Consider the following 142,440-nt stretch of genomic DNA (forward strand, 5'->3'; position numbering starts at 1 on the left):
TCCTAGTATGCTTGGCTGCTCCTTTCCGCTGTATAGTAAACTTCAGAAGAGCATGATCCCTCGCGCCTAATGATCCTTCCACTTCTACCCCACTAACCAGGTCATCAACATTGGTTAGGACCAGATCTAAAATGGCTGTTCCTCTTGTAGCTTCTCCCACTTTCTGGACAATGAAGTTGTCTGCAAGGCCAGTGAGGAATCTGTTTGACCTTATGCTCTTGGCTGAGTTTGACATCCAACAAATATCCGGGTAATTGAAGTCCCCCATTACTACTATCTCCCTTCCTTTTGCATGCTTGGCCATCTGTTCCAGGAAGGCATCATCTATGTCCTCCGTTTGGCTTGGGGATCTATAGTAAACTCCCACAATGAGGTCACTGTTATTCTTCTCTCCCTTAATTTTGACCCAAATGCTCTCACTTTGGCTTTGAGGTTCTAAATCTTGGATCTCTTCACAGGTATACACATCCCTGACATATAACGCCACTCCTCCTCCTTTCTTGTCTGGTCTGTTTTTCTGAAATAGATTGTATCCCTCCATTATTACATTCCAATCGTGGGACTTATCCCACCAGGTTTCAGTGATGCCTATTATGTCATATTTAGTTTGCTGTACCAAGAGCTCAAGCTCATCTTGTTTATTTCCCATACTTTGCGCATTAGTGTACAGACATTGAAGTCCATTAATCATTCCCCCGTGTCTCTTATTTAAGGATTTTTTCCTCCCACCACTAGGTCTGCGTGCTGTTTGCTCCATTCGGTCTATGACATTTGGATGATCATCTTCATCAATTGATAGACTCCTACCTTCAGGAGCACTGTCTCCCTCCCCCACATTAGTCAGTTTAAAGCCCTCCTGATGAGGTTTCTGAGATTTTTTGCAAAAACATTCCTACCAACCGTTGTGAGGTGCAGCCCATCGCTTGCCAGAAGTCCATCTTCAAGAAACTGCATTCCGTGATCTAAGAATCCAAACCGTTCCTGTTTACACCATTTGCGAAGCCAGTTGTTCACTTCCACTATTTTTCCCTCTCTCCCTGGGCCACGTCGTTCAACTGGGAGGACAGATGAGATGACAATTTGTGCATTTAATTGCTTCAATTTCCTGCCCAGAGCCTCGTAATCTCTTTTGATCTTCTGGAGGCTATTGCTTGCAGTGTCATTGGTTCCCACATGAACCAAGAGGAAGGGGTATTTGTCAGTGGGTTTTATGATTCCTTGCAGTCGTTCAGTTACATCTTGGATCTTAGCCCCGGGGAGACAGCACACTTCCCGAGACATCTTGTCAGGCCCACAGATCACTGCTTCTGTTCCCCTCAGTAGGGAATCCCCTATCACCACTACACGCCTCCTCTTGGGTCTGGTCGGGGTTCTTCCGTGAGCTGTCCGTTCCAAGGTCGCCTGCACATTCCCTGAAGACTGCCTTTGCTGCTCGTCTTCATATACCTGATCGACTGTAATGAGGGAGAGATCCTCAAATGGAGTCTGCTCTTCGTCTTCCATGCTAGGGGAAAGGACCTCAAAGCGATTGCGTATTTCTAAACAATCAGAGCGAACCCTGGGCCTCCTACTTCTTTGAGTCACGTTTCTCCATATATCTGGCTCCTGTGTTGGTGAACTAGCCTCCTTCTCAGGGGAGTCCCCTGTCTCCTCCTTGGTGGAGACGGTGTGCTCTGTTGCTTCCAAGAAGAGCTCCAGCTCTCTAATTCTTTGGAGCGTAGCTACACGTTCCTCCAGTTGCTGGACTTTGTCTTTTAAGAGGGCAATCAACATGCAATTGCTGCAGGTAAAGCCACTCATTGCCCGTAGAGGTTCTGAGCACCAAAGCTTATTCAAGAAGTGGGTTGGATTGGATCATTCTGGTCTCTTGCCAGCTTCAGAGGGTTTTGATGTTTCCATTCTATTTATCTCTGAGAAGGTAGGTGGGTTAGGAATGCAAATGCAAACAAGGATCTGGCTTGGGGAAGGACCAAAAAGCTTCCATGTGAAGAAGATGAAACACGCCCCCAGCCCCTGTGTGGCTTCCGAGTGCATTGCTCCCTCATCAGCCTGTGAAGGAGGCCATTATGCATCACCAGGGGCAGGAGGGCAGGTGGAGAGCAGCCCAGCCCACTGTGAGCAGCAAGCGCTGCTTTCAAAGTAGCAGCCCTAGGAGGCAAAGCACAGGGCAGGGATGGAGCTGGAGGCAAGGAGATGGACTTTGACTTTGTCAGCGCAGCACCTCAGAAGTTTTCTCACATGGCAGAGAAGACTGCTTCTGGCTCAGGGCCCTTGACTTAAACTTGTATCTTAAACTTGAGTCTGCATTAAAGGTAAAGGTAAAGGTACCCCTGCCCGTACGGGCCAGTCTTGCCAGACTCTAGGGTTGTGCGCCCATCTCACTCTATAGGCCGGGAGCCAGCGCTGTCCGCAGACACTTCCGGGTCACGTGGCCAGCGTGACAAGCTGCATCTGGTGAGCCAGCGCAGCACACGGAACGCCGTTTACCTTCCCGCTAGTAAGCGGTCCCTATTTATCTACTTGCACCCGGGGGTGCTTTCGAACTGCTAGGTTGGCAGGCGCTGGGACCGAGCAACGGGAGCGCACCCCGCTGCGGGGATTCGAACCGCCGACCTTTCGATCGGCAAGTCCTAGGCGCTGAGGCTTTAACCCACAGCGCCACCCGCATCCCTTGAGTTAGCAGATGTTAAAAACCAACTTTCTTCAGAGGCCAGAATTAGCAGGGGTTGATGTGGGTGAAGCTCAGGCCACGGTTATATGTGGCCTCTCCCTGGAATGGGCAAAGCAGAATTCCCCACCCAGGGTCACACCTTTTCCTGCTATAGTGGTGATATTTTCTGTGTCCCAAACTGGCCATCTCACTGCCCTCTAACAGAGTGCAGCCACTTCTGCACCCAGCCACTTGTGTCCAAGTAGGACACACACACACACACACGATCCCAAAGAGGAAGGGGAAAGGCCTTGTACCTTCCTTAACCTGGCACTTCTTTTAAGGAGGCCCCTTCCCAGTTTTGAGAGCCAAAGCGCTGCACCATCTTTGCGGTTCCATTTGAAAAACAGCAGAGGGATTATTCAGCACAAAGCTCCATCTCTATATATTTTAATTAAAAAATGCAAAGGGACCCTATGCAGTCTCAGTCAGTTCTCTTTTGTGGGGGGGGGGAGAGAAAGAGTGAAAAGACAGAATGCAAAGAGGACAGAGCCTTTCCCTGGGGCTGCAAAGGGCAGAGGAAGCTGCTGGGGGCGCCTACCACAGGCAGCAGGGGCTCAACAAGTCCAGCTGCTCTTGCAACCACAGCAGCTTCCAGTGCAGGCACACATGCGCACGCACACACTCAGGCATTCTCCAGCACCGTCACACAGATACAAAACGTGGGGCAGCCCATCCAGCCACTCCCATTGTGGGAAAAGTTCTCCACTGTGGCTGTCTAAGCAGCGAGCCAAGCCATTGCAGCTGAAATAAGGCCTCTTGCTGATGAGCCTCTGGGCAGCACCACCTTGGCCTGGAGCGGCCAAGAATGTGCTCCAGAAGGCTGGGAGGAGGTGGAGGCTGTCAGTCCTGCAGCAGCCCCTGCTCCACGAAGCTCAGGAGCGGCTTCGGTCTTCATGGTTGCCCACAACCATTTTGCTGTAGAGCTTCTGCTGCTCTTCCTTGAAGGTGTCCTTCACCTTTTCCCTCTTCAGGCCTCCGTCCCTAGAAAAAGAGAGAGGGAGAGGGCAGACGGACAAGAAAAGAAAATTACTCCCCTGTTGGCTAAAAGCACCAGCGTGCAAGAGGGAACGTACAGCCCTGGCAAGCAGGAAGGGAAAAACTGCACTTGCAAATTCTACTCACAGCCGCTGTGTGCAGATTTATCATGTGGCAGTGCTAAGGAGGGAGCCTCAGGCGCATGGGCTTACCCCACCACAGCCAGCGCCTTCAAGGCTGCTTGGCCAGCCCCACTCCCATAATCCATCCACTGTGGAAAAGGCTCAGCAGCGGCTGGCTGCAGAGACGCTGCAGGCTACAGGCAGCTAGCTCTTTGGCTTGCTGGAGGCTCAAGCCACAGCTGAGGCCAGTGTCCATGGTTCTCCCCACCACATTGGTCTTTAAACAGAGAACATCCTACGCAGGCTGCTGCCAAACATGGAAACATTGCTGAAGTCTTTACTCTCCCTATTCTTTTCCAGCTTAAAATCAACCTCCCCACATCTTTTAAAGGTGAAGGAGGCTTCTTCTACTGGCATACAGCTGATTTTGAGCTCTTAAAAATGTAGTAGGAAGAACCATGGAATTCTGCATAATTATAGAATCATAGACTTGGAAGGGACCCGGAGGATCATCTATTCTAAACTCCTGCAATGCAGGAATCTTAACATGTAGACTGAGCCCAAGGAAGCCATAGATTTAGCCAGGATAGAGTCCCATCCACATCCCAACATGGCTGTGACACAGAAACTTAGGAAGCTGCCTTATACAAATGCAGACCATTGGCTGATCTAACCCAGGAATGTCTACCCTGACAGAGGCTCTCCAGGGTTTTCAGCAAGGGACATCTCCTGCCCTGCCCACACATGCCTTTGGGGACTGAACTAGGGACCTTCTGCAGGTAAGGAAGATGCTACTCTCAAGGCCCTTCCCTGAGTGGGCAGAGCTCAGAGGTAGAGCCATTGCTTTCCAAGCAAAATGTGTCCAGAGCACTGGGCCAGGTGGACCAATGGCATGACTCCCAGCTTCTCCTCATCCTCCCGATCCATCAGCTTCAGGACTCACCACAGGAGATCCACAAGACCCCCTTGCCTAGCAATGGCAGACTTCACCCGATTGGCAAATTGCACAGCATCTTCATCAGGCTAAAAAAGAACAAAGGCTGGTTGGAATTTGCAGAAAGGAGCCTGGTGGGGATGGCTGCCATTTCTCCGATAACAACCCTACTCCAAGTTCAGGTACCCACCTCTCTGGTCATTGGCGGCAGGTACCAGACACTGCAAACTATAGCCCAGCTGGTCATCATCCTGAGCAGATAAGTCACCATGCCATATTTGCTGCTGTTAAAAAAGGCGTCTCCAAATTGGGGGTCATACTGAAGGACAAAAGGAGGGGAGGGAGGGGAAGATAGAGAACTCAACACCTCCTGAAAGCAAAAGAGGTTTATGCCGCATTCAACACACGGCAAGAAATATGCCTGTAGGAACTGCCTTTCAATAAAGGATTTCCATTTATGATATTTGCATCCATAGAATCATAAAGTTGGAAGGGAACTCAAGAGGCATCTAGTCCAACACTCTGCAACTACAGAATCTCTGACAGATGTCCATCGAACCTCTGTCTAAAAACCTCCAATGAAGGATAGTCCACCACCTTCTGAGGAAGTCTGTTCCACTGTTGAACAGCTCTTATTGTCAGGAAGTTATTCCTGGTGTTTAGTCGGAATCTCCTTTCTTGTAATTTGAATCCACTGGTTTGGGTCCTACCCTCCAGAGCAGGAGAAAACAAGCTTGCTCCCTCTTCCATGTGATAGTCCTTACAATGTTTGAATATGGCTATCATCTCACCTTTCAGTCTTATTCAAGCTAAACATATCAAACCCCATCATCCCCTCTTCCTCATCAGGCTAGTTTCCAGACCCTTGATCACCCTGGTTGCCCTCCTCTGCACACCTTCCAGCTTGTCAACATCCTTCTTAAACAGCAGTGTCCATTTCTTCCTTCAAGGAGCTCAGATCAGTTTACATGAGATTATCCTGTTCCATCCTCACAACAACCCCATGAGATCAGTAAATTAGGCTGAGAGAGCAACATGCCCAGTTTTCACTGTGGGGAAGACCAAGTGTGGGGAACCTGCAGATGTTGCTGAAGACCTAGAACTTCCTTCATTCCTGGCCACTGGCCATGCTTGCTGGGACTGATGAGAGCTTAAAGTTCAAGAAGGGCCATAGGTCCCCACCCCAAGGTGTAGAGCAATGCAGCTGAAATTCCTCTGTCTGTGTGCCATCGTGCAGTGGCCTGCTTTACCCAACTCTCTACATGCTCATGCAAGTTTTGAATGTGCCCCAAACAAATTCCATGGATCTGAAATTTAGTCCAAATAGGCATAGGCTAGTGGGGAATTCTCCTATGAAAGTCCCGATGAATAAATGGGGATCACTCCCAATCATTCCAAGGTGGCTCATCTACAGAACTCCCCAGTGGAACGTGTCCAATGTAAAGCCCAAGAGCAAATACTTTCAATGGCATAACAGGCTGAGAGGTTGTGAAAAGTTGCAGGGCCTGTGTTGCATAGTACAAGATTCTGGAACCTCTTGCCAGAAATTCCCAGGGCTTCTCAACTCTCCAGCATTCCTGGCTCCATACAGACCACAGTGGCATTATCCGCCAGTCCCCAAGGCCTACCTAGCAAGCTTCAGGGTGCTTTGCTCAATGGTAACAGCTCTCACCTTGATAGCAACCGGATAAACAGTGGCACCAATCTCAAAGCTCCCTTTCTTGAACATCATCACGGAAGTGTTGTTGATGCAAGTGCCTGTGAAGAGAAATGGCCGTTTCTGTAGGAACAGGGATCACCAATGGTGGGACAGAGGACTTACCCATGGGGGTGGGGAAGCCTGTGTATTTGTGAGAATGCAGCATAAACCAAGGGCATAGCTTTCAATGAAGTCTGAGTGGCACATCCAATTTCAAACAGAACGTATTTTCAGTGGTGAACCACACCAAGCCAAGAAGTTGTGGGCCATAGAGATGCAGGGATAGAGTGGCCTTCAGTCTCTACCCACCCAAGTGGCTGCTTTCTGTTAGGTACTTGGAATTCAGGACTGTGAGTCCCTCCAGCCTTTACTTGCCTCTACAGTTTATATGTTTAATAGGATGCTTTCATCCGTCCTGTGGCTGGGGCACCATGACTATAGAGAGCCCTGGGACTTAACCCTTCTTCCTTAATTCTTGCTTACCTTCAGGGAAAATAAGGATGGGCAATTTATTTTTATCATGAGCATGTTCGGACAGCCTGCAGGTAGAAAGGAGAGAGAGAGAGCATGTGTGTGTATCACTGAGAGGTACATGTCTGGCTGATCCAGAAGAAGATTCCAGCAGCCCCAGCAACCACCAAGCAAGCTCCTCAACTTCAAATCAGCCAGGTAGCCAAGTCTGTCACCAGTCAGAGCTGCAACTCCCCAGACCATACGCAGCACAACCCACAAGCTTTGCCTGCTGGCCATAAGGAGCAGGGACAGATTGTGCACCCACCTTTTAGCCACCAGGTGGCGATCCTTCACCTCCGAGCGTTCAAACCAGACATGGGGACAAGCCTTGACCATGGCCCTCTGGATTACCCCCATGAGCCCCCCATGGACCTGGCCCACCTGAGGAACAGAAAAGAGGTCATAGGTCAGTCAGGGTGTGGGGGGAGACTTTGGTTCAGCAGCCTCCCATTAAGACAGCCATGCCAACATCAAGCAGCTCTACTTGCAGAGGAAGATACCTTTGTCTGTATAAAACTCTCCATCCCGCAGGAATGCCAAGCGTTAAGGAAGGTGAGAATGTGGGACCTGACTGCTACCCACCCATCATGGAATGTGGGAGACACCTGTCCTCCCTTTGTCCAAAAGCACAGGGTCCTCAGGGAGGGCTGCAGAGGAACACAGGCCTCTCTTGGCTAAGAAGCTCAGGAGTGTGCAAATAGCTGCAGCAGACCACCCAAGCACCTGACATTCTCCAGAGACCACCAAGGGCGCCAAAGGATTCCCCCATCTGCCTGCAGAGGAGCTCCCAAGGTTCAAGAAAAAGGCAGGAGCAGCGAGGATGCTCAAGGAGAGTTCAAACGGCCTCCACACTCCTATCTTATGACTGTTCCTTTGGGTGGTGGGTGATAGGAGAGGCTCAGAACTTACAGGGTTAAGAGTTCTGAGTGATGACGCCTCACATTCTGAGGGCGGGCATAGAACACGGAAAGGGAGTGGTTTCTCCGTGTGCTTTCAGTCTGCGTGTTTGCTCCGTTGAGCAAGCAAGATGGGTGAACTGTCTCCAGGCAGGAGATTTATAGCTGTTGTGTTTTGCTAAGGAATAAAGACTTTAAAGATAAGGAGACTGCTGTGTTTCAGCCTGAGTTATTACCACACGACAGAACGTTTCTGCTTCTGCTGCTGCTGTGTTTACTCTGCCGAGTCAAAGGTCCCGGGGGGAAGAGCAGAGCTGCGAAGGGAAGTGTGCCGGACCCCCCGAACGAAATTGACCCCGAACAGTGGGCACATCGTAGCAGCATGAACAGAACATGCTTTCTCCCCATGGCTGTTGGGAGGGGCACATTGACAGATTGGTTTAAAAACAACCCAGTGCCACCAATGCTGCCTGACAGAATTGGGCAATGGCCCTGATTTTTCAAAAACGAATCCAGTATTTTCAATAACTGTTATGTTCAAGAACCTTCTGCTGCTACAGTGATCCTCCTCACACACACACACACACATGCACATGGTTCTCCATCCTCACCATAGCATAGTAACCATCACTGGCCAGAATTATGACATCAATCGGGGACGTGTGGTTAGCCACACAGATTCCTCCATTGCGGGGTCTGTTTTCCCTGAAGTTGGGAAAGAAAAAGAGATTAGCCAAAGGGAAAAAAAAGATAAAAGAAAAAGGCTGAAGCACAAGCTCAGCCTGTCCTGGAAAAGCATTCAGCAGGGGGCCTCCTTCCATGCGTCCTTCTTCCCCCAATTTCTATCCTTAAGGAACAAGCAACCTCAATGCCCTGCCACACAGATAATGGCACAGTTCACACACAGGAGATACAATCAGGTTTTTTATGTTTTCTGAACTTAAAAAACAAACAAACCAACAATTCTGAAGTTCTGCATCAAAGAAACCTCATATCTATGACCCATATAGGATCATAGAATCATAGAGTTGGAAGGGACCACAAGGGCCATCGAGTCCAACCCCCTGCCAAGCAGGAAACACCATCAGAGCACTCCTGACATATGGTTGTCAAGCCTCTGCTTAAAGACCTCCAAAGAAGGAGACTCCACCACACTCCTTGGCAGCAAATTCCACTGTCAAACAGCTCTTACTGTCAGGAAGTTCTTCCTAATGTTTAGGTGGAATCTTCTTTCTTGTAGTTTGGATCCATTGCTCCGTGTCCGCTTCTCTGGAGCAGCAGAAAACAAGCTTTCTCCCTCCTCTATGTGACATCCTTTTATATATTTGAACATGGCTATCATATCACCCCTTTACCTCCTCTTCTCCAGGCTAAACATGCCCAGCTCCCTTAGCCGTTCCTCATAAGGCATCGTTTCCAGGCCTTTGACCATTTTGGTTGCCCTCCTCTGGACACGTTCCAGTTTGTCAGTGTCCTTCTTGAACTGTGGTGCCCAGAACTGGACACAGTACTCCAGGTGAGGTCTGACCAGAGCAGAATACAGTGGCACTATTACTTCCCTTGATCTAGATGCTATACTCCTATTGATGCAGCCCAGAATTGCATTGGCTTTTTTAGCTGCCGCGTCACACTGTTGGCTCATGTCAAGTTTGTGGTCAACCAAGACTCCTAGATCCTTTTCACATGTAGTGCTCTCAAGCCAGGTGTCACCCATCTTGTATTTGTGCCTCTCATTTTTTTTGCCCAAGTGCAATACTTTACATTTCTCCCTGTTAAAATTCATCTTGTTTGTTTTGGCCCAGTTCTCTAATCTGTCAAGGTCGTTTTGAAGTGTGATCCTGTCCTCTGGAGTGTTAGCCACCCCTCCCAGTTTGGTGTCATCTGCAAATTTGATCAGGATGCCCTTGAGTCCATTATCCAAGTCGTTGATAAAGATGTTGAATAAGACCGGGCCCAAGACAGAACCCTGTGGCACCCCACTAGTCACTCTTCTCCAGGATGAAGAGGAACCATTGATGAGCACCCTTTGGGTTCGGTCAGTCAGCCAGTTACAAATCCACTGAGTGGTAGCATAGTCAAGACCGCATTTTACCAGCTTCTTTACAAGAATATCATGGGGCACCTTGTCAAATGCCTTGCTGAAATCAAGGTAGGCTACATCCACTGCATTCCCTTCATCTACCAGGCTTGTAATTCTGTCAAAAAACAAGATCAGGTTAGTCTGACATGACTTATTTTTCAGAAATCCATGCTGACTATTGGTGATCACAGACTGTTTGCTTAATGATCTGCTCCAGAATCTTCCCTGGTACTGATGTCAGTCTGACTGGGCCCTCTCTGATTTGGGTCCTCTCTTTTCACCTTTTTGAAAATAGGGACAACATTTGCCCTCCTCCAGTCTGCCGGGACTTCGCCTGTTCTCCAGGAATTCTCAAAGATCACTGCCAGTGGTTCTGAGATCACATCTGCCAGTTCTTTTAATACTCTTGGATGCAGTTCATCTGGCCCTGGAGACTTGAATACATCTAGACTAGCCAAGTATTCTTGTACTATCTCCTTAGTTATTCTGGGCTGTGTTTCCTCTGCTGAATCATTTGCTCCAAATTCTTCAGGTTGGGCATTGTTTTCTTTATCGGAGAAGACTGAGGCAAAGAAGGCGTTGAGGAGTTCAGCCCTTTCTGTGTCCCCTGTTTGCATTTCACCATCTTCTCCTCTGAGTGACCCCACTGTTTCTTTGTTCTTCCTTTTGCTACGAACATACCCATAAAAGCCTTTTTTGTTGCTTTTAACCTCTCTAGCAAGCCTGAGTTCATTCTGTGCTTTAGCTTTTCTGACTTTGTGTCTACACGTGCTGGCTATTTGTTTGAATTCCTCTTTGATGGTTTCCCCCCTTTTCCATTTTTTGTACACATCCTTTTTTAATCCTAACTCAGTTAAAAGTTCTTTAGATAGCCACCCTGGCTTCTTTAGGCACCTTCCATGTTTCCGTCTCATTGGTATTGCCTGAAGTTGTGCTTTTACTATCTCCCTCTTAACAAACTCCCAGCCATCATGAACTCCCTTTCCTTTTAGTATTACTGTCCATGGGATCTCACCCAGCACTTCCCTAAGTTTTATGAAGTCGGCTTTCTTAAAGTCGAGAAATTGAGTCCTAGTATGCTTGGCTGCTCCTTTCCGCTGTATAGTAAACTTCAGAAGAGCATGATCCCTCGCGCCTAATGATCCTTCCACTTCTACCCCACTAACCAGGTCATCAACATTGGTTAGGACCAGATCTAAAATGGCTGTTCCTCTTGTTGCTTCTCCCACTTTCTGGACAATGAAGTTGTCTGCAAGGCCAGTGAGGAATCTGTTTGACCTTATGCTCTTGGCTGAGTTTGACATCCAACAAATATCCGGGTAATTGAAGTCCCCCATTACTACTATCTCCCTTCCTTTTGCATGCTTGGCCATCTGTTCCAGGAAGGCATCATCTATGTCCTCCGTTTGACTTGGGGAATCTATAGTAAACTCCCACAATGAGGTCACTGTTATTCTTCTCTCCCTTAATTTTGACCCAAATGCTCTCACTTTGGCTTTGAGGTTCTAAATCTTGGATCTCTTCACAGGTATACACATCCCTGACATATAACGCCACTCCTCCTCCTTTCTTGTCTGGTCTGTTTCTCTGAAATAGATTGTATCCCTCCATTATTACATTCCAATCGTGGGACTTATCCCACCAGGTTTCAGTGATGCCTATTATGTCATATTTAGTTTGCTGTACCAAGAGCTCAAGCTCATCTTGTTTATTTCCCATGCTTTGCGCATTAGTGTACAGACATTGAAGTCCATTAATCATTCCCCCGTGTCTCTTATTTAAGGATTTTTTCCTCCCACCACTAGGTCTGCGTGCTGTTTGCTCCATTCGGTCTATGACATTTGGATGATCATCTTCATCAGTTGATAGACTCCTACCTTCAGGAGCACTGTCTCCCTCCCCCACATTAGTCAGTTTGTATATTATATTGTGTCCCATGTTTGCACAATGTATTCTACATTGCTAAACATGTCATTCTTGGGGACACTGGCAGATGACACTGATTATCCAGCTCAAATCTGGGTTTAAACCTGACTTTCAGAACTAAATAGGCCTTGGTTGCCCCTGTATCAGGGGAATACAGCTCTGTTACTATGACTCAATCTCTCGCTGGCTTTTGAGACCACTGACCACGGTATTCCCCTGAGACTGACTCTGTGCAATGGGCACAGGGGTTCTATTCCTCCCCATGAGAGGAGCACTTTAAGAGTGTTCATTCCCTGGCACCTGTGCTAGGGGGTTCAACAGAGCACTATTTTGTAGCCAATGCTATTTAACCTCTATGTGAAACCACTGGGAGCGGTCCTTAGGTGTTTCGGAGCACAGTGCCATTAGCACACGGAGGACATGCAGCCCTAGTTCTCCATAGCATCAGAATCAGGAGAAGCTGTGCAAGCTCTAGGCAAGCGTCTTTAAAAGCAGAGCAGGAGGAACCTGGGAAGTGTTGGGACAGCATCTTTGCTTATGAACACAGCTTATGACTGGTTGAACCATGTATCCAGTACTTAGAGCGGATACTGAGGCCGTGAGCCAGGACACAGAGAGTCATCAGGCACCATTGCTTTTGACTTTCACATTTCTCTTGAAGACTTTCTAATGTCAACAGGCCTATGCAGTTGCTTAAAATGTCCCTTGAACAGCCAGTGATTTTAATAATAGCTTTGTTTTGCTTCTGCGTGTTTCAGTGTTGCTGTACAGATGTTTTGCTGATGCTTTATTTAAGAAGACATAAGGAGGAGCTGTAAAGGCACTGATCGTACCCTCTGACTATTGGGATTCTTGTTCAACCACCTTCCTGGCTTCTCACATTATCAGGCATTCTTTTTGCAGCCATAAGATCTAAAAACTTGTTCTCTCCTCTTTCTGTTTTTTTAAAATGAAAGCCACAGAAATGCAGCCAACACACAGGCCCCAGTCAACATTCCCCCTTTTCTGGGCATGTGTACTACAACCTCCCTCCCATCCCCTCCATACCGGTGGTGGTAGGTGATGATAGCTGTGAGAGCTCGCACACAGATCCGGTAGCACATCAGATGAACGTGCCTGCTCAGGAACTCTTTGCACCTAAAGGGCAAACACCTGATTACATTGAAAGTTGTTGTTGTGGCTATTCATTCATTCATTCATTCATTCATTCTCCACCCTTTTCCCTAATAGGTACTCAGAGTAGCTTGCAGATAAAATAGGAACAGCTAGAAAAAAGAAAATAACAACAACTACTGTATAAACCATAATAGAATGCTTAATATTAAATATTAAAACTATGTGCATATGTTTATTTTAAAAATCTATTAAAAACACACTATCACAACGGCTATAGCATAGAGTAACCATCTATGTCTAGGTGCCCCTGCTTTCCTCAAAATAGCACTTACAAACCTAAAGAAAAGAGGAAGACACACATCTCCAAATGGCCACATACCAGGCAACCTTTAGCGCCTCCCTCTGGAAGCAGCTGGCTTTCAAAATCACCAACCAGATAGGACTACATGAAGGAACAGGTGGCAGCATGGCTTTAAAAGAGAAAACTGCAGCCATCCTTTTCTTCTGATGATCCCTTGATGAGGAACGACTCCAAATCCAGTGGGTGCAGACAGAAGGATCCTGCCATTTTCCTGGACTGGTGGCTTTGGTCAATGGACCCACTTTTAAGAAAGGGCTGGAGCCTGCTGTGTGAAGCCTGTGCAACAGCAGCCCTGTGGTGGGGGTGCTTCCTCACAAGTTGCTTTTTGCACAAGTTGCACACATGCAAAAAGAGGGAGATCTCAGGGAAGCCCTCTTTGGACTGGTGTGACTCAAGAGGGTTGGGGTGAAAGGCAGAAAGGCTAGCCTTCTGGATATACTGATAAGCTCTGACCTTTTAGTGAGAATGGCATCATCTTAACAGAGTTCTATTTCTCCTTTGCTCTGCCTTTTTTTTTAAGATTCTTGCTCAGTTATTCAAATTTTCTTGAGATGCTGAGGGCACTTCCCCCTTCCCACCACCCAAATAGAGAAGAATACAAAAAAAAGTCTCGCCCACTTTTGTTCCACGTTTAATTGCCTGAGGGCAAAATGGTGATATGAAGGTTGAATCAACAGAGCCTGACCAGAGAGACAAGAGCAGAAACAGGGAGTCCACATTTAAATCCATTAGTTTTCCTCTGATGTTTGCTCCTTAATCCCAGTACCCGAAGCAAGTTAAAGAGTATTTCAGCACCTGTTGCCAGGTGGTGATCTTTGTAGGGGTCCACTATTGAGAACTCACCTTCCGTTGGGCAAATAACCCACCATGGTTGTGCCAGTCACCAAGAGGCTAATGCCAGTGAAAGCCAGAGCTACCCTGCGGGGGGGGGGGGAGAGAGAGATGAGAACCCTGAGGAGGCAGGACCACCAACTGCACTGGTACCCCAGCCACTAACATAGTTCCACCATGGGGCAGGCACAACATGAAACACCCCCCCCCCCAAGCTTTCATTCTGGAGCAAGTGGGGAGGTTCTTCCAGATGTTGCTCGGCTACACTCCCATCATCCCTAAGAACTACCCCTGCTGGCAGGAGCAGATGGGCATTGATGTCCAACACTGGCTGGAGGGCCACAGGTTCCCCATCCCTGGACCATAGGGAGCCCCGGTTGCGGTGGGGCCATCACCCAGCTCAGTCTTTCCCAGGAGAGGCCCCAGGCCCTACCTGAGTGGCAGGAGGAAGCAGTAGCGGATCAGGACGCCCAGGCCCCAGAGGACTGTGAGGCGCAGGCTGATGTAGTGGAAATTGTAGTTGGTCCTGCTCAGCAAGTTCCAAGACTGCAGCTCTTCGGCCGAGAAGCGCTTGGTCACCTCATCATCCATGATGGTCTCGATGCCCTTGCGGCAGAAGTAGAAGATGTCAGAGAGTTCAAACTCGGGGGCATCCAGGGCCTTGTTGCTACCACTCCGCCGGATCTCTTTGATCTCTTCCTCCAAGGAAGTGGGCTCCTTTGCAATGATCCCTGCAGCAGACACACAGTTAGGGGAACGAAACCCGCCACGCACCCCCTCCTCCCCCAGAGAGACGGCAGCAAGGCCTCTTACCATTCACATAGGGCTTATAAAGCGGGTGCTTCTTCTCTTTGGCCCCACGTTCAATCCTCAGCGTTGCCCACTGCAAGACAACAGAGTGGAAAAAGGAGAATCCTACCAATCACACACAACTGACCTGGAACTCACTCCTGTGAAATGTGGCAAGAGACACTCACATAGATGGCTTTCAAAACAGCTGGACAAGTTCAGGGAAGAGGATGGGTGGACCAACCACCAGAGTGAACACAGCGGAGGCTGGTCCATTAGGGTGAATGGGGAACTGTCCCACCAACTTCAGTCTGCTCTTAGCCACCCCTGGACCAGCCTGCCTACAACCAAGTCAGCTTCCTCCTCCTCCATCACCACTGCCTCCATGTTGCCCTTGTGGAACTCGGCAAAGGAGAAGGATGGGGACAAAAGTAGACTGACTTGGCTCTGGCTCCCCCCTACTAGTTGCCTTCCTGCCTTCTGCCCTACCAATGGGCAACAGTCACATCTCCATTTAGTAGTTCACCTCTGAATACCAGATCTTGGAGATAAACAGGGGTGGCCACTGGCTTCATCACTCGCTTGTCAGCTTTCTGGATGCTTGGTTGTCTGTTGCTGGATGAGGAACAGGACAATGGGCCCTTCGTCTGCTCCAGGAAGCTCTCTCTTAGGTGTGCAGGAAAGCAACCCCCAGCAGCCTAAGCTGGTAAGACTGCAAGTGGCTGGGATAGGACCTCGGAAAGCCGCTATGAATCAGGGTGGGCAACACCAGGCTAGGAGGAGCAGCGACTTAGCGGAGAATGAACAGGACACAAGGCTGCTTTGCCTAGTGGGGTTTGTTGAGTTCCCTGCTCCGACAAGGGCAGACCTGGCCCCTCATAATAAACAAAGGCCTGTCTCACAGGCAAACAGGATGCTGTCACTGGTTGCTGGTTTAATCTGGTTGTGGATGCCTTTCTCTGGCTGCAGTGCCTGGTTTGTATTGCCTGTTTTACTGATGGCAATTGAAATGCTAGTGTTGCTTATGATGCTTGTAATCTTTCTTTCTTTTTGGTAGCCTGCTTCAGATGCTGTCCTCTCAGAAAAATACAGCCCATGAAACGCTTAAAATAAATAAATATATCCAATCAAATTCTGGGAAGGATGGGACTGGAAAAACAATCTCGGGAGGCCTGAAAAATAGGAAAGGGCTGGTCCAGTCAAAGCTTTTCCAAAGCACCGTATTGGCCCGAAAATAAGCCGCACCTGAATATAAGCCACAGCTTTTAAATTGGAGCGGGGGGGGGGGGTACCTGAATATAAGTCGTTCCCTTCCTTGCTGCTCCTGGCTGCATACTGGGTGTGTGTGTGTGTGTGTGTGTGTGTGCGCGCTCGTGTGTGCTGCCTTGTCAGCAGCCTTTCCCCTTCCTCGCTCTCTCCCTTCCCGGTCTTGGGGGAGGGGACGGGGGACTACGCACAGGGCGGGTGCCACTGTTTGCCCCACGCTCCTGGCTGCATACCGTAAGATCGCGAATATAAGCCGCACTTTAACTTTTCACGGTTAGAATTTGGGGGGAAGTGCAGCTTTATTCAGGTCAATATGGTATTTGTTGAAATAAAAAAGCAAATCCTTGGAAGTTCAGGAAAGGGAAAACCATACCTGCACATACATCCTTTCTCCAGCTGACTTCCAAGTTACATGAGGAACAGCAAGAAGCCAGCTTAACCCAGTCAGGGCCAGAGCTCTGCTTGTTGCCTAATGCCCTTGCCAGCTTTTGCCTACTTGACCTCTGGAACTGACATGAAGCAGACAGCTGGTTGTGGCAGAAGATGCACGTCAACGTGGCTCATGCAGGGACACCACATCCTCTTTGGCAGATTGATGCAAAACGGGAAGTGCCGCCCTGCCCTGCCCCTGCTCCTGCCCACTCACCACCCCCTGCCCATACCTGCAAACGCAGCCACATGCGCTGCTGGGCACCGCCAATTTCAAACAAGATTGGGCTGGTTTTTGGTGAGATCTTGTTAAAAATGGCTGCAGTCTTGCCTGAAATTGGCGTTGTTGGTGGCAGTGCTTCATCATCACTGACGGAGGCAATGGGGCACCCCCGGGAGTGCCGCCTGGGGGGCTTCTGCCACCTGAGGCAGTGGCCTCACCCTGCCCAATTGCTGGGCCAGTTCTGGGTTCACGCAACCTGGCCAGGCAAAGTTCTCCCTGCCCTGCCACCTCCAGTGCTCCTAATTATCTGCCCCAACCAGCCACAGAACAAGACACAACCCTGGGCAGCTTTTCAAGTGATTGCCTGAAGCCAGCCTCATTTCCCCCTTATGCCCAGGTCAGCCTCTCCCCTCCAAGGCACCATATACCCACAACTGGACTCCTGGTTGCCTTCTGTTCCTCCTCCCTGCTGCACTGGTACACAGCTAAGGACTAAAATATTCAGGGCACTAAACTTGCACCACAGGCCCACACTCCTCCTCGATCAACAGGCTTTTTCTCCACCAAAGTCCAGTGGAGGAAGCACACAACCATCTCTCAGGCTGAGAACACTGCAGCATTTCTTGGTATGGTTCTGAAATGAGGATTCTAAAACTGGTTAAGATATGCTTCTCAGAGTTCAGAAGAAAAATTTTTTTTTTCTTCCAGTAGCACCTTAAAGACCAACTAAGTTAGTTCTTGGTATGAGCTTTCGTGTGCATGCACACTTCTTCAGATACACTGAAACAGAAGTTGTCAGATCCTTCTATATAGTGAGAAGGTGGGGAGGGGTATTACTCAGAAGGGTGGTGGGAATGGGTGATTGGCAGGTAGCTGTGATGAGCCTGTTGACGACTCTTAACGACTGCAATAGGTCTTACAGGAAAAAGCAAGGGGTGAGAAGGTGAAAAATGGCTTTGTCATGTATAATGAGATAAGAATCCAATGTCTTTGTTCAGACCAGGTCTCTCCATGGTTTTAAGTTTGGTAATGAGTTGCAATTCAGCAGCTTCTCTTTCCAGTCTATTTCTGAAATTCCTTTGTAGTAAAACAGCTACTTTGAGGTCTTGTATAGAATGTCCTGGGAGATTGAAATGTTCTCCTACTGGTTTCTCTGTCTTGTGATTCTTGATGTCCGATTTATGTCCGTTTATTCTTTGGCGTAAGGTTTGGCCTGTTTGTCCAATATAGAGAGCTGAAGGACACTGTTGGCATTTGATGGCATATACAATGTTAGACGATGAGCAATTAAATAGTCCCGAGATGGTATGTGTGATGTTGTTGGGGCCAGTAATGGTGTTGTCCGGGTGTATGTGGCAGCAAAGTTGGCATCTGGGTTTATTGCAGGCTCTGGTGCCAGTGTCCGTGTTACGTCTGGTTGTAGTATTATTGTGGGTTAGGAGTTGTTTAAGATTGGGTGGCTGTCTGTAGGCAATGAAAGGTCTTCCTCCCAGAGCTTGAGAAAGAGAACTATCATTGTCCAGGAGAGGTTGTAGATCTCTGATGATGCGTTGTACTGTTTTAACTTGGGAGCTGTATGTGATGACTAGAGGTGTTCTGTTATTTTCTTTTTTGGGTCTGTCTTGCAGCAAGTTCTCTCTGGGTATCTGTCTGGATCTGTTGTCTAACTTCATCTGCTGGGTATTTTAGTTCTAAAAAGGTTTGCTGTAGATCTCTTAGGTGAGAGTCTCTGTCTGTAGAATTGGAACAGATACGGCTGTAACGTAGTGCCTGGCTATATACAATGGACTGTTTGGTATGTTTGGGATGGTAGCTAGAGGCATGTAGATATGTTTGTCGGTCAGTTGGTTTACGGTATAAGGTGGTGTCTATGCGCCCATCCTGTATCTTTATAGTAGTGTCCAAAAAATGTATTTCTTGCATAGATTGATTCATTGTTAGGTTGATTGTGGGGTGAAAATCATTGAATTTCTGGTGGAAGGTGTCCAGGGTCTGTTGACCATGTGTCCAGATGACAAAAATATCGTCAATGTATCGTAGGTACAAGAGAGGTTTGAGTGGGTAGGAGTTTAGGAAACGTTGTTCTAAATCTGCCATGAAGATGTTGGCATACTGTGGGGCCATGCGGGTGCCCATTGCTGTGCCGCTGATCTGAAGGAACAGGTCATCACCGAATTTGAAGTTGTTGTGGGTAAGGACAAATTGGCAGAGTTTGGTGGCAAAGTCCGCTGTGGTTTTATCTGAAATGGTGTTCCTTATAGCTTGTAAACCATCGTTGTGTGGGATGTTGGTATACAGAGATTCCACATCCATAGTAGCTAGGATAGTATTGTTGGGAAGATTATTTAAAGATTGTATTTTCCTCAGAAAATCTGTGGTGTCACGTACATAGCTGGGAGCACTGATGGCATATGGTTTCAGAACAGAGTCCATATAACCAGGTAGCCGTGTTGGTCTGCCATAGTCAAAACAAAATTTTTTTTTCTTCCAGTAGCACCTTAAAGACCAACTAAGTTAGTTCTTGGTATGAGCTTTCGTGTGCATGCACACTTCTTCAGATCTGAAGAAGAATCTGAAGAATCTTCTTCAGTATCTGAAGAAGTGTGCATGCACACGAAAGCTCATACCAAGAACTAACTTAGTTGGTCTTTAAGGTGCTACTGGAAGAAAAAAATTTTTTTGTTTTGACTATGGCAGACCAACACGGCTACCTATCTGTAACTAGAGTTCAGAAGAGTCTGCCCAAAGCTTCCTCACTGAAATGAAGAGAAAGCTGCAATAGTGACCCACATGCACTGAGCCGGTGTAAGCCCACAATTAAGCAGGGTTAAGCAATTCAGACAGGGACGCGGGTGGCGCTGTGGGTAAAAGCCTCAGCGCCTAGGGCTTGCCGATCGAAAGGTCGGCGGTTCGAATCCCCGCGGCGGGGTGCGCTCCCGCTGCTCGGTCCCAGCGCCTGCCAACCTAGCAGTTCAAAAGCACCCCCGGGTGCAAGTAGATAAATAGGGACCGCTTACTAGCGGGAAGGTAAACGGCGTTCCGTGTGCTGCGCTGGCTCGCCAGATGCAGCTTGTCACGCTGGCCACGTGACCCGGAAGTGTCTTCGGACAGCGCTGGCCCCCGGCCTCTTGAGTGAGATGGGCGCACAACCCTAGAGTCTGTCAAGACTGGCCCGTACGGGCAGGGGTACCTTTACCTTTACCTTAAGCAATTCAGAACAGGGTATGCAATTGGACATGCCACTCTCTTTGAACCCCTCACTTCTAAACATATGTTTAAAAAGACATTTAAGAGCATCTGTTGGGTGCGCCTGTTACCAACTCAGGTGAAATTGAGCTCAAATGGTGATGATGTGGTCTACTGCAGAACACTTTGATTTGAAATCTCTTTAGAAATAGTAAATGTAATGCTGAAACCAGCTGACAGAAGGGCTGGAGAGAGACAAGAAGAGAAGGAGAGAGGAGGGTGCGCTGGAACCCTCAGCATGTTTCCTAGATGGAGTTAAGGGTATGCCTGTGCCAGCCCAGCACTTAAGAGCCTGGCAGAATTAATGATCAGAAAGAGACCTGGAGCACAAAGGCCCACGGTGTACATTTAGGTTCCATGAGATGTGGACCTCAGGGAAACAAAAAAATTTATGCAGAGCAGAGGCACTTTCATTGACTGCTCTTCTCTCAATTGCTAAACTCAACATGATATATGATTTGCTTACGCGAGCACAGTTGCTCCCACAGCTGCCCATCACGAGCAGGCGGGGGCGGGGGCGGGTCTGCCTCCCAAACCAATCACAGCCCATATAGAAAGTGATCTGGACGGTGTCAGAGGGGAGCTTGTGCCCACTCCTCCTTAGGGAGACCCTTTTGTGCAAGGTGGTCCACAAAGCCCACTCTTAAAACTCTAGAAAAACTGACGGCAGTGCTAACGGGCTCTTTGACCCTGCCCTCTGATCTGGAAACTCTCTCCCCTTGCCGATGCATGGGGAAACTTTGTAGTTACTTATTTAGTAGCACTTTGCACCTGCTCAGGGTCATCTTCGTTGACTCCAACGTCATACGTTCCAGGGCTAAGTCTTGGCATTGACAACAGCTGCTAGAGCCAGCCCTAGAGCAAATAAAGCCTTGCCTGAACGTTGATTGCAAAGCCTGCTGCTGTCAAAAAGCTCTGAGTCACCCTGACTGCTGACACATCCCATCCAGTGGAGGGTATTAATTCTTCTTGCCTTCCACTCACAGCAACGTCAGGAATTTTGACTCACCTGGAATATCTGCAGCAGGGTTCTCATGTAAAGGCGGCGGATGCCAAAGGAAACTCCAAAAATGGCTGGCACAATGATGAAAACCAAGAGCAGAGTGAAGAGTACGGTCAGAGAAATGCCCAGCAGGTTAACCACCAAGCTATCAAAGGGCACTGGTAGAAACATGGCGAGCAGCAGGCAAGGCGAGTGTCCTGTGGGATCCTGAGGCAGGCAGAGAGAGGATGCCTGGGCAGTCAGCCAGTTCTTGTGTCAACCAGTGGCAACTTTGTGTGTGCAGAAGGTCCCTGGCATTTCACAGGTGCCATTTCAAAGTTCACACCCTTCCTCCAACAGTTGTGGGGTGGTGAGGAACCCCCATGATCCAGTCCGGAAACAGGCAACAGAGCAAAGAGAAATGGCAAAGGCTTAAGAGTACGAAGGTCACACCAGGAGTGCCACAGCGAAGTGCACCAAGGGCAAGGAGAGATGTGCTCGGGAGCAGCTCCCAGGAAGTTGCGAGGATGAAGCCCCTCTGAGCTGTCAAGGGCATGAAACGTCTCTTTGCCAGGCTGAGGTGAGCTCCTTTTCTTGCCCAGCATTAGGAGGAAAGCCTGGTGGGCTACAGAGCTAGAGCTCTTGCCACTGAGACGCAAGGGCCAGCTCCGAATCTCTCATGTAGTCTGCAGCAAGTGTCATTCCAAGGGCGTCTGGGGTCAAGTGACAACTGGCAGGTGCTTCCTCTTCTTTGGAAGATGCTCTGTGAGACTGCAGCATTCACAGGTCTCAAACACTAGGGGAGGAAAGAGAAAGGGTCAGGCACACCAGGCCACTGAAATATCAGAACAGGAGAGGGGAACGTAAGGTAAGGGGAACAGAGTTACCAGTACCAGGACAGCAGCGAAGGGGAAGCTCGAGTACCTTTCACTAAAATGACAGCAAGGAGAAAACTTGGGAAGGATCAACTCATCCTGCCAGTCAGATCTGTGTATTGTTGACAAAGTCCACTAAAGTTACTACAGTGGTACCTCTGGTTGCAAATGGGATCCATTCCAGAGGCCTGTTCGCAACATGAAAAGAGTGCAACCCGCAGCGGCGCGTCTGCGCACATGCGGGTTGTGATCCGCTGCTTCTGCACATGTGTGTGACGTCATTTTGCGCTTCTGCGCATGCGCGAGCGGGGAAACCCAGAAGTAACCTTTCTAGTACAGTGGTGCCTCGCAAGACGAACGCCTCGCAAAACGAAAAACTCGCAAGACGAAAGAGTTTTCCGTTTTGGAGGTGCTTCACAAAACGAATTTCCCTATGGGCTTGCTTCGCAAGAAGAAAGCCCATAGGGAAATCTCCGCCGGCCTTCAGAAGAGGTCCTGGACCTCTTCTGAAGGCCGGCGGGGGGCAAAAGTCTTTGCTCCCCCCGCCAGCCTTCCCGGGATAGCGGAGAAGCGCAGCGCGTTTCTCCGCTATCCCGACGGCTTTTGAAGGCAGGTGGGGGGGAGCAAAGACTTTGGCCCACCACCGGCCTTCAGAAGAGGTCCTGGACCTCTTCTGAAGGCCGGGGGGGGGGGGGAAAGTCTTTGCTCCCCCCGCCTGCCTTCCCGGGACAGCGGAGACTTCTCCGCTGTCCCGGGGCGATCTGAAAATGCTGGCGGGCGGCAGCGAAGGCTGTGCTGCCGCCGGCCAGCATTTTCAGATCGCCCCGGGACAGCGGAGAAGTCTCCGCTGTCCGGGGGCTTTTAAAATGCTGGCGGGCGGCAGCGCAGCGTTCGCTGCCGCCCGCCAGCATTTTCAGATCGCCCGGGACAGCAGAGAAGTCCTTGCCCCCCCCCAGCCTTCAGAAGAGGTCGGGGGACAGACTGTCCCCGGACCTGGTCTGAAGGCGGTTTCCATAGGAACGCATTGATTGATTTTCAATGCATTCCTATGGGAAACCGTGCTTCGCAAGACGAAAAACTCGCAAGAAGAAAAAACTTGCGGAACGAATTAATTTCGTCTTGCGAGGCACCACTGTACTTCCGGGTCGCTGCGGGACGTAACCTGAAAGAACATAACATGAAGTGGACATAACATGAGGTATGACTGTAGTCCACAAACTTTGCTCCCAGCTTGTCTGATTTGTGGTCATAAAAGGAAATGAATAAGACCTATTGGACAACTTCCCTGCCTAGTTGGCTACAGGTGATTCTGACTGGCGGGGGTAACCAAGCAAGAAGCGATTTACAAGCCTAGCACATTAACATGCAACTATTTTCAAAATGAAAGCAGTAACCTGTGAAGAGGGACAGAATGTGTTCTGAAATGGAACATGTTCTACTTCTTTATTTTCCCATGGGTGTGTGTGTGTGTGTGTGTGAGAGAGAGAGAGAGAGAGAGAGAGAGAATATTTCCTTTTTCTAAAACTGAACTGTTTCACAAAATAAGTAAGTAACTTAATGAATGGAGACAACATTTATTTAAAAGAGACTGCTGTAGCACACAGGATGCATCTGACAAAATGGGTGTGAGTCCATGAAAGCTTATCCCATAATACAACTGTTAGCTTTTAAGGCACCACAAGATTCTTTCCTGAAAATATTTATTTATTTATTTATATGTACATTAATGACACACACAGATATGTTCTAAATACAGGAGTCCAAAGTGTCTAAAATTGTAAAACATATCTATAAAAGCAATAAAACAATACTACATCATTTGTAACACTAGAGAGGTCAGCCATCAGCCTTTCCCAAAGAGCCAGGTTTTAATTAGCTGGCAAAATGAATATTATAATAATAATAATAATAATAATAATAATAATAATAATAATAATAGTTATTATTATTATTTATACCCCGCCCTCCCCAGCCAAGACCGGGCTCAGGGCGGCTAACAACAAATAATAAAAACAAGTTGATTAAAATACAATTTAAAAGATTAAGATACAACATTAAAACAATTAGGGAGCAATCACTTCATAGGAGGAGAAAGGAAAAAGAAAGAGGGGGAGGGAATCAAACTGATTCTGAGCCAAAGGCCAAGTGGAACAACTCTGTCTTACAGGCCCTGCAGAAAGAGATCAGATCCCACAGGGCCCTGGCCTCAAGAGACAGAGCATTCCACCGCAGGAGCCAGTGTTGAAAAGGCCCTGGCTCTGGTTGAAGCTAATCTAACTTCCTTAGGGCCCGGGATCTCTAGGGTGTTGCTATATATGGACCTTAAGGCCCTCCGTGGGGCATACCAGGAGAGGCGGTCCCGTAGGTACGAGGGTCCTAGGCCGTGAAGGGCTTTAAAGGTCAAAAGCAGCACCTTGAACCTGACCCTGTACTCCACCGGGAGCCAGAGCAGCTGGAGAAGCACTGGGTGAATATGCTCCCATGGCAGAGACCCCGTGAGGAGCCTCGCTGCAGCATTCTGCACCGGCTGGAGTTTCAGGGACAGCTTCAAGGGCAGCCCCGCGTAGAGCGAATTACAGTAGTCAAGCCTGGAGGTGACCATCACATGGATCACTGTGGCCAGGTCAGGGTGGGAAAGGTAAGGGACCAACTGCTTGATGCGGCGAAGGTGGAAAAATGTTGCCTTGGCTGCTGTTGTAATCTGCGCCTCCATGGAAAGGGAGGCGTCAAGGGTTACACGCAAACTCTTAACAGAAGGCAATGGCACTAATTGGGCCCCCGCAAGGGAAGGGAGTTGGTCCCTCATCCCCATACCATCCCGACCCAGCCAGAGGACCTCTGTCTTTGAAGGGTTTAGTTTCAATCGGCTCCCACGAAACCATCCAACCACAGCTTCCAAACATCTGGTCAGTGTGTCAGGGATCGAGTTGGTATGGCCATCCATCAGCAGATAGAGCTGAGTGTCATCAGCATATTGGTGACAGCCCAGCCCAAAGCTCCGGATAATCTGGGCAAGGGGGTGCATAAAGATGTTAAAAAGCATTGGGGAGAGGATTGAGCCCTGCGGCATTCCACACACCAAGGGGTGGCGCAACGACATCTCCCTCCTTCTGGGACCTCCTTCCCAGAGGTCCTATGGCTAGGTCGGGATGACATGGGGTTGGGGGGCCAACTCCCTTCTCTTGCGGGGGCCCAATTAGTGCCATTGCCTTCCGTTAAGAGTTTGGGTGTAATCCTTGACGCCTCCCTTTCCATGGAGGCGCAAGTTACAGCAACAGCCAAGGCGACATTTTTCCACCTTCGCCGCATCAAGCAGTTGGTCCCTTACCTTTCCCGCCCCGACCTGGCGACAGTGATCCATGTGATGGTCATCTCCAGGCTTAACTACTGTAATTCGCTCTACGTGGGGCTGCCCTTGAAGCTGTCCCAGAAACTCCAGTGGGTACAGAATGCTGCAGCGAGGCTCCTCACGGGGTCTCTGCCATGGGAGCATATTCACCCAGTGCTTTTCAAGCTGCACTGGCTCCTGGTGGAGTACAGGGTCAGGTTCAAGGTGCTGCTTTTGACCTTTAAAGCCCTTCACGGCCTAGGACCCTCGTATGCCCCATGGAGAGCCTCAAGGTCCATAAATAACAACACCCTTGTGGTCCCAGGCCCTAAGGAAGTTAGATTGGCTTCAACCAGAGCCAGGGCCTTTTCAACTCTGGCTCCGGCCTGGTGGAACGCTCTGCCTCATGAGACCAGGGCCCTGCAGGATCTGATTTCTTTCCGCAGGGCCTGTAAGACAGAGTTGTTCTGCCTGGCCTTTGGCTTGGAGCCAGTTTGATTCCCTCCCTCCCTCCCTCTCTTTCTTTTTTCTTTTCCTTCTCCTCCTGCGATGAGGCTACATTTTAATATTTTAATGTTCCATTATTTTAATGTTGTTTTTTATTTTTGTTTTTAAGTTGTAATGATTCATCTTGTTTTTATTATTGCTTGTAAGCCGCTCTGAGCCCGGCCTTGGCTGGGGAGGGCGGGGTATAAATAAAAAAATATTATTATTATTATTATTATTATTATTATTATTATTGTTGTTGTTGTTGTTGTTGTTGTTGTTATATAGCATGGGAAGTCCCATGGACTTCCTTGGAAAGGGCTTTCCAAAGCATTGGTATCATAACGCAAAAGGATCTGCTTCCCAAACTCACCCCCTGCCTGTACTTCAGTGGTGGCAGATGAGCAGGACTTCAGGAGCTGATCCTTGTCAGGGCAGATGAGCCAATGTCCCTTAAGGTACCTGAGTCTTCAGTCATTTGAGTGGAGTCCTAGCACTTGAACTGGGCCAACAATGTCACAAATTGATCATTTTCAAAGCTGTAATCAAGATTTTTCAGGTTACTGTCCTTTGGGTTAGGATGCAATTAGGAAGGCACAGACCTGCCTCTTGGAATCAGGCAGCCACCTTCACTGTCTTCCTTTTGGAGCCTGCTGAAGTCATTCGTATTTAGACAAGCATCCCAGGTGTCTAGAAAGCTTGTATGAGTTTTAATTTGTTTAGTCTATTTTACTGTGGCTTTAATCTTCTGTTTGTCTTAAATTATGGTGTAATTTTTTTAGTGATAATTTTATTGTTTTATCTTTCTGTAAACCACTTTGGAGTTTTTTCTACAATCAAACAGTAAAATTTATGAAATAAATGAATAAATACAGAGGCAGGCAGATAGGACAAATACCACATGCATACATATATATAACCCCAACATGCTAAATCAGATGCTAGCTGAATTAGGGCATCATAAAATTTCCGAGTCAGACTCTTCCAGAATACCTGGAACGTATTGTCATGGAAGTAGCATGCATCTGAAAGGCTTGGCCATTCTGAATCTAAGGGAGCACTTGATTGTGTTATACTGCTGAAGCAAAGAGGTAGCAGGGGTCAGCAAACTTTTTCACCAGGGGGCCGGTCCACTGTCCCTCAGACCTTGTGGGGTGCTGGCCTATATTTGGGGGGGGGGATGAACGAATTCCTATGCCCTACAAATAACCCAGAGATGCATTTTAAATAAAAGGACACATGTAAAAACACACTGATTGCGATTTAGAAGGCGATGGGGCCAGATCCGGCTCCTGGGCCTCAGTTTGCCTACCCATGAGGAAAATGGACCTGCTTGAATGGGAGACCACTGGGAGACCCAGGAAAGCCTCTTTAACCTCTCTGAAAAAGCAGAGTGTAACAAACACTAATTAAAAACACTATTACTCTAGCCCAGGTATCTGCCCATCAGCACTTGCAACATCAACTAAGCCTAGAGGCATGATGGAGATGCTACAACTCTCTCTCTCTCTCTATGTGAATTACTGTATTTTAGTATTTTGCTTGAAGCCGCCCAGAGTGGCTGGGAAAACCCATCCAGATGGGCAGGGTATGTATGTATGTATGTATGTATGTATGTATGTATAAATAAATAAAGTGGTGCCTCTAGTTATGAACTTAATTCGTTCTGGAGGTCCGTTCTTAACCTGAAACTGTTCTTAACTAGAGGCATGCTTTCACTAATGGGACCTCTTGCTGCCGCTGGCACACCATTTCCGTTCTCATCCTGGGGCAAAGTTCCCAACTCGAGGTAACTCTTCCAGGTTAGTGGAGTTTATAACCTGAAGCGTTTGTAACTTGAGGTACCACTGTATATAAAACCCCATACCAACTCTCCCATTTGCCCAGGATCCCACCCTGGCGGAAGCTAAGGACACAGAAGACCCCCGTCCCAGTCAGTTTGAACTGACTGAGTAGCTATTTACACCGAATCCAAAGCCCTGCCAAGGCCACAGACTCTCTTTCCAAAATTTGGAAACAGTCAAACAGTACTTTGCTGCTCACTCAGAATTTTACTCACAGAAGCTGAGTAGAAGTCACAGAGGGGGTAGTGAAGAACCGGAGCTTTAGCCCAGGAGACTGTTTATTAAGCAACATCCAAGGGGTGGTTGCTTTTTTTCTGGTGGGGGCGGAGAAACAGAAACAAGAGGCTCCAGAGAGAAACTCACCACTGGCTGCCCTCAACCGGAACAGTGTATGATCTTGCATCACCAATGGAATGGAACAGCAGTCAAGAGCATGTACACCCAGCTGGGGTGTGTAATCTTTGCAAAATGTTCCAAGAGATTCCATGGTTCACGCTGGGAATGACGAAATGGCTTCCTCCATGTGGGAAGCAACATATCAGAGTCAAGAGAAATCACTGCTTGAGGGCATCAGCCTGATTCTAAGTAATTGGCAGTGGTATAAAGCCATTTGTATGTTTCCCAAACTGATTGACTAGAAATGTGCACCTGATACAAATAAGCAGGAAAGCTGACTCAAAATTATTTTGACTGAAATATGTTAATCACAACATCATCAGAATGTTGTGGTCCCCAAGACAGAAAGAATCAAGAGTGGGTAAACTTCCAGAGACATCAATTTCACTGTCCAAGAAAATCTGCATAGCAGATTTTCAAGAACAGAACTCTTCAGCAGGCAGGTCTCAGCAGCATTCTGTGCAATTCAAAAACTCTGCCATATACAAAACAGGGGAAGGAAGCAAAGCAAGAGCAGACAAGAGCAGGATGTGACAATGATTAAACTCAGACATATTCACTTCCATCACAATTTTGGCTTGCAGAGCTGGAAACATTTTCTCACTGGTAATTGTAGACTTAAACAGCAATGCTTGCTACCTAGGTTCCTGTTGTTGTTTTACATCACTATCTGAAATATGCACTGGTATCAGAATAGGTTCTGTTTCAAGTAATCTTCCTTCCAGATTGCATTGCTCAGGGCTCAATAAAATAATTCCATTTATCATCAAATAACCACAAATACATATCATTGTTGTACTACACAACTGTGGCAGATAAGAGATAGCCTACAAAGTTCTCCCCATCATGCTCATTAAGGGAAGCAAGGGAAGTGGTCAATGAAATTGAAACCTCAACGGATCACATTAGCGGTCCCTAATGAGTGAGGCAGCAGTGATATTATATCAACATGGTCACTTTTGTGACAATTAACCTATGGAGTTCAGTACCATCAAATGGGATGACATGCACTGGCTTTAAAAGAGAATGGTTTATTATTCATTTATTTTAGGTATCTAACATTTTCACAGAGTGGTTTACATGAACATTTGCCCACAATAAGAACCAGCAACTATTTAAATAATAAAACAGAAAAGACAACTGTTTCTTTTGGAGAAGCTGCTGCAACTTCTTCTCGGCTTCCCTGAGAGCAAGATGCTTGAAGAGCCTCTGTGATGGCAGGCGTGGGATGGCTACCACTGGACTGCTCCCAAGCTCTTATTTGCTTATTATGCTCAAAGGGATTAGATTAGCCTCCAGAGAGTGAGCAATGATAACCAAATAGAAGGGACAATAAATAACAAGATGAAAGATGAAAAAACATTTTTTAATAATTCCAGTGGCACCTTTAAAGATCAACTAAATATAAGCTTTTAAGGTATGAGCTTTCGTGTGTAAACAGAAGGGGAACCTCTGGCCCTGCAGATGCTGCTGAACTACAACTCCCATCATCCCTGGCCATTGCCCATGCTTGCCGGGGCTAATGGGAATTGTAGTTTAACAACAACTGGAGTGCCAGGCCATACAAACAGGAAAAGGGCATCAGGTGTCTGTCCTGCTTGTGAGCATTCAGAACATCTGTCAGACCACAGTTGTAAACAGATTGGTAGACTAGGGGCACCATAGATCTGATCTAGCAAGACAATTCATATATACAACAAACTGCCCATCATTTGGAGCAAGAGACATTCAAACAGGAAAACCATTCCCTTATTTTAAGTTTTCCCACCTGTCCATAAGCTTTTTTTCTAATAGGTCCCTTAAGAACACTGTATAACATTTAGATAGTGCTTTTTGCAATGCTCCCCATGGACATGGTAATGCTCTGCTGGCAGGGGAACCAGAAGCAGAACCTCAGGAGCCAGAGGGAAATGAAGGACACCTATGGGAGAATATGGTCCTTCAAATAAAGGTAAAGGGACCCCTGACCGTTTAGGTCCAGTCGGGGACGGCTCTGGGGTTGCAGCACTCATCTCGCTTTACTGGCTGAGGTACAGATTCCGGGTCACGTGGCCAACATGACTAAGCCGCTTCTGGTGAACCAGAGCAGCGCACGGAAACGTCGTTTACCTTCCTGCCAGAGTGGTAACCATTCATCTACTTGCACTGCATGCTTTCGAACTGCTAGGTTGGCAGGAGCAGGGTCTGAGCAATGGGATCTCACCCCGCCGCGGGGATTTGAACCGCCAACCTTCTGATCGGGAAACCCTAGGCTCTGTGGTTTAACCCACAGCACCACCCGTGTCCCAGTCCTTCAAGTACCCAGGTCCAAATTAAAAGGGAGGACTCAATGGCACTATTGCCCGGGGGGGGTGGCATACTTGCTTTCTGCCCCTAGTGACCAAGCAATTAAGAATCAAGCTTGTTCTTTTTGCACAGGCCCATCCTGGATCTTGGTTAAGCTCTGGTGCAAGGCAGCATAGAGAACTGACTTAAAATATACATATTTTATATGTGTCAAAAATCTGCATGGGTTTTTCTTTAGGAAAAAAAACCCTGCAAGAGCTGCCAAGAAAGGAATTGAAAATATGTGAGGCATTTCACTGAAAAACTAGATGGATAAGGCAGCACCTAAAATTTCAGCCCCCCCCAACAGCTCTGGGCAGCACTAAGCAGGATGAGCTCCAAAAAAATCTTATATGGCACATATCAACACCTCCTTCACTGCTTATCTGTTCCATTTGGACTCCATATGCCTTTTGTCTTCCTTTTAAAAATAAAATAAATAAAATCCACGTATTACTGTCAAAAACCAAGGTGTTAACCTGGGAAGCTCCCTCTTTCCTCTCTCCCAGCATGATGGTGAGGGCTTGTCCAGAAAACTCCAGAATGAGAAAACTAAGGAGTTATCCTTATGCTATAATCCTTACCCCACTTACCTGGGAGTAAGCCCAATAAGTTCAATAGGACTTACTTCTGAACAGATATGGCAAGGATTGCAGTCTTTAGTTTTCTAACTCTGGGGTTTTGTGGACAAGCCACCAGTCAGATGCAGCAGAATAGACTTCAGCAAAACTATAACCATGAGTGCCAACTTGCCCCTGGGGCCGCGGGTGGCATGCAGCGTGCATGGTCCTGGCACTAACATTTGTGGGTGCCTGGCCCTTTCATGGGGAATTTTGTGGGTGCTCAGGCACCCAGGGGCCCAGGGAGTTGGCACCTATGACTATCACAACATTATCTTCTAAAAAAGACCACCTTCAAGGCCGCCTCAATTGAATTCCTTAGAATTTTGGAGTTTATGAGGAGAGGCAGGTATGCTTTGGGGAAACTCCATACAGTGGTACCTCAGGTTAAGTACTTAATTTGTCCCGGAGGTCTGTTCTTAACCTGAAATTGTTCTTAACCTGAAGCACCACTTTAGCTAATGGGGCCTCCCGCTGCTGCTGCGCCGCGCTGCGTGATTTCTGTTCTCATCCTGAAGCAGAGTTCTTAACCCGAGGTACTATTTCTGGGTTAGCAGAGTCTGTAACCTGAAGCGTATGTAACCTGAAGCATATGTAACCCAAGGTACCACTGTATTCTGGGCTAAACTTCAGTGGGATTCAGGGAACCTGATGAACAGCACAGTCCTATGCAGAGGTCCCACAAAGCTCAGTGGATTTATTTCCTTGTAGAGTTTAGGACTGCAGCCTTAAAAGCCTTAAATAATTTCCTTCACCTCTAGCATTCCTTGGAATCCAGTTTTGGACATCTGCACCTGCCATTTCCCATGTTGCTTTCTGTGGGCTCTTAATGTTCAGCTACTGCAATGACCTAACTTTAACCAAAGGAAGTCCTTGTTTGAGTAGCTGTCTGAATTATTACATTGCAAAGTCTAGTTTTTATTCTTCTGGTAAAAGCAAAGTCAGATCCTCCTTGTTTCTGTGACCTCCAAGGTACTATCCTGGTATGCAGTCACATTAAATCAAGTAAAAGCCAACTTTCGTTCATATAAACAAACCACAAACAGTAACCAAGACTTGTTCTTGGCTGACCTCTCATGGTTTGCTTAGAGGACAACAAACATCAGGGATATTATGGCAAGGCAGACTATGGCCTGTTCCCCAGCAGCACGGCAGCAGGGGAGGAGCAGAGCAAGAACTTTTCAGCAAAGGCACAAGCACATGGTTCACTTGCATCAATTCAGTTTACTCTTAGCTATGGCTTCAAGTGATATATGAACTGGGTCAGTATGTGAGGCAGGATGCTGGATAGGTCTTTGGGTCTGATCCAGCAAGGCCCGTCTTATGTTCCTGTTTAGAAGAGTCAACTGACTGGTTTGGGACCAAGGGTCAATTTAAGCAAGAGGCTTCCCGACTATCTACTTTAACAGAGACCTTTCCAGCCTAACTGGTTTGCTAATGGACACTCATACATCTGCCATGGAACTTGCATGTATTGCAGGATGTCTGGGGTGCCCTACTTCATGCAGGTGGCTGCCTGAGCCTTGCCAAGAGGCCATGTGAACTGCCAGGGGGCCCATCCATGCACTGCAACTGCCCAAAGCAGCAGATTGGTAGGAATGGAAAGCTATCTTCCAAGGAAACTTTTTGCTGGTGATAGGACTTCACTGTGTTTTGATCATGGGCTACTTCTGGACTTTGTCTCACATTGTATCTGTGTTTTGCCATGGGACTGTGACCAGACCTTCCATTTTGGATTGCTGCTGTAAGTGGATGTGGGGCTGCTAGGTTTGGTTTCATCTGAAGGAGAGCAACCAATTGCACTGAAATCCTAAGGACACTTATTGGGGAATACTGAACACAGTGGAATGCTACTTCCACATAATTATTCATAGGTTTTAGCTGTCAAGTTACTTGTCTGACTCGATATTCCTTTAGGAAAAGCTTACCAAGCCCCCAATGGTCTTCTACCATGACTTACAGACATGTACTTCAGCTTTTCAGGGAAGGGAGGGTTGTTGTTGTTGTTGTTGTTTTAAAAAATGCTCTCAACTATGGATTGAAATCTAGGGCCACTGGGATACTATAACCCCTGCCTCCTTGGAAGAACATATTATTATTAATTATTATAATGCAGGGCGTTGTTTAAGATTGGCCCAAGACCTGAAGATGTTGAGAACTTCATAGGGTGGTGTGTCCATTTGCACACATGCAAATGGAGTATCTTCAATAAATCTCCAAACATCATCCTCATTCCCACAGTTTGTAAGTAAAGAACATCTACCATGGTGCACATGCAAATGTAAGTGCACAAATCATTAAAAAATGTGGATTCCCTGACCATGCTTGCTACCTAGGCCTCATGCAACTTAAAAATGTATCATCATTTTCCTGCAGTCAACAAGTTCCTGGCATTTACTTTAACACATTTTTTACATAAGCACACCTATATAATGAGGCTGTCACCTGATTATAAACAGTTGTTCAGAAAAAGTATGATTGTTTTATCCAGTTTTTACATGACGCATACATGTCACAGCAGGCATCACCTTAGAAGAAGCATTATCTGCTGAGTGTGAGAGAATCCTCCTTGCTGCTAGTAGAGTTTGGAAAGGCTTGTTTCTTTAAAAGCACCACAACCAACCTGCTCCCCAGTGACTTGCAGGCATCTCACACTCTCACAATCCACTTAAATTAAGCCACTGTGAAGCCATAGCTCAGCAACAGAGCATCTGCCTTGAAAGCAGAAGGTCCTGGGTTCAATCCCAGGCATCTCAGGGTAGGGCTGGGAGAGACTCGTGCCTGAAATCCTGGAGAGCTGCTGTCAGTCAGTGAATATTGTCCGAGAATACTGAGCTAGATGGACCAATGGTCGACCCACTGATTTTACTGAGAGGAAAGTATGAGCTACAATTGTCCTCAAAATAAGCCACACTGAACTCAGTGGAGCTTCCTTCTGAGTTGATATGCACAAAATTGTGTTGTAGAGCCACATTCATACACACACTTCCCTGGGAGTAAGTTCACCAAAAATGGTGAGAATTACTTATCAGTAAACAACATATTCATTCCTTAGAAAGACTTGTATCCTGCCTTTCTGGTCCAAACTTTGAACTGCTAGAAATGGCTAACAAAATATATTTTAAAATGCAACTCTAAAATATAAAAGCTGTGTACAATTAGGTGGAAATATTTTCCACACTAATTAAGTAGACTCTGAAGCACTTAACTCTGATTGTGGTGTACCTGTAATTATTTGTGTATATTGTAACAAGTACAGCCTGCAACAAAAAGGTGTAACAACAGTGGTGTTTTCCAGCTCCTTGTTTGAGTCAGACATCCCATATATAATAATAATAATAATTTATTATTTATACCCCACCCATCTGGCTGAGTTTCCCCAGCCACTCTGGGCGGCTTCCAATCAAGTGTTAAAAACAATACAGAATTAAATATTAAAAATAAAAAATATATTTAAAAAACTGTTCTCAGTTCCATTCTTCTCCTCGCCTAATTTTCTATTTCCCCCTTCAACTGTCAATCAACATTCCACACCCATTGCGTATGCTCAGTCCTCACTGGCCTGTTTTGGGAATTCATCCCCTACTCCTCAGTATTTCCCCCATTATTATCAGTAGTAGTAGTAGAAGTAGTAGTAGTAGTATTTCTGCAAATCTTGGCCTTTCACCCAAGCCTGCCAATAATGGCATCGCATGTGTGTTTGGCCAAATAAGGACTCACAGCCTGAATGCAAAAAAGATAGGGAATTACTCTAATACATATTCTAATGTATAATACAGACCAACACACACAAGTATACAAGCACTCGGTTCAGCACCTGAGATCCTCCTGCCAGCTAAGTTTCCATGGGTGGATGCAAGGAACAAGGCCTTTATGGCACTGACGCTCTGGATTGTCCTCACTAGAGCAACTCGCATGTCTCTACCACATGGACAGCTGATATAATACTGATACACACACACACACACACTATGCAAAGCCTACGCATGGCTAGCCTTGGGAGAATTTGAAAGACTGCTGCTCAATCCTACACACCTAGCAGTAAGTCCTACTGAACTCAAGGAGATTTACATCTGAGTACACACGTATAATGTATAAAAATAAGAAATTATCCACAGGTGATCACCAAGGATGGTAGACTACCGAAAACCTTTTTTGAGATGACAGACAATTTGGATTTAGTTGATATTTGGAGAATAAAGAATCCCCTGGCTAGAGAGGGAACTTTCTTTTCTGAAGCCAAAATGACATGGACCAGAATCGATCAAATATGGGTAACTAGTGGAATGGCTCCAAAGATAAAGAAGGCGGAAATCTGTCCAAGAACGTGCTCTGACCATAATCCTGTGAAGATGGAGATGAAACTGATTTCCACTGGTTCTTTTAGATGGAGGATGAATGACACCTTATTCAGAGATGAAAACGTGATTAAGAAGGCCCAAAAAACTATGAGAGACTATTTTGAGATAAATATGAACACTGATGTTGAAAAAAGAGTTATCTGGGACGCAAGTAAAGCCGTTATGAGAGGGTTCTTGATACAACAGAATGCAATAAAGAAAAGAAGCCAAAATGAAAAGAAAGATAAAATATTGGAAAAAATAAAAGATAGTGAGAAGAAATTGAGAGCAAAACCAAAGTCGCAAGAGATTTTGAAAGAAATAAAGCTATACCAAGTACAATATATGAAAATGATGAATCAGGAAATAGAATGGAAAATTAAACAAATGAGACAAAAGACATTTGAATCAGCTAATAAATGTGGGAAGTTGCTAGCGTGGCAAATGAAAAAAAGACAAAAATTAAATACTATTACAAACCTAGAAGTGGAAGGAAGGAACATACAGAACCCAGCCAAGATTAAAAAATGTTTCCAGAGGTATTTCAAACAATTATACACACAAGGGCCGCAGAAAGAAGTTGACATAGATCGATTTTTGAAGATAAATGGATTACAAAAAATTTCTCAAGAAAGTAAAATAATGTTGAACTGTAAAATATCTGAACAGGAAATAGAAGATGCCATTCAGAACATGCAATTGGGCAAATCTCCAGGACCAGATGGACTGACTTCAAGATATTACAGAACTTTAAAACAATGGTTAGTACAACCTTTAAAAGAAGTCTGTAATGAAATACTGGAAGGGAAAAAGGTACAGTGGTGCCCCGCAAGATGAACGCCTCGCAAGATGAAAAACCCGCTAGACGAAAGGGTTTTCCGTTTTGGAGGCGCTTCGCAAAACGAATTTCCCTATGGGCTTCCTTCGCAAGACGAAAGCCCATAGGGAAATCTCCGGGACAGCGGGGAAGCGCAGCGCGTCTTCCCCACTGTCCTCGGACCTCCTCCGAAGGCTGGCGGCGGGGCGGAGAGACCTCCTCCCACTGCCAGCCTTCGGAAGGCTGCTCCGAAGGCTGGCGGCGGGAGGAGGTCTCTCCGCCCCACCGGCAGCCTTCGAATGGCTGCAATCTGAAAATGCTGGCGGGCGGCAGCGAACGCTTCGCTGCCGCCCGCTAGCACTTTAAAAGCCCCCGGGACAGCGGAGACTTCTCCGCTGTCCCGGGGCGATCTGAAAATGCTGGCGGGCGGCAGCGAACGCTTCGCTGCCGCCCGCCAGCATTTTAAAAGCCCCCGGGACAGCGGAGACTTCTCCGCTGTCCCGGGGCGATCTGAAAATGCTGGCGGGCGGCAGCGAGCGCTTCGCTGCCGCCCGCCAGCATTTTAAAAGCCCCCGGGACAGCGGAGACTTCTCCGCTGTCCCGGGGGCTTTTAAAATGCTGGCAGTCGGGAGGAAAGCCCTCCTGTCCCCGGAGCTTGCGGGGTGGGAGGTGGGGAGAAGGGCTTTTCTTCCCACCGCCAGCCTTCAGAACAGCCTTCTGAAGGCTGGCGGTGGGAAGAAAAGCCCTTGTCCCCCCCCCCAGCCTTCAGAAGAGGTCGGGGGACAGACTGTCCCCGGACCTGGTCTGAAGGCGGTTTCCATAGGAACACATTGATTGATTTTCAATGCATTCCTATGGGAAACCGTGCTTCGCAAGACGAAAAACTCGCAAGAAGAAAAAACTTGCGGAACGAATTAATTTCGTCTTGCGAGGCACCACTGTATAATGCTATAAGGAGTATGAGAAAATGGACTATTAATAAGTAAAAATCTAATGTTACATTATTTTAAGATTAAAGATTAGGATAAGCAAAGAGGGGAAGGATTTGCTGAACAGACAAATTAAACTGGAATACAAAAAGGGAGGTTAGAGGAGGTCCGGAAATTAAGTAAATGAAATAATGTAATGGAAAGATGGAACTGTTTTTTGTTTGTATTTTTCTTTTTCTTTTTTCATTTTGTAAAACTTTAATAAATATTTCTATTAAAAAAAAAAAGAAATTATCCAAGCAGTGAATAGAAAGCATATTATGAAGCATAATAAGAACAATTACAAAACATTTTAAGCAATCCTTTATTATACTCCAGCCTGCATTTGGGTGCTTTTAACTTAAGTTTTATCTGCTGAGGCTATCTTATTTTAATAATTTGTGAACTGAACATGGCTCATTGTTTACATGGTTCGATTATATGCTGTGTTTTAAGTGTGCTGTAATTCACCTTGCAAGTGGCTTTCAACCCTGAAAACGGGCTAGAAATCCATTAATTAATTAGAATCTTTTTTCCCCTTTAACAAACTAGCACCACCCCCGTACATGGTACTAAATCACCCACACGCACATTGTATTTCATGCACAGGGTGACTGACATCAATCATCATGCAAGTCAAGAGCATTGGGCATCAGTTCTGGGAGGGTGTGGAGGGGAAGAGGGAAGGGGCAAGCTCGTGGGCAGTAATTAATAATGTAGTAATTATGATTAACAGCAAGAGAAACTAATGATTAATGTCACAGGCAGTGGTTTGATTCGATTCCTGTTAATAACCACAGCAGACCAGAGCTATGTTGGCTCATAAGGGGAAACCCTCCCGCAGCCACAGCTGGGCAGCACCAAGGCTCCCGCTTCCCTGGAAGGCAGGCGCAGGAGACGGGATGCTGCGGCTTCCTGCAAGGCGTCGAGGGCCAAGCGCTGCCCTGGAGGCCCCCAGCCCCAGGCAGAGGCTGCCCCTGCGCGGAGACAGGCGCCACGAACAGATCGGAGGTGCGGGGGTTGGAGCCGGGTTCAAATCCCGCCCGCTGACCTACCTCGCAGGGCTGTTCTGAGAGACACGCCCGCCCGCCTTCAGCAGAGGAAGAGCGGTGTACACGTGTCAACGTCACGCAAGCCAGGCGCCGTCACGTGTGAACGGCCGCCCCGCTCTTCTCCACGCGCTCGCCCAGCCGCCCCGTCCCAGGCGGCCCGTCAGTCGGCCAGGCCCGACGGAGGCGGCCGGGGAGGGAGCCGGTGGGGGGGTCCTCCAGGGAGGGGGCGTGGTCTGGCGGAATGGGCGGGGCACTCACCTGCCTTGGCTCGCTCGCGCTCTGCCCCTCCCCCAACTGGTCCGGCTGAGGTGAAGGAGGCGCCGCCGCCGCCGGAGCCAGAAATCGCGAGCTGGTGCGCCTGCGCGCACAAACCGCCGCCGCTAATACGTCACAGCGTCACCAGCCGGGGAGACTCGCCGGCGCCGGTCGCTCCGCCCACCAGGGGCGCCCTCGAGCTCCGCCTTTTCGCGAGGCAGCCAATTGGCGGCAGCTTTTCCAGAAGTGCCGCGAGCGTCCAATGAGAACGGCGCTAGGGTTGAGGGAGAACTGACGGAGAAGGGGCGTCCTATTGTGCGCGCGCAGCGCGTCGAATAGTGTTCCAAGCCAACCCCTCCCCCTCCGGAGGATACGTCGTTCTCCCGCCGCGACGCAAAAAGGTGGGCGGGGCGGAGAGACGCAGCGCGAGGTTTGCGCAGGCGTCGCAGCACGCGCCTTCTCAGGCCCGGCTGTGGTTGGAGCGCGACTCCGCTCGGCCCTTGGGGAGGGTCAGGGATGGGGGGAGTTGTAGAGGCGGAGGGGACCCTGAGGGTCATCTAGTCCAACCCCCTCACGACCCCGAGATGAAGAGCCTCCTGCTCTCTACCTGCTCGCTAAGCTGGGAAGCCAAGTTTGAGAAACATTGGACGTGTTTGCCCATTAAGGAGGACACTGCACTCTTAACGTGCTCAGAGGTGCTGTTGCTCCTTCCCGTAGGGAGCCTCGAAATTAACGCCGAAGCCTTCCAAGTCAAGTGATATCACTGCCTCTGGCAAAAGCTGCATGACATCCCAGAGTCCTTGGGATACTTTCCTCCCAGAACTTGCAACAACTCTGACCATGGGTGATACTGCCTGTGGCTGAGGGGAACTGGAGTCCAACAAAATTGGAGAGGACATATTTTCTCTACCCCTGAGTTAAAGGGATACTACATATCAAGGAAACCAAAATGCTTGTTTACAAAGCTATTGTACTACCAACATTACTGTCTGCTTGTGAAACATGGACCACTGATAAACGCCATCTCCAGCCTCTCGAAAGATTCCATCAACGGGATCTATGAAAATTTGATACATCACTTGGGAAGACAAGCGAACTAATACCAGTGTACTGGAATTAGCAAAGATCACCCGTGTTGAAGCGATGATTCTTCAACATCCACTTCGCTGCACTGGTCATGTTGTGCGGATGCCTGACGATCGTCTTCCAAAGCAACTACTCTATTCCCAACTTAAAAATGGAAAGTGTAATGCTGGTGGTCAACAAAATATGTTTAAAGTCTGTCTCAAGGCAAATTTTAAAAAATGTAGTATAAACACTGACAACTGGGAAACACTGGCCTGCGAGTGCTCCATTTGGAGAACAGCCTTTACCAAAGGTGTCATTGGCACTCAAACTCAGGATGCAAGGGAGAAAGGTGCTAAGAGGAAGGCACGCTTAACAAATCCACACCGTGATCAATTCGCACCTGGAAACCAATGTCCCCACCGTGGAAGGACGTGTGGATCCAGAATTGGCCTCCACAGTCACTTACGGGCTCATTGTTAAAACCTTGTTTATGGAAGACAATCTTACTCGGCTACGAGTGATCGCCACAGAAGAAGAAGAAGGAAGACATATCAAGGACAATCTGGGGCGAGGATGAGAGCACTATTAAAGGATTAGAAATGGTGCAAAACCAATTTCTTAAGAGACTGTTTTCCGCACCCAAGGGAACAGCATCCGAACTCTTACACATGGAATGTGGATGGCCAACATTAACTGCAAGAGCTATTTGCACCTGGTTTAATTAGCTGAAAAGACTTGTTATGCGGAATTGGTGAACAGCCGGTAGTGGAAATCTAACACACAATATTATTTGAACTCTTTATTATTTCCCTAAGATAGAGGAGATTATATCTACAGACAAATGCCAACCAAGGGATTGGTGCCACTGGACAGAATCACTACATGATCTGCAAGCGATTAAATTCTCTAAATGCTCTCCTTGGTTCTCTCTTCTAAAAACAGTCCATTTTAGAGCCAGTTACCTGTCAAATCTCTGGCCAGCCTCACTTAGATTTGCTTTTGCTTAGCTGCATTTTCAAGTTATGCCCTCCACTGTCCTGGACAGATAATATAACAGGGTACTGTACAAAGATAAGACTCTGAATATGTGGGCATCTGCAGGTGGAAGACATCTTGCACTATTTACTATATTACTATTTACTATACCTTGGACCCAGGAGGCAATTTCTCACCTTACAGGAAATTTGTCTCCCCCCAACAGAGAAGGTCCTATTGCTTCTTGGTGATGCAAATGCTTCAGTGACTCAACAAGTCACCCTTTTTGCTTTGGAGGCCAGAAAAGATCAGAAAGAAGACCCTGGACAATATAGCACAATATAGTAAGGGAGACGCAGAGATCTAAAGAGAGACCATTATTTGTGGCACGACACCCCTTTTGCTTGTATTTATTTTTTATTCAGATTTGCCATGGCCAATGGCTAGTACAACAACATTTGGACAGGACATATCGAGGACAAAAATGCCTTTTTTTCCCCATCCTTGGATGATGTGGCATGTCAGGTGAGGTAGGAAAAGGCCCGCCCATTGGTCTCTCTAGCAACCTCTTAGGGCATGCAAATAGCAACCCAGGCCAGTACCATAAGCAAGGGACTGGTTTGACTGGTTTAGCAGGTTTCCTCTCATGAAATCTAACCCCACATACACAGGATCTCAGGTTTGGAAGGGACCCACAGGTGCAATCCAGACTGAGACCCACAAACCTGTAACAATATGCTACTCTGATTAGCAAAACAAGTTGTTGTTTTATTCCAAAAAACTGAAACATTTTCCACACACAAAAATAAACCTTTATTAATCCTTTATTAAGGAAAGTGTGTCTTTCCTTGAGCCAAGCTGATCAGAATGTTTCTGGTATAGAATTTTTGCATGCTTTTCAGGGCATTCGAGTGGAAGAGGATGGGCAGATCTGAGGTACGGCAAACATCCCCCATGCAGGTCCCCCTGAAATGAGTGGCAGCTGTGCAAGAGCATGGTCAAGCTTTGACCCAGATCCTGTTCATTTCCATAAGGCTTGCCCTGGGTTGTGATCCACTTGAATTAGTTGGAGGTGTCTGGATTTTCCAGCACCAATATTTGTCTCTGCTCTGGGTGCAAGCAAACCTCGGAGGATCAGGCTGTGACATTTGTGCAGCCTGATCCTATGTATGTTTCGTTGCAAGTCACGCTGAAGTTAACAGGCATTACTTCCATGGGCACCAGACTGCAGCAGGAATGGGGAACCTGTGGCTCTCCCAATGCTGGACTCCAACCCCCATGAGCTCTAGCCAGAGAGACTAATGCTCACAGAATGATGGGAGCTGGAGTCCAGCAAACTCAGGAAGGTAGTCACAAGGCCATAGAATTGTAGAGTTGGAAGGACCCTGAGGGTCATCTAGCCCAACCCCAATCCTTGGGCTCCAGTGTCGTTCACACAGGCCCATTACATTTCATCCAGTAAAACCCATGCTTAGCAAATCACCATGGAGAAACCACAAGCATAAGAAAATGGGCCCCTTGGTATAATAGTTTAAGGCAGGGCCCAAGCAGGACACTCCACACCCCCCCCCATTCTGTGGCTGTTGTGCATGCCCAGACTTTGGTGGGATGTTTCTGGGAGGCATTTATTTTTTGCCATCTTAGGCTTCTGCTAACCTTAGGTAAAGGTAAAGGGACCCCTGACCATTAGGTCCAGGCGTGACCGACTGGGGTTGCGGTGCTCATCTCGCTTTATTGGCCGAGGGAGCCGGCATACAGCTTCCGGGTCATGTGGCCAGCATGACTAAGCCGCTTCTGGCGAACCAGAGCAGCGCACGGAAACGCCGTTTACCTTCCCGCCGGAGCAGTACCTATTTATCTACTTGCACTTTGACGTGCTTTCGAACTGCTAGGTTGGCAGGAGCAGGGACTGAGCAACGGGAGCTCACCCCGTCGCGGGGATTCAAACTGCCAACCTTCTGATCGGCAAGTCCTAGGCCTTAGGATGGCCCAAATATACCAATACTCCTCTCTTGTTCTTCAGCAGCCTCAATTTGGCTACAATCTTGTCAGCAATAATCACTACATGAGGTCACAAGTCGAGGGAGACATGATGTCACAGAATCCAAAAGGTAGCCCTGCACATTGGCATCTGTGTGCAGGAAAATATGCTTTTATTCAGGATTGTATCCAGTGCTGGTCCTACTCAGAGTAGACCCATTGAAGTTAATGGACACTGTTGGACAAATTTGCCCCAGGGATCTTCCCCAGAGGTAGTCAGTTGCTCTGTGAGAGGGAGGAGTCTGACACCACGATCAGGCAAAACCACAAGTTGTTTATTCTCGAGACAGTGCTGCACGGACAACTCCCCGCTCATGCTGCAAAGAGGGAGGGCACCGTCCTATTTACATCACAAGTACTTTATACCCTAAAGTCTGTCCAAATTTCTCTTCTACAATCTCCTATTGGTTAAGAAATTGAAGTTTACAGACTTCCCGGTCCGCCTATTACATATTTTCTCCTTGATATGTACCCCCACTGTTACATACATCACATGTTCATGTTAATTAGCTATAGCTCCACCAGGGGCGGTTTGACTAATATTCATAGCCCTTTTAATCATGCGCAATGCCTTTCTAACTGTTCTCTTCCATTTTTCCTCATGATTTTGAGTCACCCACAGACTGTCTAATACAGGGGTCAGCAAACTTTTTCAGCAGGGGACCGGGCCACTGTTCCTCAGACCTTGTGGGGGGCCGGACTATATTTTTTTTGGGGGGGGGGAATGAACGAATTCTTATGCCCCACAAATAACCCAGAGATGCATTTTAAATAAAAGGACGCATTCTACTCATGTAAAAACATGCTGATTCCCGGACCATCCACGGGCCAGATTTAGAAGGCGATTGGGCCGGATCCAGCCCCCGGGCCTTAATTTGCCTACCCCTGCTCTAATACCTTTTGGCTACTCTCAGCAATTTCTATACTTAAAGTATTACATATTACCACGAGTTTCCTCTGTCTTTGCAGTGCAAACAGTTACAACAGCAAGGTGAGGCATAGTTGCTTCTGCTAAGCCTTTTCTTATCCATTTATCCCACAGACATGAATAACTTAGTGGGTCTACTCTGAGTAGAACTTAGATACTGCCTATAGTGGTCTTAAAAGAAAAAACCTCATTACCTGAGATATGTCATAATGTGCTTCAGTGCTTTTTTTCTGGGGTGGACGCAATAAATACATTACTGTATTTATTTTTCCTGATTTGAACTATAAAATGGTGATTTTCTTGAGTCAAAATGTTGTTGTTTTTGTTGTTTAGTCATTCAGTTGTGTCCGACTCTTCGTAACCCCCTGGATCAGAGAACGCCAGGCACTCCTGTCTTCCACTGCCTCCCGCAGTTTGGTCAAACTCATGCTGGTAGCTTTCAGTCAAAATGAGAGTAACCCTAAACATTTTTTTAAAGAAAAAAAGCACAAATTGCATACGTACATTCAATGACGCCAAATTAAAAGGTGTCAATTTTTTCTCCTAAATCTGTTTAAACTGCCTTTCTATTTCTTTGGCAGACTTTCTGTTAAAGAATCCACCTCACCTTTTACTCTGTGGTTATTGCCAAGTTAAAATTGTACTATGTATTCATCTGGTACAAAATTCCTTGCATGTAGAAAAATAGCACATCAAGAAGTGGCTTATATTATGTGCTCTCTCTCTCTCTCTCTCTCTCTGATGTACTACTTTACTAATTGCAGGGAGGCCTGATTTGTTTTGTCTTTACACAGGGAAAGTTTAAGAAACACATTGAACTGACTCTGCTTAGTCTGCCAACTCATTCTGCAGCATGTGCAGACTGGACTTTCCTGTGTACCTCTGTTGTAGAGCCCCTGCTTCCAAGGCATGAAATGCCTGTATGTTCTTCTAAACTAGGGGCATAGCTCAGTGGTACAGGACCTGCTTTTCATGCAGAAGGTAAGCTCCCAAGTCGAGTCACCAGCATCTCTGGCATGGAGGCAGCAGATGCTGCTGTTTGTAGATGGCCACTGCAGTGGTCCCAACTCCACCTGCTGTGGAAAGGACCACGCTTGCTTCCAGGAGCAGCAGCAGAGACAAAATCTCCTCTGCAAGAAAGGCTTTCCTTCTAAACGGCCTCTCTTGGCTTAGGGGAATGCAGATGTCAGTTCTGGTTTGCCACTTTCCCCATCATGTCACCTGCTAATCACAGCGGCAGAGGACACAGGAACGAAAAGGATTTGAGTTCCATGACGCAGGCACAGGAAATCCAGGTTTCTTGAACCAGATTAATGGCCAGCTTAAGATGAAAGAGCTAAGAAGGGCATACAAAATCTGGAAAGGGACTCTGGTCACTGCCAACCTGTTTATTGAGCATTCATCCTGATTTGCTTCCACAAATCTGTGGGGAGGTTGTACAATGTATGCTGCTTAGAGAGCAATCATTCTGATTTGTTTGTGGGGAGATGTTACATCTATACCTTCCAGTGCATGTCCCCAACACTTTTCTTAGCACAAAAATCTATGGCTGCAGGGAGTGGGTTTGCTGCGCAAGAACTCCAACTCAACTGCAGTTGCACAACCTGAACTTGTTGGTGTGCAAGAGAAGCCCACCCACAAAAGAGCAAGAATCTGAAACAGCCTCATCATTTTGGAAAGTTCCTTTTGCCAGCATTCGCCAACTTGCCTTATGCAGTCACCTACAGAGAACATGTTTAGCACAGAGCCTGCCTGGATGATCCCAGGTTCTAGTAAAGCGAGAGAGGGATGAACGACTTCTTTCTAAGCACCACGAATAAATGCCAAATCACAGAGGGATGGCTTATTCAGACTTTCTCTTGTGCTGTGTTTCATGGCACAGGTCTGTGCTTTAAAGCTCCCTGTCAGAGTGCTTTGTTGTTGTTTTTTGCCTCTGTGCTTTCCCTGTGAAAACCCACTCTTTGCAATTCTATGAAATGACAATCCTTGAGCCACTCTGGGAACTTTTGGGCTGGAAGAGTGGGATATGAAAGATTTAAATCTCTCTCTCTCTCTATGCTTGCCTTGTTTCTCAACTAAACAGCCACAAATGTACCCTTTCCTCACAGACAAGTCAGAACCCTGGATTTGTAGAGTTGGAAGGGACCCCGGCAATGCAAGAATCTCAACACATGGCCCCCCATCCAATGCAAAACCATACTGGACCTTGCTTAGCTAGCAGCTTTATTGCTGCACCACTAGGGAGGTCATAATAGTGGCACCATAAGGTAAGGAGAGTACTTCAGCAGAGGTGGCAGGATCATAGCAGGTACAGAGGATTTTGCCTTCTGCCTTACTCGAGGGCTTCCTTGCAGAAGGGGCATAGATAACTCAGTGGTCCATCTAGCTTGTTATTGTCTACATACAGTGTTTCCCAAACTTGGGTCACCAGCTGCTTTTGGACAATTCCCATCAGCCCTGACCAATGGTCTTCTAGCTAGGGATGATGGGAGTTGCAGTCCAAAAACAAGCTGGAGACCCGCGTTTGGGAAGCACTGGTCTACAATGACTGGTAGCAGCTTCCCAGGGTTGCAGGCAGGAGCCACTTCCCAGCTGCACCAGGGTATGGCAGGGGTTTAACCTGGAGCAGATGCTGTTATCACTGAGCTGGGATCCTTCCCTCTGGATCCAGTCAGCTTCACCTCTCAGAGAGGAGGAGAAAGGCAAAGCCACACAGATGTTTCCCATGCTTTCTCCTCCCCTCTGCCATAGCTGCTCACTCCCTGGGTTAAGGTAGGTAAAGAGGCACCAAAAGTAAGGAGGAGAAGCAAGGGAGGAGGCTTCTGAGATTGGCAGTGTGGCCCCTGCTTGGTACTGACCGCTGGCACCAGTGCTTGCAGCAAGCAGGGGAAGGGCTCAGACCCCTTTCTCGGCCACTGCTCCTTTGCCTACACCACTTTCCTGCCCCCCACTTTCTCAGAAGACACAGGTTGTAACACAGAGACCTGCTGCCATCACACCTGGCTACCCCCCAGTTTGTGGGCTTTCAGCTGCACCTCCAGCCACTGGGGCTCAAATCCAGCCAGGGCCACATGGAGAGCAAGGCACACCTTCCCAGGACGGCTTAGAAGCACCTCCTAAACCTTTGCTCACTTCAAGGGAAAAGGAGATGGGTTGCAGTTGCCAGACCGGCAGCATTACTCAGGGTCTACACAGGAACAATATTTAATGAACAATTTGACATTTACATCAGCATTGTGCAGCACAAGATCCTATGCACATTTACTCCTGATGTCAGTCCTGCCAAAGGGACTTACTCTCCGGTAGGTGCATGTAGGGTTGGAGATATTAGACGTGCAAAGCTCTTCACGTGCATAATCCTTACAACCACCCGGTCAGGTAGGTCAGTACCTTTATTGCAATATGGGGAGTCAGGGTTGTCTGTGTATGTGAGAGAGAGGCAGACAGAAGTCAGGGGCAAAGAATCTCTGGGCCAGGGCCAAAACATGGCCTTCCCAGCCTCTCATTCTGACCTTCAGGATTCTCTGCAGGTCAGAACCCCTCTCCCCACCCACTATTGTCCGTCTTTGAGGGTTGTTGCCTGGCTGGAATGTGTCCTTGAACTTGCTTGATATTATTAATAATAATTTATTAAATTTACATTCCGCCCTTGCTCCCAAAGGAGCCCAGGGCAGCAATGACAATGGATGGAAAACAGAGGGAGTTGTATGAGGGTATGTAGAAATTGGGACATTTTGTTGCACTTCTGGCCCCAGACACCAATGGCATGTAGACCCTGGAAAGTTCCCTGGAAGGGAACAAGGCCCTTGTGCAGGAAAAAGCTCCCCCACCCCTGATCTAAGAATGACCTGCAGGGCGAAGAACCAATATGGCGCTATGACGGTCCTAGGCAGTTTTTCTAATCCATGCTGATGAAACCAGGCAAGCCTCCTCCCAGATAACCGTCCATTTCCCATCTGCAGTGGAATAATTGGGAGAGCCTGCTTTCTCCTTGACCTGCACCTCCGATTTGGCCAGCTTCTGGCCGTCAAAGTCTCTCTGGTGCAGCCAACCCCAATTCTGCCATGAACCTCAAGAGCTTATGGCTTGGTTGCAAATGAAGATCAAACTGCACACTGCCAAAGTATAGACTCGGCATGTGGCATCGGCCACAGAACAGTCTTTGTAAGAGCCGCCAGGAGAGCAATGGGTCAGAGTCATGATCTGGAGCTCAGCCGAGAGAGCTCAATCCAAAGCATCCCTACCAGTAGGCTTGGTCATCAGAGCGCCTCCAGGTGTGCAAGCGAGAGAGGACCAGAGCGGCAGCACGAGAGGTGCCCAGGGGCTCGCCAGCCGTGAAGGTGCCCTTTGCCAGACGGGAGAGTGCATTGGGAGGGGAAGGACCCATTACGGGGCGGATTCTGTAATTCTTCCCGTGGTTGTTGTCCCAATAGACTTTCTGGCCACAGTGGAAGGAAACACAGAACTCAATATTCCCGCAAGGAGCTGGTGCCTTTGGTAGGGCCACCTCAAAGGAGAAGACATCCGTGTCGGTGAGGCCGTATGTGTTGGGCATGTACTGGCAACAGACATCGCGGAAGCTCCTCCATGAATCAAAGGTGATGCGGATGTACACTTTCTTCTCAAAGCCGATGTTTCTGACTTTGATGGTCCCTGAAAGGGACTTTTCCTGGATCACACAGTTCTCCAGAGACACACAGCTGCTTTGCAAGCGGTTGCGAAAGGCTAAATAATCAGCAGAAGGTTGGGGAAAATCCAGCATGTATTTTTTCGTCTCAGGACGGGAGCCACGTAGCTTGTTCCGGAAGTTGGTCAGGTGAGACAGAGCTTGGTGCAAATCACACAGGTCCTCCTCAATCTTGGAGAAGATCCGGACAGCAGTGAGCGAAAAGCCCTTCATGTCGGCAAAGACCACCTTCTTCTTTTTCTTGCCACGGCAACCCTTGATGGCGTCTCGCCTCTCGCCTTCCAGGCAGTTGTTCAGGCAAGGGCGTAAAGGCTGGTGCCCAAGACCCTCCCGCAGCTCCTCGTAGGAATCCAGCAGCTTGCGAATGGGAGGGGTGTGGCTCAGGCAAAGCCTCATGGCCCGATCGACGGAGGTGGCTCGGGGCACCATCGCCCGCGTGCTGAACACCTGGAAAAGGCTGGAAGCCGGAGAGGGAGTTAGGGACTCATGTGGAAGCACCTAGCCAGGATCAGAGACAGCACAAGTCTTGGCGTGACTTATTCCCCCTCAACATAGAGATTATTAATATACATATTCAGGGCGGATAACTCCACACAGATGATGTAGTAGAGAATGTGAGCATCCATTTCACTCCCAATACCTGTGATTGGAGGCTGGTGCATGCACACAAAAGCCTTCAGGCAGATATACAAGTACCAAAATAGCAGAAAGGCAAGTTTGCAACAACTCAGGGCCCCTTCCAGACATTTGTTGTTGTTGATTTGCAGCTTTCTTCTGCAAGATGCCACTGATGCAATAATAGCACATCAATGGTGGATTTATACTGGACTGTCCACACATCATTCAGCTTTATTATCTGTTCTGCAATTCTTCCGCAGTGTTATCACATTCTAGTTGTCTGGAAGGGCACTCTTGTACTACAGCAGAACAAAAGAAGGACAACAAACAGCAACAACCCTCTGGATATTTGTGGTATGTAAAGTTACAGGTTTTCAGTAGGAAGTTACCCATGTTAGATTTTTTTTTAGGTGGAGATGTCAAGGATTGAACCTGGAATCTTTGGCATGTCAAGCTGGCACTCAACCACTCAGATACTTTCCTATTTTGGCTATATCCCTGTGTTTCGTCCCAGAAGATCAGGGCTGCCTCACGCTGTTTTATCTATGTGATAGATGCCAGCCCAAGGCCAACCAGGGAGCGGGGATTTGAACCTGGGCTTTGCCAGCAGGGATCACACCAAGGGACCAGTGTGACTGCAGCTGATAAAGTTAAGCCTACTTGCACCATGGCTAAAGATCACAACAAAATCAGTGGTCAGTCTCTAAGGCTGCACACACAACACCTGTTTAAAGCACACCCACACCCAAATCCTGATAACTGTAGTTTACCTTCCACAGAGCTATAATTCCCAGCACCCTCAACAAATACAGTTCCCAGGATTGTTTGGGGTGGGTGCTTTAACTTTATGGTGTGCATGCAGCCAAATAAGGGAAACCCAGTGCTATCTGTCTTCAAAGGGCTACTTCTCTTGTGCCTTTAGCAGATTCTTGATGCCCAGAACTCAGAAGAGGCTCTTTGCAGCACAGAGATAAGCTTGACTCCCTGCAAGTCCCCTTAAAAGACACAGGCTGCAATGTTCCATGGAGAAGTTGGTGACCCATCACCAATCCTACCACCTCCTCCCCTTATAAGGAGCAAATGCTTTTTTATTGAATTCAGCTCCCGACCTGGATGGTCAGACCAGCAACATTTCCACCCCCGAAAGCAACAGGGCTCTTCCTAAGAGTGGCTTTACCAAGAAAACCTGGAGGGGGTCCCTCCAACACGCCTCCAGCATTTGAGCGTTGCCCATTCTCCCCTCTTGCCGGCTCAACCCCCCGTTTACACTGAAGTAGAAAGACAGTCCCGTGACCCAGAGGAAGCTGCCTTATACTGAGATGATTACTTAATTTATTCAGTTAATTCGATTTATACCACAAAATGCTATTAATATCAGTGTAGCCAATCTGGCTCAGCAGCCTCAGTTCCAGCCTTCACCAACCTGGCGCCCTCCAGGTGTTTCAGACTGCTATTAGGATAGTTAGTAGTACTACATTTATTTCTATCCCACCCCCTGGGTCAGCCCAGAGGCGTCTCCCAGAAAGGCTTCCCTCTCCACTCCAAGAGCTGCCAGGATCTGAACTGGAGCCTTTCCGCCTGCTGCCAAGCAGGCACCCCCCTCGAAGCGCATCCCTGGGGGCCGCAGCGTTAGGAAGGGAAAAGTTGCCTCCATGGGAACCCAGTTATGGGCAGAGCTCAAGGGGAGAGGCTGCAGCGCCTGAAAAAGCGGCGCGCCCCAGACTGCTCCCCTTTCCCCCTTCCTTTGCGCGCGTGTCCCGTTCCCACGACACTCACTCTCCGCAGCTCATCGCGCCGCCTGCAGCCACGGTCCCGGGTCGTGGGCTCGAGGCGCTCCCGAAATGAAGGAAGAAATGAATGAAGACGCTGGAAAGGGAGGAGGAGCCGATGCCTGCGTGACCACGCCCCCACCGCTCTGGCCACGCCCCTCCACCTGACCCAACTCTGCCACGTGCCCCTTGTGAGCATTGCCCAGCGCAACCCAAAGCGGCTTACAACCAACCAGACAGGTAACAGACAACCCACAACGTGGTTTGCATGCAAAAGCAAACCCCAGAGCACGTGCAGAGTGCATTTCCATAAGCAGCGAGGAACTTGCAGCTAAGGCTCCAAATCGTGGGCTGGGGAGGGAGAGGCTCTGCTCCCGAAGGCCATGGTTCTCACTCACCAATACGTTTCCAAAGGGGCAGGCTGGTTTCGCAGCAAAAAAAACAGACGGACAGCTAGCCACAAATACAAGCAAGTTTATTATGGCAGAAGCGTCCGCTGCAAACAAAACGTTTTAAGTGCAAAATACTATGAGACACTAGATGGCAATAGTGAGCCTTACAGAAAATTCAATGTATTTTCAAAAATGCTTTTAAAAAAAGCATTTTCATAATGTTTTTATATGTGCAGATTCCACCCACGAGTGGGTCCAACAGGCAAGAAGGCAGTTTTTGCAAGTGCTGCAGAGAGAAGTGAAGGGCAGATGGAGCTCATCCCATCGCCCAGCTGTGAGTGGTGAAGGCTGCTCCCTGCAAGGCCCTTTCCACCTGGCCTGGGGTGGGGCCCAGACTCACCAGCCCCACTGAAGAGGCTCCTCATGAGGCTGGAGGAACATCACTATGCCTGGCAACAAATCCCACTTATTGGATTCTTCTGCCCCATCTTTTTGTGCCTGCCAAACAGCCGTGTCATGCTTATAATATTTTATTCTCTTGTTAACTATGCTGTTTTAAATGTGCATTTTATATTTGACTTCACTTAGCAATGTTTTCTTTTGAAATGGTTAAGGTTTTGTTTTTTGTTAACTTTGTGTTAAATATGTATTCTGTAGTTGACCTGCTTTGTAATGTTTTATTTTGAAATCTTTGAGATGGTATATTGGTTTCCTGTTAATTGTGTTGCTTTGACTGTGTACTTTATATTTGACTTTCTTCAGAAATATTTGATTATGCATTGTTTTATTGATGTTTAATATGCTGTAAACCACTTTGAGATTTTTCTTAAAAACATAAAGTGGTATAGAAATGAAATAATAAGAATAATAATCTAGAAGGAAAACTCTGGGCCGAAACCTCTGCTGCTTTGTGGGACATCTTTGGGAGCAGAGTCCCTCAGATGGGGACGTTTGATGGCACCTTCTACGCCTCCTTACAGCAACTCCTACTTAATATATGTGATATTATATAGTCATACCTCATGTTGCATCTGCTTCAGGTTACGTCTTTTCAAGTTGCATCCCGCGGCAACCCAGAAGTACCGGAACAGTTACTTCCGGGTTTTGCTGCTTCTGCATGTGCAGAAACGCTAAATCGCATGGCACTTCTGGATGCGAACGCTTTGAGTTGTGGACGTGCCTCCGGGACGGATTATGTCCGCAACTTGAGGTTCCACTGTATTTAATATATATAATATTAAAATCAACAATAAGCTAAAAACTCAAAAAACAAAAAAACATAGTGGCATTCTGCATACCTGGGTAGGCTTGTCTGAACAAAGTTGTTACTTGCAGGTGCCAAAAAGTTTTAGACAGACGGTGCTGTCCTGGTGTCAATAGGCAGGGCATTCTGGAGTGCGGGTGCTGCCACACGAAGAGAGATCTTTCTTACAAATGCAAAAGGGGTATTTGGGCTGCTGTAACAGTGTCAGGGCTGCAGATCCAAGTAGTCAAGGGGGTGTTCTGTGGGGTAAGGAGATCATGCAGGTGAACCAGTGCCAACTTGTTAAGGGCCGCATATACTAATAGTGGCACCTTGAACGTGCAACAGCAAATCAGCTGTTTTTCGAGAAAGGGCCCTACTTCTGTGCTAGAGCTCATGTCTTGGATGCAGGTCCTGGGCTCCATTCGTAGCCACTTCAAGCAGAGCTGGGAGTCCCACATTCAAAATGCCAGACAGTGCAAACAATATTGATCTAGATGAGCCAGTGCCCCGACTCTGTGGAAGGTCGCTTGCTATGCTCAAGGGACTTTGCTGGCCTCCAGCAGATCTTGGACTGGAAGAGCAAGGCCCCCACTTCCTCTAATTAGCCTCGTGCTGCTGGCTAATCCTCCAGGCAAGCAGCCTTGACGTGAACACAGGAGACAAAGCTGCTAAAAACAGCGGCTGGCCATGCGCCGCCCTCTCCCAAGTGTCCACCTGGACAGTGACCGGCAAACGCTGGGTCAGAGGGATTCCTGATGCCCCGTGAAAGTCCAGGGGAAACCACTGCGCAGAATTCCCTGCACTGTTCCCTTTGCAGCGGCCATTCCTTCCCCACACGCTAACCAAGCCGACCACCAAGGAAGCCAATTGCCCAAAGGCTTCCGCTGCCTCGAACTTCTTGCTGCGTCCTCACTTGACCTCACGGCAACATCAGAAGCAAGGGCACCCGAAGGTGTTTTGTGGGAAGGACCCACAGCTGAGCAGTGTGGCACCTACTTTGCCACAGTTTAAGTTCTGAAACCCAAGAAAGCTGCTGCCAGTCAGTGTAGACAATACTGAGGTAGATGGACTGAGTAAGGCACCTTCCTATGTTCCTACAATCAGGTGAGTATTATTATCATTAATTAAATTTGTATATATACCATCCCTTATCCAAAGATCACAGGACACTTCACAAGATAAAAATACAAAATGAGAACACAAAAAGGCCGTTGATCTAGCTCAGTATTGCCTCCACTGACTGGAACCAAGTGGCTTAGAAAGAGGGCAGGCACTGAACGGAGGGCAAGAACAACGCCCCTGCGGACACCTCCCCAACCAGGAATCTGTTTCCAGGACCTCTGTGTGCCAAGCAACTGCTCTGCCCCTGACCTATGGCCCTTCCCAACACCCAGTGCGAGGGCAGCGCTGATGCATGGTTAGGGATGGATGGAGAACACCCTTGAAAGAGGTGGAAACAATGGACCCTCCTGGAACAAGCTGCTCTGCTTTAATGTCCTCAAAAGTTGTTTCTGGCCCTGCAAGAAGCGACTGGTGTTTTCTGACGTCACCCAGGGAGCTACTGCAGAAGTCAAGCTGAAAAGGAAGGGATGCTGGGCCCAGTCATCGCCTTGGAGGAGGCACACCTTCCTTCCAGGCACACTTGGCAGGCACAGTTCTCTCAGCTTCTGCAGGAACTGGGCAGCAATGCCCAGAACAGATCCAGTGGAACATTGCCATCTTCTGGAGATGCAACAGAACAGCAGCTGTGCCTCTTTTTGAAGCCAGACCGCCTAGGAAGTCAAGCTTCCCCACCTCCAAAATCCTCTTTCCAGGGATAACAGCCCTTCTTTCCTGTCTGCTGGGGACATTCCCCCTGACATGATCTCAAGTTGCTATTTTAGCTTTATCAAGAGTCGTCCAGATGCCAGCAAGCCAAGGGAGGTGAATTACCAGGAAGTAGACAGAGATGGTTACCAGGCAGTCCTTTTGATGTGGGATAAATATTCGCTTCAGCATTTGCAAGGATGTCCAAGCATCTGCATGCTGCTTAGATGAGCTGAACTGCCCCAGAAGCCACCAGGGGAGCAATGGTTTGGTATCTGATCAGATGCTGAGAGTCTTCATCCAGGTCAATCACATATTCTCTGAAAGAGACAGACCATAATAAGGTTAGGTAAGGTTGCAATCCTATGTACACTTACTTTTGAGCATAGTAGGAATTTCTTCCTAATTAGAGATATGTTGGATTGATTTGCATGCTAGTTACTAGGAATTTATTAAACTCAACTAGGGCACTAATTTCCATCTCCTCTCTCTCTGAGGTCACTGTGAAAATATATTTTCAAATGTCAAAGATCTGCAAATATTTACACACACTTACAACAGGGTGGAGAACCCATGTCACTCTGTATATTGTTGGCCTCCAACTGCCATCCTGTAAGCCTGGCCAGGGATAAGGTGGGAACTGTAGGCCAACATCTAGAGAGCCACAGGTTCCCCAGCCTCTCTCAAAAACCGTCAAGCCTTTCCAAGCAGAAGGACTGGAAGCCTCACAAATCAGGCTTAACACCCACGACATATTTAAAGAAATCCATTTCCATTGGCATTCAGATACATACGGCCCCTGGCAGTGAAGGAAAAACAGAGACAGCCGCTGTGGCCAGAAGCCCTTGAGAGATGGGTGAATACAGAATAAGGCTCATTCATTTTCAAAGCCATCCAGGTTTGTGGCCCTTGCTTCATATTGCAGCAGCAAGTTCCACATTTTCACTATTTGCTGTGTAACGAAGGAAGCAGGGGAGCAACGGCCAAACCCTACTGGGCTGCTCCTGAGAAAGCTGACGATCTGTTGCTTTTACCCTGCTTTTCTGTCCATGGACATACAAAGCAGTTTGCAATTCTCAAATCAACTATAACAAAACCCTGAAACATAAACAGCCATCCTTGTTTAGAAAATAACATTTAAGACAGCAGCTGATGGAAGCCAACCAAGCACCTTTAGTGGTTTAGCTCAGCCTCAGTGCACAAAGCCCAAGAAGTCGCTACAATCCTGCCTGTTGTGTAAGCCGCTAGAGGTTTCAAAAAGGCAAAGGGACATGCCGAATATCAGCCGCAAGGAAGCAAAGAGACACACCCAGCAAGCAGGTGCAAAGGCTTCTCTTTTTCAGAAGTCGTGCACCTTGTTGGAGGCTCCTTGGGAACAACGGCTTGAACAGGAGTTTGTCCTGCTGGGGTGGACAGGAGTAGCAGCCTTAAACATCTGGAAAGCACCAGGCTGGGAAAGGCTGGTGGAGGGAACTTCTCTGGGGAGATCGTTTGGATGCTGGTGTTTGGGATACTGATAAGCTCAGCAAGCTCCATTCTTGGGAGTCTCTTTCCTACCTCTGCTCATCAGTCTCTGGTTCCACCAGGATATTCTCCTGTCTCTCTTTCACCCGCAGGAATACGAAGGAATCCAGATTCGGTTTGGGTACTGTAAAGAAACACACAGAGAGGGAAAGGCTTCTCCATCAAAATTGTCTGCAAAGCACTCCTCCAAGGGGAGACTGTCACTCCATCATCTGGGAGTGAGACAGATTGACTTCTCTGGAGACTTCAAGGAGCGTGACTAACAAGTACAGCACCATCCAGAGCGGGGACTGGGAAACGGAGTATCAGAATGACGAAATATTGGGGCAGATCTTGATGAATTGCTTTACAGTGCAACCAAAAAGCCTTATATCCAAAAGCCTTATAAATTCCTGACAGATGCTTTGAAAAGTAATCACATCCCAAATAGATGGGAATTCCCGGAAGGGGTATCTTTTACGTATAAAGGTAAGAAACAAAGGTGCAGAGATACATCAGAAGTGGAGAAATTCTGGAGAAAGTCTAAAAAACAACTAGGAGAAGCAGAGCCCTTGACAGGAGAAGGGGAGGAAACTCCCTAGGATACAGGTGAAAAATAAGAAGAGATACAAAAGCAACAAGATTCATAATTCAATAATTAGAAATAATAAAATTATAACATAAATCAGAATGGCAGATTCAAAAGTATAAATATGACGTTGATATGAGAACAGAACAATAAGTATATGATTTAAAGATACCAAAAAGTTGAGAAAAGAGTAGAAGAAGCAGGAGAAGATATTACGTTAAAATAAACCAGAAGAGGAAGTTGAGGGAAGTCGTATGGGGGGGAGGGGGAAACTGGGGAATGATATTATTGTTATATAATGTGACATTTTGATGTTTAAAAATGTATAACCCAATAAATTTTTTAAAGGAATTTTAACTTTCTTTAAAATAGTGGATAACTTTAATTTGATGGGTATTTGGAGATTTAAATACCCACTGGAGAGAGAATTTACATTTTTCTCAGAACTGTATTGGTCTAGCGGAAGATATATCAATTACCCGGATATTTGTTGGATGTCAAACTCAGCCAAGAGCATAAGGTCAAACAGATTCCTCACTGGCCTTGCAGACAACTTCATTGTCCAGAAAGTGGGAGAAGCAACAAGAGGAACAGCCATTTTAGATCTGGTCCTAACCAATGTTGATGACCTGGTTAGTGGGGTAGAAGTGGAAGGATCATTAGGCGCGAGTGATCATGCTCTTCTGAAGTTTACTATACAGCGGAAAGGAGCAGCCAAGCATACTAGGACTCAATTTCTTGACTTTAAGAAAGCCGACTTCATAAAACTTAGGGAAGTGCTGGGTGAGATCCCATGGACAGTAATACTAAAAGGAAAGGGAGTTCATGATGGCTGGGAGTTTGTTAAGAGGGAGATAGTAAAAGCACAACTTCAGGCAATACCAATGAGACGGAAACATGGAAGGTGCCTAAAGAAGCCAGGGTGGCTATCTAAAGAACTTTTAACTGAGTTAGGATTAAAAAAGGATGTGTACAAAAAAATGGAAAAGGGAAACCACCAAAGAGGAATTCAAACAAATAGCCAGCACGTGTAGACACAAAGTCAGAAAAGCTAAAGCACAGAATGAACTCAGGCTTGCTAGAGAGGTTAAAAACAACAAAAAAGGCTTTTATGGGTATGTTCGTAGCAAAAGGAAGAACAAAGAAACAGTGGGGTCACTCAGAGGAGAAGATAGTGAAATGCAAACAGGGGACACAGAAAGGGCTGAACTCCTCAATGCCTTCTTTGCCTCAGTCTTCTCCGATAAAGAAAACAATGCCCGACCTGAAGAATGTGGAGCAAATGATTCAGCAGAGGAAACACAGCCCAGAATAACTAAGGAGATAGTACAAGAATACTTCGCTAGTCTAGATGTATTCAAGTCTCCAGGGCCAGATGAACTGCATCCAAGAGTATTAAAAGAACTGGCAGATGTGATCTCAGAACCACTGGCAGTCATCTTTGAGAATTCCTGGAGAACAGGCGAAGTCCCGGCAGACTGGAGGAGGGCAAATGTTGTCCCTATTTTCAAAAAGGGGGAAAGAGAGGACCCAAATCAGAGAGGGCCCAGTCAGTCTGACATCAATACCAGGGAAGATTCTGGAGCAGATCATTAAGCAAACAGTCTGTGAGCACCTAGAAAGGAATGCTGTGATCACCAATAGTCAGCATGGATATCTGAAAAATAAGTCATGTCAGACTAACCTGATCTCGTTTTTTGACAGAATTACAAGCCTGGTAGATGAAGGGAACGCAGTGGATGTAGCCTACCTTGATTTCAGCAAGGCATTTGACAAGGTGCCCCATGATATTCTTGTAAAGAAGCTGGTAAAATGCGGTCTTGACTATGCTACCACTCAGTAGATTTGTAACTGGCTGACTGACCGAACCCAAAGGGTGCTCATCAATGGTTCCTCTTCATCCTGGAGAAGAGTGACTAGTGGGGTGCCACAGGGTTCTGTCTTGGGCCCGGTCTTATTCAACATCTTTATCAACAACTTGGATGATGGACTCAAGGGCATCCTGATCAAATTTGCAGATGACACCAAACTGGGAGGGGTGGCTAACACTCCAGAGGACAGGATCACACTTCAAAACGACCTTGACAGATTAGAGAACTGGGCCAAAACAAACAAGATGAATTTTAACAGGGAGAAATGTAAAGTATTGCACTTGGGCAAAAAAAATGAGAGGCACAAATACAAGATGGGTGACACCTGGCTTGAGAGCACTACATGTGAAAAGGATATAGGAGTCTTGGTTGACCACAAACTTGACATGAGCCAACAGTGTGACGCGGCAGCTAAAAAAGCCAATGCAATTCTGGGCTGCATCAATAGGAGTATAGCATCTAGATCAAGGGAAGTAATAGTGTCACTGTATTCTGCTCTGGTCAGACCTCACCTGGAGTACTGTGTCCAGTTCTGGGCACCACAGTTCAAGAAGGACACTGACAAACTGGAACGTGTCCAGAGGAGGGCAACCAAAATGGTCAAAGGCCTGGAAACGATGCCTTATGAGGAACGGCTAAGGGAGCTGGGCATGTTTAGCCTGGAGAAGAGGAGGTAAAGGGGTGATATGATAGCCATGTTCAAATATATAAAAGGATGTCACATAGAGGAGGGAGAAAGCTTGTTTTCTGCTGCTCCAGAGAAGCGGACACGGAGCAATGGATCCAAACTACAAGAAAGAAGATTCCACCTAAACATTAGGAAGAACTTCCTGACAGTAAGAGCTGTTCGACAGTGGAATTTGCTGCCAAGGAGTGTGGTGGAGTCTCCTTCTTTGGAGATCTTTAAGCAGAGGCTTGACAACCATATGTCAGGAGTGCTCTGATGGTGTTTCCTGCTTGGCAGGGGGTTGGACTCGATGGCCCTTGTGGTCTCTTCCAACTCTATGATTCTATGATTCTATTCTATGATTCTATGAATTGACTCAGTATGGCTCTCTGGAGAATTATCAATACAAACCAAAAAAATAGAGATACAAGCAAGAACACTTTCAGACCATAATTCAATAATACTCGAATTAAAAGGAGAAAAAGATTGCCTGTTTAGATGGAGATTAAATGAAGGACTTTTAGATAATCAAAATGTTTTACAAAAAGCAGAAAAAGTCCTGAGGGATTATTCTGAACTAAATTTAAATTAAGAAACAGATATAAAGATGGTCTGGAATGCCAATAAAGCTGTAATGAGAGGCTATTTTATCCAACAAAATGCCTACCAGAAAAAGATTAGAGAAGGGAAATACTGGAAGAATTGATTAAAAATAAGAAACGGTTAAAAAAACTGGGAAAGAATCAATAAAACAAATAATAAAAACGTTATAATATTCAATGATAATAAATCAGGAGATAGAGTAGAAAATAAAAAGGATGAAACAGAAAAATTTTGAATATGGCAACAAGCCAGGTAAGTTACTGGCATGGCAGTTAAGGTAAAAACAGGGCGCAAATTTAATAAACAAATTAAATATAGAGGGGAAAGTAACAGACAATCTGAAAGATAAGATTGCAATTTGTAAGGTATTATACAGATCTATACAGAGCAGGTACTGAAAATAAAGAGAAAATTGAAGAATATTTAAGCAAAATAAATTACCAAAAATTGCAAAAGAAAAAAATGGATTTTTTAATGCGCCAGTAATGGTGCTGGAGGTGCAAGATGCAGTTAAATAAGCTAAAATAGGTAAAATGCTAGGACCAGACGGATTGTCAGCAAAGTATTATAAAAAAATTACAAGACTTTATGGTACAACTGCTTGCAGATGTAATGAATGAGATTTTAAATATTGGGAAAGTACCAGAGTCTTGGAAAGAGGCCTATACAGTGGTACCTCGGGTTACAGACGCTTCAGGTTACAGACTCTGCTAACCCAGAAATAGTACCTCGGGTTAAGAACTTTGCTTCAGGATGAGAACAGAAATCGCGCGGCAACGGGAAGCCCCATTAGCTAAAGTGGTACCTCAGGTTAAGAACAGTTTCAGGTTAAAAACGGACCTCCGGAACGAATTAAGTTCTTAACCCGAGATACTACTGTATTACTTTGATTCCAATGCATGATACGGATGTACTTCTAGTCAAAAATTACAGGCCAATTTCTCGATTAAACAATGATTACAAATTATTTGCCAATATACTTGCAAACTGAATGAAAAGGGTTAATGGATTTAATTCATATTGATCAGGCCGGTTTCTTACCAGGCCGCCAGATGAAGGACAACATAAGGAATATAAATGACATTACAGAATATCTGGAGGGCAGGAATGAAAAACAAGTAGCATTAATGTTTATAGATGCAGAGAAGCCTTTGATAATATTTCATGGACTTTTAAGAAGAAGACAATAGAAATGATGAACTTTGGGGAGGCATTCAGCAGAGGTATTGAAGCAATTTACTCAGATCAACAGGCTATGCTGATTGTGAATAATGTGATAACTGAAAAATGCAAAATAACAAAGGGGACAAGGTAAGGGTGTCCCCTGTCACCGTTATTGTTTATTTTAGTGTTAGAAACCCCGGCGAGAAACCTAAGATTTGATGAGACAATAAGAGGTAGGAAGAAAAGCATATAAACTAAAAGCTTTTGCAGATGACCTTGTGATTACTGTAGAAGAGCCCAAGAGCAGTATACCAAAGGTTTTGGAGAGGATCCTGGAATTTGATCAGGTATCAGGTTTCAAATTAAATAAAAATAAGCTCTTGGTGAAAAACATGACAGGGCAATATAAAAAGGACTTACAACAAACTACGGATTTAAATATAGCTAAAAAAGCTAAGTATTTAGGTGTATGGTATACAGTGAAGAATATAAATATATATAAATACAATTGTGTAAATATTTGGAAAGAAATAAAGAGGAACCTACAGATTTGGGGAAGGATGCATTTATCTTTTTGGGGAAGAATATCACTGATAAAAATGAATGTTTTGTCAAGAATGTTATTTCTATTTCATCCAATACCTGCGATCAGCGGTGCAGGACACTTCAAGGAATGGCAAAAAGATCTTTCCAGATTTATATGGCAGGGGAAGAAACGAGGGAAAAAATATAAACTGTTAAGAGACACTAAGGAAAGACTGGGCTTCGCCCTGCCAGATTTAAAATTATATTATGAAGCGTCCTGTATCTGTTGGTTCAGGAATGGATAATTTTGAAAAATGCAGGTATTTTAGACTTAGGGCAAGATAATAGATTTGGATGGCATGTATATTTATGGTATGAAAAAGCAAAGGTACATAAAGGACCGCATGGAGACGTTGCTCTGATCCCCAACTCCCCACCCACCCAGTCCAGCTTGGCCAGTGGTCAGTGATGGTGGGACCTGGAGCCCCACAACAGCTGGAGCGCATCACGTTGCCAACCCTGTAAGCCCCTCGGAACAAGGACCTGCCTCTTAACTTCTGCAAAGCCACGTGGTGGGGAGTATTTGGATGGCCCACTGCCAAGTCCAGCCTTGCTTACCAGACTTCAGGAGATCCACCTTCTGCAGGTTGGGAGGCATGTGCTTCAAGGCCACATTTCTGAGATGAGCCTCGATGTTTGCCATGTACCTACAAGAAAGTCACAGTCGTGGGCTTTTCCTGGGAAAGGGAGAAGCGTCAGAGCGGCACAAGCATGCAGCCATCCCAAGAACAAGGAGCAGCCAAGAAGCAGGGGGTCTCCTCCTTCTGCCCCTCCCAAACTCTGTGAGGGGAGGGAATCTCCAAACAACTCTCAGCTCCCTTAACCTATGGCTTGGGGGAAGCCATGACTGTTTAAAGCGGCATTGCAGCAGCTTAAAGGTGTGGTGCAAAGGGGGGGGGGGAGCCGGCCCAGTCCCAACTCTTACCAGCCACCATGGCATCCTCAGATGCTTTTACCTGGCTGGATCTGCGGCAATGCGTACCTGGACTGAGAGACATGGGTATGGGGTGTGTAGAAAGCTTTGGCTTTTGTACGGTTGGATTCTGCCAATGGTATTCACATGAGCTGTGGGCTGTACCAGCAACGTTTGTTGCTGGTACAGCCCACCACTGGAAGGTCATCCATGAGGGAATGTGGCCCCCCCCCCTGCCACTATAGAGCATGCTGTTGTTAAAGGCACAGGAGCTGGCCAGCCCTTCTTTCTGATCAGTTGGCAACCCTAGTTTTGTGTCTGTATGTTAAATTTTTGGCAGCTAGTCCAGGCCACTTGGAAGATGCACAATGCAACTGAAATTAAGAACACAGAAATGAGGGGCGAGAGCCACCCGTTGCTTTCACCTTCCTGCCTCCCCATGGCCCACTCACTCACTCTTTGGCAAAGGCAAACTCTTCCGGTGATAGGAGGGCTGGCTCCCCCTCTGCCCGAGTCTTCTCCTTCTCCAGGACATGGGGAAAGTATTTCTCAATCTGCAAGCGGAAATAAATGGCGTAAGAACTGCTAAGCGGGCTACACGCTGCAACAGACTTGGACATGGCAATAATAGAGAAGGAACCTGGGACCTCTTGCAAGCAAGGCCTACTCTCTGCCCCTCATTTTATTGCTACTGCTGTACACACACACGATTCCTCTTCTGAGGACCAGCAAAGGTTTCCAAATATTCTTCAAAGGCTATCCCGTGCATAACATATTGCAGCAGTTGATCAGAGGTTACCAAGGCTAGCCCTCCATGGCCCTTTAGCCTCCCTGCACACTCCCTCTGTCTGTCTCTCTCTAGAGAGAAGGGAGGCTGGAAGCACTTGCCAATTCTGGCTGAAAATATGGGAGATCATTCTCTACCTTACTAAGCTGTACAACAGGTAGCAGAAGACACACAAAGAAAGTTGATGTGACATGTGACCTCTGCATGGAAATCACGCTCACAGCGACTCACCTATTTAGAGCAGAGAGCAGCACCTCTAAGCAAAACGCAGCTGGCCCTTACCTTCCGTAGGCGGCAGCGCAGGTAGCTGCTGAGGATGTAACGGATCCTCTCGACCTCCATGCGGTGAATGCTGACCTTGAGATCACCTCTCTCGGCCCGTTTCAGATTCGCCTCCTGTCACACACACAAAACCAGAAGTTCTGCACCGAGGAAGAAGGCACAGTCGGCCAAACCCTTTCGTCTGCGCAGCTGCGACATTCGCTGACATGGAAGGACGCAGGGGGAGAAATTGATGCCCAGCCTCCAGCTGTTCCCATTCCTTGGTCACACCACAGTGTGATGCAGTGTGCCTCCTTCAAAGTAAGACACAGACTCCCTAACATGGGGATAGTGAATCAAGACATACACCCTTAAGGAAGGGCAGCTAACCCATAGCCTGAAGGTTATGTACAGTCCCTCTAAGGTTATGTACTGGCCCCCATGAGACCTCCTGTAATGCGTCAATTACAAAAAGATTTTAAAAAATAGCTCTTATGGGCCTTCCCACTGTGAGGCCATAGAAATTTTGTGCTGACCCCATGCAATTTAAAAAAAAAAAGTAATACAGGCGGCCACCGTTCCTGGCCCCCTGTGCGTCGGCGGAGTATGCAATTGGCCACTCACCTTGCCCCTGTTCTGCCCTCTTCTACCCACATGCTGGCAGTTGTGTGCCAACTGGATGCATGCAAAATTGCCGCCGCCTGCAATTACTTTTTTAAAAAACAAACAAACCCGATTGCTTCCATAGGTTCCTCACTATGATGAGAAATGTTTCTGGTGCTGTACACCTACCCACCCACCCACCCACCCACCCACCTAACTTTCCCGTTTGAAAAACCTATGCAAGCATGAGACATACATCTCTCTTTATGCATAAAGTAAATTATTTCTTTATACAGGAACCCGATGCCCACCAAAAGGTCATTGTAGCCCCTCAATATCTGTCCATTTTAAAGGGCCTTTTTTTTTTTGCTGACCATTCCCATGCCTCCTGCTCTGATTCTGCAATGCCAAAGGAATTTACCGGCCTTATACAGACTCAAACCATTGATGCATACTGCCTTGTTCTGTATTGTGTCCAGTGACTGACAATGGCTCTCCAGGGTTTCAGACAGGGAATATCTCCAGTCCTACCTGTGATGCCTTTGAGGACCGAATGGGACCAGACTCTGCATGCAAAGAAGATGCTCTGCCTTAGGGCTACAGCCTTTCCCCACAATGTAATGGGGGTGTCTTTTAGATTGACCAAAGTCAATTTTACATGTGGCCCCCAGAAGGCTGGCTGCCTGCCTGCAGGTCCATGTGGCCTCGGCCCTCAAAGGGTTAGCCACGCCTGCCTTAAGCGCTCATCTGGGCATGGCTTTTTCCAAACAAACAGAGTTAAGGTCCCTCCCATCCGCCCGACATATTACCATGTGCTCCAGTTGCTCGACCACACAGTCCACCACTTCTGACTTGCTCTCCAGCAGCTCAGGGGAAAACTTCTCATTCATCCAGGCCTGGAGAGCAGAAACAGCCAATGGGCATTGCGGTGGTGGTACCAATTTTCCCAGCCTCCTTTATAACACCCTGAATTCAAGGTTCCTTACAAGACTGCGGCGCAAATTTGCATATGGTTATCTATGCACACAGATGCAAATTTAAGTCATGCTTTTCAATGGATTTGTGGGAGAGGCTGGGGATGTCATTGGTTTCCTCTGCTTTTGTTCTTGTTTCTCCTTCTGTCTTTTGGGGTTTTATCTTGTGTTTTTGAGCTGTGAACCACCCTGAGGTCTCTGGATATAGAACTTTAGCAAATAACAAGTAACATATAATATATAAGCTCACGGACATGGTTTTATCTAAACCACTTTGTGGGTTTTATTGCTTTAGTAGCATACAAGCAATGAGCGTTTCGGGTGCATCACCACTGGGCACCCCGCTGGCCCCGCACTCAGCGGCTCTTGCCCGAGTAAATCTCGCGAAAGGACGGGGAGCCCGCGGAGGAGAGAGGGCTCGGGGCTCCCGCAGAGGCGCCCGCTTGGCCGCGGAGATCCAGGCCGCCCTTGGCCAGGGGCTCCCCGGGCGGGTCGCCAGCCTCGCGCGCCAGCCCCCGGCCTCGTCTGCCGGGACTCCCCGCTCGGGCCGAGGCCCCGCCGCCCCGACGGGAATGCGGCCTCGGCGGCGCCCGGGCCCCCGCAGCCCCCGGGCATAGCCAGCCCGCCCCCCCCGGGACCCAGGCGTCCGCGCCTCTCCCACCTGCTCCAGGCTCCGGAGCAGCTCCGCCGGGGTCAGCAGCACCTCCTCGCCCGAGTCCGCCATGGCGCCGCGCGGGAAAAGCCGGAGCGCCCCGCCCCGGACGAAGAGGCCTCTTCAAGGCGCCGCCGCCGCCCGGCCTTTCCTCCCGGCAGCGGGGCCCCGAGCCTGCCGGGCGAGCGCGAAGATTCAAGGACCGCCGAAGAAACGTTGACACATATATTATGAATTACTCAATTAATTAATTCATCCGCAGATAAGAAGATGAGAGCCTGGACAGAGGATGGCTTGCTTCATGGGATCAGGAAGAAATGAAGCAGCAGCGTTGTCCCTTGAGCCTATTCTAAAGTACTGTAGTTGCTTCTGCGTTAGAAATGACAGCTGGGAGTGGTGTCTTTTTGTTTTCCTGGGTATTGTTTATCAATTAAAACAAAAAGGTGAACAAATTTGTATCCTGAAAGTGTGGCTCAGAGAAATAAGTTGAAGAGTCACTGCCCTAGGGCGGGATGGGGAGAGAACACCCAGCAGCACCTTTTAACTTAGGGTTACCAGATGTCCCAGTTTCCCGGGGACAGTCCCCGGATTTGCAAATAAGTCCCCAGACAAATTCCATCCCCAGAATGTCCCCAGATTTCATCAAACGTCCCCGGGAAACGCAGTCTCAGCAGCCCGGAGCAGTTGGCTCTGGCTGGCTTCAGGAGCTGCTCGGAGGTCCCCATATGATGGTAGTGCAGGGGCTCAAAGATGCACCTTCCGGGCTTCCTCCACCTTCCCTGACCCCAGCAACTCAGCTGGGAAGGGAGGCTTCACGCTGCCCATCAGAGCTTGCGTGCAAGCAGGAATGGGATTGGGGCTGTTCCGATGGGAAGAGAGGCATCGCGCTGCCCAAGCCTTCGGCCCTCCTTTGCCTTTCACATTCCATTCCGCACCACCACCGAAGAACCAACAACTCAGGGGCTGCCCAGGCTCATGGAGAAAGGAGATAGACGCCTCAGAGGAAGGGGAAACGTGGCAGTTGAGGTCAAGGTGGCGGCCGCCCCTCTGCCACAGCCATTGCTGCAGCATCAATGTCCCAAACATAGTATTTATTTATTTATTTTATTTAAAGTGTCCCCGGATTCATTGAAAAAAATCTGGTAACCTTATCTTAACTCCCATCTCATGCTGTGTTGTCAGAACTAGAAAATCTGCTGTACAATAGGACAGGTTGGGGCACAGAAAATAGCTTGGGATCTACCGGGAGATCTCTGGCTGATTTGCAGGAAAGCAGAAACCAATTCCAACTCATTGTGCATAAGCAAAACAAATTTTTCCATCTGAAATAGCTAGCTGAAATGAAAAAAACTAAGTAGGGGCAAACTTTTGTGTGACAAGGCTGTGAGATCAGTTCAATAATGGTTTCCTCTCAAAAGATTCCAACTTCACACATGCAGGATCACAAGTTTGGAAGGGACCCATAGGTACAATCCAGAGTGAGTTGTTGTCCTAAACACCTGGAAGGTACTAAGTTATGAGGGAAGCCGGTCTTCTCTTTACCATAGTAAAAAAGGGAAGTGTAAGCTATTGGCCCAATCAATATGGGGTTAGGTATTTTCTTGCAATCATTAGCCATGTTTCTATCCTCTAATGCTGCAATCCAGAGCTTCAAGAAGCAAAGGCGTTTTACTCACTGCACACCATTCTGGCTGCAAATAAATAAAAATATTTTATTTGAATTGACATTGGGATTCTGTCTTTTGTTAATTCCTCCAAATAACTGAGGATGTATAAGTGCAGTGCAATGATTTCCTTGGTGTGCAATAATATTCACATTAAAGATCCCCAAAAATGTGTCTCCACAAATATACCTGTAACATGCAAGTTAATGTATACATACAAATAAGGCCATGGGCAGGCTGAGTAGCAGAGGGGATCTTCAATTCCCCCCAAATGTCATTGGTTTAACTTTCGTGGAAGAAAATAAACCCAAATTCAGATCAGTGCTAGCAAATGACAAAATTTATTTAAGAAAAAAAGTTATCAATCCATTAATATTTCTCAAAACTGATTGTAACGGGTGCAAAAGGCAGAACACTGTTACAGTTTAGAAAAACAACAACAGGTGTTTTGTACACTTAAATATTAAACAGACTTCTAGAGGAAAGGATAAAGAAACCAGCAAATAGGTATTGAAGAATAATCCACCTAAAGACCCTGATTCACTACTGGCTTTTTGAATCGCTCAAGAAGTGAAATATTCTATCCGTTTTGTAGGTGGTCTCGTTTGGCAAAGCCTTGAATTCCTGGACATGGGAGGCGACAGCAACTGTCAAGCGGCTGAGCGACTCTTGCTGGCCTCTACTCAAGGGCCCACTTGGATGAACGGAGAAAAACACTTGATCCATAAGAAGGTATCAACTCAGAAGACTAAAATCTTCTATATATTTTGTAAGTGTTGCTAGAGGAATGTTGAATGCAAGTGGAAGTACTACAGGCTGCTGAGTTGCACACTGTGTGAGAGAGATCTAAAACAAAGCGCTATCATAACACCATTTCTAGTCAAGTTACCAGCTTGCCCTAAAACTTTTTAACTGCTAACAAAACTGAAAAAGCCATTTATTACCTAGCTCACATATTCAACACTTGAAAAGGGGTGGAGAGAGCAGGGGGCGGTTACACTGACTGGCACAGCATACATTTGGGCTGCTGCACTTCCGCGCATTGAACGAAACAAACCATTGACCTTCTCCTCTCTTGAAAGACACAGTGAAAGCAGAGGACTTCGTGTCCCGGAGACTGCACTAGCTCTTGGTGAAGTGTTAAAAATGAAAGCCTTTTTGCATTGTTGCTGTTACCACCACAGGAGGCTTCAACTCAAGATGGTATTTGTTCCAAGTCTCCTCTGAACAAGCAGAGAAACACCCTGCTGCCACTTCACAAACATGGGCCTCATTTCTGGAGATTCAGCTGCCTATGCCGCACTGCTGCTTTCTTCCCGAACAGCTGACAAAATCCGAGCGCTTGCAAAAGGAGCCACTCAGCCCTCAGCCGACTCCAGTCTGGTCTTGTGCCCACTGACTCGTATGGCTGCTCAACTGGTCCTTGGAAGCTAAAGCTACCAGGCAGACGCCATTGCTTTTGGCTTACCCATATGACACAAAATGGATGCTATCCTGTCCATGGGATTTTGCTGTGAAGGAGTAGGATTTTGAGAAGTTAAGTCTTTGTGGTAGATGGCACCATGGGGTTGGCGGCAGAAGAAAGGAATGATGTTATGATGGAGGAGGTAGGGGAACTTTCTGGAACAAAAGCTGGAACCTAGGAAGAAAGAGCTGAGTTAAACAGATTAAAACAAAACATTGATGCACTTTCCTCTCAGATATGTTTGTGTTTTGAAGGTAAAATTTTCAGTGACTTTAAAGGTTTGAAGCCTTGTACTGTTACCAGTGTTGCAAACCTGTGGAGCAGTGGTTCTGACAGAGGAGAGAGAGGGGCAATTGCTTTAAGGTTTTATTACATGTGGCCTGCATCAGGTGAAGTCCATCTGACTGGCCTGGGTGACAGCAGACTCTGATTGGCTGGAGGTTATTTATAAAAGAATAATAATAATAATAATAATTTTTATTTATACCCCGCCCTCCCCAGCCAAGGCCGGGCTCAGAGCGGCTTACAAGCAATAATAAAAACAAGATGAATGATTACAACTTAAAAACAAAAATAAAATACAACATTAAAATAATGGAACATTAAAATGTAGCCTCATCGCAGGAGGAGAAGGAAAAGAAAAAAGAAAGAGAGGGAGGGAGGGAATCAAATTGGCTCCAAGCCAAAGGCCAGGCAGAACAACTCTGTCTTACAGGCCCTGCGGAAAGAAATCAGATCCTGCAGGGCCCTGGTCTCATGAGGCAGAGCGTTCCACCAGGCCGGAGCCAGAGTTGAAAAGGCCCTGGCTCTGGTTGAAGCCAATCTAACTTCCTTAGGGCCTGGGACCACTAGGGTGTTGTTATTTATGGACCTTGAGGCTCTCCGTGGGGCATACCAGGAGAGGCGGTCCCGTAGGTACGAGGGTCCTAGGCCGTGAAGGGCTTTAAAGGTCAAAAGCAGCACCTTAAATCTGACCCTGTACTCCACTGGGAGCCAGTGCAGCTTGAAAAGCACTGGGTGAATATGCTCCCATGGCAGAGACCCCGTGAGGAGCTTAGCTGCACTAAATAAATAAAGTACCAGCTCTGTGTCATTCTGATGAGCATCAGGCACTCAAACGCCAATTTCCAAAGGGGCGTTTGAGTGCCTATGTCATGAGGGTCCCCATGGCATCCTTGCTGTGTATGTTCAACAGCTGTGGACCATTCTGGACGAATGCCGTGGACAGGAAGCCAACCTCAGATGGCTGGAAGAGGAAGGTGACCAAAGGACAATTTTGGCAGCCAGAGAATCTACAAAGCTCCTTTTCTACCTCAACATTACTGGAGAGCTTCAAATCATCATGCTAAATAAAACACACTTGCAGTTAATGAAGCTATTCAGAAATGTACTATCAGTCTATGTGCCTTAGGTTTAGAAATTTCACAGTGGCTTGAACACCAATAACATAGGTCCTTTGTGTATGTAATTGCTCAAAATCCCTACAACTATTCTGGAAAGCACTAGCAACTGTCAAATGAGCCATATCTAATGGATGGTGCCAAACAGATGTGGCAGTAAACGCAGCCGGTGTGGAGGGAAGAGGGTGTATTGCAGCCACAGAAAACAAGAGCCTAACACGACAGCTTCCTCTCAAGAGTTCAGGGATTAGCAGGACCTTCCAATGGACTAGCTGCACTATTCTTAAGCTCACCAGCAACAGTCATACTGCAGCCAAAGGGTCTCAGGGGCCAACATTTTCCTCCAGGGAAGCCAACAACGGACTAGACAGAAATTGCTTTTGAAACAAGAGCAGCAGCAGCAATAAGCAGGACTACACTTTGTTAATCATTTGAACAATGACTTCTGGTTAAACTTTTTATATTTATAGGGAAAATCACTTGTAATTTCTAATTACTTCCATCTAATTACTTCCATCAGCCCTACAGTGGTACCTCGGGTTAAGAAATTAATTCATTCTGGAGGTCTGTTCTTAACCTGAAGCATCACTTTAGCTAATGGGGCCTCCTGCTGCAGCCGCACAATTTCTGTTCTCATCCTGAAGCAAAGTTCTTAACCTGAGGTAGTATTTCTGGGTTAGCAGAGTCTGTAACCTGAAGCGTATGTAACCCGAGGTACCACTGTACACTCCTTCTTGTGACAGGATAAAAGATCTAGAATTTCACTTTCAATAATGCTGCTGCCTACACAAGAGGGTAGATTTCAACTCCCAAATTTGGGTTTCATCCCACTTTTCTCTCCCAAGTAATGAGGATGCATAACTTAAGGCAAGATAGATCAAACTAGAATACTCTTAATTGCACATGCTTATAAGTGAAACTTCTTTCTGATCAGCATAGGAGCTGATAGAGGACACTGACCAATCAACTAAAAATTGATCCTTGCATTATAAATCACCTATCTGGCAAGAAAGATTGAAGGGTGTTCTCTTTAATGACGTATTTGGCCTGATAATGGCATTTTTATTGCCAGTTGGTGAATTCACCAGACTTGTCACTTGCTTTCACATGTTGTCTGCTATTCAACAATGGTCCTAAAGCCAGCTTAAATATCTCTTAACATCTTTTTTTGTACCAGGTGGGTGTGCCACATCTACAACATGTAGATTGGTTGATTTCTTGGAAGTATTATTCAATCTCAGACTTATCATCAGTCCATTTCTGAGCCATTGAAACTCAGGCTGCTAATCCTAACCCCTGGGCAGAAACAGAGGGGCCCCTTGCAGTCTCGGGCTGGTGGTGGGGTCCACCTATCAGACACCTTCTTGGGAGGCGGGGGGAGTTGCTGACTGGATCCTGTCCGTGGCAGCTTCCACTCGCCCACTGGAGTGCCCCTTGCTCAAACTTCCCCACAACTGGCAATGGAGTCTTCAAGGGCAAGGTGGAAGGACCCCTCTGCTCCGTGCAGACCCTCCAGCAAGGCGGACTGGGGGGGGCTGAGCTGCAAGGCAACATGCAATTTCTGACAAAGTGTCCAAAAGGAAATCCTCCTCATGCCAAGCGGCTGAGGATTTCTGTTTGTCCTTCAGTGCTTGGTTACATTCTGGTTTCCCACTAGGTTGTTGGGAAAATTCACTCTCCATTCAAAACTGATGACTAGGTGACAGAACCCAAGAACCAGCATCCTGAAAACAAGCAACATGCATACAAAGAAAAACCTTAATATGCACTCTATCTTCTAATACTACAACATACTTCTAATACTACAACAGTATTACTCCAAACCAGCTATCACTGTTTTGTGAGTCTCCCTGTTCTCCTTTTCTTTCCTCCACATCCTCCCGATCTTGATTCCTCCTTTTCAATGTGATAGGTAGAAGATAATACTCAATCAGATTAAATAAAAAAAGTCTAATTATTCTATAATTCCAGAAGAATCATTAGAAGAAGAAGAAGAAGAAGAAGAAGAAGAAGAAGAAGAAGAAGAGTTTGGGTTTGATATCCCGCCTTTCACTCCCTTTAAGGAGTCTCAAAGCGGCTAACATTCTCCTTTCCCTTCCTCCCCCACAACAAACACTCTGTGAGGTGAGTGGGGCTGAGAGACTTCAGAGAAGTGTGACTGGCCCAAGGTCACCCAGCAGCTGCTTGTGGAGGAGCGGAGACACGAACCCGGTTCCCCAGATTATGAGACTACCGCTCTTAACCACTACACCACACTGGCTCTCAATTCTGTTCCTTCATTTGCTGCTAGAACAGCTCTCCAGGGGTTTAACATTATTTTAAAATTTTCACTTATTTAGGGCTACGTGAAACAATCATAATGCAATAGTATAGGGTTGTTTATCCCATGAACTTTAAATGCAGAAACCATTTTCTTTGGTGGGAGCAGTGGGAATAAACTATTTTGGTGGGGTTTTCTTTTGTAGAGAAGCAGATCACAAAGCAGCATCTACAGTTAACACTTACCTTGGACCTCAGGATTTATCTCCCACTATTCACACCTCTGTCTTCATAAATGGTAATTTCAATCTGCACAGCAGGGCTGTTAAAAAAAATACACTGCAGAAGAGGCATGTGGGTAAAAACATCAAGATAGCGAAGTACTGAATCTTATATTGCCCCACCCCCACTTAAGGGGCGAGAAGGACCTCAGCTCAGTGCTTTGCCTGCAGAAGACACCTGGCTCAGTCCTCAAAGGTCTCCATGGGAATATCCCCTGCCTCAAAGCCTGGAGAGCTGCTGCCAGCCAGTGCAGACAATGCTGTGCTAGATGGGCCAATGAGTCTGACTCAGTCAAATTCTTTCTTTCCAAATGTTATACTATTAATGAACTAGCATAAACCCTTCCCCACCCCCACTTTGAATTCTGGAGGAGAGATGCCAACACGCTGCTCCTTACAGGCAAAGGCGACTGCAAAGCACTTTACTGTCCTCCCAATGAGAGCCCGTGTTGCCTCTGCCCTTGTCAGAAGCAAAATCTACAGAATGGGGGGAAAGACTTCTTGGAAGGCTCTTTTTGCTATAGCTGATAAGCAACACTCAGAAGGAAGCTTGTTCCCTACCTCCAAGGATCCCCAACCAGGACTCTTTGACACCTGTTAAGAAGAGTCCAGGCAAACCGGCCTGTACACCTGAAGCTGTGAAGAACACCCCCATCACTTCCTGGTGTGTCAACATAACAGGCCTCACATAGCAAACTACAATTCTGCAGAAACTGAAGCAAGAGATGCTTCTCTTCTGCTTGAAGCAGCCTCCCTAACCAGCACTGATGGAAAGGTTCTATCTGCCAGCTTCACCCCATGTGCTATCAAGCGAAAACTCAACGGAAGTAGCAATCATTACGTATGAAGTGATTTCCACACCTAAGAAAGGGATTTGTTCCATTCATATCCCACCCTTTCATCCAAGGTTCTTTCCCCACTCCCCCCACAACAACTCTGTTAAGACCAAGACTGAGTGACTGGCACAAGGTTACCTAGTGAGCTTTTCGGCTGAGTGAGGAGCACGAATCTCTCAAGTCCTAGGCCAACACTAATTGTGAAGATAGCTAAGGGGCTGTGCTTACACAACAAAGGCTAAAACAAGATTTGCTCAAAAGCTGGAGTAAAATACTAATTTCATCCCAGCAGGATTTGTTTGTTTAATGGCCACAGGCTGTTTTATTGGTTCACAAAGGCACAAACAGATATGAGAGCTACCAGAGCACAAAAGGTTAGGAAGCCACAGAAAAAGATACAACTCTGAGCCCTCTCTCAATGGGGTCCGTCAGGAGGATGCCCTGTGGGGCATAGATCTTCTCATTCTGTTCCTGAATGTACTTGGCAATCTTCTTCAGAACCTTGGGGAAAGAAGAGACAAACGTTCCTGTAGCATTTGCATCCAATCTGCTTCCCAAAACTATGTTTGCAAAACCATGTTTAAAGTAGTAAAGTCCTTTTACAAGCGCCTGTAGGAAATGTTATTTCTGGGGGGGCACTAGGGGCGCATCGGAAGATGGCTGACAATAACATCTCTCCGACCCACATGAGGTAATTAAGAGGCTGTGATGGGAGTAAACAGCCTCCCGCCCCCCCAAGTGTGTGTGGGGGACTGCCCTTGCCTGCTGTGTCCTATACCACCCCCAAATTTGAGGGGGTGGGGGCACTAGGCAGAAAGCCCTTGTGCGGATCTCGGCGCTCCTGGACGCTGTCTCTGATTCGCGCCTCTAGCTGCAGCAACTTCGAAAGAAACAATTAGGAGGAAGCTAATGCACAAATTTCAAGGAAGAATGGGGAGTAAAGACTGCTAACCGAAGAGATCTCTGAGAAACAAGACGGGTTGGAGGAACAAGAATAAATCATGAGAAGACACACCAAGGCTCGGTATGTTCGGCAACAGGACTGGATGGGGGAGGGGAAAAAACTTTCCTTTTCTTTTCTCTATGTGATTAACTAAGAATCCCCCCCCCACAAGTCACAAGTCAGAAATGCCGTTTAAATGACTTAAGCTGTAGATTTAAGACTGTGGAGATAATTTTCTAACCAAAGCATGTTTCAAGAAGATCGTGGAAAGCATAAGAGCTTTGGAATGACGCAGCAAAAAATAGCGTCACCATTTTGGCAAGTTCTGTCAAAAGACTTATGTCTGGGAGGAGGAGTAGATTTGTTTTCATGTTGTGGGTAAACCTCCTCAGAGGGACTAAAGAGCGACAGATTTGCGAGATTAATGATGGAAAGAGTGCTGTTATTTATGAAAGTGATGATATATGGAAACCATCTTGATATGATGATTGGACAAACGGAAAAATTCACACAGGATTATAATTGGTGTTTACCTGCTTAAGGAGATTATCAGAAGAGATCATAAAGAAAAAAAGAAAAATATACGAACAAGATGAGATGTGGAAACAGCAAGATAAGACTGGATAGAATTATGAACATTATTTGGACAGATTTGTGGATATTAACGCAGCAGCAAGAAGATGATCGGAATCCCCCTTCGGAACTTGAAATATGGGTCCCCCCAACAAAAATTTAAAATTCGGCTTTGTAATTCGGAATTTATGTGATGTGATTTGATTTGATTGGTCGGTTAATAAAAATTATTTTTTTTTAAAAAAGGAAATGTTATTTCTGTTTCAATCAATCCCAGTGATAAGCAATGTGAGCTGCTTCAAAGAGTGGCAGAAGGATATTTCAAAGGTATTTATCTGGTGAGGAAAGAAGCCAAGGATAAAATATAAATTATTAACAGATGTTAAAGAAAGAGGGGCCTTCTCCTTACCAGATTTAAAATTATATTATGAAGCTTCTTGCATATGCTGGATCCGGAATTGGATAATATTAAAAAAATGCAGATTTATTAGTTTTAGAAGGACATGATACTAAATTTGGATGGCATGTGTACTTGTGGTATCAGAAGGCAAAAGTACATAAAAACTTCCAGAATCATATAATAAAAATTGCGATTTTAAAGTTTGGGAAAAATATAAAGATTTGCTAGAACAAAAACACCATGGTGGCTTTCCCCACTGGAAGCAATATCCGTGAAAAAATTAAATATGAAACCTAATTGGGCAACATAGAGAGCTGTAACAGAAATGAATAACCAATTAAAATTGAAGGAATTTCAAGAAGAGGAAAGGTAACTGGTAACAATATTTTCAGTTAAATGAAGTATTCAAAAATGATAAAAAGAAAGGATTCACCAATGAAATCTCAAATTTCCAGAGAGAAATAATAGAAAGTGATACTAAATTATTATCAAAAATGTGTAACTTGTTGGAATGGGAAACTAAGGATGAAGAGGTCAAGTGTGTTACGATAAAGTGGGTAAAAGACGTGGGACATAATATTCAGATGACAGATTGGGAAAGACTATGGAAGAATGATATAAAATTCACAGCCTGTACCTTACTTAAAGAGAATTACATGATCTATAGGTGGTATTTAACACCGGTTAAATTGGCCAAAATGTATAAAACAAGAGAAAGTAAGTGTTGGAAATGTAAAGAAGTAGAAGGTATGTTTTTTCATATGTGGTGACAATGTAAAGTTATTTTAAAAATTGGGAAATGATATATAATGAATTGGAAAAACATAAAAATAACCTTTGTTAAAAAACCAGAAACTTTCCTATTAGGTATTACAGGAATGGATTTACGTAAAGAATACAAGAATTTGTTCATGTATGCAGCAATGGCTGCCCGGATACTGCTAGCCCAACACTGGAAAGAAGAAGTCCCCACCAAGGAAGATTGGCAAACTAAGTCAATGGAGTATGTGGAAATGGATAAATTAACTGGGAAACTTAGCGATCAAGATGACAACAAATATAAAAAAGAATGGGGAATGTTTATTGCATATTTACAAAAGCAATGTATGCAAGTTAATACGTTAGCAGGATTTTTAAAAACACTTTTCTTGGATTTTTATGAAGAAGAACCTACAGGGGATGGGGGTTGGTCAAGGTTTTGGAAATGGTATAGGTGCAATATATTCAGAACAAAAGGCTAAATTAATTGTCAATAATGTAGTGACGGAGGAATTTAAGATAGAGAAAGGAACACGACAAGGTTGCCCAATTTCCCCATTGCTTTTTATATCGGTCCTGGAGGTTCTTTTAAATATGATTAGAAGGGACCAATTGGTTAAAGGAATACAAGTCGGAGCTAAACAGTACAAATTGAAAGCATTTGCTGACGACTTAGTATTGACATTACAGGAGCCAGAATCTAGTACTAAAAGAGTATTGGAACTGATTCAAGAATTTGGTCAGGTTGCGGGATTTAAGTTGAACAAGTTAAAAACTAAGGTTTTAGAGAAAAATCTAACAGAGATTGAGAGAGAGAGGTTTCAGAAGGAGACAGGATTAACATTGGTTAAGAAGGTGAAATACCTGGGGGTTAATATGACTGCCAAGAATGTGAATTTATTCAAAGATAACTATGAGAAATGTTGGATGGAAGTGAAAAAGGATCTAGAAATATGGTCAAATTTGAAGCTTTCATTGCTAGGCCGTATTGCTGTGATAAAAATGAATGTATTGCCAAGAATGTTGTTCTTGTTTCAAACATTGCAAATTTTGGATAAAATGGACTGTTTTAAGAAGTGGCAGAGAGATATTTCTAGATTTGTCTGGCAGGGCAAGAAGCCTAGAATAAAATTTAAAATACTAACTGATGCAAAAGAAAGAGGGGGATTTGCCCTGCCAGACCTCAAACTTTACTATGAATCAGCCGCATTTTGCTGGCTGAGAGAATGGCTGCTTCTTGAAAACACAGACATTTTGGATTTAGAAGGTTTCAACAATGTATTTGGGTGGCATGCATATCTGTGGTATGATAATGTCAGGACTGGTCGTTGTCCTCTTCAGATCACCACACAAATGCTTCTTGTTCTTTTATAAAAAAATTTATTGCGTATTAACAAAACATTCTTATAAACGGTTCTTAAATATTATTCCTCAGAGTCACTTATTTCAGATACCTTCTGAGCTCTGCTTCTCCATGACCAGCCACTCTCAAAATGGCGAAGGCGCCCTTCCCTTCCCTTTCCCGCTCTTTTTCCTCCCCTCCTGGCTAGAGCTGGCTTGTATCTCCCCTCCTCCGAATCTAAGCTAGAACTTAACACTTGGGGTGCCACTAAGCAAGATATATGCCATGTCGGAAGTAGAATCTGCAGCATTGAGGGAGTTCCTGCAAAAGAATTTGCAGAGAGGTTTTATTAGAGAGTCCACAGCCTCGGGGGGTGCTCCCGTCTTTTTTGTCAAAAAGAAAGGGGAGGAAGGGGCACCGAGATTAGTATGTGACTTCAGAATCCTTAATAGCCAAATGAAGCCTCGCGTGAGCCCACTGCCACGTATAGATGACCTCATAGAGAGAGTAAGGTCAGCCAAAGTCTTTACCAAGCTTGATCTACGAGGAGCATATAATCTGATAAGGGTCAGAGAAGGGGATGAGTGGAAAACCAGTTTTTGTACTAAGTATGGTGCATTTGAATTCTTGGTAATGCCTTTTGGCTTGCAAAATGGCTCAGGGGTATTTCAAACCTTCATCAATCACGTCTTGGCAGGTATACTGGATCAGTTCTGTGTCTCTTATTTAGATGACCTCTTAATATATAGTGAAAGTATGGAGGAACACGTAAAACATGTCACGCAGGTGTTAGAGAGATTGAGGACCAACAGGTTATATGTGAAGTTAGAGAAGTGTAAGTTCCACACACAAAAGGTGGAGTTCCTGGGATATTGCATTTCCCACAAAGGGGTGCACATGGACCCCAGTAAAGTTCAGGCAGTGGTGGAATGGGAGGCACCTAAAACTAAGAAAGATCTACAGAGGTTTTTAGGATTTGCTAATTTCTATCGTAAATTCATAGGTAATTACTCCAAAATCACAACGCCACTGGCTGATTGTCTAAGAGGGAAGGGCCCATTCAGATGGTCTGAGGAAGCACAGAAGTCCTTTGATAAATTAAAGGCGGTGTTTGCTTCAGAAAAATATCTTATGCACCTAGATCCAAGTAAACGTATGAAGGTAGAAACTGATGCCTCAGATAGGGCTATTGGGGCCATTCTGCTGCAACAGGACAAGGAAGGGGACTGGAGACCCTGTGCATTCTACTCTAGAAAATTAAATCAATCAGAACAAAACTACACCATATTTGATAAGGAACTTTTAGCTGAGCATGCTGCCTTTAAAGTGTGGAGACATTTTTTGGAAGGGGCGTCACATCAGGTGGTGGTACAAACAGATCATAAGAATTTAGAGTATTGGAGAACTGCTAGACAGCTAAACCAAAGGCAAATTAGGTGGGCGGAGTTTTTTGCTGGGTTTAATTTTAGGATTGAGTACATACCTGGGCATCAAAATGTTCGTGCAGACGCGCTATCGCGCAAACCTGAGTATATGGAAGGGGAAGCACCTCCCAAGTTGCGAGAAATGCTGAGATCGGATCAGTGGGGATGTGCAGCCGTAGTAGTGGACGGCAGGGAATTCCAGCAGTGGACAGTAACAGATGAGTTTGCACAAAAGAAAATGGAGGAACTGAGAAAAGGTAGAGGGGAAGAGGAAGGTTTCAAGGAAAAAGGTGGATTGTTGTACAGGAGAGGGATGCTGTATGTACCTGCAGGTGAATTAAGAGGTAAAGTGTTGAGGCAACATCATGATAACCAGACTGCAGGACATTTTGGTAGAGAAAAAACCCTGTATCAGATAACACGGCAGTTCTGGTGGCCAAAGTTGAGGGAGGAGGTAACGCAATATGTAAGAGGTTGTGAAGTATGTCAACGAGCTAAGGCACCTAGAGCAGCTCCTGCAGGGTTGTTGCAACCTATGCCCACGCCGGGAAGGCCTTGGGATGTGGTGTCTATGGATTTTATAACGGATCTACCATCATCGCATAGGCAAACAGTGATCTTTGTGGTAACATGCTAACCAAGATGGCGCATTTCATACCATGTGCCAAAATTCCGACCGCGCAGGAAACTGCAAAGATGTTTTTAGATAATATTTTTAGGTTGCATGATAAAATCTTAGTTTTGGGATCTAACAGTTATGTTTCCAATTTTGATTTTTCTACCTGGAAGCCAATTTTCTTGTCCAAATTGTAAGCCTCCATTATTTGGTAATAATGAAGCCAATCTCGCACTTTGTCTTTTAGTTTTTCAAAGCTCTGCAATTTCAATTTGTCTCCCTCTTGTTCCAATATTTCCCAATATTTCGGCCATTTGGCCTCCATATTGAGCTTTTTCTGAGCCTTCGCTTCCATCGGTGACAACCACCTTGGGGTTTTATTTTCAAGTAGGTCTTTGTATCTTGTCCAGACATTAAACAATGCTTTCCTGACAATATGGTTTTTAAATGCTTTATGTGCTTTGACCTTATCTGTCAGGGAAGAGTTAGAGTTAGAAGATTCCAGTTTCCCAGAGGGAGAAAGCATTCCCCAAGGGGGGGAGGAGAGCAGTGAATTGAAGAGAAGAGAACAACAGGAACAACAGGGAGGGACCGGCTGTTCCCAGGAAAGGCAAGGGTTAAGTTCTAGCTCAGATTTGGAGGAGGGGAGATACAGGCCAGCTCTAGCCAGGAGGGGAGGAAAAAGAGCGGGAAAGCGAAGGGAAAGGCACCTTCGCCATTTTGAGGGTGGCTGGTCATGGAGAAGCAGAGCTCAGAAGGTATCTGAAAGAAGTGACTCTGAGGAATAATAGTTAAGAACCGTTTATAAGATTATTTTGTTAATACACAATAAAAAGTTATAAAAGAACAAGAAGCGTTTGTGTGGTGATCTGAAGAGGACAACGACCAGTCCTGACAGAATACCTTCTGCTCTGCGCCTCTTCATTATATCTAAAGAAGGAGAAGCCAAAATGGAGGGAGCTGTGGCGCCAGTTGGGCAAGGAGAAACCCCAGCGCTCCAGCTAACATTACAGGACTTATGGCAACAGAACTTACAGTTGAAAAGTCAAGTCGACGTACTATCGGCAGCATTGGGAGAACATAGAACCATGTTGCAAGCAACGCGGGGAGACAGAGTGAGTAAAACATTTACTGTACGTCCACGTAGCTTCAAGGGAGAAACCTCTGAATACATGGCTTTCAAGACAGAAATTTCTTACGTAATTGAGATAAAGGATAAAGAATTTCAATCTGAGCAAGAGAAGGTTGCTTATGTGATTAATTTCTTGGAAGGGAGGGCTAAGGACTGTGTTATACCCCTAATATCTCGAAGGGATGCCGCCCTAGGAAATCTACAAATGTTTCTGCAGTATCTAGACACGATTTTCTTAGACCCTGCACATGAAACAACCACAGCTAGGCAGCTGTTGAGAATGAGACAAGGAAAGGACACTGTGGGAGTTTATTGGTCCAACTTTAGTTTGCTGGTGCAGAAATTAAAATGGGATCTGAATTCCAGAACAGTTGCAGCCCTTTTTAGGGAAGGACTGAATAATGAGATTTTAGACCAATTGGCCCAAATGCCAGAACTTAGTTCCTTGGACTCTCTGGTCCGAACGTGCCTGCAATTGAGCCTACGCGTGGAACGGAGGACTAGTGAAAAGAAGGAACAATGGCGAGCACGGTGGCGGGAAAACAAGATCGAAAGTACAGAAAGCAGAATGGGCAACGTGCCAGGACGAGAGCGGCCAGAGCCCATGGAATTAGGGGCAGCCAGACCCCTCCCAGTTACTACCTCTTCCATGGTAAGAGGAAATGCAGGGAGAGGAAGAGACACGAGACGTTGCTTTGTCTGTGGAAAACCAGGGCATCTAGCACGACAATGTCGCAATCGTAAAGAATGGGAGTCTCTATCTGGAACAGACATGGGAGAAGACAATTGCCTGAAGGAACTGCATCAGGGAAACGAATGTCCCCGGCTGGAAATGGGAGCTTGCAGCCGGGTGGAGGAACAATAGAAGGCTCTCACGCAGAACCACCTATTCCAGGACTAACGGTGAAGGTGCAACTACAACTACCCAATGGACGTAGGGTCCAGGTAGAGGCGCTGTTAGACTCAGGAGCGTCAGCATATTTCATAGACCAGAAATTCGTACAGGAACACAAAATCTCTTTGTTACCTTTGAATTTCCCACTATGAGTGAAAACAATTGACGGCAGACCGCTACTGTCAGGAGAAGTGACTTACGAGACTCCACTAATGAGAATGGATATGAGTCATCACTCAGAGACCAGGGCATTTCATGTGACCAAACTAGCTGGGCACCCGATAGTCCTGGGCATGAGTTGGCTCAATCGTCACAATCCAGTGATTGCCTGGCATCAAAGGTCTTTGGTTTTTGGTTCGATCTATTGTATGACACATTGTTTGGGGCAAAAGGGGAAAATCTCGGTGGAAGTAATGGGAACAGAGGTGGAAGGGAAGTTGATGGGGAATGAAAGTGAGATTCCGTCACAATATATTGCTTATCGGGATGTTTTTTGTGAAAAAGAAGCGGATAAACTTCCACCACATAGGCCCTATGATTGCAAGATAGATCTAGTCCCTGGGGCACAGTTGCCACCAAGCAAGATATATGCCATGTCGGAAGTAGAATCTGCAGCATTGAGGGAGTTCCTGCAAAAGAATTTGCAGAGAGGTTTTATTAGAGAGTCCACAGCCTCAGGGGGTGCTCCCGTCTTTTTTGTCAAAAAGAAAGGGGAGGAAGGGGCACCGAGATTAGTATGTGACTTCAGAATCCTTAATAGCCAAATGAAGCCTCGCGTGAGCCCACTGCCACGTATAGATGACCTCATAGAGAGAGTAAGGTCAGCCAAAGTCTTTACCATGCTTGATCTACGAGGAGCATAAGATGTTTTTAGATAATATTTTTAGGTTGCATGGTATGCCATCACAAATCATTTCAGATAGAGGGGCCCAATTTACCATATTTTTCGCACCATAGGGCGCACCGGACCATAGGGCGCACCCAGTTTTTTTGGGGGGAAATAAAGGGGGGAAAATTATTTCCCCCCCAGGCGTGGGGCTGGGGCGGGGGAAGCTCGAGCTTCCCCCGACCCCAGCCCCCAAACAGGCAGCTCTCTGCAAGCCGTGGGAGCGCTCCCGCTGCTTGCGGAGAGGTCCGCGAAGCCTGGACGTGCTGAGCTCAGCGTGCGCAGGCTTCAGCATGCAGGCAAGTCTCCGCAAGCAGCGGGAGCGCTCCCGCTGCTTGCGGAGAGGTCCGCGAAGCCTGGACGTGCTGAGCTCAGCACGCGCAGGCTTCAGAATGCAGGCAAGTCTCCGCAAGCAGCGGGAGCGCTCCCGCTGCTTGCGGAGACGTCCACGAAGACTGGATGCGCTGAGCTCAGCGCGTGCAGGCTTCAGCATGCAGGCAAGTCTCCGCAAGCAGCGGGAGCGCTCCCGCTGCTTGCGGAGAGGTCCGCGAAGCCTGGACGCGCTGAGCTCAGCGCGCGCAGGCTTCAGCATGCAGGCAACTCTCCGCAAGCAGCGGGAGCCCAGTGCTGGGCTCCTGCTGCTTGCGGAGAGGTGTGCGAAGCCTGGAGAGCGTGAGGGGTCGGTGCGCACCGACCCCTCTCACCAGGCTTCAGCAAAAGCCTGCATTCGCACCATAGGACGCACACACATTTCCCCTTCATTTTTGGAGGGGAAAAAGTGCGTCCTATGGTGCGAAAAATACGGTACATCACAATTTTGGAGGAGGTTAATGCAGTTACTAGATGTGGAGCTAAGCCTCACGTCGGCGAGACACCCGCAAACCAATGGGGAAGCTGAAAGAACGAATGCAACACTGCAACAATATCTGAGGTGTTATGCTGGTTATCAGCAGAGCGAGTGGTTAGAGAAGTTGAGTCTAGCAGAGTTTGCGTATAATAATGCAATGCATGTATCTACGGGCAGAGCCCCATTTGTGGCAAACCATGGCTTGCACCCAAGGGCATTCCCAGGTCAAGAGGAGCAGTTAGCAGTACCAGCAGCAGAACAAATGATAGAGAAGTTGAGGTGCATTCATGAGATATTGAAAGAGGATTTGGAAGAAGCTAAAGAGGCTTACAAGAGAGCTGCAGACAGGCACCTGCGAGTTGGGGAAGAAATCCAAGTAGGGAGCTGGGTATGGCTGTCTACCAAGGGACTACCAATACGAGGGAGGTGTAAAAAGCTAGAACCAAGGAGATTGGGACCTTTCCAAGTAAAGGCTCAAATTAACCCAGTTGCTTTCAAGCTTCATTTACCTGAAAATATGAGAATACACCCTGTATTTCATAGATCTTTATTGTCAGTGTTTGTACCAGTGCATAAGTATCAAAGTTCAAGGGAACCACCTCCTTTCCCCACCATGATGGGGGAAGAGGAGGCTGAAGTGGAAGAGATATTAGACTCGAGAATAAGTAGGAGGAAATTACAGTATTTGGTTGCATGGAAAGGGTTAGATGAGTCTGAGAACTCATGGGAACCAGCAGAAAAAATTAACGTTCCAGAATTGCAGAGAGAATTTCATAGAAAATATCCCCACAAGCCAAAACCCCATAACTGGCATCTTCAAGAAATTTTTGAAGAGACAGATAGCGAGGAACAAGAGTTCATAGGGTTCGGTCCTTCAGAAACAGAGGAGAGCGAGGAGGAGGAAGGGGGGCTTAGGGGAGGGGGTGATGTCAGGGAAGAGTTAGAAGTTTTCAGTTTATCAGAGGGAGAAAGCATTCCCCAAGGGGGGAAGGAGAGCAGTGAATCTAATAGAAGGGAGCAAGAGGAACAACAGGGAGGGACCGGCTGTTCCCAGGAAAGGCAAGGGTTCAGTTCTAGCTCAGATTTGGAGGAGGGGAGATACAAGCCAGCTCTAGCCAGGAGGTTAGAAAAAAGAGCGGGAAAACAAAGGGAAGGGCGCCTTCGCCATTTTGAGGGTGGCTTGTCATGGAGAAGCAGAGCTCAGAAGGTATCTGAAAGAAGTGACTCTGAGGAATAATAGTTAAGAACTGTTTATAAGATTATTTTGTTAATACTCAATAAAAAGTTATAAAAGAACAAGAAGCGTTTGTGTGGTGATCTGAAGAGGACAACGACCAGTCCTGACACTATCTACAGAAACATTGCAAAATTAAGGAATGTTAGAAGGATGCTGGATTGAAGTTATGTGGTTTTAGCAGTAATGTTATAAAGGAGTATGTAAAAATGGGTTGTCAACAGGTGAGAATGTAAAGTCATAACATATTAAGATAAATGATTAAGATAAAAACAAAAATGGAAAGGATTTGCTGAATTAACTAGTTGAACTAGAATACAAAAAAGGGAGGTGTGAGGAAGTCAAGGAAACAAGTAAATGAAAGATAAGTATGGAAAAATTGGTTTGTTTTTAATTTTTTATTTTCCAGTTTTTTGTAATCTTTTGTTTTATTATTTTTCTTTTCTTATGTTTATAATTCTTGAAATGTTAATAAATATTATTAAAAAAAGGATTTTTAAAAACACTTGTAATGTTATAGACAATGTTTAAAGTTGGAGTTAATTAGAGATAAAGATTTTTTTTTTTTGACATGCATGAATGAAGATAATACAAAGGAACCAAGGGAAGGAGTGGAGGGAAGTCAGGGGATTCAAGTAATCCCATAATGTGGATTTAATATTGATTGTGTATACAGTTGTTTTAAATGTCTCATTTTATTTTTTTCTTTAATGTAATGATTTAGTTTTTGTGTGTGAAAATTAATAAAAATATTAAACCAAAAGAAAGAAAGAAAGAAAGAAAGAAAGATAACAAAGGTGGTGCTGGCCTGTTTGCAGAGTCTCATGATCAAGGAAGTACCTTGCCCCAGTCCCAGCAGTAATGGCTGACCCTACAGATTGTTGGGCAGATTATCAGGATAATGAAAGTAAAGTGCTTTGAATATCAGGGCGAGTACTGCATAAATAGCCAGCTGCATAGGCAACCACGTCTTGCTCTGCTGTTTAGTTAGCTGGTACATTTTATACTGCTTATAGATGGCATATAGAAACACAAAATATTGTTTTGCGTTTCAAATTTGCCTCCTAACTTATCTGTAACATGTTAAGCAGCTTGATCCAACTATGCAGTTTTATTAAATAACTGAACAGCTTCAATGCACCCTGAATACCAGGACCAGTGGAAAAATCTGAAAATTTAAAGAAACATAGGCCAAGGTTATCCAGATAATAACTAACTGCCAACAATATTTATTGGTCTTTTGAAGCATTAGTAAATTATTCATTTACAGAAAAAAGCATTTAACTCAAGTATGGTCTTTGGAAAGTGTGCTTTTATTCTACGTCTAGAAGGTCGGCAGTTTGAATCACCACGACGGGGTGAGCTCCTGTTGCTCGGTCCCTGCTCCTGCCAACCTAGCAGTTCGAAAGCACGTCAAACTGCAAGTAGATAAATAGGTACCGCTCCGGCGGGAAGGTAAATGGCATTTCCATGCGCTGCTCTGGTTCACCAGAAGCGGCTTAGTCATGCTGGCCACATGACCCGGAAGCTGTACGCCGGCTCCCTTGGCCAATAAAGCGAGATGAGCGCCGCAGCCCCCAGAGTCGGTCACGACTAGAACTAACGGTCAGGGGTCCCTTTACCTTTTATGGTCTTTGGAAAGGGTGCTTTTACTCTAAGTCAAGCACAGCAAACTTTAAAAGTCAACTTGGATATTTACTGTGGTTGGATCTAAATACCTTGCGTGTCCTTTCTTGAAAGCCAATATATTATAAATGCATTCTGAGTAACCTCAAAAAGCAAGTAACAAAGGCACCAAATCCAGATTACATAATCTCAGAAACAGAAGCACCATGGTGAGAGGAAATGGACTCTGGAGAACTAAATAAATATGTCATGCTGGCTTAGGAGAGAAAGCAAAGCACCTCTTATTCAGAACTGTCTGGCCAAGAGACAGTTGGATAGCCTTTATAATGTCAAGAAAGTGATTGATGGGAGGGAAATGCATCCACCCATTTATGAAAACTATCCTGAAAATTCAGCTGGGGCCAGAAAGCCAACTAGCAGAGGGAACTGCTGCTGTTTCCCAGTGCTTTCCTTTGTTAAAGGTAGGCAGGCAAGCACCCTTAACTCTTACCAGAAAGTGAGAGCAAAGTTTATTCCAGGGGACAGAATGGTGCCACTGGCCTTCATTGTTGCAAGAGACTAACATGCCTGTTTTTGTGGAATTACTTTCTGCCATTGACAACTCCAGTTTGCTCATGTTGCACCCTGCCCTTTCCAGAGGTCACAGTAACTCAATGTACCTTTTCATAATGTGTTTCCATGCACAAGAATATAGTGTAGGCAGTCAAGCAGGCCAGGCACCCTTCAAGGTAAGATTGGCTCCCAAGCTTCTCTGCTTCTGCATAAAGATTGTTTAGAGTTCGCACTGTTTCTTCAAACTGCTGCCTGTCGACCTGAAAAAGGCATCACATTTAGCAGAAGGCATTCAACCTGGTTCACGTAGCAAACTCCAATGCATATATGGTTTTCTGTGCAGTGATAGCTAAGTAACAGGTAAACCTTTGTTTCTAGAGGTGAATGTTTCCCAGTGGAGACGTCAGCTTATATACAGGCCCAAACAGCATTCTTTAAAAAGTATTTGCATGCAGTATACAGTGGTACCTCAGGTTAAGTACTTAATTCATTCCAGAGGTCCGTTCTTAACCTGAAACTGTTCTTAACCTGAAGCACCACTTTAGCTAATGGGGCCTCCTGCTGCTGCTGCGCCGCCAGAGCACGATTTCTGTTCTTATCCTGAAGCAAAGTTCTTAACCTGAAACACTATTTCTGGGTTAGCGGAGTGTGTAACCTGAAGCGTATGTAACCCGAGGTATCACTGTACTAATTGGCAGGCCTGTGCAGCGGGGAGGGGCAGCCAGCTATACTTGCTCTGGCGACTGGAGGGCTAAGCTGACCTGGGGCCCCCACCATGAGCCTGCTGGACTTACAGTGGTACCTCGCAAGACGAATGCCTCGCAAGACGAATGCCTCACAAGACGAAAGGGTTTTTCGTTTTTTGAGTTGCTTCGCAAGACGATTTTCCCTATGGGCTTGCTTTGCAAGACGAAAACGTCTTGTGAGTTTGTTTCCTTTTTTCTTAAAGCCGCTTGAAGAGGTGCAGTTGTGACGGACCGTGCTTCGCAAGACGAAAAACATTGCAAGACGAAAAGACTCGCGGAACGAATTAATTTCGTCTTGCGAGGCACCACTGTACACTGTCATGTGAAGAACACCCCATGTCTCCCAGCCGACTGGAGACTCCCACAACAGGCCTCAGCCTCAGACAATCTCTGCACAGGTCCACTAAAAGGCTTGGAAAATGAATTTCTTTCAAATCCATTTTGGATACAAACCAACTAACAAAACAAAATTAAAGAAGCACTGAATTCAAATGGCAGTAGGGGCAGTGATCTCACTGTGGAAGACAATGGCTTCATTATTATCACCACCATTAAGGATGACAGCATCAAAACTGGACTAAGTCGCTGTCTCCTTTTGTTTAACTTCTGAGCTGGTACCATTTGGCGTTTAGTTGCAGGAAGCCAAGGCTCAGGCTGCAATCTGTCACACACTTATTTGTAAGTATCCCCATTTGAACTGCTCTATGAACACACCCTCAACTCTTCAAGATCAGGACAATACAGTGGTACCTCTGGATGCGAACGAGATCCATTCCGGAGCCCCGTTCACATCCTGAAGCAAATGCAACCCACGTCTGCACGTGCACGGGTTGCGATTCGCTGCTTCCGCGCATGCCGTCATTTAGAGAGTCTGCGCATGCGGCGAAACCCGGAAGTAACACACTTCGTTACTTCCGGGTCGTCGCGGAGCGTAACCTGAAAATGCTCAACCTGAAGCACATTTAACTCGAGGTATGACTGTACTGTTGGAATAGACTATAATGTCCACTGTGCTGAGAAGAAAAGGCCACTTTGAGGTTAATGTGATGGGGGCCGGGGACGACCATTGGGTGGTCTTCCAGAGTTGCGCCTTCACCCTTTCCCTTTCCCCTGCTTGCTTGCTTCAGTTTGGAACATGTGATGGGTGATCATCTAAACCAGGCATAGGCAAACTCGGCCCTCCAGATGTTTTGGGACTACAAATCCCATCATCCCTAGCTAACAGGACCAGTGGTCAGGGATGATGGGAGTTGTAGTCCCAAAACATCTGGTCTAGCAGGGAGTTGTATTCTTTATTTTCCATTGCTGAAACTTCAAGTTTCATCCCCATGCACTATTTTGCTAAGTTAACCTTAAGCATGCAGGCTTTCAGGCAACTCTCCAAATGCAGAATGTGAACCAACATCCAAGAATACAAACAGAATCCAATGAGAATCCAATGAGAAGATACGACGTCACTGTTGCATTAGGCACACTAAGTAACCTAGAGAACTTCCACATACATAACGTGACTCAAGAACAACTCAGCTGCTTTTAACTGCCTGGGCTTGAGTGTGCAGCTGGATCTACAAGTTCACCAAAACTTATACACAGGAAGTGACAATCAATAGAGAAAACACAAAGATGTTCACGATCTTGGGTTTTCACTAGATAGCCCAAGTTTATTTTGATACTAGAAACTTACAGTCCATGAAAGGTTGGTTTGTAGTAATTGCAAATAAAAGGCAAATACAGTGGACACTCGGGTTGCGAACGTGAGCCGTGCGGGAATCACGTTCGCAACCTGCAGCGCTGCATCTGCGCACTCGCAGGTCACGATTTGGCACTTCTGCGCATAGCGCAATTTAGCATGTGCCAAAACCCGGAAGTAACCCGTTCCGGTACTTCCGGGTTCAGCGCGGTGCACAACTCAAAATCACACAACCCGAAGTATCTATTACCCGAGGTATGACTGTATAATGACACTTAGTTCTTGAGCAAAGGAATTGGCAATTGAAAGCCAGCGGCAAAACTGGACTACAAGGGTTTTTCACAGAGCACTTCACTATAGCGCTTATTTCCAAGGATATAACCCTTTATCACACACTTCAGGCACCTCCTTCTATACTGAGCCACAGCCTTTTTAATACCTTCCCCGCCCAGTAACAGAAATGTAAACTGTCACCAGGATAAGGACATAAGGAGTTTATGCCCTCAGCCATGCACAATCACTTGGACTTTGCACACATCTGTAGCTGACGTGCATTGAGGGATAACATAAATAAAAGAAATGTTGATTTCACACTAGTACTTATTTACATATGGTTACAATTATCTATCTATCTATCTATCTATCTATCCTGCCTTTCAGGATACAATCGTTCCAAACTAGTTTACAAGTAAAATTAAAACAAAAAATTAAAAATCAAAAGAAAAAAGGGACTAGGATCCTCTCCACAGGAAAGCTGATGGTAGATCACCCTGGTCCTGAGATAGGACTTTGCCTGTCTGACTCCCTCTCTCTTGGAATCCTTCCAAAAAGAGCAGAAAAAGATTCAGCAGGAGCAAATCTGGGCACAGGCAGCAGCGCTGACCCTTTCACCCGCACTTAATTTAAAATCTGGTCCCTGTTTGCCAGCCAGAACTTTAGAAAGCAAACAAAAACAGTAAGGCAGATTGCCACCCCTCCAAAGACCATACACAGCTGATATCCTAGACTCTGACCGGGAATTGGTGGATCCAATTTGAGGCATTTTTTTAAAAAAATGAAGTGTGTAGTTAACGGTTATGAAGTGTGTAGTTAAAAATACTTCTGTGTTCCAAACAAGAATAAGAATGCTTTTTAGGACTCCCAAAGGAAGGGAAAATTAGTTTTCCTAGCTTTTAATATTGCTGCTTTTTCTTTGTATATTTTCATCAAAACTTCAAAACCTAAGTTTGTATTGGTTGCTTTTAGCTGCTGTGCACCTTTAATTTTATAAATTTGAATGTTCCAGTTTTTATATTATTACTTAAACTGGAATCATGAACATTACTGTGGAAAAGTCACCCTTTCTATCAACTTTGGATATGTCAACTTGGGTGTAACCCAACTCTCCCCCACTTGTGTCAGACTGCAAGGGACGACGAAAGCACGGAGCCCTTACTCGATTCTCCAATTCTGGAGGAAACTTGGTCTGGAACTGGCATTTGGTGCCACTGCTGTAGTCCCGCTGGACAAAGACCTTGCTGGCAACAGGCGGCTGCTGCGGCCTCATCTCGCAACTCGAACTGGCCAGTCTAGAGGTGGGAGGAAAGAGAACATACACAGGGCTGGTGAGGGGGCTCCTCATCAAGACAGGCACCCACTTTCCTTCCACAGCCTTTCAGCCTCCATCAAATTCCAGCCAGATCAGTCATTCCTTCCCTTCACCCCCCTCTTAACCTTTGCCTCTGCTCAAATTCCAGCTGGTCTCCCACTCCAAACTGCCACCCAGGGGTGCTCTTTAGGGAGTGAAGTCTCACCGACTGTGCTTCACAGGATCTGCCCCTTATTCATCAGGAGCACTTGCATGTGACCAACTCACTGGTTCCGTACACAGGGTGACCATTGTGATGAACAATGGGCCCATGTACTTGTCCTACATACCGGAGGTACCAATCCCTTAGTTTAAAAAAGGACAGACACTTGATCTGTGTGGCAACAAGGTTAAAGTTACTGTGACTTCAAGCAGCCGTGGTAATTATCTTCATGCAGATTGCTGTTTTGCAATCTAATACACAGAAGGACAGGCCTTTAAGCCTCCCTGGGGCCCTACACCAATTCTCCAAGGCCCTTTTCCTCTGAAAACTAACTCAAGTTACACCCCAACGCCCTCATTTCATGCTATCCGGGAGGGCAACCCATCACACCTCCCTCTCTAAAAAGCCGTGTCTTTTTAAAGAACACACCCCCCGGACATGGAAGGTGTGTTTTTTGTTCGCCACACTGTTTTTGTAGCACTGTTTCCCCTTCCTTTTTCAAAACTAATGCCACCCTAGTTTATCCTTTGGGCTTGCAGAGTCCCCTGGCGTCGCCTTCGCACCCGCCCAGCCCGGGAAGCGGGAGCGCAGAGCCTCGGACTGGGGAGGGGCTCCCAGGGCCGTCTAGTCCACCCCCGCCCGAAGCGGCCCTGGCAAGAGCCCCTCCCGAGGCCGAGGGCGCCGCGCCTCGGAGGAGTCTCCCCGGGCGGGCGCGCGCGGGGGTGGGCTAGATGACCCCTGGGGTCTCCGCCGCCAATTCCACCCCCCCAGCCCGCCCAGCCCCTCCCGCTCCTCTCTCACGGGCAGAGCCGGAGCCCCTCCGCCGCCACGGCCAGCTTCCGTCGCGCGCCCAACGCCCTCACTTACGGCTGCCGTAAAGCCATCTCCCCGCGGTCACGACGGAGCCCGAGCCGGGCCGGAAAGCGGCGGGCCGCGCTGCGCCATAGAGAGACGCAAAGGCGAGAGGGGCCCGTCCGGCTGGCGGGATGAGGCGCTTGCGGGTTCGCTCTGGGAGGAGGCGCGCCTACTCGCGAGCAAGTCCCATCGCGCGGCACGCGCTGCTTCCCCTTCGCTCTTCTTCTAGCAACCGTGTGAACATCTGCTTGTGGGTTGCGCTGGTCTAATGATTAAATATATTAAACCGTTTAACTGCATCTCTGAATTGTATGTATTAAAAGAATATTGAGCAGACTCTGCTCCTTCCTTGGAGCAGAGCTTGGAGGGCCACCTGACTCGAGGGTCGGGCTGGATGACCCCTGGCCGCCGCAGCCCCGCCACATCTGGCGGGCACCAGGTTGGCGGAGGCAGGAGGGACCTGGGCTGCCTTTCCTCCAGGAGACGGACAGCGCGAGCCGAAGCGGGTCTACTCGGAAGTAAGTCCTGTAGACTTAACTGCTGGGTCCTCTAACTTACCTGGCAAACTGAGCGCAGCTGGGCGCCCTTCCGAGTCTGGGGCGTGGCTACGATCCCTCTGCAACAGAGCTGTCCTTTGGGAAAGAAATGCAAAATATAACAAGACAGCATAAAACAAGAATGTTACATGTGTGGAGGTAAGCGAAGGCGGGAAACTATGTTCCTGATCATAGCTGTCAACGTTTCCCTTTTTTAAAAGAGAAATTTCCTTATCCCGAATGGGATTCCTTGCAAGAAAAGGGAAAGTTGACAGCTATGTTCCTGATGCAAGTGCTAAAATAAAAAAACTTATGACAAGTTAATACTGTAATGACGACTAATAATTTAATAATTAGCAATTCAATAATGACAAATAAGATTAATAATAAGAGGAGCAGTTGTTAATGATTTATACTGATGACAATGTGCCTGCCCTTCTAAAACGTTTCCCTTGAGATACAGTGTCGGGGTAACAGCAAACTACTCCAATAACCGCATCTCACGATTCAGTCAAAATCAATTCTGATCAAAGTAATAGGAACTTAATAAATTACATAGCAGCTAGTATTGAATTGCCTTTTCAAGTAACTAGTAAGCTGAGTGCTAATGGTTCTTCTAGAAATGGTAATTATTTTTGTCGTTTAGTCGTGTCCAACTCTTCGTGACCCCATGGATTTGTTTGCACAAAGTCTGTGGGGAAGTTAGATTCCATGAGAATTCCTTCCAATTTCTTTTCAGGGAATGTTACATGATATTGCACCAAGCAATCTTTACCCCACACTTTCCAGTGCATTTCTATGTCAGTTTCCTTACTGCAAACAGACAAAGGGGTTGTTGTTGTTGTTGACAACAACAACTTTAATGGTGCAACCTGAATTTGCAGGAATGTGACTGAATTATACCCCAAAACAGCCCCCTTGTGGAAGCTCCAATAGACACAAATCATAGATATAGGCTGTGCTTTGTGCCAGGGTCTGGCTTCAGTCAAGCACCTCGACCGCAGCTGAACTCAAGTTGCTCACAGTCTTGAGATAAAATGAGTGCACACAAAGCATGCAGTTCACAGCCCTGCAACCACACAGGGTTTTTTTATTGCAAAACCACAAGCAGATTCCAGCTTGCAAACAGTTGGTTAAAAGAGGAAGTCTATTGCATGGCAGGTGCAAAACCACCTGAGGGGAATTAAAAGTTCTAAAACCTCAAGTTCCTCCCCATGCTTGAAAACAAACAAGTGTTTCAAGCATGTGATCAGTGGCTCTGGAACACTTAGGAATCTGAATCCAAGCAGCCACAGACATCAAGGGAGTGGAAATAAAAGGCAGAACCTATAAATTAGGGCTCTTTGCAGACGACCTAATGGTCACAACACCAGACCCCATAAGCACAGCAACCTCCCTAATCAGAGAACGCAACACATTTGCAATGGTGTCAGGCCTACAGGTAAATTTTACAAAGTCAGAAGCTATTTGCTTCAACACCCCTCCTCACACCCAAAAAGAACTCACTAAGGTCACCAAAATAAAACTTTGCCACACCAAGTTCAGATACCTAGGGGTACAAATAACCAGAAACCTCAATAAATTGTACCTCCACAACTGCAAGCCCCTGTGACGACAAATTAAGAAAGACCTAAAGAGATGGAAAAACATGAATTTCACTCTCTCAGACAAAATAGCCATGTTCAAAATGACCCCCCCCCCAAAAAAAACTAACCTACCTATTCCAAACCCTCCCAGTCTGGATTCCCCCAACCCAACTCCACAGCTGGCAGAGAAAACTACACTCTTTTATCTTCTCACATAAAAAACCAAGAATAAGCCACAAATACCTGCACCTCCCCACCTCAGAAGGAGGATGGGGAATCCCCAACATATTACATTGCCAACCAAATACGCCATATAATCCCATATATACTCGAAGATGAGAGAAAACAATGGGTACACCTAGAGAGGGACACAATTGGAAATACCTGCACCACAGCATACCCACTCCTCCCAAACAAACTAAAGAAAATTCCCACAACACTTAACAGGTACACACAGACCACGCTCAAAGCATGGAAAAACAGAAATAGGCAAACTATCCCCAACCCCATCCCCACTAATTCCCCTGGCATACCACCCATTATTCCACCATGCAGCACAAAACCTCCAGATAAAAACCTGACAAACCAAAGGCTTATATCGCCTAATACACTTTTATAAAAATAACAAACCTTTGTCAACAGAAGAAATACAAGACAAACTAGAAGACACCCAAATGCCCTGGTTAACACAACACCAATTACATGCCCTGTTAAACAACCCAACAGTAAAATAAGCAGCAACTAGGCCCCTGACAACCTTCGAAAACCTCCTCCTAACAACAAAGGGACATGGTAAAGGGATGGTATCCGCAATATACAAAATACTACTCCAAAATCCCACAAACCCCCTAGACGCTATCAAAAAACAATGGGGGAATGACATAGGCTATGAGATTAACCCCACTCAATGGACCAGAATATGGTCTAAACCCCCTTTAAATCCATATCAACGAAAAGAAAAGAACTCACTCTGAAACTCACCTGCAGGTGGTACCTAACACCAAGGAAACTAGCGCTAATACGCCCAGGAACCTCACCAAAATGCTGGGGAGGGTGCACCTCCACAGGCACATACAGTGGTGCCTGGCAAGATGAAATTAATTCGTTCCGCGAGTCTTTTCGTCTTGCGCGGTTTTTCGTCTTGCAAAGCACGGTCAGTCGCAACTGCACCTCTTCAAGCAGTTTTAAGAAAAAAGGAAACAAACTCGCAAGACGTTTTCGTCTTGCGAAGCAAGCCCATAGGGAAAATCGTCTTGCGAAGCAACTCAAAAAACGAAAAAAATTTCGTCTTGCGAGTTTTTCGTCTTCCGAGGCATTCGTCTTGCGAGGTACCACTGTACCTCCACATGTGGTGGGAGTGCCCCAAAATCCAACTATTCTGGACAACAGCCATACGAGAAATATGTAAAATAACTAAGCAAGTATTAGAAATCACCCCAGAATTGGGCCTACTATACATCTTCCAAGACAACAATGCCCATTTACACCACAAAGAACTCATAACCCACCTACTTTCAGCAGCCAGAAACACCATAGCCAGACACTGGAGAGACCTGTCAGGAGTAAGCATGGACCAATGGTACCAAATAGTATGAGAAACAGCCCTACTAGAAAAATTAACCAATAAACTGAAACTGACACAGGGACAAACAGAAGAAGACGCCTTTACCCCGGTATGGCTCCCCTTTATCACATACGCAGCCCAACAAGACAATTACAATAATCCACCAACAGCATACAACTCAATATGGCTAACCTGATCCAAAACACACACACCCCCCACTCACACATGAAAACAAAGATCACCACAGCCAATCACAAACAAACAACCACACCCTAGGCCAACCCCAACCTCTCTCACCACCAAAGGAACACAAGTGAACAGCAGAGAACCTGCACAAGCAACGCTGACACCAAACTCTACATACATTAAGCAAAATAGAAACCACCTGACCCCACCCCCACCCATCTTCCCTCCCTCCACCCCTCTCCCCCTTTTCTTCCTAATGTCTCAACAAACGAAACTGATTTGTAAAAATGTTACATGGAAAAAATACAAGAGAGAGACATTACACATACTTCTGTAAATCAAGAAAATCTTTAATAAAAATACAAAAAAAAAGAAGAAGCATGTGGTCACAGCCCTTCTAAAGCCAGAACCCACCACGGTGCAGAAGACTTCCCCAATCTGGAACTGGGGTTGGAGCTTGAACCTGGCCTTCCTGGAGCCAAGCAACACCCATCTTGCCTACCAGCCTCTTTGCAGCCGCCACCAGCCAGATGCCTCTGGAAGCTTACAAGAAAGGCATGATCTTTTCCCACTGTTTGCTGCATTGGGGGTTCAGAGGTATATTTCCTTTGACTGTGGAGGCTCCACATGGGTAGATGTGGGGTCCTCTCCTCCAGATGATGCTGAACTGCATCATGCCTGCTATGTCTGCCATCTCCAATTAGGTTCTACCACAGAGAGAAATCTACATTACTATTTCTGCACAGTTTGGCTCCTGGGGTGAGGTCCTTCCTGTTAAGCCTTTTGCTTTGAGAGGGGTTGGGGGTTATACATGTTTTCTCATATTGTAGCAAAATGGCCCCCAAACAGCTTAAACCAGGGTGGTGAGCTCAGTAGTTGGACTCCCAGCTCCCCCCACCCCCAGCCAGCATGACCAGTGGTCAGGAATGATGGGAATTGTAATCCAGCAACATCTGGTGGCAGAAGTGGACTTTGGTCTTTCAGATTGCAGCAGCGCCCTGTGCACAACCAAAACTCAGTGTCCCCCCGCCTCTCGCCTTCTGTTCTGCTCAATTCACTATGTCAGAGTTGCCAGGCCCTGTGGTACCCCCAGGCTCAGCGCCCAGTGTTGGGGATGCGGTCCTGCTGCCCTGAATGTGCCTCTGCTGGGCATTGTGTGTGTGTGTGTGTGTGTGTGTGTGTGTGTGTGTGTGTACATGTTCTCCATCCCTGCCTAACCCTTGGTAAGTGAAGACCCCTGACTTCAGTGTCCAGCTAAAAGGGGTTTTTGGGAGCAAACATAACAAAATGTGCAGTTGTCAAGCATTTTCCAAGCAAATGCACTGAAGCAAATTTTTCCAGAGAGGAAGGGGGAAATGCAGTGGGGCTGTATCATGCCTCCACAATGCACCATTGAGCATTCCTGTCAGAAGGGCATGCACGTCGGTCACATCTGTACCATGCAATTCACACACATGCAAAGAGAACGCTATGTGCGTTCTCCCAGATAATCCTGGGAACACCTCTGCTGGCTCTCTGTGTTCTCGCTAGGCCCTGTGCAACTCTCTGACTCTTGACTCCAACTCTCTGGCAAAGCCCAAACTCTCTCCCAGGGCAAGTGCAAGGGGCGATGGGATTGCCAGCTGCTGTTGCCCGCTCTCCCTCCTCCTCCTGATGTTTTTCTACCTCGTATTTTGATTTCCCCCTTCTTTTCCCAATTCTTTCTTTATTCTTCCATCACCTGCATAAGGTTGCCATCACATAAGGAAAAAGAGCACAAGTTGGGCGTTGACTGTCTACCCATTTGGGCCCTTTCTCAATCAGAGAAACTTCAGACTGTGACATTTAGAAGTGATACTTGCATTTGGGTGGGGAATGGGGGTTTCCTTAATGACCTCAGTCGCTGCAGCACGAGACTCTTCTTCCCAGGGTTGTGGGTTAGAGCTCCGCATTGGACAAATGATTGGCCTGGATGTCCCTTAGGGCCCCTTCCATGATTCTGTGAAACCCACAAGCTCCAGACCCCCTGGGGAAACCCAGCCAATGGGCGGGGTATAAATAATAAATAATTTTTTATTACAGTGGTACCTCGGTTTACGAACTGAATCCATTCCGGAAGTCCATTCTTAAACCAAAACCGTTCTTAAACTGAGGCGCACTTTCCCTCATGAGGCCTTGGCCTCCTGCCGCCGGTGCCCTTCCATCATTCAGCTTCCGTTCTTAGACCAAGGTAAAATTCGCAAACCGGGACACTGCTGCTGGTTTTGCGGAGTTTGTAAAGAGAATAGTTTGTAAACAGGGCTGTTCTTAAACTGAGGTACCACTGTATTCTTATTCTGTTCCCATCCAGTCAATCTGTGCCTCAGCCCAGCTGTCCTCTGAAAGCAGCAGCTGCAGCACTGTCACACCTGCTCTTCCTGTCGTGTGAGCACAGGTTAGAACAGCCTCCCAAACATCTGGAGGATCCTGAGTTGGCAAAGGCTGTGTTAGAAGGAATATTTTTATTACTCTCTGAATTTACGGTGACCTTCTTATGTAATGAATTGCAGTCCCTGCAGAACACTTAAAACGTTTCCTTTTTTCCCTTTTAATGTGTTGTAAAATAGATTTTTCCACCCTCCGACCATCTCTAGGTGGTGCTCTTTCTCTGTCAGTCTTGAAGTGAAGTTCCATCCGAAAAGACTCCTGGCAAACTTTCTCCTTTGCAATCCACATCCATTTAGAAACTGTACTTTTAAAGCCTACCTAAAATTCCTGGGTTATTTATGTGATTACCCCACCCCCACCCACTGAATGCAATTTCCTTTCCCCATTGCCTTCTGGTTTTTACAGGCTTGGTATAAATATGCTGAAAATAAGAGAAATAAAACGTGCCGCTTTCACTGGTTACTACTATTACTATTCGTATCTGTACTCAAATTTTCCTATTCAAGGGTACATAGAAGGAAAATTATTGACATCACACAACCCTATAAGGCAGGTTAGACAAAAAGCTGCCTGACCCAGGGAGCTTCATGGCAAAGCAGCCATTTGAACCCAGCTCTTTGTTGTCTACCATGATCTGTATCCACCTCACCTCTGTGAGGGTTCTCTAAGGTCATGGTCTGTCCACAAGCTTGGCTGCATGCAGTGCTTTTTTGTCCTAGGAAAAAAGGGTGCCAGGACTCACCATGAAGTTACAGTAAGTACAGCCAGAAAAAAGCACTGGGTATAAGTAATAAACTATGATGATGATGATGATGATGATGATGATGCACAGCCCATAATAATAAAACAATGCATATCAATTTAAAACATCTCCTTTTGCAGTGCCCAGTAGGAAGGAACAAATCTGAAGCAAAGTGTTCAAAGATATCTGGATTTTTGCTATGGGGGATGGCATTTCTGTCCCAAATGTTCTTTACCCTAAACACAACCAACACACTCAAACACAGCATCTCAGGGACAACTAGTAAGTCACAGGCCTATTTTACTATTCTCTCTTAAGGTCCAAACCACCATACAAACTTTATACATGCAACCCAAAGCAGGGAGCATCAAACTAGCCAAATATAAACTTTTAGCAGTTTCTTCCAGCTCTGCTGCTTCTGCTGGCACTGGTGGTTCACTCCCTGCAAGGCGCTCTGTCAAGTGCCTGGCCTTTCATGCTCAAGAGACTGTTGAATGTCCCTTGGCCTTCAGCAGGGAAAGGAATCTCTGGCCAAGGGGGGCAAATGAGATTGGCCAGACTAGCAAATTTGGCCCATGCTGCTGTTTTGGGCAGGCAACACACACCTGTCACTCAATTATGTCAAATGTGATAGGTAAAACTACAGCACTGGCTGCCATGGAATAATCCTGAGTGCATGAGTGGAGTCCCAGTTGTTTGTTTGTAGTGAGGCTTACATTTGGCACCGTTTAAATTCAGCATGTGCTTGATGTTAAATGAGCTAACCCAGAATTGAAGAGAGAGGGAGGGAGGAAGGGAGGGGAAGAAGACCCCAGAGCCGCCTACAACTGGACTTTTTCCTTCCCCACATGAGCTGCGGAGCAGTAGTTGCCTACCACTAAGAAAGTCAGAGAATTCCAATGAAGAAGAAGAAGAAGAGTTTGGATTTGATATCCCGCCTTTCACTCCCTTTAAGGAGTCTCAAAGCGGCTAACAATCTCCTTTCCCTTCCTCCCCCACAACAAACACTCTGTGAGGTGAGTGAGGCTGAGAGACTTCAGAGAAGTGTGCCTGGCCCAAGGTCACCCAGCAGCTGCATGTGGAGGAGCGGAGACACGAACCCGGTTCCCCAAATTACAAGACTACTGCTCTTAACCATTACACCACACTGGAAACAGGAATGCAAATTGCAGATGTTTGTTTATTCATCTCATGTCCAGAACGGACACTTATCTAGTGACTAGGATTGATATTCACTGTTGTTACTTTCAGTCTGCAAACAATCCATAATTTATTGCATTTCTCCTATTTGCCTTGCTTTTACTTTGCACTCTTATGAGTGGGATGAAATAACATTCTTAAAAATGCAAATAATAACATAATAAGTTGAGTGAAATTCCCCCACAGTGGCCAGGGAAAGAAATAACATAGTTAACTGCAGCAGAAGAGAAACAATGCTGCTTGCAAACAACATGGGTTGGAATGAACTGATGCATTGTTACATCCCTGCCCTGTGGGAAGGAGCCTGGCTACTTTTTAAATTGAATGTTGATGTTGTTTATTGTGGTTTAAACTTGTTTTGGTTATTTCCACCTTGGAATAATAATAATAATAATAATAATAATAATAATAATAATAATAATAATAATTTATTTATACCCCACCCATCTGGCTGGGTTTCCCCAGCCACTCTGGGCAGCTTCCAACCGAATATTAAAACACAATACAGCATTAAACATTAAAAACTTCCCTAAACATGGCTGTCTTCAGATGTCTTTTAAAAGTAGGATAGTTGCTTATTTTCTTGACATCTGATGGGAGGGCGTTACACAGGGCGTGTGCCACTACCGAGAAGGCCCTCTGCCTGGTTCCCTGTAACCTTGCAGTGAGGGAACTGCCAGAAGGCCCTCGGCGCTGGACCTCAGTGAACAATGGGAGTGGAGACGCTCCTTCAGGTATACTGGGCTGAGGCCGTTTAGGGCTTTAAAGGTCAGCACCAACACTTTGAATTGTGCTTGGAAACGTACTAGGAGCCAATGTACAGTGAGGGGGGAAAGTATTTGACCACCTGCTAAATTTGCCCCTTTGCCCTCTGACGAAGAAATGACCAGTCCATAATTTTAATGGTAGGTTTATTGTAGCTGTGAGAGACAGAATAACAACAGGAAAACCCCCAGAAACCTAGAAGACAAAAGTCAGAGATTGATGTGCATTATAATGAGTGAAATAAGTATTTGATCCCCTATCAACCAGCCAGATGTCAGGTTACCTGGTATCTTCACTGTATGTAACGAGCTGAAAGGCCATCAGCATGGGATAAAACATCTCCTACCACTCTCTGGAAACCATTTGGATCCATTAAGTGGCAGGGGCCACTTAATTTGTATCCTGAAAGGCAGGATATAGATAACTGTAATAAATAAAATAAGAGTAAGCATGTTGGATGATGGCTTTTCTCAGCTGAGGTGGCAGCCCAACGGTGCCTGATCTGTGGAAAAAAAGGAAAAGGAATCTGTTCAAGAAAGAGTTCAGTCTGAAGGCTGTTTATAAAAGTAAGAAAATGCACATGGCTACAACTGAATGGGGTCTGGGTTTAATGACATTGACTTGGAAACATTTTACCTAAACAAAGGGAAGAGGAAGAGAGAGAGAGAGAGAGGCACAAGGTGAGTGAGTTGTGGGATGTAAAACTACAGTCAAGTACAACATCCCTACAGTGGACATGTTAAGGGATGTTTTGTCCCACTCCTGAACTGGGAAAGACTTGAAGAGGGTGCTGTCTGTTGTACTAGCAAGAAGGAGCACACGGCCTCCATGTTCTGATCAGTGTGTCTTCTTCATTTTGGGTATTGCTGTGTGTTTGGAGAAGTGACTGCTTAGTCGCCGTCACTTGGGACTAACTTCTTTATGGAATGGTTCTAGTTGTTATGTAACCTAAGTCTGCCTTCAGGGATATGTCTGTGAACCTGAATGAATCTGTTGAGTAAACTACTTTTATATTAACGTTAATCAGATTCTTGTGTTTATTCTTTTTAAGAGGGATTAGAGGGGATTTTACCAGGAAGGAATCTTTAATAGTAAGACTCAGATGAGTCAGCAACAAGCTGATCGCTGCGTAATTTAAAAAGGGGGATGTTTGGAACTCTGCTAGAATATGGAACTTGCTAGCGCAAGTTAGGAAGGATACCATTAAATAATATATCCTCTCCTGCCTCCCTAATCATCCCCACATGAGTCTTATTGGGAAACTCTGCTTCTGCTTAGTATAGAAAGTTTCTGAGGCAGGATGGAGAACCTTTTCCAGGCAAGGGCCACATTCCCTCATGGGCGACCTTTCAGGGGCCACATACCAGTGTGAGAAGGACCAGAGGGGAAAGTGGGCAAGACAAACAATGCTACTCTTACCCTGCATTCCAAAAACCATTCATACACAATTTAGAGACTTTGACACCCACACCCACATGCACACACCTTGCAGTCAAGCAAGAAGCAACATCCAAGGACATATTCCAGCCTGGCAGAAAGACCTGAGGGAGGCCTGTTGCTGGGCTGGTGAGGGGGCAGGCCTGGAGAGAGTGCCAAAGGCCTGAAGGGCCAAAGTGCCACACGTTGTTTTTGCTTCCAATTCCACTGCCTCCATGTGGCAGCTGCTGGGTAACCTTGGGCTAGTCACACTTCTCTGAAGTCTCTCAGCCTCACTCACCTCACAGAGTGTTTGTTGTGGGAGAGGAAAGGAAAGGAGATTGAGACTCCTTCGGGTAGTGATAAAGCAGGATATCAAATCCAAACTCTTCTTCTCCTCCTCCTCTACTTTTGCAGCCCCAGACCTCCAATCTGCAGGGACCTCAACTGTTCTCCAGGAATTCTCAAAGATTATTAACAGAAACTCTGCGATTATATCTGCAAGCTTGGGTGCAGCTCATCAGGCCCTGGAGATTTGAATTCATTTAAAGTAGCTCGTTGTTCCCTTACCCTCTCTTTTCCTATCTTGGGCTGCAGCTCCCTCCTTACATCATTCCTTCTGTTATCACTAGGTTGAGCAGTCCAGCCTTCTCTCTGTCACCCAATACCATTTCATGCGTCTTCACGCAGAGGACCTACCCCTTGTTTGTTCTTCTTCTGGCTTTGAATATAGTCAAATAAACCTTTTAAAATTGTTTTTAACCTCTCTTGCAAGCCTGAGCTCATTCTGAGCTTTAGCCTGCCTGAGTTTCCCCCTGCAACTGTTGGCTACTCATGCATGCTCCTCCTTTGTGATTTCCCCTTTCTTCCATTTCTCATACATGCCCTTCTTAACCCTCAGCTCATCTGCAAACTGTTACCAGACGTCCCCGTTTCCTGGAGACAGTCCCCGGATTTGTGAATAAGTCCCCAGACAAATTCCATCCCCGGAATGTCCCCGGATTTCATCTAACATCCCCGGGAAACGCAGTCTCAGCAGCCCGGAGCAGTTGGCTCTGGCTGGCTTCAGGAGCTGCTCGGAGGTCCCCATATGATGGTGGTACAGGGGCTCTAAGATGCAGCTTCCAGGCTGCCTCCACCTTACCTGACCCCAGCAACTAAGCTGGGAAGGGAGGCTTCATGCTGCCTATTGGAGCAGCCTCCCAACTCCTACTTGTGTGCAAGCAGGAGCAGGGCAGGGGTCTCTCAGTTAGGCAACGGGAAGCCTCCCTTCCCAGCTAAGGGATCCCATCCCCCTCCTGCTTGCACGTAAGTAGGAATGGGATTGGGGCTGCTCCAATAGGCAGTGGAAGTTCTGTGGGTGTTGAGGCCCCCAGGGCTCCCAGAGATGGTGCCTATGCTGGGCTGACTCTGCTGGGGGATTTAGGTCCACCCATCTAGGCTCTCCAAATCATCCTGGGTCAAATCAGATGATATTGCTACAAGAGTTGGGCACCACCCCCACTCTCTGCCGAGTGTTGGTGAGATCCCAGGAGGTTCCAAGGTTTGTGCTCTTTTGGAGAACTGAAGACACGGCAGACACTGTCGTAGCTTTAAGAACTATGGCTTAGTCACCTATTTACACCTTCAGTCTGTCTGGAGGGAGTCCAGATCTTACAGCATGACCATTTCAAGAGGGGTTTATTCAGGGGTGTATGAAGGGGGTTGGGGGGTGCAACCCAGGGGAGGTGACAAGATGGCCCACTGCCCCCCCAGCTGCAGAGCGGCCAATATCACATGCGCAGCATCCGTACAAGCTACCGCTTGAGCGCTGTCCGTACGGGCGCCACGCATGCGCACTCCATATGGGCGCTACGCATGCGCTGCCAGCTGTTTGCCCCGCCCCTCGGCGCCCCTCCCCAGGTGCTGGAGAGGCTTCCTTTGCCACTGGGTTTTTTCCCCACAGCAGTGCAGCCCTGGAGTCTGCCAATTGTTGGCCAAGCTCCAGGGGGATCGACACTTGAGGGTTCAGTTCTGGCAGATCAATGCCAACATCAGGCTGAATTACTGTAACGTACTGTCTGTGGGGCTGCCCTTGTATCTGGTCCAGAAGCTGCAACTAGGGAAGAATGCAGTAGCCAGATTACCTCTTGGCAGGGCAAGGTCAGGCAAGGTGAGGCAACTACTTCAGGTGGCAGAATCCACTGGGACAGCATATCCCATGATTGACTTTTCTTCTACCCCTTTTTCCTGATGTCAATCTTTCCTCTGCCCTACATCCTTGGTGCGCAGGGGGGGCATGATTTTGCGGTAAACCTCAGGTGCCAAAATCTTTTGGGCTGGCCACAGGAGCCAATTACTGGCAACGTGTTCCTCTGCTGTTGAGAGAGCGACACTGGCTGTTGATTTGCTGTCAAAACAGGCGCAAAGTTTTTGTGCTAATTTACAAAGGCCTGAACAACTTGAGTCCCAAATACCTTAAGGACAACCAGATTCTTTACACTCTGAGTTCCTCTGATGGGGCACTTCTGGCGGTCCTCCAGGCACCTGAGGTTTGCTTGGCCTTTACGAGGGAGCAAGCCCTGCCCTGTGGAACTCTCTGCCTGTAGACATTTGGCACAAACTGTCCCTGCCACCTTTTAGACATCTCTTTAAAATTGTACTTTTAAGACAGGTCTTCACAATATTTTTATTGTTAACTAACCAATATTTATTGCTGTTCTATTGTGACATCAAACAGAGCCAAAGAGCCTCCAGGCTTCCTCTCCCTTGCAGACAAACAAACCATTCTGTAGAAAACCCGTTTGGTTTTGGCAGCAAACCCAATGATGTCTGACCAGTGAGACTGTGCTGTGATTCATCAAGAAAATGACATGTCTTTATTTCTGCCTTTCTTGTTTAAGGTTAAGCCTGAAGAAGAGTTCTGTGAAGCTCAGAAGCTGCCTGTGTTCCTATCTGGTCTGGGGCCATTGGCCCTGCATCACATGAAAGGTTGTGCAGCAGGAGCTGTGTTGGGTTGGATCTCACCCTTTATCTCCTTGACAAAGTAGCCCAGCTCATCCTTGACAGTCTTTATCTGAAAACTGTCTAGACTATGGAGCAAGCTGGGTATGAGCACATGTTTGCGGCTAGATTAAATTCCTCTTGCTATGACCTCTGGAAGCAGCTGTGGGAGGACTTGGGCACCCAGCAGGTGGGAGGTTACTCTGCTGCCCCAGGAGGAGGATCAGGAATTCATGGAAATGTCAGGGTTAAATAAAGGTGACCGGAGTTGTGTGTGAGAGAAATATTATAAATGGAATTTTGAAAAAGTAAAATAACAAGAATGGAATTGTGAGTTCTTTGCAAATGCCTCTGTTATTTCTGAAGTCTTCATCGGGCCTTTTCCACACTTGGCATCTCCCTGCCACTCGCCACTTATTCCTTTGGAAACCCTTGAAGGGCTGCTCCAACCAGAGGCAGGGATTTGGGTGGGTTGGGTTTGTGGCTTCCCCGTAATGTCCTTTCAAGAAGACTTGGAAAATGAATCTCCAGTGTTCGTCAACATTGAGCCGACCCAGACAGCAGACAGCCGGGGGAGAGATGCCTGTTTCCTTGCTCCCTTGCTTGCTGAGATGGGTCCTGAATCTCAGCCCTGCCTGTAAGGCAAGGGAGCCACGCTTTCCCAGGAAGTAGCAGAGGTTGCTATGCGTTGCTCCCATTTGACACATGCCCAATAATGGTTTTTTAAAAAATAAAAAACAACATTTTAATTCTTGTTTTCATTATTACAATTCATTGGCTGCCTTGAGTTCCTTTGGAGAAATTTAGGAAAAACCAACCATTTCCGGTGCTTGGCCCAGGACCAAGAAAGGACAGCAAATGGTCAGTTGCCTGAAGATATCTTGAGCCGTCTCCAGTATGGACTGAACAAGGGAAGGGTTAATAATGTTGCATTTCATTTCAGCTCTACACCTTCACAAACCTGGATTATTATTATTATTATTATTATTATTATTATTATTATTATTATCACATTTATTCAAAAGTTACAACACAGCTATGCCCACTACCATACCATAATAAAGCCTCCTGGTGTATTCTGGGCTCTAGGAGACTTAGTTTGATCAGAATTGAGTCTACACTTCTAGAGTTAACACTAAATACATTACTTCTGTTAAAGGAGCCACCCAAGACTGGAGGGCTGAGAAAATTTGTTTCCTGGGCTTCTTTGACTCATCTACCCATGTACTATCTGAATCCAAGGGGGACATTGGTTGCCAGATGTGAGCTCTATTGGCATTATTTTCAACTCTCCTACCCCACTATCTGAATCTACACATTTTTCTTTTTCCATTTTGCCTAACAGACACATTTTCTCAAACCAATTTCCCCATATGTAGTGCATTTTTATACAATATTTTCACAGATGTACGATTTTTTTTTGTACACCTTACCTCATCTATGTGTTTTGTATATTACTTGGCTGGAGAAGTGCGTCTCAAAATTCAGAGAACTGCAAATTCAGAAGGATGGCTGTGTTTTGGTTTGTGTAATGTTTGGAAAGCATGAATTTTGTGGACTTGCCTTCAAATTCAAATTGAATTGAATTTCTTATGCTGCCATGAATGTGCTCTGCACACGCACAGAGAGAGAAGGAAGGAGAGAGCGTGCGAGAGAGAGAGCCCTCCATCTTTCCATTGAGTCAATGCTCCTTTCATTGGCTGGTGGAAGCATCATTTCACAGAAAACACTCACAATTTCTCCCTCCCTCAGATATTTTTCATTCTTGCCCAGGAGCAGATTATGAAATAGTACAGAGAAGTAATAAACTGTTTTAAAATAATATTAAATAAAAGAAGTTTCTGTAACAACAAGAGGAGAACTCAATCCAGATGTTATCTATTCCAAGGGCTTTTGAAATTCCAGATGGGGGTAGTAAAAATGTGATTTCTAACTCATGTAGCTGAAGATGGAAATTGCTCTTGGGTGGGTTAACTTGTTTGGAGAGCACCTACATGTTATTGCATGGCCTGCCCACTGCAGGCACGCCAAGAAGCTACTGAAGTATACGGAAAAGCATTTGACTGCATGGACCACAGCAAACTATGGCAAGTTCCTAAAGAAATGGGAGTGCCTGATCACCTCATCTGTCTCCTGAGAAATCTCTACGTGGGACGAGAAGCTACAGTTAGAACGGGATATGGAACAACTGATTGGTTCAAAATTGGGAAAGGAGTACGACAAGGCTGTATATTGTCTCCCTGCTTATTTAACTTATATGCAGAATACATCATGCAAAAGGCTGGACTGATGAATCCCAAACCGGAATTAAGATTGCTGGAAGAAATATCAACAACCTCAGATATGCAGATGACACAACCTTGATGGCAGAAAGTGAGGAGTAATTAAAGAACCTCTTAATGAGGGTGAAAGAGGAGAGCGTAAAATATGGTCTGAAGCTCAACATCAAAAAAACTAAGATCACGGCCACAGGTCCCATCACCTCCTGGCAAACAGAAGGGGAAGAAATGGAAGCAGTGACATATTTTACCTTCTTGGGCTCCATGATCACGGCAGATGGTGACAGCAGTCACAAAATTAAAAGATGCCTGCTTCTTGGGAGAAAAGCGATGATAAACCTAGACAGCAACTCAAAAAGCAGAGACATTACCTTGTCGGCAAAGATCCGTATAGTTAAAGCTATGGTTTTCCCAGTAGTGATGTATGGAAGTGAGAGCTGGACCATAAAGAAGGCTGACAGCCGAAGAACTGATGCTTTTGAATTATGGTGCTGGAGGAGACTCTTGAGAGTCCCATGGACTGCAAGAAGATCAAACCTATCCATTCTGAAGGAAATCAGCCCTGAGTGCTCACTGGAAGGACAGATCGTGAAGCTGAGGCTCCAGTACTTTGGCCACCTCATGAGAAGAGAAGACTCCCTAGAAGAAACTCTGATGTTGGGAAAGATTGAGGGCAAAAGGAGAAAGGGACGACGAGATGGTTGGATAGTGTTCTTGAAGCATGAGTTTGACCAAACTGCGGGAGGCAATGGAAGACAGAAGTGCCTGGCATGCTCTGGTCCATGGGGTCACGAAGAGTCGGACACGACTGAATGACTAAACAACAACCAATATTTTGGTTGCAGGGCAGCAGCTGAAGAAGGAGCAAAAAGGGTTTTCTTGTGTGTGTTTTTCTGTTGTGGCTGATTAGCTGCTCTCCCTGTGCAAAGATCAAAGGGGGGAGGGTTTCTGTTGAGGCAGGTGATTAGCTGTGGGAGGAGCTTATCAGAGCTTGCAGGGCAGCAGCTGAAGAAGGAGCAAAAAGGGTTTTCTTGTGTGTGTTTTTCTGTTGTGGCTGATTAGCTGCTCTCCCTGTGCAAAGATCAAAGGGGGGAGGGTTTCTGTTGAGGCAGGTGATTAGCTGTGGGAGGAGCTTGTCAGAGCTTGCAGGGCAGCAGCTGAAGAAGGAGCAAAAAGGGTTTTCTTGTGTGTTTCTTTGTGGCTGATTAGCTGCTCTCCCTGTGCAAAGGTCAGAGGGGGCAGGGTTATGTCATGCCTATTAACTTCAATGGGTCTATTCTGAGGAGGACCAATGTTGGCTACAACCCATGATTGTTATGGCTTGTCTCCAGCGCTAGTCCTACACAGAGTAGACCTATTGAAAACAATGAACATGACTAACATCCATGAATTTCAGTGGGTCCTTTTGTCCAGTGATGGATTTCCTCGTGGGTTTTTTGGCGATGCCTAAGTGGCCACCCAGAGGCAGACAGTGGGTTGCCGGCACCCAGGACGGGGCAAGTGTTGTGCCCCCTTGGTGGATGGGGCGGCTGGGGTGGAGGCCTTGGAGGCTGCCCTGCTCCTTTCTCTCACCTTGTCCCAATCCACCCTGGAGGTGCCTTGTGGCCAAGGAATGGCACTGCTGGTGGGACAAGGATGCAGCTGGAGCACCTGGCGGGAGAGGGAGGGAAGTGAGCAGGAAGGCTCAAGTTACACCCTCCTGCTTCTATTCATGCTGTGGGACCTAGTGACACCCGTCACGCAGCATGGCTGACTGCTGGGAGAAGCACCCCATCAGCTCCCACCACTGGCCTCTTTTGTTTATCCAAGCTCTCGCCCTGCAAGAACTGGCTGGGTGCCAGGCGGCCTCCTATCCTCCCCTATTTCCATGGGCTTCCGGCCTGCTCCCTCCCTGGGAAAAACTTCTCTTGGGGCCCCTCCCGCCCCCATGACCGACTCTTCCTCTCCCTCCCTCTCTTTTCTGTGGCTCCATGTTGTGGTTCTAAAGACAACAAAGTACATATGCTGCCATCTTCCCCCAGTATCTTAAAACGTGTACACCTGTTAGAGAGCTCTTTGATGCAGCAGTTCATGCATTTTCTAAATAGATAAATAAAAGCAACAAAAGCATTTTTTCTTTATTTATTAATAAAAATAAAGTATTTTTTTTGTTCGTTTAAATAATTTTGACCCCACTTTTCCAGTTCAAAGGTATTATAAAAAAACAGATATACTAAAATTATAATGCATAGCATTAAGTATGCAAATATTTGCAAACCACTAAAACCTGAGAAACAACAATAAATCTCACACACATGGTTGCATTCCCATAAGTATGTATGTCTAACCATCTTGCTGGTATGTCAATGTGATAATTATAGTTTGGGGTTGCTTTGCAAATCTGTCCAGCCCATAGACCTGATGATTGGAGACTGGACATTTCTTGATGCTAATAGAGGTTCACCTTCTTCCCTTCCCCCAAGTTTCTGTAGCAACAGCATGAACTAATTAGCCCTCTGGCACTTGGTAATGAAAGTTAATAAACACCTCATGGGGCTTCAGGAGCAAACAGGCCCTGAACAATTGGGGGGTGGGGGAGAGCCAAAGGAAGTCAAGAGCAGCGGAAGCAGAGAGGAGGAGAAGCCACAGGCAAAGTTCTCACGCCTTTTGGGGCCACACCGCCAGAACTGGCCTGCGGCTTCTGCTGGCGGGGCAGTGCCAGCACCCTGCGATGCACACTGGAGGCTGCTCCATTAGGGCAAATGAGGGACTGATCCACTAGTCCCTGGTTATGGAGGGGAACGTGTTGGGAGGCTGGTGCAGAGACTTGCTCTGCTGCTGCCTATGCCCCATGCCTTGATGCTCCTCCTGCTGGTACAGACACCACATGGCTAAACCATAATATGTGAACAAGATCCAACTGTAAACACAGATTGTTGTCATATTTATTTCTGATAGCTATGTCATTCCTGTTTTGGCTAATATTCCCAACTTTGTGTCCTACAATGAGGACATATCTTAACCCCTAAGGAAATGTATATACAGATACAAAATAATCAAATTTTTAATTCTTTGGTAGCAGATGGGCTGCATTTTCCTAACCTTTACCTCTTTCCAATGTGCAAATGGTTAAGATCATAATGTTTAACATTTTCTCTTGAAGTTTTATGTGCATATAAAACATTCTGCAGGAATGTACTTTTGAATACAAAATTTGATCCAATTACAATTTTACTAGGACTTAAAAACCATAGCCAGGAGTCTGTTTTTAGGGAGTTTTAGAATGTTGTGGCCTTTCCAGTAAATTCTAAAGCCCTTGTGGTTAAATTGCCTTGTGACTTTCTTCTGAGATTAATCTCTTGAATTTGCATGCAAATGTGCCAATATTTCAGTCCAAAATTCTGTTAGCTTTCAGAATGCGCTAATGAACACAGGAAAAACAAACGGGTACGATATTTTCTCCAGCTGTAAGCAATTGCTTATGGAGTCATCTCAACGGGCCTGACAACAAGAAAAATCTCTAGTGGCTGAATTGGAACTGAAATGCTTCATTGAAGAACTAGCAGCGTTGCCTCTCTTGAAAAAGTTAGAAACCTGCTTTGAAGAAACCTGTCTCTCTCATTGCATGCAGAGCTTGCTTCTACATGCCGCCTTTTGGGCAGAGCTGTTGCAGAAGCTCTGCAGAATGTTGTAGAAGAACTGCAGTTGCCGTGCAAACCAACCTCATGGACCTGGAATCTGCTGGAAGGAGCAGCCCCTTGCTGGCCCCGTCTTAGGCAGAAATAGCTGTGCCCCAAAGGAAAGTGCAGGCTGTGTGCTGCTTGTTGGATCACACACACTCCAACACTCTTCAGATGAAAATAGGGACATTTCTCACTCCCCTCAACCCCCCAGAGCATTTCCTGTCAGAAGAAGGGTGAGTGCCGCCACCACCACCCCATGGGACACAGCGCACACAGCCTCCACTGTCCTGAGAAAATCCCTTAATCCTGATTTTATTTTATTCTTTGGTAGATTCACAAAAAGAAAAACACACACCAATAAATACATTTTAGAAAGGGGCAATATTAGATGCACAATAATGCACAAAGCATATACACACACACACACACACACAAACACATACACAGAATCAAGACTCCTTTCTTCCGTCCCAGGGTCTCCCTGCCCTCTGCCTGTCCCTTGGAGCCAGTGTGTCCTGCAGGGCTGGACCTCAGTGGCAGCAGCCTCTGCTCCTTGCCCCCTCTCCTGCAGCCCCTAGGAGCTGCCCAAGGGAGGAGGCCTTTAGTTAAGTTAAAAATGGTTTACTTACAAACGCTACAGTGGTCAGATTCATGTGCTTTTCCACACAGCATTCAGAAAAGTTGTACAGGCAATAAAACCTGGCTTAGTTAACGTGGTGAAAATTTGTAAATTACCGGTATTAGTATAGGAACACAAGAATGGCTTGCAAGAGCCATGTGGTCTGAGCTGCAGCAACCAGTTCAAAGTTTCTTCACAGGTTGAGCTTCTTTGGTAGACTGGAGGAGAATAATAGGCCTGATTACCTAGTTCTTCCCAAGGGGAGCTAAGCCTGGCAGGACAGCCTGCTCTATGGCAGGAGCCCTGACTTGGGCCCCAAGTTATAGGGGCCCAATGGCATAATGACATATGACACAATGTGACGTCCTGACACCCTGATGTCACGTTACATTGGTGGCACAGCAGCGCTTTCGAGGCCTCGCGAGAACTTCAATGCAACTTCCAGTTTCTACTGGAAGTTGTGTTCCGAGGCTTTGTAGGGCCTCGGACATCATCTGGGAGGTTGCGTTGGGGCTCTGATGTGACTTGCAGTAGAAACTGGAAGTCACATCAGAGCCCCATGTTGTGGGTGCCCTGCAACCCCAGGCCCCCTAGAGCTGGCACTTATGCTCTATGGTCTTAACCCCTTCATGTATCAATTAGACTAAAACATGTGGGTTATATGAGGCTAGTTATCCCACAAAAATAACATAGAAAAATGCATTAGATTGGGGAAATGTTATTTGCAAAAAATTGTATAAATCCACACTAAAATGTGAACTTGTATGTAGACTTTTACCCAAAAATTCTGCAAACTGATGTGGAAATGTAGAGAAATGAAGATTGGAAAAATTACAGAAACATTGAATGGTAGGAGCTGGAAGGGACTATGAGGGTCATCTAGGCCAACCCCCCTCAATGGGACTCAAACCCATGATCCTGAGATTAAGAGCTTAATGCTCTACCAACTGAGCTATGCCAGCCCATTTAAGTGAAAAACTGAAAGACACCCAAATTGACAGATACAACCATCCCCACCTGTGGCCAATCAGATGTTGCTGGTTCACAACTCTCCCTGGCCCTGAGTATTAGGATGGGCTGGTGGGACGTATAGACAAGACTGAGCTTGATGCTCCCGTGACTTGGCAGAAGAGAGCTTCCTAGGGTCCTAAAAAGGCTGATGACTCTAGTAATGACCAGATCTCCTTCCTCCTGCTGCTCTCAGCCTCCTTCTTTGAATCCATCCTTGTGTTTTTATCTGCAGCTCAGCCATGAGGAGTCCAAGAGTCCTCTGCTCTCCCTCCCGCAGTGTGATTTGAACCTGTGTAGGTGGGAAGCCCACTAAAAAAGTTTGCATTTGTTATTGGTAAGTCGAACCAGCTAGGATCTGAAGGCTGCAGATCCAGCCTCTGAGACATGCCAAATGTTGCTTTTTGGAGCCAAGTTTTTTCACAGCGGAATGGGGTTTGCTAGTTTTAACCACTTGCACGCACGCACGCACACACACGCACGCACGCACCCCCCGGGCATCCATTGGCTGTGCTGAGCCTGTCCAGCTGGGCAGCAGGGCCGACTTTACCCGGGAGTGCAAGGGGTGCGGGGCACCCAGGCGCCAAATTCTGGGGGGTGCCAGGCGCTCACCGCTGAAGCTGCCTAAGCTAACTATCTACCTGTTATGAAAAATAAATAATTTTGATCAAGCTAGAAAAACAAAATGCATATATACCTAGGTATTACCGAAATGTATACCTACTGTTTCCCTAAAGGACTTTTGACTTTGTGCGCTCATTTAGCAAAGATGCTCTGCGCCAGCGGCGGCACGTGTCATTCACAACAGCGCTGTGCACGCGAAAGGAACTTTTACATCAAAATATCATGTTACATATTGCATTGAGCTGCGCTGCTATGTGGCAGCAGGGTCAGCAGCACCTTTGACACGACTGATGTTTCTCCTAAGTAGGTGCCTAAACAATACTTAAAAGTTTAAGTGTGGTGGTTGAGCAAATAAAAAAGTTTCTTTCTTTCTCCTCCCTTCTTTTGTAAACAAGAGATAAGGCGTAAGCGTGGTGTCTGACATAAGCATAATAAAAGTTAATTTGAGGGCTAAACTAAATTTGGGGGCGCTGGGCGGATCTTTGCCCCCCCCCCCGGCAGTGCATGTGCTAAAGACTGCGCTGCTGGGGAGAAACTCCAAAGGAAGCACCTGGGAGTGGCTTCATGTAAACTCAGAAACAGCAACTTCCGCGTGGGTAGGTGGAGCCTGGCTTGAAGGGGAACTTGGATGGTTTTGAGGAGGAATAATGGCAATGATTCCAGGTGGTTGACCAGGCTGGTCACCTCCAGACTGCCAGCATTTTGTGGGAGGGTTTTAAGTGCATATCAGACATTTAAGGGCTCCCCCACACCTTTTGCCCTGTGCTTTCTAGGGACAGGTCCCTGCTTTCCCAGTCCATCTCTGAGCACTTTTTTTTTTTTGCCCATTGCTCTCCCCAGAAAACTCTGCTCTTTCATACTAAATTGAATAAATGCTCTGATTCAGCAGGCAGGAAAGAGCAAGTTTTCAGAGGGAAAGTTTGAGGCAAAAAACCCACAAAAGCACTAAGACACATTGCTTTAAAATGCGGACCTGTGCCTTGAAACACAGCACAAAAGGAAGCCAGGATAAGAGAGCCAGTGTGGTGTAGTGGTTAAGAGCGGTAGTCTCGTAATCTGGGGAACTGGGTTCGTGTCTCTGCTCCTCCACATGCAGCTGCTGGGTGACCTTGGGCCAGTCACACTTCTCTGAAGTCTCTCAGCCTCACTCACCTCACAGAGTGTTTGTTGTGGGGGAGGAAGGGAAAGGAGAATGTTAGCCGCTTTGAGACTCCTTAAAGGGAGTGAAAGGCGGGATATCAAATCCAAACTCTTCTTCTTCTTCTTCTCTTCTAAGCTCTCAGTTTGCACAATTGGGACACGGGTGGCGCTGTGGGTAAAACCTCAGTGCCTAGGACTTGCCGATCGTATGGTCGGCGGTTCGAATCCCCGCAACGGGGTGAGCTCCCGTCGTTCGGGCCCAGCTCCTGCCCACCTAGCAGTTCAAAAGCACCCCTAAGTGCAAGTAGATAAATAGGTACCGCTTTATAGCAGGAAGGTAAACGGCGTTTCCGTGTGCTGCGCTGGTGCTGGCTCGCCAGAGCAGCTTCGTCACGCTGGCCACGTGACCCGGAAGTGTCTTCGGACAGCACTGGCCCCCGGCCTCTTAAGCGAGATGGGTGCGCAACCCCAGAGTCGGACACGACTGGCCCGTACGGGCAGGGGTACCTTTACCTTTACCTTTAAATTGCTCTGTCACCCTTGCTCCTCAATTCCACTTAATAAAAACAAAACCCCCACAGCCTTTCTGCCATTTAAAAAGTCATTAAAAAAGCGCACTGAGAAGCATGGGGTGGATAAACGATTTAAGGAGAAAGGGAAGATTCATAGAAGCTTTTACAACCATATAATCAGGAAATCATTAATGAGAGTATGGGAGAGATATAAAGACTTATTGGAACAAAAGACTCCGTGGTGGCTTTCACCACATGAAGCATTACTGCTCAAACCACTTGGAAAATGGCTCACATATGCTGATTTATTAAAGGAACATGATGGAAAATGGAAATTAAGAGATTATGATGAGATCAAAGACCACTTTCAGAGTTGGTTGCATTATCGACAACTACATGAAGCATATAAAGAAGACTGTAAGAAAGGATTTAGTTATACTAGATCTAGGTTTCAAACGGAAGTGATTGAAGGGAAAGTGAAACTACTGAAGGCCGCATATAGCATACTATTAGAATGGGAGACGAAAGATGAAGAGGTAAAACCAGTTATGATTAAATGGGCACAAGATGTAGGACACAACATCATGATGGAGGATTGGGTTAAATTATGGAAAACTTACTTAAAATTTACAGACTGTTCCCTATTGAAGGAGAATTACATGAAGATGATGTACAGATGGTACACAACACCAGTGCAGTTAGGGAAAATGTACAAAACTAGTTCAAATATGTTGGAAGTGTAAGGAAAAGGAAGGAACATTTTATCATATGTGGTGGGATTGTAAGGTAATTAAAAAAAAAAGGGAAATGATATACAATGAACTGAAGAAAATGTTCCATCTAACATTTGTTAAAAAACCCGAGGCATTTTTGTTGGGGATCGTAGGGAAAGACCTGCCAAAAAAGTTGAAAAACATCTTCATGTATGCGACAACGGCCATGAGAGTTCTGATAGCACAAGGATGGAAGACTGAAGAAATCCCAACTAAAGAATTATGGCAAGAAAAATTGATGGATTATGCAGAACTGGCAAAATTGACTCATAAGCTACGGGACAAGGATAACTGTGACTTTAAGGATGAATGTATTTGAAAGTATTTGAAGACGCAACAAAGCGAACTGGACTCCTTGGCAGGTTTTGAATAAACATCCACATTTTTTTTTTTTTACTGATAATAATTAGCTAAACAGTTGGAGGATCTATACAACTCTGTAACATGCAGAAAATAGCATTAATGGAGAAACCAAAGACTGGAACTGAGGGAAGTCAGGGGGTGGGGTGGGGGGGGTTGTGGGGGGAGGGGGGAGGAAAAATGGGGAGGGAATAAGGATATGTTTTTGGAAAATATGTTTTGTTATAACTTTGAATAAAAAAAAATTAAAAAAAGAAAGGAAAAACAAAAGGAGAAATGAATGAACATTGCAAAGCAAATGAGGATGAGAGCACATTGTCCCATAACATCCCTAAAAACCAGTTAGAAGAAAGGCTTGGTAGGGGCTGGACATTATCTAACCTCCTTGTAAACTTTTGCAAGGAAAAGAGGATAGATGCTTAGTCGACAGACTGCCTGGAGTAGTCTTCAGTTCCTGGAGCAGCATTTCCCAGTCTGGGACCCAGATGGCTTGAACTCAAATTCCCATCATGCTGTGCTGGCTGGGGCTGGTGGGATTTGCACCAGGTTGGGCAGGTCTGTGCTAGAGCTAGGAAGCATTAATATTATTATCATCCTTAATTTATGAATCGCCTTCTAAACAACCACATATAGGCGAGGTTGCGCCATCTGATTTCACCTCCAGGTTGCCTTTGTGTGAAGGAGCAACTGCTCTGGTCAGAGAGCGAAGGGAGTCCGATGGGCTGGCTCTCAAGAACATGGATCAACCCAGTGGCAGAGGAAGCGGGATGCGGGCTGCCCTGGGTGTCATCACTGGGGGAGGGGGTGACAAAATGACAAAAATATAAGTTAAAAAAAAATTGGGCTCACGAAACTTTTTCGTTCAGTCAACAAACATAAAAAAACACGGCTGGCATGGGCGCTACACCGCAGGGTCCGGCACTTACTGCAGGGTCTGCAGCATGCCTGAGCCACACATCTCTCCTGGGAGTGAAGCAGCAGCGTAGGGCTTGCGTCTGCCCACCGCATTTCCCTCAGCTGCCCTACAGCTGAGGGGGAGGTGGCGGAGAGGCCCCATGCAGCACGCTCCACCCCCATGGGCAGCATGTTCCGCACCGGGCACCTGAGCAGCTAGCTATGCTACTAGATGAGCCATCTCACGAACTTCCCTTTGGGCTCCTGCCTCAACTTTCAAGGTTGGGAGGGCAAGCCAATCCCTGCTCTCTTAGGCTTCAGCTGAAACAGGAGCTGCCTTCTATTTCCTTAGCCTGCCATGCTCCCCAGAAGGGGTGTCAGGATTTTACTGGAGGAGCCTTACTTTTCTATCCTCTTGAATATGGGCATCTGTGGTGGTGGAGGGGCCTGGAAACCACTGACTGTTTCCCAAATAGGCCTTTGCTTGGAGCAGACAGAATTCCATCTTTCTTCAGTTTTGGTTTTCTCATGAAGTGGTTCTGCTCACCACACCTGAAAAAGGATATTGTAGAGTTGGAAAAGATTCAGAAAAGGACTACCCAAATGATCAAGATGCTGGAGGGATGTCACTATAAGGAAAGGTTGCAGAGTTCAGGACTAGTCGCTGCAGAGCAAAGGCTAGCAAGAGTCAACATGATAGAAATACAGACAACTCCCCATTTATGCATGTTCAAGGCACATGTGACTGCATGTGTGCATTGCTGTGAACCCAGAGGTCACACGAAAAGGGACAAAAATGGCCCTAAAAGAGTGCATAAATGGCCAAAGTGGACAAAAATAGTGCCTAGCAATCCCATGAGCCTTTGCATTTCCAGAAGTTTAGAGGATGTTTGCCGGGTTTTCAATGGAGTTCCCAATATTTGCAGTTTCATTTAAACACGTGGTACCTCAGAACATCACCACCACATAAATGGGGAGTTGCCTGTATAAAAAGCAATGCATCATATGGAGAAGGAGATAGATAAAATTCCTGTTCCCCCTATTCCTAGCACTAGAACTCATGCATATCCAATGAAGCTGAATAAAGTACTTCTTCAGGCCATGAACACTTAAACTATGGAATTGGATGGCCCCCATTTGGATGCTCTGAAAGAGGATTGGACAGTTTCATGAAGGGGAGAGCTATCAATGGCTACTTAGCCACATGGCTTTGTTTTACCTTCATGATCAGAGGCAGCAAAGCTTCTGAATACCAGTTGCTAGACGCCACAGGGAAGGAGGCAGCTGCTGTGCTTAGGCCTTGTTGCAGGTTTCCCATAGGCATCTGGTTGTCCACTGTGAGAGCAGGACGCTGGACCAGAAAGGGCCTTGGCTTGAGCTACCAGACTCTTCTGATGTACTCATGTTCCCAGCCACAAGCAGGACCTGAGCGCAATGGCACTCCTCCCACTCATTTCCCCCAGCAACTCAAATCACTTTTCAACCCCCCCCCCGTCTATCTCCTGCTTTTGTGACCCTGCAGTATCAACTCCCTTGCTGTGTGAAATGTTTTAAACATGCTGTGTTAGCAGTCAGTCGGTATATGCCCTTCTGACCTTCTCTGCTGTCATGGCTCCATTAGCTTCACCCATAGCATTTGTCAGTTGATGCTGACATGGCCTGTAGAGAGGGCAGAAGGAGCAAATCCATTCCCCCAGAGATGCATTGTGCTTTGTGTGATAAAAAACTTCAATCTGAGTCCATCAGGTCTTCTTGCAGAAACTGATGTGCAATGAGGAAAAGTAAGGCTATTAATAATACTGTAATAGATCAGGGGAAGGCAGATCAAAACCACCAGGTGCCCAGAAAGTCTCCTGCTCAAGCCCCATTTAGGAATATGGTCTCAAATAGTGCTCTGTGGACCACCAGTGGTCCATGAGCTTCACTGAGGAGGTCTGGGACATGTCTGTGAAGAACAGCTGGGGCTGGGGCTGGAGCTGCTCCATCATTCTTAGAACCTGGCAGTTAACCCGAAAGGTAAGCAAGACAGTAAATGGGAGGCTAAAATTAAGGTTTAATTTTGATTCAACTAGAAATCATACACGTTGAGCACCATGCATTACAATTGCTACAACAGGCAGAAAAAGCATTAGGTGATCTGCTGAGACTCTCCGCAACTTTCAAATGGTCTGTGGGCAGAGCAGAGGTAGAGATGAAGAGTTTGAGAAGCTACTGGTCAAAATGCATGGGACATAGGAAGCTGCCTTATACCAAGCCTGGCTGTGGTCTATCTCTCTCAGCATTAATATCCGCACTGGGGTTTTAGACAAGGTGTCTCTCCCAACCTTACCTGGAGATGCCAGGTATGGAATCTGGGCCCCCCTGCATGCAAATATGTGCTCTACCACTGAGCTATGGCCCAATCCTAAATTATTAAGAACTGAGGAAGCTGCCTTAGAAAGAGTCACACCCTTGGTTCCTAAGGATCATTACTGTCTACACTGATTGGCGGCAGCTTGCCAGGGGTTTATTCCAGCATTACCTGGAAATGCCATGGATTGAAGTTGGGACCTTCTGTGTGCAAACAAGCACATTCTTACTAAGATGTGAGTCCAATATGAAAATACTTAACTGATTATGTTGCCTTTGGTTGCATAATGAATCACTTGATTTTGACTTAATATCTGGAAAAAGGAGCACAAATCTGGATTTTAATAAATTCATCTTTGGACAGGTGTACAATGCAGCTCAAACATAACATGGTGTACCACTAATACAGCACCAAAAAAGCAGAAAAACTCAGTATTCAGGTATGGTCCCGTACTGGCTGAGTTTTGCATCTTTTCTGTCAGAGAACTGGACTTTCTGACAAGCAGCGAAAGAACAGGCACAGAGGAAGAGCAGGGAGAAGGAGTTAGCCACAGGAATTCAGCTGCAAGGCTCAGATAGTGACACAGAAATAGAAAGAGTGCAATCACCCCGATTGCGTAGACTCACGAGATTAGACAAGAAGCGCGAAAATTACAGGAAGAGGAGGTGGGGTTTCTCCTGTTTGGGGAGAAGGGGACAGAGCTCAGTCCCGGCAACTGTGGCATCGGACGAAGACTGAAATTAGCGGAGCTCCAACTGGGGCTTTTTGTTGAACCAATAAATCTTAATTAATTAACTGCTGGAGTCATCTCGTGTGAGAGACCCAAGCCTTACAGATTGCCAGGACTGACATCTCTCTCACGCTGGAGGAAAACAGGGAGCAAGATGCAAGGGCAAGTACAAGCTGGGGGAGAAGCAGCTGGGGGAGCAGGGGAGGGGCAGGAGAGCCCACAGGCCCCATAATGGAGCTGAAACACTACACGTGGCAGCTACAATCCCAGTTGGATACCCTCACGGGGGCCCTAAATGAACAAAGATTGAACACAGAGCCTGAAAGGAACCTCAGGTTCACCTTTCCAAACACAATGGGGACCCAGAACATTATGCTGCCTTTAAAACGGAAGCCAGATACATTTTGGACATGAGAGCAGCAGAATTCAGCTCAGATAAACATCACACAGCTTATCTGATCAGTTGGCTGGAGAGGCCAGCTAAAGACTGGACGATTCCTTTAATGGAGGCCAAGCACAGTGCCCTGGGAAACCTGCAGGAGTTCTGGGAGTTGATGGATGCCATGTTCCAAAGTCCATTGAAGAATGCTGCAGCTGAGCAACAACTGTTGAATCTGCAACAAGGGGGTGGATCTGTGGCCTCTTACTGGACTGCCTTCAATTCGTTAGTGCGGAAGGTTGACTGGCAACGGAACAATGGGCCTCTTGAGGCCATGTATAGGGCAGGATTGAATGCATTGATCCTGGATGAAATGGCAAAGATGCGCCAATGCAGTCACTGGAGGAGATAGTCAGGGCTTCCCTACAGCTGGGGTTAAGGCAGGAAGGAGGAAGACTAGAATGGCATGGCAAGAAGGGAGTCAATGCCATAGGGAGATGTGCAGTTGCTTTGTGTGTGGTTGACAGGGGCATTTGGCAAAGCAGTGTCCTGATAGGAAGACAGAGGGATCCCTGTTGGGGCCAGTGTAGAGGAAAGGTTCAAACCTCAAGAGGCACAGTTGGGAAACGGCAGGTCCCAGCCCACCAAAGAGGCCAAGGGCTGGGAGGCAAGTCAGTAAAAGGGCCTCAGATGGAATCAGCAGTCCCTGGGATAGCTCTGCCCATGACACTACAACTCCCAGACGGTTGTAGGGTGCAAATGCAGAGGTTGGTAGACTCAGAGGTCTCTCTAGACTTTATAGATGTAGACTGTGGAACAACAGTAGAGGATGGTCCTATATTCCCCATTCCAGAGAGTCTGGAAACTCAAAGCATCGTATTTACGGGACCGCCTCTCCTGGTATGCCCCACAGAGGATCTTAAGGTCCATGAATAACCATAGTTTAGAGGTCCCGGCCCTAAGGAAGTCTATTCTCCACCAGGGCCAGGGCCTTTTCAGTGATGGCTCCGACCTTGTGGAATGCTCTGTCCCAGGAGACCAGGGCCCTTCAGGATTTAACCTCCTTCTGTCGGGCCTGTAAGATAGAGCTATTCCACCCGGCCTTTAATTTGAATTCAGCTTGATCTTTTATTTCCCTTCTCTTCCTCCCCCCTCCCCTTTTATGAAGATTATCTGCTCTGGGACCCCACAGCTAATTCTCCCCTGGTCTCCTCGCTGGCCCAAGTAGGACTAATTCAGCCAGCTAGCCCTGTTGATTATCTAACGCTTATTAGATGGATTTCCCCTAAATTGATTTCTGAACTTTGAATTTTATTGTTATTCATGTTTTTATACTGCATTTTATGCTGCTTTTACAATTAAGTATTTTAAATTTGTTGTTAGCTGCCCTGAGCCCGGTTTTTGAACCAGGAAGGGTGGGGTATAAATAAAAAAAATTACTATTATTATTAACAGAAGCTGGGGACGCAGCGATTAGATTGGAGGTGCAAACAATTGATGGCCAACCATTGGTGGGGGAGAAGTTGCCCATGCCACACAGCCGGTGGGGGTGGAGATAACTGGCCACAAGGAGACAATGAGGTTGCACATCACCAAGTTAGCTACTTACCCCCTAGTCCTGGGAATGACGTGGCTCATGAAGCATGACCCAGTAATAGTGTGGGGGCAATGTTTCTTAATGTTTGCTTCAGCTTATTGCCAAGTGAACTGCCTGGGGCTTGAAGCGCCGAGAAGGGGGGGGGGAGCAAAGGGGGCAGAGGTAGGAGGGAAACTCATGGGAGAAGAGAGTTCCATAACCCCACAGTATAAAGCTTATAGGGATGTGTTCTGTGAGAAAGAGGCAGATAGGCTACCCCCCCAGACCTTATGATTGCAAAATAGACCTGGTGCCAGGAGCCAAAATACCCACCAGTTGCCTATATTCCATGCCGGAAGCGGAACTAGCCAATTTGAGGGAGTTTTTGCAGAAGAATTTGGAATGGGGTTTATTCAACCGACTAAGGCACCGGGGGGTGTAGTCTTCTTTGTGAGCAAGAAGGACCCCCCAGGAAAGAGGCTCATCGTGGACTACAGAAGGACCAACCAACTCATGATTCCCAGCCGGTACCCCTTGCCACGGATTGGTGACCTGTTGAGGTCAACAAAAATTTTCACCAAGCTGGACCTGAGGGGGACGTACAATCTGATACGTGTGAGAAAAGGTGATGAGTGGAAGATGGCTTTTAATACCAGATATGGAAATTTTGGGTACTTAGTTATGCCGTTTGGATTACAATTGAGCACAGCCACCTTCCAGGCCTTCATCAATCATGTGTTGGCGGGCTTGTTAGACAATACAGTTTTGTCTTATCTTGATGATCTATTGATATACTCTGAGAGCCCAAAGAGCACGTGCAACACGTAAAGGAAGTGCTGCAACGGCTGAGGGCACACCAACTCTACGCGAAGTTGGAGAAGTGCCAGTTCCACGTAAGAGGAGTTTTTGGGATACCACATGTCTCCTGACGGGGTGTACATGGACCCAGCTACGGTGAAGGCGGTGCTAGATTGGCAGAAGCCTAAGACTAAGGAAGACTTGCAGAGGTTCTTAGGCTTCATGAATTATTACCGGAAGTTTGTGCCCAACTACTTTCAGCTCACAACACCCCTTACGGACTGCTTGAGGGGCAAGAAGCTGTTCATCTGGACAGAGGAGGCGTAACGTGCGTTTGAGAGACTCAAGGAGATGTTCGCAGAAGAGGCGTACTTGCACCTTGCACACATTGGCCGGTGGTGGTGGAGACAGATGCTTCTAAAAGGGCAGCAGGAGGACCACAATGGGGATCTAAGGCCGTGTGTATTCCACTCCCGGAAGCTGAACACCTCGGAGCAGAACTACATGATTTGGGAGAGCTACTGGCTATAAAAGAAGCTTTGGCCATGTGGAGACATTTCCTAGAGGGAGAGCAACACCAAATGGAGGTGCTCACAGATCACAAGAACTTAGAATACTGGCAAACAGTGAGGCAACTGAACCAGAGGCAAATCAGGTGGGCACAGTTCTTTGCATGTTTCAACTTCAACATACAATACGTGCCGGGGCATCTAAACCAGAGGGCAGATACCTTGTCCCGGAAACCTGAGTACATGGAAAGTGAGCAGAAACAAGAGTTGAGACACATTCTGAAGCTGGAACAGTTGCAACTGGTGGCGGTGCCTGTTGTTGGGGCTGAGGGGTTTAAACGACCGACGGAAGGGGATGAATTCGTGTGGCAGAAACTGGCAGCGGTGTGGAGAGGTGAGAACAGCACCAAGAGTTTCACAGAAAAGGAAGGTCTTTTGTTTAAGGGAGAGGTGCTCTACGTGCCAGAAGGGGACTTGCGGGAACTAAAAAGTTTAAAAGTACAGAAGTAAAAAAAGGAAAAATCAGTGCTAATTACAGTCCTGTTATCTGTGGAGCTCCGAAGCCTGCTTGCTAAGCCGTTGCCATCCTAGAAGATCCCATTACCTTCTGTGGAATCCCACTTGCGGACACTAGTGCTGCAGCAGTGTCACTATAACCTGATGGCGGGCCATTTTGGACATTACAAGACCCTGCATCAACTAACAAGATGATTTTGGTGGCCAAGAATACAGGAAGGGACTAAGGAGTATGTGAGGGCATGTGAAACTTGCCAACGGGCAAAAACGACTCAGGTAGTGCCTGCAGGACTGCTGCAACCACTTCTGACCCTGCAAGGACCTTGGGAGATGATTGCGATGGACTTTATCATGGACTTGCTGGCTTCTCAGAAACAGACAGTAGTCTGGGTAGTGTCAGACTTGTTCACAAAAATGGCATACTTTGTGCTGTGCCAAAAGCTGCCATTGGCCCAGGAGATGGCACAGATGTTTGTGGACCATGTGTTTAAGCTGCTGTTGAGAGTGATTTCAGACAGAGGGGCACAATTTTGGAGAAAGCTGATGCAGCTTTTAGAGGTAGAAGTGTGCCTGACCTCAGTGAGACACCCACAAACCAATGGGGAGTCTGAGAGAACCAACACTACTTTGCAACAATACCTTTGTTGCTATGTGAACTACCAGCAAGAGGACTGAGTAGAGAAATTGAGACTAGTAGAGTTCGCATATAATAACAAAGTGCATGTGTCTACCCAGCAAACTCCATTTCTGGCCAACTATGGAAGACATCCAAGAGCGTTTCCAGAGCCATGGAGCACCTTGTTGGTGCCAGCAGCAGAGCAGTTCATGGGTGAAATACAGGCTCTACAGGAACTGCTAAAGGAGAAACTTGACGCTAAGGCCGCATACAAGAGAAGTGCTGATGAGCATAGGCAGCAGGGAGAGGAGACCAGAGTGGGGGATAAGGTGTGGTTGTCGACTAAAGACTTATCAACTAAGGGGAGGTGCAGGAAGCTAGAGCCAAGGCGGTTGGGGCCATTTGAAGTTGCAGAACAGGTAAATCCTGTATCGTTCAAACTTAAATTGCCTGCCTCAATGAAGATACATCCTGTATTCCATAGGGCTCTTCTGTCGCCATCTGTTCCGGCGCACCATTTCCAGGAACCTAAGCAGGCACCTCCTTCTCCAGTTATGGTGGAAGTCCAAGAGGTGTATGAGATCCAACAAATTTTGGATTCAAGGTTTTGTAGAATGCAGCTGCAGTATTTAGTGTCCTGGAAAGGTTAGGGTCCTGAGGAAAACTCCTGGGTACGAAGCCAGGATTTGCATGCCCCAGCATTGCAGCGGCAGTTCCACCGTAGGTACCCCCACAAACCCAAACCCAGAGGGTGGAGGGAGGAGGTTGACCTCAGCAAAGAAGAAGCTGAGGAGAGTGAGGCATGGTGGGAACCTGCAGCGAGAGAGCCCTCTGTGGCAGTTAGTGAAGCCAAGGAGGAGGAGGAAGGGGGGCTTAGTGGAGGTGGTGGTGTCAGAGAACTGGACTTTCTGACAAGCAGTGAAAGAACATGCACAGAGGAAGAGGGGGGAGAAGCAGTTAGCCACAGGAATTCGGCCTTTGTACACACAGAGAGAGAAACGGAGAGACACAGAGAGCAGGAATTCAGCTGTAAGGCTCAGACAGTGATACAGACACAGAAATAGAGAGAGTGCAATCACCCCGATCTCGAAGACTCACGAGATTAGGTGAGAAGCGTGAAAATTACAGGAAGAGGAGGTGGGGTTTCTCCTGTTTGGGGAGAAGGGGGCAGAGCTCAGTCCCGGCAACAGTGGCATCGGAGGAAGACTGAAATTAACGGAGCTCCAACCGGGGCTTTTGTTGAACCAATAAATCTTAATTACGGTAACTGCTGAAGTTGTCTCATGTGTCTGGGAGAGACCCAAGCCTTACATTTTCCATCATCTTGGTGTAATGGAAGAAACACAGTCCATATTCCTTTGCCTCCCAAAGATCAGCCATGTAACATGAGGCAAACCTTTTGTATAACTTTGCCCTCTCATCATATTCCCCGGAGTTTCATTGACTGGAGTCTGAATGTCTGGATGGAGGAAACATTGGCTGGAAGAAAGGTTGTTGAGGTGACCCTGGGATGACAGGCTGGCTAAGAGTCCAGCTTTGGTCACTGTGCTGAAACTGAAAGAGCATCCTGAGCGCAGCAGCTGTCCTGGCTCCTGCTCAAACCATGACAACAAAAGCCATCATGTGACAGTAAGGAAGATATATTTATTGAGGCGTCTTTAAGGTCTAGGCTCAGCAAAAGGAACTGAATCACAACAGCCTCATGGCTTGAACTAGTTGATGGGAACTGTGGAATCTACTGGGCTAGATGTAGCAGTTCAAGCTTAAGGAGTCCAAGATCAGGGCAAGAAGTTCAGAACCTTGTGGAAGCAACGGAGGTTTTCCTGACAGTTGTCCTTTAAAGGAGAGGCAAGCTTACTCAGGTAACTCCTGTGCTTTGTGGAAATGTCAACCATGAAGACGTGCACTGTGTCAAGGAGGATGGGTCTGTTTCCAGAAGTGGAACTGCTGCTTCGTCCTCTGCCTTCCCCTTCTGACTCTGGTTCCTCCACCACCAGTGGCTAGTCAATACCTTCTCCAAACCCCATGGATGTTCTCCTCTCCCCCGTAGGGAAGAGGTGAGTCAGGATCCCTGTCTCCCCATTCAAAGATGCCAGATTTCTCAGGGGATGGGGGTTGGTCAAGGGTTTGAAAATGGTATAGGTGCAATTTACTCAGAACAAAAGGCTAAACTAATAGTTAATAATGTGGTGACAGAGGAATTTAAGATAGAGAAAGGGACACGACAAGGCTGCCCAATTTCCCCATTGCTTTTTATTTCGGTCCTGGAGGTTTTGCTAAATATGATCAGAAGGGACCGTTTGATTAAAGGTATACAGGTCGGAGCCAAACAGTACAAATTGAAAGCTTTTGCAGATGACTTAGTACTGACGTTACAGGAGCCAGAATCTAGCACTAAAAGAGTATTAGAACTGATTCAAGAATTTGGTCATGTGGCAGGATTTAAGTTGAACAAGTTAAAAACTAAAGTTCTTGAGAAAAACTTAACACTGATCGAGAAAGAGAGGTTTCAGAAGGAGACAGGTTTAACATTGGTTAAGAAAGTAAAATACCTGGGGGTTAATATGACCGCTAAGAACTTAAATTTATTTAAAGACAATTATGAGAAATGTTGGTCAGAAGTGAAAAAGGATCTAGAAATATGGTCAAATTTGAAGCTTTCCTTGTTAGGTCGAATTGCTGTTATAAAGATGAATGTATTGCCAAGAATGTTATTTTTGTTTCAATCATTGCAAATTTTGGATAAAATGGATTGTTTCAAGAAGTGGCAAAGAGACATTTCTAGATTTGTTTGGCAGGGCAAGAAGCCCAGAATAAAATTTAAAATACTAACTGATGTAAAGGAAAGAGGTGGATTTGCCCTGCCAGACCTTAAACTCTATTATGAATCAGCAGCATTCTGCTGGTTGAAAGAATGGCTGCTTCTTGAGAACACAGACATTTTGGATTTAGAAGGTTTTAATAACGTTTTTGGGTGGCATGCATATTTGTGGTATGACAAGGTTAAAGCACATAAAGCATTTAAAAACCATATTGTCAGGAAAGCATTGTTTAATGTCTGGATAAAATATAAGGACCTACTTGAAAATATTTTTTTTAATAAAATATTTTATTAAGATTTTACAAAAACATAGGTTTACAAAATACAAAAAAGACATATAAAAAGAAAAAGATACATAAAAAAGAAAAAAGAAAAAGAAAAATACAAAAAATGAATAAGTAAAGAGGAATTAAAAACAAATCCATTTTTGTTACTTTAAACTCATTAGCTTGTTTCCTTGACCTCCTCACACCTCCCCTTTTTGTATTCCCATTTAAATAATCAAATCAGCAAATCCTTACCCTCTTTCGTTTATCTTAACTCTATATCTTAACATAATATAACTCTATATTTTCACCCATTATCAATTCATTTTTACATATTCTTATTAACTTTGTTGCTAATGCCACTTATTTTCAATCCAACATCATTTTAACATTCATTAATTTTACAGTGTTTCTGCAGATAGTCTTTAAATTTCTTCCAATCTTCTTCCACCAACTCTTCTCCCATGTCTTGGATTCTGCCAGTCATTTCCGCCAATTCCACATAGTCCATCACCTTCATCTGCCACTCTTCCAGGGTGGGTAAATCTTGTGTCTTCCAATACTTTGCAATATGTATTCTTGCTGCTGTTGTTGCATACATGAAGAAAGTTCTATCCTTCTTTGGCACCAGTTGGCCGACTATGCCCAGGAGAAAGGCCTCTGGTTTCTTCAAAAAGGTATATTTAAATACCTTTTTCATTTTCATTATAGATCATCTCCCAGAAAGTCTTAATCTTTGGGCAAGTCCACCAAAGGTGAAAGAATGTACCTTCATTTTCTTTACATTTCCAACATTTGTTATCGGGCAAATGATATATTTTTGCAAGCTTGACTGGTGTCATGTACCACCTGTATATCATTTTCATAATATTCTCTCTTAAGGCATTACATGCCGTAAATTTCATACCGGTAGTCCACAACTGTTCCCAGTCAGCAAACATAATGTTATGACCAATATCTTGTGCCCATTTGATCATAGCAGATTTAACCGTTTTGTCCTGCGTGTTCCATTTTAACAGCAAGTTATACATCCTTAAAAGTATCTTAGTTTTGGGATCTAACAGTTCTGTTTCCAATTTTGATTTTTCCACCTGGAAGCCAATTTTTTTGTCCAAATTATAGGCCTCTCTTATTTGATAATAATGAAGCCAATCTCGCACTTTATCTTTTAATTTCTCAAAACTCTGCAATTTCAATTTGTCTCCATCTTGTTCCAATATTTCCCAATATTTCGGACATTTGGCCTCCATATTGAGCTTTTTCTGAGCCTTCGCTTCCATCGGTGACAACCACCTTGGGGTTTTTGTTTCCAATAAGTCTTTGTATCTTATCCAGACATTAAACAATGCTTTCCTGACAATATGGTTTTTAAATGCTTTATGTGCTTTGACCTTGTCGTACCACAAATATGCATGCCACCCAAAAACATTATTGAACCCTTCTAAATCCAAAATGTCTGTGTTCTCAAGAAGCAGCCAATCTTTCAGCCAGCAGAATGCTGCTGCCTCATAATACAATTTAAAGTCTGGCAGGGCAAATCCACCTCTTTCCTTTGCATCAGTTAGTATTTTAAATTTTATTCTGGGCTTCTTGCCCTGCCAGACAAATCTAGAAATATCTTTCTGCCACTTCTTGAAACAGTCCATCTTGTCCAAAATTTGCAATGACTGAAACAAAAATAACATTTTTGGCAATACATTCATCTTTATAGCAGCAATTCAACCCAACAAGGAAAGCTTCAAATTCGACCATATTTCCAGATCTTTTTTCACTTCTGTCCAATATTTCTCATAGTTATCTTTAAATAAATTTAAATTCTTAGCAGTCATATTAACCCCCAAATATTTTACTTTCTTAACTATTGTTAAATCTGTCTCCTTCTGAAACCTCTCTTTCTCAATTGGTGTTAAATTTTTCTCAAGAACTTTAGTTTTTGACTTGTTCAACTTAAATCCTGCCACATGACCAAATTATTGAATCAGTTCCAATACTCTTTTCGTACTAGATTCTGGCTCCTGTAACGTCAGTACTAAGTCATCTGCAAAAGCTTTCAATTTGTACTGTTTGGCTCCGACCTGTATACCTTTAATCAACCGGTCTCTTCTAATCATATTTAGCAAAACCTCCAAGACTGAAATAAAAAGCAACGGGGAAATTGGACAGCCTTGTCGTGTAGCTTTCTCTATATTAAATTCCTCTGTCATCACATTATTAACTATTAACTTCGCCTTTTGTTCTGAGTATATTGCACTTATACCATTTTCAAACCCTTGGCCTACCCCCATTCCCTGAAGATTTTTCTTCATAAAATTCCAGGAAATATTATCAAAGGCTTTTTCTGCATCTATAAAAATTAAAACTGCTTTGGTATTAATATTCACTTGCAGCTTCTCCAAAATATTAATTATATTCCTCGTATTATCAGACAAATGTCTACCTGGGAGAAAGCCGGCTTGGTCTTTATGTATCTCTTCAACTAATACCTTTTTTAATCTATTAGCCAGAATATCAGCAAAAATTTTGTAATCCACATTAAGCAGGGATATGGGACGGTAGTTCTTAAGTTGTGTCTTTTCAGACTCAGTTTTCGGTATAAGTGTAATGTAGGCTTCCTTCCACGACTCTGGCGCCTTTTTCCCCTCCAGAATTTCATTGCAGACCTCCATTAGTGGCTGAATTAACCAGTCTTTCAATGATCTATAATATTTGGAGGTTAAACCATCCGGCCCTGGAGATTTACCCAACTGCAAGTTCTGAATGGCGCCTTCCACCTCCTGTTCTGTAATTTTATAGTTCAACATTATCTTATTTTCTTGAGAGATTTTTTGTAATCCGTTTGTTCTTAAAAATTGGTCTAATTCAGTCTCTTTCTGTGGCCCTTGTGTATATAGTTGTTTAAAATATCTCTGGAAACACTTTCTAATCTCCAATGGATTCTGTATGTTCTTTCCATCCACATCCAAATTTGTGATAGTGTTTAATTTTTGTCTTCTTTTCATCTGCCAAGCTAGCAGTTTCCCACATTTATTAGCCGATTCAAATGTCTTTTGTCTCATCTGTTTGATTTTCCATTCTACTTCTTGGTTTATCATTTTCATATATTGTACTTGATATAACTTTATTTCTCTCAGAATCTCTTGCGACTTTGGTTTCACTCTTAATTTCTTCTCTTCTTCTTTTATTTTTTCCAAAATTTTATCTTTCTTCTCATTTTGAATTCTCTTCTTTATTGCATTCTGTTGAATCAGAAACCCTCTCATAACCGCTTTACTTGCATCCCAGATTACTCTTTTTTCAACCGTAATATTCAAATTTATCTCAAAATAGTCCCTCAAGATTTTTTGGGCCTTCTTGATAACTTCTTGATCTCTAAATAAGGTGTCATTCATCCTCCATCTGAAAGAACCGATTAAGGACCTACTTGAAAATAAAACCCCAAGGTGGTTGTCACCGATGGAAGCAAAGGCTCAGAAAAAGCTCAATAAGGAGGCCAAATGGCCGAAATATTGGGAAATTCTGGAACAAGAAGGAGACAAATTGAAATTGCAGAGTTTTGAGAAATTAAAAGATAAAGTGCGAGACTGGCTTCACTATTATCAAATAAGGGAGGCTTACAATTTGGACAAAAAAAATTGGCTTCCAGGTGGAAAAATCAAAATTGGAAACAGAACTGTTAGATCCTAAAACTAAGATACTTTCAAGAATGTATAACTTGCTGTTGAAATGGAATACTCAGGATGAAACGGTTAAATCTGCTATGATTAAATGGGCACAAGACGTTGGACATAACATTATGTTTGCTGACTGGGAACAGTTGTGGACCACAGGTATGAAATTTACGGCATGTAATGCCTTAAGATAGAATATTATGAAAATGATATACAGGTGGTACATAACACCAGTCAAGCTTGCAAAAATCTATCATTTGCCCGATAATAAATGTTGGAAATATAAAGAAAATGAAGGTACATTCTTTCACCTTTGGTGGACGTGCCCAAGGATTAAGGCTTTCTGGGAGATGATATATAATGAAATGAAAAAGGTATTTAAATATACGTTTTTGAAGAAACCAGAGGTCTTTCTCCTGGGCATAGTCGGCCAACTGGTGCCAAAGAAGGATAGAACTTTCTTTATGTACGCTACAACAGCAGCAAGAATACTCATCGCAAAGTATTGGAAGACACAAGATTTACCCACCCTGGAAGAATGGCAGATGAAAGTGATAGACTATATGGAACTGGCGGAAATGACTGGCAGAATCCGAGACCAGGGAGAAGAGTCGGTGGAAGAAGATTGGAAGAAATTTAAAGACTATTTGCAGAAACATTGTAAAATTAATGAATGTTGTCAGCGCTGCCCGAGGTCCCAGCTCACAGAAGACCAACGCTGCTTCGTTGTTTAGTATAAAAGTCTTTATTGAAGTTCAGTTTCACTTCCACAGCCGCAGCGTGCAACACTACATCTCTAACTTTAGACCGCCGAAGCTCCGTCTGAATCTCCTCCCCCCTGACACCAGTTTAAGACTCTAGCCTTGCTCCACCTCTTCCTCTGTTCCTTCCTCCTCTGGGTCCGCCTGCCCGTCGGGGTCTCGCCCTTCCTAGACTCTTCTGACGCTGAGTCCCCTGACTCTTCCCCCTCCCTCCTTCGGGCTTTAGGACCTGGCTCCCAATCCGGGTTTTCTGCTGTCCCGCGCGCCTGCACATTTGAACTTGGCGCGTGCGCCCAGCCTCCCACTTTCCTTCTGACCGTTACACTGCTGTCACTGCTCCCTCCTTCGGGGAGGCTAGCTGGACCTGACCTCCCCTCCGTTTCCCCACTTTCCGATGGGGGCGTGGTCAGCCCTGACTCATCTTCTCTCCCCGCTGGAGGAGAGGCTGGTCCTGACACATGTGACTCTTCCCCCCCACTGCGCTCTGGTGGGGGAGCTGGTCCTGATCCTCCGCTGCTGCCTTGGGAGTCCCCGCTGGCCCCTTGTTTCTGGTGCGTCCCCCCTGGGACCCCCCTTGCCCTTACCATAGGCGCCCCCTTCTGGGAATCTTCTGATTCGCTGGAGAAGCTCATGGAATCTCTCGGGTCACTGTCATACTCCCCTGCGCTCCCCTCGGATTCCTCTCCTTCGCTCTCTATTTGCTCTCTCCCCTGTGCTTCTGCTCCTGAGCCCCTGACAAATGTTAAAATGATGTTGGATTGAAATCAAGCGGCCTTAGCAACAAGTTTAATAAGAATATGTAAAAATGGATTGAAATTGGAAGAAAATATAAAGTTATAATATGTTGAGATATAGAATTAAGATAAAAAGAAAGAGGGTAAGGATTTGCTGAATTAACCATGTGAACGGGAATACAAAAAAGGGAGGTGTGAGGAGGTCGGGGAAATAAGTAAACGAAATTTAAGATATGAAAAGATTGATTTGTTTTTAACTATTTTCTATTTATTTTTTTCTGTACTTTGTATTTTTTTCCCTCTGTATTTTTGTACTTTTTGTATTTTTCCTTTCTTTTTTCTTTTTTATTCTGTAACCTTCTTCTTTTTGTAAAACCTTAATAATTTAAAAAAAAAACAAAAAACAAAGATGCCAGATTTCAGGAAAGGGGAGTACTTCCATTCCCTGGTCTCACTCTGCCATCTCATCGTCTTCTTCCTTCTCATTGTCCGTCACAGTCTTTCTATCCAAGGCAGAGCATTTATGACAGCAGCAGCCCTAAATGCTGAATTTTGCTTTAAGATGTCCATGCTCTAACCTGGCTGCTATAAAGGTAAAGGGACCCCTAACCGTTAGGTCCAGTCGCTGACGACTCTGGGGTTGCGGTGCTCATCTCACTTTACTGGCCGAGGGAGCCAGCGTACAGCTTCTGGGTCATGTGGCCAGCATGACCAGGCCGCTTCTGGTGAAACAGAGCAGCGCATGGAAACGCCGTTTTACCTTCCCGCCGGAGCGGGAGTACCTATTTATTTACTTGCACTTCGTGCTTTCGAACTGCTAGGTTGGCAGGAGAACGTGGCTGCTATAGACTTTAGTAAATTAGCAGTTTCCAGACTTCTTACCTCCCTTGAGCCTATTCTGTGTAGATATCACACAAGAAGAGCCGCGCTGGATCAGACCAGTGGCCCTTCCAGTCCAGCATTCTGTTTTCCTTGTGCCCAAACAGAAGCTGATGGGAAGCCCACAAGGAGGACAAGGGCAACCCCACTCTCCCCATCCTACCAATTGCAGAGGACTCTGGAACCCATTCTAGGAGATACACCTGGCTCATACAGAGCTCTGGCCAGACTCGTTGGGACTGACATCAGCTGAGGCCAAAGCCCCCTTTCTGTGTCAGTTGCATGGAGAGGGCCAGCATCTGTGCACATGGCAGGGGCTCTGATGCTGTGTTTGAGTCTCTGTTGTGTGGCCTCTTGTTCTTGGTGGGGAGCTCCTTTAGGTTAGGGCACTTTATGTATCAAGCGCAGTCCAAGCCCATGAAAGGGAAAGATAGTTGTTCAGGACGGTTTGTAATAGGAATGGGAAAAACTGTCAGTTTTGCTTTTTCTCTATTTCTCATTTTGATGCTCTGAAGTTTCCCACATTTGCATATCAGTCTGCAATTCTTATACTTTTTAAAAAAATTCTCCTAATATGCACATTTTTGTAAACAACTTTGCAGAATATGTACATGCAATTTCTCTTAATATCATGCATTTTGTATGTTATTTTCACTAATATATGCATTTATATGTACTCTTTGCCTTAGTATATGCATTTCGTACACATTTTGTACACATGGCTGGGGGACTGTGGGTGTGCAAATTTTGAAAGATGGTTGTATTTTTCTTCCTGTATTGTTTTGGGAAGTGATAATTAGGTAAGTTTGCCTGTAAATGTGAACTGAATAGAATTTCTGTCCTAGCAATGGTTTTAGCTGGAGGTGGCAAGTGGTATTCTGTCCTTTTTCTTTTTCGGCTGTCCTAGTAGTAGATTTCTGGGTCCCCATCTGAGACTGACTCATGATGTTACAGAGCTGATTTGGAACTGGCTCTGTGAAATGAACAAAAGCCCAGCAGCGATTATGAAAACGTTTGGGTCAGTTTGCTCCAGGCTGAGGCTCAGATGCTTAAAAGGACACCCAGATCCATTCCAACAGCACAGGTGACATTTAGTATCTTCCAAAATCTTTGATTTGAGTGGCAAAGACGTTTTGGTAGCAAAACGTTGCCAACATAATCCAAAAATTCACTGGAGATTTAAGAGCCCAGGTTCTCCTACTCTCCCAAGCCCAAAAGAGCTGCCAAAAAACTCTCGGGAAACAGCCCAATCTTTGTTTAGTCATTAATGTCGAGAGTAAAAGCAGAGAGACTCTTAGGAAATGCTTTAAATGATTAGGGGGATCTTAACTCTAAGGAGCTAAATAAATGCAAAGTAATTCCTCCAAGACCCTTTGCACTGCTCCATAATGTAATCTCATTTCTAAACACACAATTACAGATTTTTTAAAAAAAGAAATGAAAAAGAAAAAGAAAAAGAAAGCAAAGAAAATAAAACAAGCCAAAGAAAAGAATAATTATTTTCTGCTTCCTCATGCAAATCCTTTGACCAATCATTTAAGGATCAGGAGCAATTCAAGCTTCTGGTGGAAACACCCAATTGAAGGCTTGGGGGGGGGGGCACAGAGGGAGAGGCTCTGGGGGGAAGAGGGGGGGAGTGAAAGGATTTACTTTTCTAAGAACCAGAATTAACAAAGGTCCTATTTTCTGTGCTTATGGTGTCTGGCTAGACAGGCCTTGCTGACAAGCTCTCAAAAAAACATGTGTTGGGCCTGTTGAAAAGGGGCTCACTGTTGACTGACAGACAATTGAACTGACAAATTGTTTCATTGTAGTTGACAGGGGGAGCGCAGTATAAGATAATTATGGTGAGGAGGGAAGCGAGAGGTCGGAGGTCAGAAGACACGTCTGACCCTGTTTTCTGAAAGACCTGAATGGAACCCGGGTCCGGGAGCCCAGAGTGTGACATGGACTCCTTTTCCCATTCTCATGATTAAGAGCTAAAGAATATTGAGAAGAAGAGCCCCCTCCCTCCCCACCCGCACCCAGGCAGAGTTTCAGCTCTCACAGAAAACACTTGGCGCAACATCTCCTGCTAACAGGCCCACAAAGTCGCTTTCCAATTAACTCTGTTTCCCAGCCCCGGCTGCAATTCTGATGCGTCAAAAGGAAGACAGATGTGCCATTTGGACAGCAGGGTCTGCGCCCGTGGTGTGATCCTGGTGTTGCAATTCTGATAAGTCAGACGGGAGGCAGAAGTAGTTTCCAGGTTTGCCAGGTGGAGGCTCAAATCTCTAGGTGGCCTCTGGTGACCTGCTGTCCCCTCTCAGGCGCAGCAACTGAGGCAGATCAATGGCCTTCGCTCTGCAGCCGCTGGTACTGGGGTACCCTGACCTCCCCAAGTTTCCATACGAAAGTGGGGAAATGCAGCGCAACCTCTTCAGGTTTCAGGAGCAGCATGCTGGAAGCCTTGAAAGCAAGAAGCAACCTTTTACGACCTAAGTTTGATAACCAAGACCTAGTACAGAATGGCTGATTGTCCTATTCCTTAAAACACCACGCCAGAGCCACTCTAGCAAATTAATGCTATGAGCATCCTTGGCTGACGGCACGTGAGATGGGATCCTTGATTGACATCCCTCTGATTACTGTTTTCAAACACACGGCAGCCTTCAGTCTTGACAGGTGTGCCAATTCATCACATTCCATCTGCATAGAGATGCTACCAGAATCCAAGCTGATCTTTGTTGGTCTAAACCAGACAGTCCTGGAGGAAGCAGTGGCAAGGCACAAAGCATCCTTTCATTTTCTGAATGCAAGGAGTGTCTGTTGAATTAGTTGAAAGTAGTGCTGTGCTGAAAATGACTTCTGCATTATTATTATTATTATTATTTTAAAAAACCTATTCTGCCTCAATTAATGAGAAAAGAAATTGCCTTTCAAAATTGTCAAAGGGGAGATAACATCAGTGATATTCTCATGGGCAGGATGCAGGATTTTGTTGTACTTACCACATTCCAAGGTAGTCTAGGGTCCCCCCCCCCAAAGTTCTTCCTTTCATTCCACATATCATTCTGCAACCTTCCCAGGTGCCCACACTTCTTGTGCTATTCAAAAGGACTAAGGGCAGGAGGAATGATTGGGCCAGCTAAGGAACTGTCTTGCATTGATAAGCCAGGCCAAGTCAGGTGATACTCCCTGAATTTTATAACAGCTTCTTAGTCAAACAGATGCTCTGGTCTAAGCAGTTGTCTTGCTCTCTTCCAATGCCAGTCTTTGCCTCTTGCTCCCTCTCAGGTGGCCACTTCTGAATGATCAAAAAAAAGGACACTCATTTGCCTAGTATATATGAATGTATGCAAAATTAGGAAAAAAAGTACTATAATTCAGCTGCTGATGGGAATGTGGTGGATGTGCCAGATTAATGTCTTGCCTTGGAAACGAACTGAATAAGAGTCAATAAACTGAAGCTTAATTCAAACAGGACCACAGCGCTCTTAGCATGTGCTTCCCAACCCAGATGTGCCCAACCCAGATGTGGCAGGGCAGCAGCTGAAGAAGGAGCAAAAAGGGTTTTCTCGTGTGTGTGTTTCTTTGTGGCTGATTAGCTGCTCTCCCTGTGCAAAGGTCTGAGGGGGCAGCTGTGGGAGGAGCTTATCAGAGCTTGCAGGGCAGCAGCTGAAGAAGGAGCAAAAAGGGTTTTCTCCTGTGTGTGTTTCTTTGTGGCTGATTAGCTGCTCTCCCTGTGCAAAGAAACAGTGGGGTCACTCAGAGGAGAAGATGGTGAAATGCAAACAGGGGACACAGAAAGGACTGAACTCCTCAATGCCTTCTTTGCCTCAGTCTTCTCCGATAAAGAAAACAATGCCCGACCTGAAGAATTTGGAGCAAATGATTCAGCAGAGGAAACACAGCCCAGAATAACTAAGGAGATAGTACAAGAATACTTGGCTAGTTTAGATGTATTCAAGTCTCCAGGGCCAGATGAACTGCATCCAAGAGTATTAAAAGAACTGGCAGATGTGATCTCAGAACCACTGGCAGTCATCTCTGAGAATTCCTGGAGAACAGGCGAAGTCCCGGCAGACTGGAGGAGGGCAAATGTTGTCCCTATTTTCAAAAAGGGGAAAAGAGAGGACCCAAATAATTACCGCCCAGTCAGTCTGACATCAATACCAGGGAAGATTCTGGAGCAGATCATTAAGCAAACAGTCTGTGAGCACCCAGAAAGGAATGCTGTGATCACCAATAGTCAGCATGGATTTCTGAAAAATAAGTCATGTCAGACTAACCTGATCTCGTTTTTTGACAGAATTACAAGCCTGGTAGATGAAGGGAACGCAGTGGATGTAGCCTACCTTGATTTCAGCAAGGCATTTGACAAGGTGCCCCATGATATTCTTGTAAAGAAGCTGGTAAAATGCAGTCTTGACTATGCTACCACTCAGTGGATTTGTAGCTGGCTGACTGACCGAACCCAAAGGGTGCTCATCAATGGTTCCTCTTCATCCTGGAGAAGAGTGACTAGTGGGGTGCCACAGGGTTCTGTCTTGGGCCCGGTCTTATTCAACATCTTTATCAACGACTTGGATGATGGACTCAAGGGCATCCTGATCAAATTTGCAGATGACACCAAACTGGGAGGGGTGGCTAACACCCCAGAGGACAGGATCACACTTCAAAACGACCTTGGCAGATTAGAGAACTGGGCCAAAACAAACAAGATGAATTTTAACAGGGAGAAATGTAAAGTATTGCACTTGGGCAAAAAAAATGAGAGGCACAAATACAAGATGGGTGACACCTGGCTTGAGAGCAGTACATGTGAAAAGGATCTAGGAGTCTTGGTTGACCACAAACTTGACATGAGCCAACAGTGTGACGCGGCAGCTAAAAAAGCCAATGCAATTCTGGGCTGCATCAATAGGAGTATAGCATCTAGATCAAGGGAAGTAATAGTGCCACTGTATTCTGCTCTGGTCAGACCTCACCTGGAGTACTGTGTCCAGTTCTGGGCACCACAGTTCAGGAAGGACACTGACAAACTGGAACGTGTCCAGAGGAGGGCAACCAAAATGGTCAAAGGCCTGGAAACGATGCCTTATGAGGAACGGCTAAGGGAGCTGGGCATGTTTAGCCTGGAGAAGAGGAGGTAAAGGGGTGATATGATAGCCATGTTCAAATATATAAAAGGATGTCACATAGAGGAGGGAGAAAGGTTGTCTTCTGCTGCTCCAGAGAAGCAGACACGGAGCAATGGATCCAAACTACAAGAAAGAAGATTCCACCTAAACATTAGGAAGAACTTCCTGACAGTAAGAGCTGTTCGACAGTGGAATTTGCTGCCAAGGAGTGTGGTGGAGTCTCCTTCTTTGGAGGTCTTTAAGCAGAGGCTTGACAACCATATGTCAGGAGTGCTCTGATGGTGTTTCCTGCTTGGCAGGGGATTGGACTCGATGGCCTTTGTGGTCTCTTCCAACTCTATGATTCTATGATCCTATGATTCTATGATTCTATGCTCTGGATGGAACGGCACTTTCTCTGAAGGAGCAGAGATGTACTCAGGGTACTTCTGGATCCATCAGTCACTTGAGGCTCAAGTAGTCTATGTGTGGCCTTCCATCAGCCTTGACTGGTTGCCCATCTGTGCCCCAATCCTGAGAAGGAGAGGTTAATTTTTGTTTTCTGCACTCTGGTAGCTTCTAGGTTGGGCTACAGCAATACATGGGGCTGTCTTTGAAGATGTTCACAAACTGCAGTTGGATTGTTGACTGGGGCAGGACTGTCGGAGCATATAACACAAATGTTGGCATGACTGCACTGGTTACTGACTCAATTCAAAGTGCTGATTTTGACCTATAAAGCTCAATACCTGATGGACCACCTCTCCCTACATGAACCAATCCAGACCCTGTGATTGACATCTGAAGCCCTTCTTTGTGTGCTCCCTCCATGGGAGGTCCTGAGGGTGGCTGCAGGAGAATAGGTCTTTTCACTTGGTGGAACGCTTTCCCCAGGGAGGCATGCATTCTGGTGCATTTTCTATCCGTTTTTAGGCACCAGCAAATACTTTTCTCTTTACCCAGTCTTTGGGCCTTTTTTAAAAAAATCATTTTTATTTGATTTTACAAATGTAAATTTATAACAGTAACAAAAACATATCCATATATAGAGATTTATCTGAATCTCAAGACTCCCCCCATTCCCTCCATGGGACCTATTGTCAACATTTTCAACTGCATATTAATTCATAATCTATCTTTTTTATCTGTCCATATTGTTCATAATGTTTGTTACATTACAAGTGAAATTAAAATCCTGCTAGATGTTTTCATCTGTTTAAAGTGGTGGGTCCTAAATAAATTATAAATTTTCCCCATTTGTTCTTGAATTTTTTGTTCTCTTGGTTCCTGAGCTTTCCAGCCAGCTTTGCCATTTCGGCGTAGACTAACAGCTTGGTTTGCCTTTTCTCTATGGCAGGGACTCATCTTTCCATCTCTGGGCCAGTAGCTAGTCATTTCTGCTCCTTCGGGATGTCGGTACCCACAATTCCTAATAAAAAAAAAACTTCTGGTTTTTTTTTGGTTTTTTTTTACAAAAGTTATTTAAAACGTTTTTTCAGTTCATTATATATCATTTCCTAGAAAGCTTTTATTACCTTACATGACCACCACATATGATAAAAGGTACCTTCTTTTTCTTTACATTTCCAGCAGGTATTTGTACTTGTTTTATACATTTTTACTAACTTACTAGGAGTCAAATACCACCAGTACATCATTTTCGTATAGTTTTCTTTCAGCATACAACATGCCGTGAATGTCAAGTCTGTTTTCCATAACCTTTCCCAATCTGAAAGCTGAATATTATGCCCCAAATCCCTTGCCCAGTGTATCATTACGGATTTAACTTGTTCAGTCTTTGAAGGGTTTGGGGCATTTGTGGCCTCTTTCAGCGGAGCGGGATCTGTAAGACCTGTCTTTTCTCTGGATATATGTGCTTTTAGGCTTTGATTGGTTGTGTTTGTTTTAAATGGTTGTAATGTTGCTTTGGGTCCCCTTTGTGAGGAAAACAGCCAACAGATATAACAAATAAATAAGTAATAGACATCGTGCATCTTGTCACAATGGGGGAGACTCAAAGCAGGTGAGCTGTGTGCCTCTTCAGCCGGCTTCCCAGGTGCTCACTGTTGATGGCCTACTTTAAGCCCCCCCCCCCCTGTCTCTTAGGATTCTTTCTCTTTAACATGGGGTGGGACTAGATGGTCCTTTAAGTTGAGGACTGTCCTCTGTAAAATAGAAGGCATGCCCTGCTAGCTCCCTCGGCGTTTTCTTCCTTCTGGTCTCAACTGCCAGGGAGTGGGCCTTTTAACATTGTCATCATCATCAAAAGTTACTGGAGAATGCTTCTCCTTGTCACCTAAAGCAGATGGAAACCTATGGCAAATAGATGCCTTGTAATTATAAATATTTATTCCGATGAAACAGCTGCATTACAAGGCATTCCTTTCCATAATGAACTTCAATGATGTAGAGGTTTCCCAAACATTGGAATTTCCCAGAAGGGTTTACACCACAGCTGTCTGCATGGAAGGCAGAAGGGAAACGGGGGGGGGGGATGCAAGAGCTGGGGGGGGGGGCATCCAGTTCTTGAAGTAGACCACAGCTGAAATTGATCAGAATACTTTTCTCTTTTTCTCACCCTCCGAGAAAAAGGGGGCCACTTTTCAGAATTTTCTCCAAATATTATCCACCATTTTTGGAGGTGGCTGCTATTCTCCCCCTCCCAATGCCTCAGAATGACTCCAAGTCCAGGACATTGCAGAGGATACAAAATGGGGCTGTTGTGCTATCAAAAAGTAGCTGCCACTCAGAAACGGGTCCCCCCCCTTGCCCAGTGGAGCAGAGCCAGGCACAAGTTTCTCCTTCCCAGCAGCAGTGTCCCTGCTGCTTAACGGGAGAGAAAGGTGGAGAGGTTGCGTGGTGTCAAAGTGTGGCTGGTGCACCCACACCAAACTCCCCACTGCCTGGCCCCTCTGCTTCTGCCTCCTGGGGAGCAGCAGCAACCCCTCCTGCTAGGAAGTGAGCAACACAGCTCTGCCCCAGCAAGAAAAAACAGAGCAGCTACGCCTCTGCCACAGCTAATGGGGAGCAGCAGGCAACCCTTCAGGAATTTATCCACCCCCTGGAGAAATTTGGTTTTCACACCCCCTTCCCAATTTCTCAGTGGAAAATGTTCACTGGCCATTTGTGCATAGTTCCGTCTTCTTATTTATTATTTTAGTTGTTGCATTGAGATTGCATCTTTCCTCCGAGGTGCTCCCGCTGGTGCATTTGGTTCTCTTTCTCCCCATTTTATGCAAATGACTCAAGGCCTCCTGGTGAGCTCAGCAAGGATCTGGTCATATCATTCCATATTTGTTATGACACATATATTTGTCTTTGTGATTTTATTCATTTTGACTATTGGCCTTTCACAAATTTATATTTATATAAATTTATATAAAGATTTTGATCAGGCTTTGTCCTGAATAGAGGAGTCAGTTTGTTATTGTATCATCTTCCCAAGACTGCACTATCTGTTTTGACTACACTTGGCTTTTTATATCTTTACATGGGCTGGGGAGTTGTGCCTTTTTATTCTTACTCAGCTTAGTCTTTGAGTTTAGTCCTGTCAGTTGTTGAGATAGCACAACCTTCTTGCATACTGCACTTTCAATCCGCTTCCAATTTTGCTATACAGGGAACCCACAACTTATGTGCATTTAACTTGTCTACATTCAGCTTTAGGTATTTGGCAATTAAAAAAAAAGTTTAACAGGGGGCAGAAAGGGGGCAGGTGTCCAGGAAAAAAGACCTTGACAGTTCCACCTGCCATTGAACCCAGTGTGGTTTGACCGTATGCGATTTTGCTTTAGGTACGATCCCCGAACCTTTGGTTGAATGACTGTTTCACAAAAGTTGGGAAAGTGTAAGTTTTTGTGTGTATATAGTTTCAGAAAGTGCAGATTAGGTAGTTTTGCATCACAGTGCGAACAAAATCATTACCCATTCCCCGTGCCTAATGACTACTGGTTTGGGCATGTTTATGGATATGGATACATCTGTCAGCAACCATCAGCCGTAAGTGTCCAAATAACACTTACAAATAATTGGGTAGGAGATGGTTATTGCATTTGCTTGACGATGTTGAACACTGGATACTTGTCTATCCTGAGACAGACCATTCTTGTCATGCATCTCCTGGTAGAAAATATGCATTGTGCATCATGCTTATATCCC

General features: G+C 45.9%; 4 protein-coding genes and 3 long non-coding RNA genes across 10 annotated transcripts; 3 read left to right on the forward strand and 4 right to left on the reverse strand.

Annotated features, from left to right (window-relative positions):
• Window positions 1-3,084: 3,084 nt before the first annotated feature.
• Window positions 3,085-38,532, reverse strand: GPAT4 (glycerol-3-phosphate acyltransferase 4). 2 transcript variants are annotated; one of them, XM_053401596.1, is made up of 13 exons: window positions 38,411-38,532; window positions 21,129-21,897; window positions 14,980-15,049; window positions 14,600-14,897; window positions 14,179-14,253; window positions 12,906-12,995; window positions 8,464-8,557; window positions 7,222-7,337; window positions 6,927-6,982; window positions 6,417-6,502; window positions 4,935-5,063; window positions 4,754-4,833; window positions 3,085-3,694 (listed from the first exon to the last, which is right to left on the reverse strand). In XM_053401596.1, exons 2-13 carry the CDS (start codon window positions 21,291-21,293, stop codon window positions 3,586-3,588), a joined length of 1,368 nt encoding a protein of 455 aa, XP_053257571.1. In that variant the 5' UTR covers window positions 21,294-21,897; window positions 38,411-38,532; the 3' UTR covers window positions 3,085-3,585. The 2 variants fall into 2 exon arrangements, with proteins under 2 accessions (XP_053257571.1, XP_053257573.1); XM_053401598.1 differs by lacking the exon at window positions 38,411-38,532 and adding an exon at window positions 38,156-38,341.
• A 244-nt stretch (window positions 38,533-38,776) lies between these two features.
• On the forward strand, window positions 38,777-41,272 carry LOC128420132 (uncharacterized). Its single transcript, XR_008331975.1, has 2 exons — window positions 38,777-40,681; window positions 40,753-41,272. It is a non-coding gene; the product is annotated as an uncharacterized LOC128420132 (long non-coding RNA).
• A 3,519-nt stretch (window positions 41,273-44,791) lies between these two features.
• On the reverse strand, window positions 44,792-50,674 carry LOC128420136 (protein phosphatase 1 regulatory subunit 3C-B-like). Its single transcript, XM_053401620.1, has 2 exons — window positions 50,500-50,674; window positions 44,792-48,562 (listed from the first exon to the last, which is right to left on the reverse strand). The coding sequence occupies exons 1-2, from the start codon at window positions 50,511-50,513 to the stop codon at window positions 47,659-47,661; spliced, it is 918 nt and encodes a 305-aa protein (XP_053257595.1). The 5' UTR covers window positions 50,514-50,674; the 3' UTR covers window positions 44,792-47,658.
• Window positions 50,675-50,676: 2 nt separating this feature from the next.
• Window positions 50,677-51,586, forward strand: LOC128420140 (uncharacterized). Its single transcript, XR_008331978.1, has 2 exons — window positions 50,677-50,732; window positions 51,121-51,586. It is a non-coding gene; the product is annotated as an uncharacterized LOC128420140 (long non-coding RNA).
• Window positions 51,587-53,599: 2,013 nt separating this feature from the next.
• On the reverse strand, window positions 53,600-65,315 carry GINS4 (GINS complex subunit 4). Of its 2 annotated transcripts, XM_053401621.1 has the most exons (7): window positions 65,118-65,314; window positions 64,292-64,378; window positions 62,901-63,014; window positions 62,288-62,385; window positions 61,477-61,565; window positions 55,494-55,584; window positions 53,600-54,256 (listed from the first exon to the last, which is right to left on the reverse strand). In XM_053401621.1, exons 1-7 carry the CDS (start codon window positions 65,178-65,180, stop codon window positions 54,160-54,162), a joined length of 639 nt encoding a protein of 212 aa, XP_053257596.1. In that variant the 5' UTR covers window positions 65,181-65,314; the 3' UTR covers window positions 53,600-54,159. The 2 variants fall into 2 exon arrangements, with proteins under 2 accessions (XP_053257596.1, XP_053257597.1); XM_053401622.1 differs by lacking the exon at window positions 64,292-64,378 and having other exon boundaries at window positions 65,118-65,315.
• A 1,779-nt stretch (window positions 65,316-67,094) lies between these two features.
• Window positions 67,095-91,427, reverse strand: GOLGA7 (golgin A7). Of its 2 annotated transcripts, none has more exons than XM_053401623.1 (6): window positions 91,336-91,427; window positions 90,114-90,246; window positions 86,350-86,502; window positions 73,413-73,514; window positions 72,143-72,205; window positions 67,095-68,411 (listed from the first exon to the last, which is right to left on the reverse strand). In XM_053401623.1, the coding sequence occupies exons 1-5, from the start codon at window positions 91,350-91,352 to the stop codon at window positions 72,158-72,160; spliced, it is 453 nt and encodes a 150-aa protein (XP_053257598.1). In that variant the 5' UTR covers window positions 91,353-91,427; the 3' UTR covers window positions 67,095-68,411; window positions 72,143-72,157. The 2 variants fall into 2 exon arrangements, with proteins under 2 accessions (XP_053257598.1, XP_053257599.1); XM_053401624.1 differs by having other exon boundaries at window positions 91,270-91,349.
• A 105-nt stretch (window positions 91,428-91,532) lies between these two features.
• Window positions 91,533-105,455, forward strand: LOC128420141 (uncharacterized). The gene is made up of 2 exons (XR_008331979.1): window positions 91,533-92,018; window positions 104,607-105,455. It is a non-coding gene; the product is annotated as an uncharacterized LOC128420141 (long non-coding RNA).
• The last annotated feature ends 36,985 nt before the right edge of the window (window positions 105,456-142,440 follow it).

Source organism: Podarcis raffonei, chromosome 8 (assembly GCF_027172205.1).
Source record: "Podarcis raffonei isolate rPodRaf1 chromosome 8, rPodRaf1.pri, whole genome shotgun sequence".
Taxonomy (NCBI): Eukaryota; Metazoa; Chordata; class Lepidosauria; order Squamata; family Lacertidae; genus Podarcis; species Podarcis raffonei.

What these genes read in the sequence shown, in the direction of transcription:
- GPAT4 (XM_053401596.1), bottom strand. Translation starts at nt 21,293, where the DNA reads ATGTTTCTACCAGTGCCCTTTGATAGCTTGGTGGTTAACCTGCTGGGC. An exon ending in CCCTGCTGCAGATATTCCAG is followed by an intron (nt 15,050 to 21,128) that starts GTGAGTCAAAAT and finishes GTTGTCTTGCAG; the next exon opens with TGGGCAACGCTGAGGATTGA. An exon ending in TGCTTCCTCCTGCCACTCAG is followed by an intron (nt 14,254 to 14,599) that starts GTAGGGCCTGGG and finishes CCCCCCCCGCAG; the next exon opens with GGTAGCTCTGGCTTTCACTG.
- GINS4 (XM_053401621.1), bottom strand. Translation starts at nt 65,180, where the DNA reads ATGGCGGACTCGGGCGAGGAGGTGCTGCTGACCCCGGCGGAGCTGCTC. An exon ending in GAGTTTGCCTTTGCCAAAGA is followed by an intron (nt 61,566 to 62,287) that starts GTGAGTGAGTGG and finishes ACTTTCTTGTAG; the next exon opens with GTACATGGCAAACATCGAGG. An exon ending in GGTGGATCTCCTGAAGTCTG is followed by an intron (nt 55,585 to 61,476) that starts GTAAGCAAGGCT and finishes GTTTCTTTACAG; the next exon opens with TACCCAAACCGAATCTGGAT.
- GOLGA7 (XM_053401623.1), bottom strand. An exon ending in CTCCAGAATTGGAGAATCGA is followed by an intron (nt 86,503 to 90,113) that starts GTAAGGGCTCCG and finishes TGCCTTTTTCAG; the next exon opens with GTCGACAGGCAGCAGTTTGA. An exon ending in TGGAAACACATTATGAAAAG is followed by an intron (nt 73,515 to 86,349) that starts GTACATTGAGTT and finishes TCTTTCCCCAAG; the next exon opens with GTTCTGAAGAAGATTGCCAA.